The sequence below is a fragment of the Ranitomeya variabilis genome, chromosome 4 (genome assembly GCF_051348905.1).
Source record: "Ranitomeya variabilis isolate aRanVar5 chromosome 4, aRanVar5.hap1, whole genome shotgun sequence".
NCBI classification, from domain to species: Eukaryota; Metazoa; Chordata; class Amphibia; order Anura; family Dendrobatidae; genus Ranitomeya; species Ranitomeya variabilis.
The window spans coordinates 692,654,095-692,798,273 of record NC_135235.1 but is presented as its reverse complement, the minus strand read 5'-3'; the positions used below and the strand labels follow the sequence as shown (position 1 = coordinate 692,798,273).

General features: G+C 44.1%; 2 protein-coding genes across 3 annotated transcripts; one reads left to right on the top strand and one right to left on the bottom strand.

The window, feature by feature from the left end:
- Positions 1 to 48,651: 48,651 nt before the first annotated feature.
- On the bottom strand, positions 48,652 to 78,485 carry LOC143767700 (uncharacterized). The gene is made up of 7 exons (XM_077256207.1): positions 78,372 to 78,485; positions 74,639 to 74,785; positions 74,330 to 74,509; positions 74,123 to 74,246; positions 73,942 to 74,039; positions 73,653 to 73,743; positions 48,652 to 50,679 (listed from the first exon to the last, which is right to left on the bottom strand). Exons 2-7 carry the CDS (start codon positions 74,714 to 74,716, stop codon positions 49,745 to 49,747), a joined length of 1,506 nt encoding a protein of 501 aa, XP_077112322.1. The 5' UTR covers positions 74,717 to 74,785; positions 78,372 to 78,485; the 3' UTR covers positions 48,652 to 49,744.
- Positions 78,406 to 113,300, top strand: LOC143767697 (oocyte zinc finger protein XlCOF7.1-like). 2 transcript variants are annotated; one of them, XM_077256198.1, is made up of 7 exons: positions 78,406 to 78,548; positions 101,278 to 101,427; positions 101,557 to 101,736; positions 101,820 to 101,943; positions 102,027 to 102,124; positions 102,683 to 102,773; positions 111,696 to 113,300. In XM_077256198.1, exons 2-7 carry the CDS (start codon positions 101,356 to 101,358, stop codon positions 112,640 to 112,642), a joined length of 1,512 nt encoding a protein of 503 aa, XP_077112313.1. In that variant the 5' UTR covers positions 78,406 to 78,548; positions 101,278 to 101,355; the 3' UTR covers positions 112,643 to 113,300. The 2 variants fall into 2 exon arrangements, with proteins under 2 accessions (XP_077112313.1, XP_077112312.1); XM_077256197.1 differs by having other exon boundaries at positions 78,495 to 78,548; positions 111,693 to 113,300.
- The last annotated feature ends 30,879 nt before the right edge of the window (positions 113,301 to 144,179 follow it).

The following is a 144,179-nucleotide window of genomic DNA, read 5'->3' as shown; positions in this document are numbered from 1 at the left end:
AAGAAACCTTCTGTACTCCAAAGAGACATTTTGAGCCCTTCACAAACAAAGCATTATCACGCAGAACCTGAAACACCATCCTGACCTGGTTCACATGGGACTCCCAATCATCAGAAAAAAACAAAATATCATCCAGATAAACAATCATAAATTTATCCAGATATTTCCGGAAGATATCATGCATGAAAGACTGAAACACAGAAGGAGCATTAGAGAGTCCAAAAGGCATCACCAAGTACTCAAAATGACCCTCGGGCGTATTAAATGCTGTTTTCCATTCATCTCCCTGCTTAATGCGCACAAGGTTATACGCACCACGAAGATCTATCTTGGTGAACCAACTGGCACCCTTAATCCGAGCAAACAAATCAGACAACAATGGCAAAGGATACTGAAATTTGACAGTGATCTTATTCAGAAGACGATAATCAATACAAGGTCTCAAAGATCCGTCCTTCTTGGCCACAAAAAAGAATCCTGCACCAAGAGGTGAAGAGGATGGGCGAATATGTCCCTTCTCCAAAGACTCCTTAATATAACTCCGCATCGCGGCATGCTCTGGTACCGACAAATTAAAGAGTCGACCCTTAGGAAATTTACTACCAGGAATCAAATTTATAGCACAATCACAGTCCCTATGAGGAGGAAGGGCACTGGACTTGGGCTCACTAAATACATCCTGGTAATCTGACAAAAACTCAGGGGTCTCAGAAGGAGTAGAAGAAGCAATAGACACCACCGGAGTATCCTCATGAATCCCCCGACAACCCCAACTTGACACAGTCATAGCTTTCCAATCCAAAACTGGATTATGGATCTGTAGCCATGGCAGACCCAAAATGACCACATCATGCAAATCATGCAGAACAAGGAAGCGAATAACCTCCTGATGTACAGGAGTCATGCACATGGTCACCTGCGTCCAATACTGAGGTTTATTCTCCGCCAATGGCGTAGCATCAATTCCTCTAAGAGGAATAGGAAATTCCAAAGGCTCCAGGACAAAACCACAGCGCCTGGCAAATGACAAATCCATAAGACTCAGAGCAGCACCAGAATCCACAAAAGCCATGACTGGGTAGGAAGATAATGAACAAATTAAGGTCACAGACAAAATAAATTTAGGCTGCAAGGTACCAATGGTGACAGGATTAACAACTCTTTTTAAGTTCTTAGAGCATGCTGAGATAACATGCGTTGAATCACCACAGTAAAAACACAACCCCTCTTGACGTCTATGATTTTGCCGTTCGGCTCTGGTCAGAATTCTGTCACATTGCATAGGATCAGGTGTCCGTTCAGACAGCACTGCCAAAGGATTAGCAGATTTGCGCTCCCGCAAACGCCGATCAATTTGAATGGCCAGAGCCATTGAATCATTCAGACCTGTAGGGATAGGAAACCCCACCATCACATTCTTAATGGCTTCAGAAAGACCATTTCTGAAATTTGCGGCCAGGGCACACTCATTCCATTGAGTAAGCACGGACCATTTCCGAAATTTTTGACAATACACCTCAGCTTCGTCCTGACCTTGAGATATAGCTAGCAACGCTTTTTCAGCTTGATTTTCAAGATTAGGCTCCTCATAAAGCAAACCAAGCGCCAGAAAAAACGCATCGACATTCACCAATGCAGGATCTCCTGGCGCCAGAGAGAAAGCCCAATCTTGAGGGTCGCCACGCAAGAAGGAGATAATAATTTTAACTTGCTGAGTGTAATCACAAGAGGAACGAGGTCTCAGAGACAGAAACAATCTACAATTATTCCTAAAATTCAGGAACTTAGATCGATCTCCAAAAAATAGCTCAGGGATAGGTATTTTTGGTTCAGACATAGGACTATGAGTGACAAAATCCTGAATGCTTTGCACCCTTGCAGCAAGCTGATCCACACAAGAAGTCAGAGTATGAAGATCCATGTCTGCAGCAGAGCTCAAAACCACTCAGAGTATAAGGGGAAGGAAGAAGCTAGACAAACTGCAGCAAAAACAAACACACACAAAAAAACCTCAGAACTTCTTTTTAATCCCGCTTCTGCGATGCATTAAACATTTCCTTTGTGGCCTGGTATACTGTTATGATCCTAATGGAAGAGGATCTCTGGTATTCTGGCTCAGTGTGCAAAAAACATAGAACTGCTCAAGGGAGGTGGAAACTGGGCTAACCGCATACCTGATCCTAACACACACAACTAGAAGTAGCCGGTGAACGTGCCTACGTTGATTCTAGATGTCTCGAGCCAGCCAGAGAACTGACTACCCCTAGAGGGAAAATAAGACCTCACTTGCCTCTAGAGAAATTAACCCCAAAGATGTAGAAAGCCCCCAACAAATAATAACGGTGAGGTAAGAGGAAAACACAAACGTAGAGATGAACTAGATTAAGCAAAGTGAGGCCCACTAATCTAGATAGGCAGAAAATAGAAAGTGAACTATGCGGTCAGCAGAAAACCCTGCAAAAACATCCACGCTGAATATTCAAGAACCCCCGCACCGACTGACGGTGTGAGGGGAGAATATCAGCACCCTAGAGCTTCCAGCGAGTTAGAAAATCACATTTTGAGCAAGCTGGACAAAAAACACTGATAATGCAAATGATCCAAAGTATGCAAACAGGACTTAGCTTTTCTTGCATGAGACAGATGGCAAGGAATCCAGAGGAGTCAGAATAGAACTGAATACATCGATACCAGGCAAGAGACTGAGTCCTAAGGAGGACTAAATAGGGAACACCCACAGATTAATGGAACAGCTGAAGTCCAAGCCTGCAGAAAGACATGACTCATACAATACCATTAGTGACCACAAGAGGGAGCCCCGAAACACAGTTCACAACAACTAACCACCCAGGCTTGGGTAAGGAAAGCGCTGTGAGAGCGCACGGCGCCGCACTGGCGGTCACAGCAATTTGACGCTGTATTGTTTGTCACTTGCTGATAGCTAAGTCGGGCGCTAGATAGCAATCATCCACCTTATGCGAGCAGTCATACACAAGGGAGGGGATAATTAATGAACGACTTTCACACATCAACACACACACACTTTTACAAGTGTACACTAGCGCATGGCCGTGCGGCCATGCAAACCTTTTATAGCTGCAACAAGTACAGGACCTTCCCAGAAGGACCAATGGGAGGCTGCCACAGAAGTTGAGCACCTTCAGGACCTTCCTAGAGGACCAATGGGATTTGCTGCAGTATCTAAGCATGTGACCCTTGATCTCCAACGAGAGATCTTGCCCGGGACATGCTCAGAAGGGGAAAAGCAGGACTTAGTTCCAAAAACGTCTGCTCGCCGCTGACCAGTACTGGCTACAATGGCAGAAGCTGGAAAGGCAGCAGTAACCCTTTGCACAGAGTAAGACTGAGCAAGACGTAGGGACCGATGTCTCCGCTGAGCAAACTCCACTGCAGCTGGAGAAGAATGGGAGACCACAGCGGAGATGGTTCGAGATTCCTCCTGTGCAGAGGCGGGAACTCGACACCTAACATCCGTTTTTCAAAATTCACCAGATTGTGCCTGATGCCAAAAAACTGATGTGTGAAAGTAGCCATAGTGGGATCATCCAGGATGGTCTTACACTTGGTGTTCTTACTAAAAAGCAAGCTGAATTTTTTGATGTTTCACATCCTATACTACATGGATTGTCCAAGATCCATAAAGTGTCTGGTATTCCTCCAATGAGACCAATAGTGTCAGGTATAGGATCGGCTAATGAGCACCTATGTGAATGGCTGGACTCATTACTCCAACCCCTTGTAAGTAGTGTCCCTGGATATATTAAAGACACAAGGGACATACTCAGGATTTTTGCCAACAAAATATGGTCCTCAGAATTTACTTGGCTGTGCTGTCATCTCTCTGTACACATGTAAACCAGTTTTGAGAATAATCTTTAATCTTATAATGAACAGGAACATGAGCAAGCAACTCGTTTCGAGCATGGTTGTTTTTATCACTTGAAAATCATCAAACACCAGTCTTAATTTCTCATTCCTCTTGGTATCTGTTTTGATCTATGTGTTTATTGTTATGCTGTAATGTCTATTGTCTGTATAAGTCTCCTCTAAAATGTAAAGTGCTGTGGAATATGTTGGCGCTATAGAAATAAAATTAATAATAATAATAATAATAATAATAATATTATTAAATACACAGGTAGAATTAAACAACACACATGAGAAATAATTAACCAATTGAAATTAACACACTGTGAAAAAAAGGGGGAAAAGAAAGGAAACACAAAAAATGAATAACCATTAAAATCCAAACAGATAATAAAATGAAACCATAGGAATAAGAGATAAATGGGATAACGTAAAAACATTCAAAATCTTAATAGTGATAAGCTATTTAATTTCTCAAATTCAATCCCAAAGGGGAACGAGTACCGAGGTTAAAAATCCAGAAAACCTAATGGTGAGGGAGGTGATGTGCACATGGTGTGGATTTTGTTGCGGATCCACAGCATTTTTTCTGCTCGGAATTTAATCAAATCCGCAAAGGAGTGCTCAAACAATGTTAATCAATAGGAATCCAGAATTGGTGTGCAAATGCTGTGTGAAAATTCTGCACTGATTCTCAGTGTTTTAATTTCCGCAGCATGTCAATTCTTTTTCTGGATCTGCAGCACTTCTGCCCCCATTGACTTACATTGTCTGTCAAATCTGCAGCCAAACCGCATGTGTAAAATGGTCTGTGGATTTGCGTGCCAAAAAAGCTGCAGAAAGGAAGGAGGAAGAGTGTGTGGGCGGAGACTGTGTGAGTGGAGAATATGTGCGGGTGACCGTGCGGTTGTGTGCGGTTGTCTGTGCGGCTGTCTGTGGCTGTGTGCCGGTGTCTGTGTGGCTATGTGACTGTTCTACATGTGAGATCGTCGTGGAACACTTGGTAAATGGACTACGGCGGACAGAGAGTATTTATGTTGGTCTATTATTTTAATTTTCATGCAGGAAATCAAGGGATTCAGGGATTAGGCGATGCAGTAAGAATGGTAAATTAAGATTCAATAAAGGAGTCTGTGTGATTATTTCAATTAAAGGACTTTATTCTGGCCGTGTCTATAACATATAACTATAGGATTAGTAATGGATAGGTGTCATATTGACGCTTCTCCATTACTAAGCTGTGGGTTTGATGTCACCTGACAAGAGAAAGGTGACATCAACCCCACAAATATTACCCCACTTGCTACCGCTACAGGGCAAGTGGGAAGAGTGAAGCTAAGTGCCAGAATTTATAAGATGCGCTATTTTTGGGCTGGTTGAGACCTGATGCTTTTAGCCTGGGGGGGTGCAAATATACATGGCCCCTTCCCAGGCTATTAATATCAGCCCACAGCTGTCTGCCTAGCCTTTGCTGGTTTGATTTTATAAGGGGTCCCCATGTCCATTTTTTGGGGGGTTCCCTGTAAACTAGGCAGTAAAGGCTAAGCAAACAGCTGTGAGCTGATATTAATAGCCTGGGAATCTTTGTGGCTATTGGCTCCTTCCTAGAAAATTAAAATTAACATCAGCCTTCGGCTTTCCCTTTGTCAGTTATTAAAGTTATGCTGGAGCCCACGCAAATATTTTTACACTTGTTTTTGAAAAATAAACATGTTGCATTTCAAGCAGATTTCTGAGGGTATGTTCCCATAGTCAGTAATCACTGCAGGTTGGACGCTGCATAAATCCACAGCATCCAACTCACAACTCAGATGTTAAAGCACAGTGGATGGGATTTCAAGAAATCCCATGTCTATTATGTGTGCACCGGCGACTGCGACTTCCCTGTGGATACGGACATGCGGCGTGTCTTTCCAGACCACAGCATGTCTATCTCGCGGAGACATTCAGACTGCGCAAGATAAATATCACCCGTCCAATGTTTAGGGCATGGTAATTCTGCAGGGTTCAATGAACACCTGCGTTCAAAATCCAGCAGCGCTTTGGACGGAGCGGACATGTGCTGTGTCCAATGTTCTGCCGATTACTGATCGTGGGGATGTAAGCTAATAACAGTTTATGTTTTGTTACAGCATATGTAGGTTAATTATGTTAATGCTCCTACTTAGGCTGGTGACTGTGTGTGTGTGTCTTTTTATTTAATTGTGTGTGTCTTTAATTGTGTGGGTGTGTCTTTTTTTTACTAATATTAATGAGGGTATCTGGCTGAAGAGGTTGAACAAGGAAATTACATGACTTTTTTTTAGTATATCTTTATATAACTTACAAATCCGCATCAAATCTACATTAAGGCTATGGGCACATGTTGCGGATTTTGTCTCGGATCCGCAATGTTTTTTCCAGGCGGATTTGCACCAAATCCGCAAAGATTGCTCAGGCAATGTTAATGGGAATTCAGAATTGGTGTGCACATGCTGTGGAAAATTCCACACTGATTCTCAGCATTTTCTGCAGCATGTCAATTCTTTTTGTGGATCTGCAGTGTTTCTGCACCCATGGACTTACATTGAGTCAGTCAAATACACAGCTAAACTGCAGGTGTAAAAAGGTCTGCAGATTAGCTGCGGATTTGAGTGCTAAAAACACTGCAGAACGGAAAGAGGAAGAGTATGTGGGCAGAAAATATTTGTGTGGGCGGAGAATATGTGCAGGTATGTCTGCGGATATCTGTGTGTTTGCGGGTGTCTGCGTGTGTCTCTGTGTGTGCAGGTGTATGTGGGTGCGTGCGAGTCTGTGTGTCTGTCGGCGGGTGTGTGTAGCCAGGTATTGTCTGATGGGACTACTGCTCCCATCTGGCTATGTCTGCTGTCACATATAAAAATGACAACATGAGCCGATGATGGGAGCAGTAGTCCCATCATCCGGCATTTGTGTTCAAATGTAAAAAAAAACAAAAAAACACATTTACATAATCACATACAACATTCATACTCGCCAAACACCTAATTCCCTGACGCCCTCAGTCTCCTGCAATAAAAATAAAATAATAAACCACCATATACTTACCTTTCCACTGTAGTCAATTTGATAGAGTGTCCCACTGCGATCTCACGTGTAGAACAGTCACATCAGGAGATGTGACCACTCTACATGGCTCCAGCGATACACTGACAGGAGGTATCCTCCTGCAGTGTATCACTGCACCGCCATGAGAGAGTTCACCAGAGTTCGTGCTGTCACTTGTGCCGTAAGTGAGAGCACGAACTCCGGTGAACTCTCAGTGTATCACTGGAGGCCGTGTAGAGCAGTTACATCTCCTGATGTGACTGTTCTACACAGGAGATCGTCATGGGTCACTCGTTATTAAATGGACTACAGCGGACAGGGAGTATTAATGTTGATTTATTATTTTATTTTTGTTGCAGGAGATAGAGGGATTTGGGGATTAGGCAATGCAGTAAGTATGGTTAATTAAGATTAATAAAGGATTTTATTCTGGCTGTTTGTTTATTGACCATATAACTATAGGATTAGTCATGGATAAGTGTCTTATAGACACCTCTCCATTACTAAGCCGTGGGCTTGATGTCACCTGACAATACAAAGGTGACATCAACCCCACAAGTATTACCCCACTTGCACCGCTACAGGGCAAGTGGGAAGAGCAAAGATAAGTGGCAGAATTGGCGCATCTATAAGATGCGCCATTTCTGGGGCAGCTGAGAGATGATGTTTTCAGCCTGGGAGATGCCAATATCCATGGACCCTTCCCACGCTATTACTATCCACCCGCAGCTATCTAACTATCCTTTGCTGGTTCCATTTTATAGGGGGACCCCATGTTAATTTTTTCTGGGGTTCCCCTGTAAACTAGTCATTAATGGCTAAACAAACATCTGTGAGCTGATATTAAAAGCCTGGGAACCTTTATGGCTATTGGCTCCTTGCTAGAAAATTAACATCAACCCTCAGCCGTTGGCTTTCCCTCTGCTGGTTAATAAAATTACGCTGGAGCCCAAGCAATTTTTTTTAGAGTATGTTCTCAAAGTCAGGAACCGGCAGTAATTTTGACGCAGCACATATCCACTCTGTCCAAAGTGCTACCGGCTTTTGAATGTAGGTGATTCTGGAGCGCCCCCGCGGGGCCGTGGGGTACTCGGTACCGGGCCCTTTGGTTCACAGGGGGATGTCACGGTGGCTGACCCAGTCCGTGGCCCCAGGGACGTCCGTGTAAAAGGGGGAAAGGTCTTTAAAGGGGAAATGTTCGTGACGCCACCTGTGGTATTCGGTCAGAGTAACCGATGCTGCTTTAAGGGGTCCGCTGGGGTGATGTTATGGCAGCTAGATGGTATACCTTCCCACAGGTGAAGTGTATCCCCAGGGCTTCCCAGTGTGTAGATGGTGGATGGTGAGAGGCACAGTGAAGAACAAGGACACAAGGTTGCAGTCTCTTTACCTTTACTGAAGGCTTCAGCATCCACAGTCCAGAGCACCAGACCATAGGGAAGGCAGAGTCTGGCCGGTTTGGAGGCAAGTCCAGAGTTCCCTTGTCCAGGTGGAAATCAGTAACCTTCCTCTAGCGCCATGATGTTGTAGTCCCTTACTGCTAAGCTTCCCATAAGGTCCTCACAGAAGTTGTAGATGTTATGTCTCTCTCTGTCCCCCGCATAGGATAGAACAAACCTGTATGACCAGTGGCTTGAGGCGTTTTACAGGGACTCTATCATGCCCCAGCATCTAAGGGGTGCCACCTTGCCTCCTGGGTGTAGGGTGGACAGGTAACGTGGAATTAGCTGTCCTGCCAGTCTCTGGAGCAAGGCATAAAGGGTCGTTGCTCCCTCTGTGTTCTGGCTTACGGGATCCTGCACCTCAGAAGGAGGCAGCCTGTGTAGGGCTGATCTCCTCCTGGTGTCCACTCCTTTGCTATGACTTCGTTTCACCCTCTCTGCAATACAGTTCTCCTTCAGTGTCTCTTTCTAGAAGCTGCCGCACTTAGGGCAGGCACAGCTCTGTGTCCTTCTTCCTCGATCTCTGACAGGATCCCACCCCTGCCAGCGACCAACCACCTGAGCAAAGCTCAGCCAGCGACTGACTAACTTGTCCTACAGGCCACCAGTTTTACCAATGTGAGGAGTGACCTAATAAATAAGAGCAGAGCTCCCCCTGGTGGTCTGGAGTGTGAAATGTGTTGCATGTTTGTGATACCTGGATGCAGTTGTCCTTCTTTGGTTCCAAACGTAACATCACTCTCCCCTAGAGGAAAATGACATTACTGCAACGATGTGAACTGTGCGGAATCACTGCACCCAATACATATATACAGTACAGACCAAAAGTTTGGACACACCTTCTCATTTAAAGATTTCTCTGTATTTTCATGACTATGAAAATTGTACTTACACAGTGAAGGTATCAAAACTATGAATTAACACATGTGGAATTATATACTTAACAAAAAAGTGTGAAACAGCTGAAATTATGTCTTATATTCTAGGTTCTTCAAAGTAGCCACCTTTTGCTTTGATGACTGCTTTGCACACTCTTGGCATTCTCTTGATGAGCTTCAAGAGGTAGTCACCAGGAATGGTTTTCCAACAATCTTGAAGGAGTTCCCAGAGATGCTTAGCACTTGTTGGCCCTTTTGCCTTCACTCTGCGGTCCAGCTTACCCCAAACCATCTCGATTGGGTTCAGGTCTGGTGACTGTGGAGGCCAAGTCATCTGGTGTAGCACCCAATCACTCTCCCTCTTGGTCAAATAGCCCTTACACAGACTGGAGGTGTGTTTGGGGTCATTGTCCTGTTGAAAAATAAATGATGGTCCAACTAAATGCAAACCGGATGGAATAGCATGCCGCTGCAAGATGCTTTGGTAGCCTTGCTGGGACAGTATGCCTTCAATTTTGAATAAATCCCCAACAGTGTCACCAGCAAAGCACCCCCACACCATCACACCTCCTCCTCCATGCTTCACGGTGGGAACCAGGCATGTAGAGTCCATTCGTTCACCTTTTCTGCGTCGCACAAAGACACGGTGGTTGGAACCAAAGATCTCAAATTTGGACTCATCAGACCAAAGCACAGATTTCCACTGGTCTAATGTCCATTCCTTGCGTTCTTTAGCCCAAACAAGTCTCTTCTGCTTATTGCCTGTCCTTAGCAATGGTTTCCTAGCAGCTATTTTACCATGAAGGCCTGCTGCACAAAGTCTCCTCTTAACAGTTGTTGTAGAGATGTGTCTGCTGCTAGAACTCTGTGTGGCATTGACCTGGTCTCTCATCTGAGCTGCTGTTAACCTGCGATTTTTGAGGCTGGTGACTCAGATAAACTTATCCTCAGAAGCAGAGGTGACTCTTGGTCTTCCTTTCCTGGGGCGGTCCTCATGTGAGCCAGTTTCTTTGTAACGCTTGATGGTTTTTGCAACTGCACTTGGGAACACTTTCAAAGTTTTCCCAATTTTTCGGACTGACTGACCTTCATTTCTTAAAGTAATGATGGCCACCCATTTTTCTTTACTTAGCTGCTTTTTTATTGCCATAATACAAATTCTAGCAGTGTATTCAGTAGGACTACCAGCTGTGTATCCACCAGACCTCCCATTTATAAGTCAAGAAATCCCACAAGGGCACACCCTTGAAGTGAAAACCATTTCCAGTGACAACCTCTTGAAGCTCATCAAGAGAATGCCAAGAGTGTGCAAAGCAGTCATCAAAGCAAAAGGTGGCTACTTTGAAGAACCCAGAACATAAGACATAATTTCAGTTGTTTCACACTTTTTTGTTAAGTATATAATTCCACATGTGTTAATCCATAGTCTTGATGTCTTCAGTGTGAATTTACAATTTTCATGTTGATGAAAATAGCGAAAAACCTTTAAATGAGAAGGTGTGTCCAAACGTTTGGTCTGTACTGTATATATATACCGTATATACTCGAGTATAAGCCGACCCGAGTATAAGCCGACCCCCCTAATTTTGCCACAAAAAACTGGGAAAACTTATTGACTCGAGTATAAGCCTAGGGGGGGAAATGCAGCAGCTACCGGTAAATGTCAAAAGTAATAATAGATACCAATAAAAGTAAAATTAATTGAGACATCGGTAGGTTAAGTGTCTTTGAATATCCATATTGAATCAGGAGCCCCATATAATGCTCCATACTGTTCATTATGGCCCCATAAGATGTTCCATATTAAAATATGCCCCATATAATCCTGCATAAAGGTTAATAAAGGCCCCATAAGATGCTCCATAGACACATTTGCCCAATATAATGCTGCACAAATGCTGATTATGGCCCCATAAGATGCTCTATAAAGATATTTGCCCCTTATAGTGCTGCACAAACGTTATGGCCCTATAAGATGCTCCATACAGACACTTGCCCCATATGCCGTAGTGCCCTACAAACGTTATTTATGGCCCCATACAGACACTTGCCCCATATTGTGCTGCACAAACATTATGCCCCTATATAGTGCTGCAGAAACGTTATGGCCCCATATAGTGCTGCAGAAATGTTATGGCCCCATATAGTGCTGCAGAAACGTTATGGCCCCATATAGTGCTGCAGAAACATTATGGCCCCATATAGTGCTGCAGGAATGTTATGGCCCCATATAGTGCTGCAGGAACGTTATGGCCCCCATATAGTGCTGCAGGAATGTTATGGCCCCATATAGTGCTGCAGGAATGTTATGGCCCCATATAGTGCTGCAGGAATGTTATGGCCCCCATATAGTGCCGCAGGAATGTTATGGCCCTATATAGTGCTGCAGGAATGTTATGGCCCCATATAGTGCTCCAGGAAAGTTATGGCCCCATATAGTGCTGCAGGAATGTTATGGCCCCATATAGTGCTGCAGGAAGGTTATGGCCCCATAGATGCTCCATACAGACACTTGCCCCATTTGCTGCGATAAAAAAAAAAATCACATACTCACCTCTCTGTCGCTCAGGCCCCCGCACTTTCAATAGTCACCTGCTCCTCGTTCCGAGCGCCGATCTGTCTCCAGCACTGACGTTCAGCAGAGGGCTCGCACTGACCACGTCACCGCGCCCTCTGACCTTAGCGTCACTGCTGGAGACAGATCGGCGCCCGGAACGAGGAGCAGGTGACTATCGCGCAGCGCTCCCCTCCCCGTATACTCACCTGGTCCTGCCGCTGTGTAGATCCCGCTTTCCCGACGCCGCAGCGCTTCATCCTGTACTCAGCGGTCACATGGTCCCGCTGATTACAGTAATGAATTGGCGGTTCCACCCCTATGGGAGGTGGAGCCGCATATTCATTTACTGTAATCAGCGGGACCATGTGACCGCTGAGTACAGGAAGAAGCTGAAGCTGCTGCTGCCGGCGCCGGGAAAGACGGACCTGCAGGGACCGCGCCTGGACTAGGTGAGTATTTTTAGACAGCCCCCGCTCCCCCCCCCTTGCCAACCACCGGGTATGACTCGAGTATAAGCCGAGAGGGGCAATTTCAGCCCCAAAAAGTGGGCTGAAAATCTCGGCTTATACTCGAGTATATACGGTATATATATATATACACTGTGTTCCAAATTATTATGCAAATAATATTTCCTCATATTTTCTCTAAATGACCTATCTGAATTGCAGTCATTGTTATTTTCCAGTCATCTACTATTCTAGTATAATTGCAATGTTTTGGAACAAACTGCCTATGAAAACAGTATCTTTTAAAAAAAAATAAACACTCAAAATGCATGTTCCAAATTATTATGCAGAGCAGTGTTTTCAACCTTTTTTTATTTTATTTTGAACAAAAAAATTGTCAATTGTGAAGTTATAAGCATTATCAGCTTATTAAAAATGAAATCAAACAGTTTTCAAGTGAAAACTTTATTCTAGGTGATGTTACATTTGCACATAGGACCCCTTGTTCGAAAGAAGCTTCTGAACACTCTCGTCCATTGAATTTGTCAGTTTTTGGATGGTTTCTGCTTCAATTGTTTTGCATGTGGACAGAATACCCTCCCAGAGCTGTTGCTTAGATGTGAACTGCCTCCCGCCATCATAGACACTCCTTTTGATGATGTTCCAGAGGTTCTCAATGGGGTTGAGGTCAGGGGAAGATGGTGGCCACACCATAAGTTTGTCCTCTTTTATGCCCATAGCAGCCAGAGATGCAGATGTGTTTTTTTGCAGCATGAGACGGTGCATTATCATGCATGAAAATGATCTTGCTGCGGAAAGCACGGTTCTTCCTCTTGAACCATGGCAGGAAGTGTTTTTAGAGACTCCACATAGATTATGGAGTTCATCTTTACCCCTTCAGGGATCATAAAGGGGCCGACAATCTCTCTCCCCATGATTCCAGCCCAAAACATTACTCGACCTCCTCCTTGTTGGCGCCTTAGCCGTGTTTTCATGAGGTGTCCATCAACCAGCCATCGTCCACTCCATCCATCTGGACCATCGAGCGTTGCACGGCACTCATCGGTGAACAAAACAGTTTGGAAGTCAGTCTTCATGTATCATTTGGCCAACTGGAGCTGTTTCTGCTTGTGTGCAGTGGATAGAGGTGGTCGACAGGATGGCTTACGCACCTCTGAAGGACCCTGCATCTTGTTGTTCTGGGGACGTTGGAGGCACCAGCAGCTTCAAAAACTTGTCTGCTGCTATGACAAGGCATTTTTGCAGCTGCTCTTTTAACCTTACGCAATTGCCTGTTGGAAAGGGTCCTCAATTTTTCCTTATCAGCACGCACACGTGTGTGCTGGGAATCAGCTACATACTTCTTGATTGTGCGATGATCACGATGAAGTGTCTTGGTAATGTTGATTGTAGTCATGCCTTGACCTAAATACTCCACAATTTGTTGCTTCTCAGCAGCCGACACATCTTTTTTCTTTCCCATTTTGGCCAAAAATGTAGGCTGCTTAATAATGTGGAACAGCCTTCTTAAGTAGTCTTGCCTTTATTTGGACACACCTGCCAAACTAATTTGCACAGGTATCTGCAATTGCTTTCAGTGATATAAAGAGCCCTGACACACATCACCATCAATGAGTTTAAATGACAAACAAAAAAATTCTAATCTCATCACTCCTAAACTCTTTGTGCATAATAATTTGGAACACAGTGTATATATATATATATATATATATATATATATATATATATATATATATATATATATATATATTTATATATATATATATATATATATATATATATATTTATATTTATTCACTTATATTTGTTTTGTGTGTGTAAACATTATATTTGAACATGGTATGTAATGATATTATGGTCTTCAATGGAGAATGTAAAAGAAGAGATTGGACTAGGAAATGACATCACAATTCTTTTTTTTTTTGTTCAATAATATATCTTTATTTAGCTTACAAAAATGCAGACTAAACCGCAAAGAAATCCGCATGAAAATGCGCATCAAAAACACGTGGATTTTTAACTGCGTTTTCTGCCAAGAGAGGAAGAATCAGCGCAGATTTGACAAGCGCAAATCTGCAACGTGTTCACATACCCTAAAAGCGCATCAAATCAAATTTCAACTGAGTTTTCTGCCAAGAGAGACAGAATCCGCACATACGGTAAATATAAACAAGCAAATCTGCAACGTGTACACATAGCCTAAGGGTATGTTTCCCCATTCAGTATTTGCTGTGGATTGGACGCTGCACACAGCCGCAGCGCCCAATCTGCAGCAGCCAGATGTTACAGCATAGTGGAGGGGATTTTATGAAATCCCATCTTCACTATGGGTGCAGGGACGCCACCAGCTTCCGTAAATGCGGCACGTCTTTATAGACCACAGCAAGTCTATTTATCTTGCGGAGATGCTCAGTGTGCGCAAGATAAATATCACAGTCTATGTATAGGATGCAGTGATTAGTCATGGTTCCATGAACACATCTGGAATCAGCACTCGTACAAAAGCTGGCAGCACTTTGGACAGAGCTGCGTCCAAAGTGCTGCAAATACTGAACGTGGAAACATACCCTTAGCAAATCTCCACATATCGCCACCTCGAGCCAGACTAATAATTTTCTCAAAAACCAAAAACCTTGAGGGATGAGAGATTGCATCTATGCATGTCTATAAAGTGTTTGGATGCACAGGATATATACCTATTGTTATGATTATTACTAGTGATGAGCCAGCACTAAAATGCTGGAGTGCTCGTTGCTCGGGTCGAGCAAATTGGAATACTCGGGTACTCAACCCGAGCACCGAGCCCAATGTAAGTCTATGGGAAACCTGAGCAATTTTACGGCGATCCCCCGGGGATCCTTTTAAGGTCTAAAAATGTCTGAAAATGAAGGAAACACTGCTCGAATGACATGGGAACATCATGGGGATCACCCCTGGAAGCACTTATGACTCCTAGGTCACAGCTGTAAACAATGTTCTCAGAGTTTCAAGCCATTTTTACAGGTGCACCAAAAAACATACAAAAACGAAAGCGAAATGGATTTTGCTGTGAAATATGTGAAGGAACAATGTCAGTAATGTCAGCAAGCAAACTGAATGATAATTATATCATTCAACCACTGAACTGAACTACCTTGCATGTCTTTTCACTCCATTTCATGTCAGCAAGCAACCTGAATGGTAATCATATCATTTAACCTCTGAACTGAACTACCTTGCATGTCTTTTCACTTCATTTAATGTCAGCAAGCAACCTGAATGGTATCTAACTCATTCTATTTCTGGTATTGAATCCTGCATGTACCTAGATTTGTAAGCCATCTTAGCAAGCATTTGTCTTTGTATATAGCTATTGAACTTACATCTGCTTGTCCCTTATGCAGAGAGACATATAACTGTTTTCAAAGTGGTTTATGATCCATATACAGTAGGCCTGGACATTTGTTTATCTGTTCACTACATTTATTGTGTCCTGCTATCTCAACTTAGTTTGATTCATAGAGAGAAGAAAAGAAAAAAGTAAGATCTAATAGTTAGTATCCTATAAATTTAGACATAGCTTGGGGAAGCATTCGTGCACTTTAATCCGTGCACATTTAATCGAAGTACATTTCATCAAAGTACTGGCAGTTACAACATGGCAGTTTGACAGGGCAGGAGACAGGTAAGACAATTAAATAAATCTATTCCCTGTTCATTTGGAACAGAACAAATATTCACCATATGCATTTCTATAATCTATATCCTGGCTGCTGCATTCACTCACATTCACCGCCCTTGCATTAACTCTTTACACTCCATTCATATCGGCCCCTCTGTCCTTTCCTCTCCTATATGTAGCACTCATGCTCTGTTCACATTGCTTAACAGCGCAGATCCATACAGTTCCACCATCCAACACAAGAGACGCACTCACAAATCACTTAACCATCTGCTCACACTTTCTATCCTCCTTCTCCTAGTCGCTGGAGACATCTCTCCCAACCCTGGCCCCCCATGTTATAGCAAGTCTAACCTCCCAGCAGCTACAACCCCTCCAACCCCTCTAACATTAATATTCCATGCATGCCTTCTGCCTCTTTCAATTGTGCCCTTTGGAATTCTCGCTCTCTGTGTAATAAACTCCCGTTCATCTGTAGTGAGCTGGCCGGCTGTGACTGTTCTATTATCATTGACATAGAATCTGTGACAGACACTGCCCCCGTGTGGCCAGAAGTTATACCTATGCCGAATGTGATTACAGAGAAACAAACTGTATTGGCTAAACTTCCACCTGTTGTGTCATGTGAACAGGAAGGGGAGGGAAAAAGAGAGCCCGGGAAACTGGTGTGTGCAGAGAGAGGTCGGTGTGTGCTGGCGTCCTCCCGTAGATGCGATATAGAAGATTGCCTGGATGACCTCTCTCTCTCGGAAGCTGACATCCAGATTGTTCCCAGCTCCCACACTGCGGAGCACTCAGCGGTGACATCTTCACAGATCCTGGAGCCCATGAACTGTAAGCGGGTCCTCTGTTGAGAGACCGAACATTCCACCCTTACCGGCTGAACCCCAAGGACTACAGTCTGGACCTGAGAGACAGAGTTTTGTTTAATCCCTGTTGTTTCCTCTTCGGCTGGAGCGTCCCCCTGCAGTGACAGACAGGCCTGCGACGTGGGAAGATAACCTCCTGGAGCAAAGGAACTGGTAACGTGTGGATAGGGACAGTGAGGGATAGTTTGTTATTACACGTTATCTCTGTGAATAGGCATATTTCTGTATTGTCTATTATTGTGTTCCGCTGTGTTAAGGAAAATGTATAACAGTAAAGATACGTTTGTTAAGATGGAATCTGAGTGTGGAAGTTTTGCTGGGCCAGATCATGGATATACATGGGCGACCTTACCCTCTCCCACTTCATCTGGCGTAGTCGGCAGGATCTGTGCCCAGCAAGATTCCCACCCAGGCCCAGTGTACAGTCAGAAACCGCCGCCGGTGTCCATTGTAAACCAGGTCAGGAAGTTTGGCGGGCGAAACTACCCCGTACCAGAGTGGGCGGAACAAGTGCGGATACTGGGAGAAATGTATAATATTGACCCTAACACCTTGGCAGAAATGGTGGTACTGACGCTAGAGGGGGAGGCATGGACGACAGTCAGACTGGAGACGGTCAGGGGGCAGCGTGCGTTGGATGATTTGGTGCGGGTGCTGGAAAAGACCTATGGGCCTACTACGTACCAGGGAACACTGCGATACCTGTTCTTTAGACGGACACAGCTTGAATGGGAGGACATTCCCTAATATGCAAATGCCCTTCAGGTACTCCTTGAACAAGTCTGTGCAAAAGGGGAACAACTGACTAACATAGCTCCTCGTGATCTGGTACTGAGAGATCAATTCGTTATAGGGCTGAGAGACCAGTATCTTAACCGTACGCTACAGGACTTGATTCGGATGACGCCGACTCTCACCTTCGCTGAAGTCAAGCAGGAAGCTATAGTACGTTCTAGGGGACCCGTCATGGATGTGGGGACTCAAAGCACTGCGTGCAGATCCATATTAGACATTAAACAGCCCAACAGTGACACCGAGGAGCTGAAACAGATGGTAGCAGATTTACAGCAACAGGTGTCACAGTTAACACTAGAACGACAGAGAGACCAGCGGATGCAACCTAGCTGTTCTGCAGGACCGTGTTGGTCATGTGGTGACCCTCGTCATAGGGCGAATCGTTGTCCTCAACGAACAAACCATCAGTTACCACGACGAACAGAATATCAGCTACATCCACGAGCAGAGCCGCCACGCCAGGTCTCACCACAATGGCCGCCGTTAAACTAGACACCCCTGCAGCTGAGGTTCGAGCAGTGGGGGGGGCAGAGAATGGGGTGTAGAAAAACAGAGCCAGCAACGGAGTACTCTTGCCTCGAGTAGTCCTACACTTGAAGTTATTCTGGAGGGAGTTGCAGTGCAAGGATTGATGGACACTGGGTCGCAAGTGACCACGATCTCTGAACAGTTTTATGAAAAGTACCTCAAACCAAGAACTGCTTGTGATCCAGATACCACCATTAAGATAATTGCGGCTAATAACCTACCCATTCCAGTAACCGGAGTCGCCTGGATGGATACGAAGACCTGCGGACAAGACCTAGGGAAACGAGGAATCGTCATTGTCAAGGAAGGCTTCGGCTCCGAGACCCCAGTAATAATCGGAATGAATATCTTGAAAGACCTGGATCTTATGCTGTTGACAAGAAAAGGGCCCAAGTACTGGCAGAAAGTTACCAAACATAAACCGACTCGTCTGGCGTTCCAGCGCGTAATCCGGACCGTTGGACTTCAACAGATGGCAAAGGAACAATTACCCCTAGCAGCCATTAAAGTGCCCCGCTGAACCCGGATTACTTTGCCCGCTGAAAAAGAGACAGTCATTTCCCTGCCTCTTAACACCAACTGACAGCTTGAAGGAGTTGAAGTGTTAATCGAGCCGAGGGCTCCAAGTGGGAGTAAGCTAAACCCACTAGTCGCCCGCACCCTAGCCGTCGTGAGGAACGGAAGAGTCCCTGTCAGGCTGAACAACACCGCAGACGTAGGTGTAGCCCTTGAAGCTGGCACGCAACTTGCCAGAGTATATGCTCTACCTACAGAAGTGAACCCCATGGGACCCTTACAATTCACCCCGTCTACAGAAGATGGCTGGACGGTAACTGTCTCAGCCATAAATGCTCAAGTAGACGATGAAGACATTGGGCGAAAACTACTGGAAAAAGTGCAACTGGACCCGTCCCAGTACACTAAACAGGAAGTGTCTCAAGTGGAGAAACTACTGCGAGAACACCAAGACTCCTTTGCAAAGCATGACACCGACTTTGGGTACACCACCAGTATCCAACACGAGATCCCCACGGGCGATACTGCACCTATTCGCGAGAGGTACCGACAAATACCACCTCAACAATACCAGGAGGTGAAAAGCCTCTTGGAATCTATGCTACACGCTGGAGTGGTGCGGGAGAGCCAGAGCCCATGGGCTGCACCCGTGGTGATAGTCAAAAATAAAGATGGATCCCTGAGATTTTGCGTAGACTACCGTCGGCTGAACGCTTGCACGATCCGGGACTCCTATCCACTCCCCCGGATCGAAGAGTCACTGACCGCCCTGAAAAAGGCCAAATATTTTTCGTCTCTAGAATAGGCCAGTGGATATTGGCAGGTCCCCATGAGTGAGAAGGACAGAGAAAAGACCGCCTTCATCCTTCCCATGGGCCTGTACGAGTTTGACCGGATGCCATTCGGCTTGAGTAACGCACCAGGGACCTTTCAGAGACTGATGGAACGCTGTCTGGGAGATTTCAACTTCGAATTCACGCTGATATACCTTGATGACATCGTGGTATACTCCGCCACCTTTGAGGATCATCTTCACAAGCTTGGCAAAGTGTTCCAGCGCTTGAAGAGACACGGCTTGAAGTTGAAGCCCAGCAAGTGCCGTCTATTCCAGCAGGAGATCGATTACCTGGGACACCGGATCTCGGCCGAAGGTGTCCAACCCTCTCCAGAGAAGATAGCAGCTGTCCGAGAGTGGCCACAACCAACTACCATCAAAGAAGTCCAGGCTTTCCTGGGGCTAGCGGGCTATTACCGCCAATTTGTCAAGGACTTTGCCCGGCTTGCGGAACCACTGCATGAGACCCTCCGAGGGACCGCGAACAGTCCCAGAGGATGACGCATCAGCTGGGGGCCCGACCAAGAAAAATCCTTCCGGGCGCTCCAGGCTGCTCTGACATCACCCCCTGTTCTGGCCTATGCTGACTACACCTTGCCGTTCCAGTTATACACCGACGCCAGCCTTCAAGGTCTCGGGGCGGTCCTCTCCCAAGTCCAAGATAACAAGGAACGCGTAATAGCCTATGCCAGTAGGTCCCTCCGTGACACCGAAAAGAACCCCGTCAACTACAGCTCTTTCCGCCTGGAACTCCTGGCCCTCACCTGGGCCATGACAGAGAAATTTGCTGGCTACCTGACAGGGGCGGAGGTGCTGGTCGTGACAGACAACAATCCTCTCGCCCACCTAGAAAATGCCAAACTAGGGGCAATGGAACAGCGCTGGATGGCAAGGCTCTCTAGATTCCAATACAAAATTAAATACAGAGCGGGGACGGAGAATCAGAATGCTGACAGCCTTTCCAGAGTGACATCATCCCCGCCAGTGGGGGACCGGGATGAAGAGTTGGAGGAAGATGAACTGCCCGACTTTGCCCAGCTAGCTAAACAAATAGAAGATAGCCGCCAGTATGCTGTAGGCGGGATCGAAGCCGTAGTGGGGTCCCCCCTGTCCCAACAAGAATGGGCCAAGCTTCAAGATCGAGACCCTGAACACGTCTTACTGAAGCAGTACGTGAAGACACAAGAAAAACCACCCTCCGAAGTAAGAGCCCGACTATCAACCAGGGCCTCTGCCTTACTTGCCCAATGGGATCGGCTGGTCGTAAAGGATGGAGTCTTGTATCGCAGGGCCCTTTTATCCCATATGCTGGAAGAATGTTTGCAGATTGTCGTCCCGGTGCAGCTGGCCCATGAGATGGTGGCTGAAGCCCACAGAAGGAATGGCCACTTCGGCGTAGACAAGACCCTCCGGTGGACCCAGCAATTCATTTTTTGCCCAGGACTCCGTAAGCTGGTTGAAAACGTCTGCCTAAGATGTCGTACATGTGAACTCCACAAGTCTACTGAGCAGCGTGCACCCGTCCAGACTATTAGCACATCCAGGCCCCTCGAATTGTTGATGGTGGACTATCTGTTGATCGGAATGGCGAATAGTGGCTACCAGTACTGTCTGGTGATGGTGGACCACTTCACGAAATTCGCCGTCGCTGTTGCTACCAAAGATCAGACTGCTGAATCGGCTGCACAGGCCATCTGTCAACACTTCGTTCGGGTTTACGGGTGTCCGGAGCGGCTGCACTCTGATCAGGGGGCGTGTTTCGAAGGGCGAGTCATTGAAGAACTTCAGCAGATGTATGGAATCAAGAAATCCAGGACCACCCCGTACCATCCACAAGGGAATGGCGCGTGTGAACGTTTCAACCGGACCCTCTTACAACTGATCCGAACCTTAGCAGAAGACAAAAAACCCGACTGGCCTCGATTCCTCCCAGAACTGCTGTGGGCCTATAACAATCAAGTCCATTCTGTCACCGGATACACGCCTTACACCCTCCTTTTTGGCCGCCCAGGCAAAGGCATCCATGAGCTACACCTGTCTAACTCTGACGAAGACACCTGTGGTACCTATCCTTCCTGGCTACAAGCACACCGTCAAAGGATGGAGACTGTCTACCGGCTGGTGGAACAGCAGACCCAGGACCAGGTCCATGCTGATCCACTTCCAGTACAAGAAGACCTACTGAATGTGGGTCAACTAGTCCTGGTTCGTATAAAGAAACCGCAAGGAAAACTCCGGCCCAAGTGGGAGACCGAAGTCTATCGAATAATCGGACACCCGTACCCTGGTGGCCCCGTCTACCAAGTACAAGGCGAAGACAGCGGCAGCCTCCGCACCCTGCACCGTAACATGTTGCGCCCCTGTCGTTCTCAGCCTGACTCTCCTCCTGTGATACCTAGAGAGATGGATATCACTAATACTGTGGGAGACACCAATACCGGGGATGTAGAGGTGAAAGACATTTCTACCCCTGCTCGCCTGACTGACTTACCGACTGGGGTAGAGAGTGGGGTGACCGATCGGGGAGAGAGACTAGCACCCGTTAGGCGGACGGCGAGGACCACCGCGGGAGTGCCCCCGGGACAGTCCTACAGAGACCAATATGTGTGGCCCTCTTCACAGCCGGGTCCTACAACCTCCACAGCCATCACCGCCCTGGAGTCAGTCGTTGACAGGGACTGCCAACCTTTGAGTGGGGGGGGCGTGTAGTGAGCTGGCCGGCTATGACTGTTCTATTATCATTGACATAGAATCTGTGACAGACACTGCCCCCGTGTGGCCAGAAGTTATACCTATGCCGAATGTGATTACAGAGAAACAAACTGTATTGGCTAAACTTCCCCCTGTTGTGTCATGTGAACAGGAAGGGGAGGGAAAAAGAGAGCCCGGGAAACTGGTGTGTGCAGAGAGAGGTCGGTGTGTGCTGGCGTCCTCCCGTAGATGCGATATAGAAGATTGCCTGGATGACCTCTCTCTCTCGGAAGCTGACATCCAGATTGTTCCCAGCTCCCACACTGCGGAGCACTCAGCGGTGACATCTTCACAGATCCTGGAGCCCATGAACTGTAAGCGGGTCCTCTGTTGAGAGGCCGAACAGTCTGGACCTGAGAGACAGAGTTTTGTTTAATCCCTGTTGTTTCCTCTTCGGCTGGAGCGTCCCCCTGCAGTGACAGACAGGCCTGCGACGTGGGAAGATAACCTCCTGGAGCAAAGGAACTGGTAACGTGTGGATAGGGACAGTGAGGGATAGTTTGTTATTACACGTTATCTCTGTGAATAGGCATATTTCTGTATTGTCTATTATTGTGTTCCGCTGTGTTAAGGAAAATGTATAACAGTAAAGATACGTTTGTTAAGATGGAATCTGAGTGTGGAAGTTTTGCTGGGCCAGATCATGGATATACATGGGCGACCTTACCCTCTCCCACTACACATCCATGACTTCTTCCTTTCTAATTCTCTTAACCTCCTGGCTCTTACTGAAACCTGGATTCAGCAGTCAGACACCAACACTGTTCCTGCTCTTTCATATGGTTGACTACACTTTTCTCATACCCCCAAGATCGGACAACAGAGCAGGTGGAGGCGTTGGTCTGCTCCAATCAACCAAATGTAACTTCCAAGTTATCCCCCAAGTACCCTCACTTGTCTTCCCTTCTTTTGATGTCCATGCTGTCAGACTCTTCATCACCTTCTCCATGCGAGTGGTGATTTTTATCATCCTGCCGGCCCCTCTCATCAGTTCCTGGATCACTTTGCCACCTGGCTTCCACACTTTCTCTCCTGTGACATCCCCACCCTCATCATGGGTGATTTCAACATCCCCATTGCTTTTCCCCTCTCCCCATCTGCTTCTCACCTTTTATCTCTAATCTCTTCTTTCGGCCTCTCGCAGCAAACTAACTCTCCAAAACATGAAGACGGAAACTCCCTCGACTTGGTCTTCTCCCGGCTTTGCTCAGTGGACGATTTCACAAACTCCCCTCTCCCGCTCTCTGACCACAACCTTCTTTCATTCTCTATCAAGAACTGCCATCCCGCTCAGGTCACCCCCACTTTCCACATTTATAGAAACATCAAGGCCATTAACATCCAGAAACTTATGAAGAACTTGCAGTCCTCATTGGCCCCTATCTCCACCATCTCATGTCCTGATTCTGCACTGAAGCATTACAATGAAACCCTGCAAAGTGCCCTGGATGACATTGTACCTCCTATACATAGAACAACTCGGCACAGATGGCAACAACCGTGTCACATGCTGCAAACACATTTCCTGCAGCGGTGCTCCGAACTTCTGTGAAGAAAATCTAATCTACCCAAAGATTTCATCCATTATAAGTTCATGCTTAAAATATAAAACTCTGCCCTTCACCTCTCCAAAGAAACCGATTTTAACACCCTCATCACCTCACTGTCCAATAATGTCTCTTTGGCACTTTTCATTCCCTACTCAACCCAAGAGTGCAGGCCACAACCACGGATCTCCGCGCTGACGATTTGGCCAATTGCTTCAAAGAAAAAATTAACCACGTCCGACAGAAAATTATCTCCCAATCCCCTCATACCATGCACTGTCCTCCCTGCCCATTGCATCTAGTTCACTCTCTGACTTTGAACCAGTTACAGAAGAAGAAGTAATCAGGCTTCTTGCATCTTCTGATCCGACTACTTGCACCAGTGACCCCATTCCATCATATCTCCTTCAGTCCCTTTCCCCTGCTGTCACCTCTCACCTAAAAAAAATTTCAACCTTTCTTTCTCTTCTGGTATCTTCCCCTCCTCATTTACTAAGTATAAGAAAACTGACTGAACAACATTATAATCTGAACTGGTGCATAACCAAAAAAAAGTCATAGCAAATAGATCAATGGCTGCACTCAAAATTTACTGTGCTAAGACAAGGAAATGTGCAATATATGAAATGTGAATAGCATAATGGCTAGGGAAATTTATGAAAAAACACATGAGATTCTTAGCACAATATTTGGCCAAAAGTTGTGAGCCCATCCACCAAAACGTCAAGGTGATCTCAGATCGGATGGGTAACTGAGCTGACTGCCTAGTGTGAACACTTACCTATGGCTAATAACATGGTAAAGCCTGCTTTTATAGGGAGCTCAGAACCAACTGTGCATCTGTGAATCTCATGTGTTTTTTCATAAATTTCCCTAGCCATTATGCTATTCACATTTCATATATTGCACATTTCCTTGTCTTAGCACAGTAAATTTTGAGTGCAGCCATTGATCTATTTGCTATGACTTTTTTTGGTTATGCACCAGTTCAGATTATATTGTTGTTCAGTCAGTTTTCTTATACTTAGTATATACTATTTTTCTGGCTTGAACGCCTCGCCCTTCACCATGCTGTGATTTTAATTACATCCATACACAGTTGGTTCTGAGCTCCCTATAAAAGCAGGCTTTACCATGTTATTAGCCATAAGTAAGTGTTCACACTAGGCAGTCAGCTCAGTTACCCATCCGATCTGAGATCACCTTGACGTTTTGGTGGATGGGCTCACAATGTTTGGCCAAATATTGTGCTAAGAATCTCATGTGTTTTTTCATAAATTTCCCTAGCCATTATGCTATTCACATTTCATATATTGCACATTTCCTTGTCTTAGCACAGTAAATTTTGAGTGCAGCCATTGATCCCCTCCTCATTTAAGCATGCCATCATACATCCATTACTTAAAAATCATCCCTCGACCAAAACTGTGCCACTATTTACATACCTGTCTCTAATCTTCCCTTCATCTCTAAACTCCTCGAACGCCCGGTCCACTCCCGTCTTATCCGCTATCTCTCAGATAATTCTCTTCTCGACCCTCTTCAATCTAGTTTCTGCTCTCTACACTCTACTGAAACTGCCCTCACTAAAGTCTCTAATGATCTACTAACAGCTAAATCTAATGGTCACTACTCCATGCTAATTCTCTTGGATCTCTCCGCAGCTTTCGATACTGTGGATCATCAGCTCCTCCTCACTATGCTACACTCCATCGGCCTCAAGGACACCGCTCTCTCCTGGTTCTCCTCCTATCTCTCTGACCGCTCTTTCACTGTATCTTTTGCTGGTTCCTCTTCTTCTCACTTTCCCATTACTCTTGGGCTTCCTCAAGGATCAGTGCTAGCCCCCTCCTCTTCTCTTTGTATACCGCCCCTATTGGACAAACAATCAGTAGATTTGGGTTCCAGTACCATCTCTATGCTGATGACACCCAATTATACACTTCTTCTCCTGATATCACGCCTGCCTTTTTAGAAAACACCAGTGATTGTCTTACCGCTGTCTCTAACATCATGTCCTCCCTCTATCTGAATCTGAACCTGTCAAAAACTGAACTCCTCGTGTTCTCTCCCTCTACTAACCTACCTTTGCCTGACATTGCCATCCCCATGTGTGGTTTCACCATTAATCCCAAGCAACATACCCGCTGCCGTGGGGTCATACTTGATTCCGAGCTTTCATTCACCCCCCACATCCGATCACTGGCTCGCTCTTCTTATCTGCATCTCAAAAACATTTTTAGAATTTGCCTTTTTCTTACTTTCGACTCTGCCAAAACTCTTACTGTTTCACTCATTCATTCTCGTCTGGACTATTGTAACTCTCTACTAATCGGCCTCTGTAAAAGAACCTATATAGATAGAAAATAGTGAGAATAAATAAAACATACAAAAGAACATAATATAAAAACCACAGACACAGCACATTAAAAATATATATAGAAATGATTATAAAAATGGAACAAAACTAAGGACTTCACTTGTTTAATAATAGGCCAATATTTACTCAATATCTCCCAGAAGATCATAGAATTACTAGAGAAAGTAGAAATAAGTCTCACCTGTTGTATCGTTTGTGACTTCTTTTTGGTCTTCAGAAGATCCTTCCTGTCAACATGGGAAGCCTTCCTCATACATCTCCTGACTACCCTTTCCTTTCGCTATCAGCCCATCCATGAAACCCTCCTCCAGGATATCGGTGATCTCAGCCTGGAAAGTAGATGTAGGGTTAAAACTTAGTCTTTTATATTTATCTTCATTCCTCAGTTGTCGATATACCTCCTTCTTATACATTTCATTGGGCCATAAAATGACATTTCCTCCTTTGTCTGCTGGCTTTACCAATATCCCTTTCATACATTTTAATTCCGTCAGTGCCCGTCTCTGTTCCCTTGTCAGATTGTCATGTTTGATACCTTGTGGAATTTTCTTGAGATCTTCCGTTACCACTTTAACAAATGGCTCCACTTCAGGGAACAGATTCAAAGGAGGAAAGCATTTTGGTTTAGGTAACGCAAACTTACCCATAGATGTCGTAGGAAGAGATTCCTCACAAAGCTCATTCAAAATTGCAATAGCTTCCTGTTCCTCAGCAGTCCACTGTGTTCCATCAGAGTTATTTTTTTTATGTAACTTATGAAGTACCAACTTCCTAGCAAACAGCTAAATCTAATGGTCACTACTCCATGCTAATTCTCTTGGATCTCTCCGCAGCATTCGATACTGTGGATCATCAGCTCCTCTGTTATGATCCGGTGACCTTGGAGCCGCATGAAACTTTCTCTGGAGTAGGTGGAAACTATACTGACCGCAAATCCTGAAGTAACACCGCAACTAGAAGTAGCCGTGGGGTGTGCCTAACAAACCCTAGACACCTCGACACAGCCGGAGGACTAAATACCCCTATAGATGGAAATAGGAATACTACCTTGCCTCAGAGCAGAACCCCAAAGGATAGGCAGCCCCCACGAATATTGACTGTGAGTAGGAGAAGAAAAGACACACGCAGGCAGAAAACAAGATTTAGCAAAAGAGGCCACTCTAGCTAAATAGGAAAGGATAGGACAGAATACTAGGCGGTCAGTATTAAAACCCTTCAAAAATATCCACAGCAGATAATACAAAAAATTCCACAATCTAACTAAAGACGTGGAATGAATATTTGCAACCCCACAGAATCCAACAAGACTGAGAAAATACTGACACAATCTAAGCTGGACAAGAAAACACAAAAGAATAGCACTGAATCATGAAGCACACAGCACGTGTGCCACAGAAAAAAAAAACAGACACTTATCTTTGCTGATTTGGCAGAAAGGCAGGAGGAACCAGGCAGAGGTCCAACACCTCCCAATAACAATTGACAACTAGCAAGGACTAATGAATCCTGCACACCTAAATACCCCAGTCAGAACTGCCATCAGCAGAAACACCTGACCAGGACTGAAACCCAGGGACAACTGCATTACCACCTACCACCACCGGAGGAAACCCAAAAGCAGAATTCACAACACTCCTCTAACTATGCTACACTCCATCGGCCTCAAGGACACCGCTCTCTCCTGGTTCTCCTCCTATCTCTCTGACCGCTCTTTCACTGTATCTTTTGCTGGTTCCTCTTCTTCTCACCTTCCCTTTACTGTTGGGGTTCCTCAAGGACCAGTCCTAGCCCCCTCCTCTTCTCTTTGTATACCACCCCTATTGAACAAACAATCAGTAGATTTGGGTTCCAGTACCATCTCTATGCTGATGACACCCAATTATACACTTCTCCTGATATCACGCCTGCCTTTTTAGAAAACACCAGTGATTGTCTTACCGCTGTCTCTAACATCATGTCCTCCCTCTATCTGAATCTGAACATGTCAAAAACTGAACTCCTCGTGTTCTCTCCCTCTACTAACCTACCTTTGCCTGACATTGCCATCTCCATGTGTGGTTTCACCATTAATCCCAAGCAACATACCCGCTGCCTTGGGGTCATATTTGATTCCGAGCTTTCATTCACCCCCCACATCCGATCACTGGCTCGCTCTTCTTATCTGCATGTCAAAAACATTTTTATAATTCGCCTTTTTCTTACTTTCAACTCTGCCAAAACTCTTACTGTTTCACTCATTCATTCTCTTCTGGACTATTGTAACTCTCTACTAATCGGCCTCCCTCTTACCAAACTCTCCCTTCTCCAACCTGTCCTGAATGCTGCAGCCAGGATCATATTCCTCTCCAATCGTTATACCGATGCCTCTACCTTATGCCTGTCATTACACTGGTTACCCATCCATCCATTACAAAACTATTACCCTCATCCACAATGCACTCCATAGCTCAGCACCACCCTACATCTCCTCTCTGGTCTCAGTCTACCACCCTACCCGTGCTCTCCATTATGCTAATGACCTGAGGTTAGCATCCTCAATATCAGAACCTCCCACTCCTGTCTCCAAGACTTTTCAAGTGCTTCGCCAATTCTTTTGAATGCACTACCCAGGTCAATACGTTTAATCCCCAATCCCCACAGTTTTAAGTGTGCCCTAAAAATGCATTTGTTCAGACTGGCCTACCGCCTCAACGCATTAAACTATCCCTGTGTGGCCCAAAAAACTTAAACCATAATCAGGTCCCTCGCATCATGTTCTCATATGCTTTATGCAGTTAATTAGCCCTCTGTATTTGCACTGTTACATATTTAGGCTGTTAACTTGTTCGTGCAGCTTTACATGAACACTTGATCCTTACACTATGGCTGGTCCGAACAACGAAAGCAATTGCTACCATCCACCTCTCTTGTCTTCCCTTTTCCTCATAGTCTGTAAGCTTGAGAGCAGGGCCCTCATTCCTCCTGGTATCTATTTTGAACTGTGATTATTGTTATGCTGTAATGTCTATTGTCTGTACAAATCTCCTCTATAATTGTAAAGTGCTGCGGAATATGTTGGCACTACATAAATAAAATTATTATTATTATAAGTAACATCTTTTCCAGGGTAATGAATTATATAAAGCAAAATAACTAACCCCAACCAAAAATGTTCCTCCACCACTTGGGCTATGTTCACAAGCAGCATTTTTGTTGCGTTTTTCAACTTTAGCATTGCTTTCAACCAATACAAATGCATTCACTTGGAAATGTCATTGTAACATTGAACAACTTTAGCTGGCCACGTGGTGTGTGACACATAAGCAGACACATCTTGTTTCATTTATGAAGGATGGCCTCTTAAAGAAACAGAGCCTATTTTTCGATGGGCATCAGATGGCATTAATGTTCTTAAAGGGCCATTAAACAGTGGGTCTCCAATACTGTTATTGCCTAAGCAGTGAGTGGCTGAGCGGCTAAGAATTCTGATGCACTCCAATACCCCTTTCACGAGAAATACAGGAGGGCCTCTGAAAAAATGTTGCATTGAATGCAAGGCCTGCCCTGCCCCAAAGTTACATGCACCCCATTAACTGTTTCTGCAGACGTACTTGAGGGCCTCATATCAAAATTGTCCCAATTAGAAAAGTGTGTGTCTCCCATACTGGTTGCTTATGCATTGAATGCAAGGACTGGCCTGTCCCAAAGTTATATGCACCCCAATAACCCTTTGAAACCACGTACTGGATGGCCACATGAAACAAAAGATCACATTATTATTATTTTTTTTATTACCATAAATTTTGTCCATGAAGTGAATACAAGGCCTGGACATAATTTGCATGCACCACAATCCCCCTTGGAAGAAACATGGAGGAGGGTCTCATAAAAAAATTGTCTCATTAAAAAAGGGAACGCTTCACCTATACTTGGAATGCCCATACACTAAGTGTTTAGGCTATCAAACATTTCCCCCTGGTCGTACACTTTTTTTTTCCTTTTTAAATTATTTACGGGCATCATAAACACCGTTTCCAAAAAATAGAGTGACTATTGCATCACGGAATCCGTTCACCCTCATAATCTAGTGGTGGTGCCTGAAGAGACGTGGAGGATGTCCTCATATGTCTCTATTCCCAATTTAAAGGAGCAGGTCTCCTACATTTTGAATGACCATACACTGTGTGTGGATTGACAAACATTTCCCCCTGGGGGAGATGCATTTTTTTTTGTTTCAAATTAGTAACGGGCATCATAAAAACAGCCTTGCACAAAATGGAGTGACTTTTGCATCACAGAATACGTTCACCCTGGTGTTCTAGTGGTTGTGGATGATGAGGATGAGGATAAGGAAGAGGCTAACACAACGCCGAAAAAATGGAATGTATGCCTGAAAAGCAAGTATTTGGAGACCACAGATAGACCGGGCGTCTGACTGAGATAACAGACTGTTTCAATATGTGGCCTGGAGTTTTTTTAAAAATTTTTACCCCAAAATACTGTATAGACCTAGGTCAAAAAACGGGTCTAGCGGTATGAGAGCTCCACCATATATTATATATAGAAAACCAAAGAAAAAATGGACACTAAAGCTGATTAGAATACTAGAAAATGTATAGAAAATATATAGTAAAAACATTTTTTTGTTATCAAGACATAATCATTTTAAATATATTTGCAGACACAATTTAAAAAGGAGAAGGCAACACACTAGTACCACGTACAGGGAAAGAGAATAACAGGAATAATCAACATAGCCACTTCATTTTTGAATGAACTACACAATTCAATAACCAATCTCTGGATCTCTCTCTATAGGATTTTAGTAGTAACTCACAGAGCTATGTATATAGACTAACGGTTCAAAATGTCTTATCAAATTCATATAGAATAGCCAAATAATGGCAAAGTGCCTACAGTACATAGGATGTAGTCCCCACCTAAGTAGAGCCACAATAGCTATAACAATAATTGAGAAAATTACTGGGGGACTGCAAAGGATAAATGCAATTATTAAACTAGAAAATAGGGTATAATAGCCTCTTACTATATAGTTGCCTATAAGGATTATATGAATGAACTCAAGGCTCAAAAAGGTTAAATGCAGATCAAATGCATAGATCGAATCCAAATAAAGTGCAAAGTGCCAAGAAGATATACTCACATACAGTCACAATCAATAATGTGATCTAAAAACACTATAGCTAGTGCAAGTGGAAAGTACCATGGACTTGATTAATACAGCAAGACATATAGGCAAGGCATATTATAATAAAAACCCTATAATTGCAAGAAGGAGGTAAGTGGGGTAAAAGTAAAATGATATTACATAGATGAACCGACCTGCTCCTGATCGTGGGAAGAGCACCCCAACGCGCGTTTCGCACACTTGCTTCCTCGGGGGCGTGATGTGAGGGTCAAAAGAACCAACTTATATACCCGATAGTATACTGAATAGGAGCAGCTGAAAGCGGCGCTTCCCATGGCGCCCGCAGTGACCGGAAGCAGTGGAGTCGGCGTCCTGCATCACATGTTCACGCCCACCACTGACGCGTCAGCGGGGTGGGTCTGAAGTGCGACGCGGCAGGGACCCGTGTCCATAGCAACCAGGTCACGCCGGCCAAGAGGAGCGCACACCGATGGAAAATGTAAGTAAGAACAATCAACAGAGACATGCTAACGTGTCAGTGAAGTGGGCCAAAAGTACAAGGTAGCAAACGCTCATGTCCATAGAAACCAGGCCACGCAGATAAAGAGGAGCACACTCCGCTGGTAAGTATAAATCAGGGCAATAAGAAAATACATACCAGCGCAGGAGAAGGACCAATTATTAGAAGGAAAACATACCTATGACTAAAGAAAAATTAGTGCACATACCTGAGGATGTGAGGAGGGTGAAAAAGAGGTGAAAGAGTGAAACGTGCACAGGGAGACTGAAAGGAAAAAAGGAAAAAAATAAGGTAAGGCAAAGGAATATCAATGTACAATATCCGTGTGACTAAAACTAGATAAATATAAGGTGCTGCAAATGGCTGCAGAAAAAAATACATATAACTGCAAATATGGCCATAACTCTGAGTGAAATATGAATAAAGGTGTAATAGAAGAAACCACATATATCTGTATAAAGAAACAAAATGATAAATAAATGCTAATAATGATGAATATGAAATACTAGCTGTTTCCAGCCAGCTAATGCTCGGCACGCTCAATGCTATCTAATTAACGCTGCTGGTGATTAAACTAAATACTGACAACATTCAATAGCGCTTAGGCAGGTGGTAAATTAACTTAAAATGAAGTTAATAACAATAGTGTGGTGATGTGGTAGGGGGCTGGATTATGTGTAGTGATGTGGTGGGGGGGCGGGATTGTGTGTGGTGATGTGGTGGGGGGGCGGGATTGTGTGTGGTGATGTGGTGGGGGGGCGGGATTGTGTGTAGTGATGTGGTGGGGGGCGGGATTGTGTGTGGTGATGTGGTGGGGGGGCGGGATTGTGTGTGGTGATGTGGTGGGGGGCGGGATTGTGTGTGGTGATGTGGTGGGGGGCAGGATTGTGTGGTGATGTGGTGGGGGGCGGGATTGTGTGGTGATGTGGTGAGGGGGCGTGATTGTGTGTGGTGATGTGGTGAGGGGGCGGGATTGTGTGTGGTGATGTGTTGGGGGGGCGGGATTGTGTGTGGTGATGTGTTGGGGCGGGATTGTGTGTGGTGATGTGGTGGGGGGGCGGGATTTTGTGTGGTGATGTGGGGGGGCGGGATTGTGTGTGGTGATGTGTTGGGGGGCGGAATTATGTGTGGTGATGTGTTGGGGGGGCAGGATTATGTGTGGTGATGTGTTGGGGGGGCAGGATTATGTGTGGTGATGTGTTGGAGGGGAGGGATTATGTGTGGTGATGTGAGGGGGCGGGATTATGTGTGGAGATGTGTTAGGGGGCGGGATTATGTGGTGATGTGGTGGGGGTGGGATTATGTGTGGTGATGTGGTGGGGGGCAGGATTATGTGTGGTGGTGTGTTGGGGGCGCGGGATTATGTGTGGTGATGTGGTGGGGGGGCAGGATTATGTGTGGTGATGTGGTGGGCGGGCAGGATTATGTGTGGTGGTGGGCGGGCGGGATTATGTGTGGTGGGGGGGCGGGATTATGTGTGGTGATGTGGGGGGGCGGGATTATGTGTGGTGATGTGGGGGGGCGGGATTGTGTGTTAATGGGGTGGGGGGCGGGATTATGTATGGTAATGGGGTGGGGGCGGGATTATGTGTGGTGATTGGGTGGGGGGGCGGGATTGTGTGGTGATGTGTTGGGGGGCGGGATTGTGTGGTGTGGTGCGGATTATATGTGGTGATGTGGTGGGGGGCAGAGCTACTATGCAGGGGGCGGGATTAACGAGTAATCACGATGCCTCATATATATATATAGATAAGTATTACAGTGACACTCAAACCAATAAAGCTATATATTACAAGTGTATAGTTATTTTTCTTTTTCATTTTCTTTTTCCTTTTCTCAAAGAAGAGAAGTCCATCAACGCATCCTGAAAATTCAGTAGAGGGTATAGAAGGGTAAACACACCTTAAAAGAACCTATATAGATAGAAAATAGTAAGAATAAATAAAACATACAAAAGAACATAATATAAAAACCACAGACACAGCACATTAAAAATATATAGAAATGATTGTAAAAATGGAACAAAACTAAGGACTTCACTGAGGCCCTTAGGACGAATGCAATCGATCCGGATGATCCATTGAGCCTCTAATTGGGAAAATCTCTTTTTGGTGTCCCCACCACGCACATCCATCAGGATACGGTCAATACCACGTACTCGTAGTAACTTGCTGTTACACCCATGTGCTTCCTTAAAGTGCCTAGGAATGGGTTTCAAAGAAACCCCATCTTGGGCCTTTAGTCCCAAAAGCACACTTAAATTCCTGGCCTCTGTAGTAGCTGTGGGTTAATATGTCCCGCAAATTCTTGTTCCTCCTGTAGGTGATGGAAGGTGTGGTGGTAAGGCATTTGGCCAGCATAGTATCTTGTTTCATAATAGGCCAATATTTACTCAATATGTCCCTGAATATCATAGAATTACTAGAAAAAGTAGAAATAAGTCTCACCTGTTGTATCGTTTGTGACTTCTTTTTGGTCTTCAGAAGATCCTTCCTGTCAACATGGGAAGCCTTCCTCATACATCTCCTGACTACCCTTTCCGAATAACCACGGTCCCTGAAGCGTTTCGAGATTTCATCCGCCTGTTTTTGATAGGAAGTATCTTCAGAGCAAATCCGTTTTGCTCTAAGGAACTGACCATATGGGATGTTGTTCTTGAGATTACTTGGATGGGCTGAAGAAGCAGGCAGTAGACTATTGACTGATGTTTCTTTTCTATGTAGATCACTCTGTAACAGTCCATCTTCCCCACCGGATACACACATCTAGGAAGTCGACACTGTCACGGCTACAATTGCAGCTAAGTTTGATGTTAAAATCATTGTTGTTAAGGTTGTTCCACAAATTTTAAGAGGTCACTTTCAGTACCTTGCCAGATTGCAAAAGCGTCATCAATATAACGAGTCCACATTAATATATTAGATGACAGTGGGGTGGGATCGGTGAAAAAAATTCTCCTCTCCCACAGCCCCAGGAATAGACATGCGTAGGACGGGGCAAAGGCCGCCCCCATGGCTGTACCCTGGAGCTGCAGGTAGGGTGCCTGTTGTGAACTCTATTTTTGGGCTCCCTCTAGTGGTCACAAGCGGTACTGTGTAGTGTTGTCTTTCTGCAGGTTGGCAGCATCAGCTGGTTCGTTATCCTTGGCTGGTTTCCTATTTAGCTCACCTGGATACTCAGTTCCTTGCCTGCTATCAATGTATTCAGTGCTCTTCAGATTCCTTGTGACTACCTAGCTCCCAGTCTCTCCAAGACAAGCTAAGTTTTTGTTTGTTCATTTTTTGATTATCAGCATTCATCATGTTTCTTGTCCAGCTTGCTAAAATGTGATTTTCTCGCTTGCTGGTTGCTCTAGGGGACTGAGTTTCTCCCCCCACACCGTTAGTTGGTGCGGGGGTTTTGGAAATCTCAGTGTGGATATTTTGTAAGGGTTTTTTACTGACCGCACAGACCCCTTTTCTATTTTCTGCTATCTAGTATTAGTGGGCCTCATTTGCTGAATCTGCTTTCCCCCCTGTGTATGTGCCTTCCTCTTACCTCACCGTTATTATTTGTTGGGGGCTTCTATATCTTTGGGGATTATTTCTCTGGAGGCAAGTGAGGTCTTTCTCTCTCTCTAGGGGTAGTTAGTTCCTCAGGCTGGCTCGAGACGTCTAGGATTTTAGGCACGTTCACCGGCTACTTCTAGTGTGTTTGGATAGGTTCAGATTTGCGGTCAGTCCAGTTTGCCACCTCCCTAGAGCTTGTCCTATGTTTGTTACTTAGCTGGAGTAATTTGTGATCCTCAACCACTAAGGATCATAACAGGTGCCTCTTTAAAAATAAAGAAGTTGTGTGTTAGTGCAAATACAATAAGACAACAATAGCTGAACGAAATCATCATCCATGCCTGTCGTTCCCAGGAAAAAATTAACTGCTTCTAAACCATCAACGTGTCTTATAGATGTGTAAAGTGATTCCACATCTATTGTCACTAGCCACATGTCGGACTCCAGGCTGATATTCATAATTTTAGACAGGATGTCACCTGTATCTCTCGAAAAGGTAGAGTTTCAACCAGTGGTTTAAGGTAAAAATCCAACATCTTACCTATATTTTCCGTAAGTCCCCCATTCCCGGAGAAAATAGGTCGTCCTGGCGGGCTTGACAAATTCTTATGGATTTTGGGCAACAGATACAATCACGGAGTTTGTGGTGCAACAGGGATCAGACCTTCCTTTAGATCTTTTGATATCAGCCCATCCAAGAAAGCCTCCTCCAGGATATCAGTGAGTTCAGCCTGGAAAGTAGATGTAGGGTTAAAACTTAGTCTTTTATATTTATCTTCATCCCTCAGTTGTCGATATACCTCCTTCTCATACATTTCATTGGGCCATAAAACGACATTTCCTCCTTTGTCTGCTGGTTTTACCGATATCCCTTTCATACATTTTAATTCCGCCAATGCCCGTCTCTGTTCCCTTGTCAGATTGTCATGTTTGATACCTTGTGGAACTTTCTTGAGATATTCCGTTACCACTTTAACAAATAGCTCAACTTTAGGGAACAGATTCAAAGGAAGAAAGCGTTTTGGTTTAGGTAACGCAAACTTACCCATAGATGTCGTAGGGAGAGATTCCTCACAAAGTTCATTCAAAATTGCAATAGCTTCCTGTTCCTCAGCAGGCCACTGTGTGTCATCAGAGTTCTTTTTTTGATGTAACTTATGAAGTACCAACTTCCTAGCAAATAGCTGAAGATCTTTGACTGCTGTGAAGAAATTAAAAGATTAGGTGGGAGAGAAAGATAACTCAAGATTTAATACCTCCATTTGTGCATCTGTTAGAACAATAGAAGATAGGTTGACTACCTGTGATTTTGCAGTTCCCACAGGACAGGTATTGGTACGTTTAGAGGAATTATTCTTCCGATTGTGTAACAACTCTGCTGGCATCACGGCATGGCCTCTCATCTCTCACACTATCTTAACCACTGCTCCAGGCCATGATGTGGTTTCTGTTTCTCGCCAGCTCCATATTCTATGTATCTGCTCTCTGCATGCTTCCTGGCTGTGTGCATAGGGGGCCGGCGCCTGAACTCTCTGGTTCTTATAGAAATCAGGTGCATCTGTCTAATCTGTTCCTGACCAATTGCCAGGATGCCTCCAGTATTTAGTGCAGCTCCACCCAGTGGACTGGGCCTGTGTAATGTGTTAGCTCAGTTTGTGTTTAGCTTCTGAGTTTGCCAGGCCTTGCTCTGTGTTACTCCCTCTCTGGAGGCTTTACTCTGCATTCTTGCCTTGATCTTGTTGTCTGCCCTCCAGGAGGCAGAATATCCTGGTCCCTGTGTCTTTGTCCTTGTTTCTTGTCTTGTTCCATTTCCTTGTCTGAACTTAGTCTTATCTCGGTCTCCTTGTCTGTGGCTTCCTTCCCTGCTGCGTCTTTCCTCGTGTTCTCAGTCTGCTTACACTCCGCACTCTTGTGGCTCTGCCTGCTCTGTACCTTTGTGGCTTTACCTCTGCTCCGCACTCCTGCGGTTCTGCTCCTTTCTACTCTGCCTAGCTTCTGCTGCTGCAGTAATCTCTTGCTGCAGCTCCTCTCCACATTCCTTGTGGTTCCGCTCTGCTTGGCTTCTGCTGCTGCAGTGATCTCTTGCTGCAGCTCCTCTCCACATTCCTTGTGGCTCCACTCTGCTTAGCTTCTGCTGCTGCAGTAATCTCTTGCTGTAGCTCCTCTACATATTCTTTGTGGTTCTGCTCTGCTTAGCTTTTATTGCTGCGCTCTCTCTTGCTGCTCTACTGCTCCTATCCACAGCCTTGCGGTTCTTTTCCTGTGTGAACAGGTCCCAACCTGTTCCTTCATTCTCCTTTCCTTCTGGCTTGTTTCCGTACCTGCATCTCCTGTGTGAACAGGTCCCAACCTGTTCCTTCATACCTCACTCCTTTCTGCTTGTTTCCTTTCCTGCACCTCCTGTGTGAACAGGTCCATACCTGTTCCTCCATACTTCATATCCGTTCCTGCACCTCCTGTGTGAACAGGTCCCTACCTGTTCCTCCATACTACATATCCGTACCTGCACCTCCAGTGTGAACAGGCCTCTACCTGTTCCTTCATACACCACCTCAACCAGCCCTGTGTTCTCTGCTGTGCCTGCCAGCCCTGTGTTCTCTGCCATGCCTGCCAGCCCTGTGTTCTCTGCCGTGTCTCTGCCAGCCCTGTGTCTTAGCCGTGCCAGCCTACTCGTCTGAGTTTCAGCCGTGCTCTTCTGCCAGTCCTGCCTGTTGCCCGCACTAATCCTGGTATTCCTGTCTCCCAAGTGGGATCAGCAGCCACAGCCAGACACCACCTTGGAGTAGCACCTGGCAGCTGCCTGCTGCAGAAGCCTGACCTCACCATCAGAGGCTCCAGAGAAAACCCAAGCAGCTGTCATAGTCACGCCCCTTCCAGGGTAGTCTGGTTTGTGGCACAGTGGGGCCACAAACCCCCCGAGCTCACGCCCACCAGTCAGGGCGTGAGCGTGACAGATTGTAATTAATGCCCTTACTTTTATTCCTACCATTGGCGGAAAAATGCTGTATGTCCTGAATCTTGGTGTTGCCTTTGAATGAAATAAGGGAGGAGATAGATGATGACCGTACCGATGACTGTGGTTTATACCACTTATATACAGAGTTGGTTTTGAAATCTTGTACATCACGTAAAAACTTTTTTGTCTTCCCTTCTTGGATTTCTTTTTCCCAAATTATAAATTGCTTGTCCAAATCTTTTTTGAAGATATCCATATCAGTTGGATTCAATGAGTCCGTAAGATTTTTTTGGTATGGATTCAATTTCACCTTCCATTGTTTCCAGGCTTTTTTTATTCATACCGATAAGAAGCTCTATGAGTGAGCGTGAACATACATTACACGCCTCTCCCCACCTTGTACAGAAAAAGGAATCCTCAACAGGAAATGACGGCAAGATTTTTACTCGCAGATCTCTTGGAATCATGTTCTTAGATAGATAACTCTCTAAAGACGCCTTGTTCCACCAAATTCGCATTCTTTTTTTCAAAAGAAATTTCAAAGAATTTTTTATTTCCAAAATTGTCCCATTTTCAGTTTCACCACTTGGTGTTGCCTCACACTTGAAAATTGCATCTATATCTGACACAATAAAATACAAAGCTGTACATCCAGAGTAGTATGCACACTTTCTATGGGTATATCAAAAGATTCACTCAAATAAGTTCCTGAATTCTAATCTCTGTTTGTAAACTCGTACAACCTGAGCAATATCGTAACATAGCAATAAGCTTTTGATACTATGCAGCTGCTCTCTATATTACCACAAGCACAAAGTGTAGCTATATTATAACAAGTGTTGCATAATAGTCATAAATGTGTCTATTTCAAATAATGGAACAATCTCACCCAGATTTGTGTGCATCGATTCTTCCTGGTTAGCTCCAGAAAGATGCTTTCACTAATCCAGAAGTGGGGAAGTGGTATATATCAATCCCCATGAAATTCAAAACCCACCATTAGGATTTTCAAGCATCAAACAAGAAGGTGAACAAGAAGGTTGTTTATTCCTTGTGAGGAAAACACCTTCTTTCCCCAATCTGGCAATATATCCATAACTCTCCTCCCCTGATGATTTGAGAGAATGAAACGCGTCGGGAGGCCACGGGGATAATATTTGATGCTTGAAAATCCTAATATAGAGAGCAGCTGCATAGTATCAAAAGCTTATTGGTATGTTACGATATTGCTCAGGTTGTACGAGATTATAAACTGAGAGATTAGGATTCAGGAACTTATTTGAGTGAATCTTTTGATATACCCATAGAAAGTGTGCATACTACTCTGGATGTACAGCTTTGTATTTTATTGTGTTATGTTTGTGCTGTTGTTCTTGTTCAAAATTGGTTTTAATTAATATTATTAAAGGTTAAATTTTAGCCCTATTTAGCACCATTTCTCCCTTGCTGTATTTTGAATTTTTGGATTGGTAGAATCTTCTTAGACTTGCATCTATATGTGCCAGCCAGGATTGATCCCGTGCCTTAAGATCCATAGCCCACTAAAAAGTGCTGAAAAATACAAAAATAATTAAATAGACCAAAAATCGGGGCAAGCGGTATGAGAGCTCCGCCATATAGTATATGTATAGAAAACCAAAGAAAAAATGGACACTAGAGCTGATAAAAATACTAGAAAATTTATTGAAAATATATAGTAAAAATTTTTTTTGTTATCAAGACATAATCATTGTAAATATATTTGCAGTTTAAAAAAGAGAAATGCTGCACACTAGTACCACGTATGCCGCGTTGGTGTAGGAGAGACGAACGCAACATACTAATCCTTCACTTGAATAAAGAAATTACATGTGGAGATCTGTCTCCCTAATATACAGCCATATATTATCCTCTACTGTATATATCCATATCACCATAGCAGTCGGACTGATGAAGGTCCATGTAGGACCGAAACATCTCATGCTACTGTGACAGGACTGCATTAAAAATATCACTGGATTTCAAAATCAAGCTGAGTGCCAAGTTTCATGTTATTACACTTTGGGACTGGGACCCTACTTGTGCACCTCCACAGTAGTGCTACAATATATTTTGCATCACGATTTCTCTGTTACTTTTGGGAAAATAAAAAATTGTGGGCTAAAAATACATTTTTGTGGAAAAAAAATATTTTTTATTTTCACGTCTCTGCGCTATAAACTTCTGTGAAGCACCTGGGGGTTCAAAGTTCACACAACACATCTTGATAAGTTCATTGAGGGGTCTAGTTTCCACAATGGGGTCACCTGCCATGCACCCAAACAGTGGTTTACTCCCATATATGAGGTATCTGCGTGTTCAGGAGAAATTGCATAACAAATTTTGTAGTTCATTTTCTCTTTTTACACTTGTAAAAATAAAAAAATTGGCTCTGAAGTAAAATGTTTGTAAAAAAATTTTAAATGTTAATTTTTTCCTCTCACGTTGCTTCAGTTCTTGTGAAGCACATCAAGGGTTAATAAACTTCTTGAATGTGGTTTTGAGCACCTTGAGGTGTGTAGTTTTTAGAATGGTGTCACTTTTGGGTATTTTCAGCCATACAGACCCCTCAAAGTGACTTCAAATAAGAGATGGTCCCTAAAAAAATGGTTTTGTAAATTTTGTTGTAAAAGTGAAAAATCGCTGGTCAACTTTTAACCCTTATAACTTCCTAACAAAAAAAAATGTGTTTCCAAAATTGTGCTGATGTAAAGAAGACATGTGGGAAATGTTATTTATTAAGTATTTTGTGAGACATAACTCTCTGATTTAAGAGCATCAAAATTCAAAGTTTGAAAATTGCTAAATTTTTAATTTTTGTTCCAATATTTTTATTAGGGTTTTAACAGTTTTTTAACTGGGTAGGGTAAACCAGGAGGGGGAGGGAGGGAGGGAGGGGATATGAATTTAGGAAAGGAAATCCCTATGAAAATAGGGGGAAAATGGCAGGTTTACAAACGTATAGAAGTCATATTTTTACGATACATCCTGAAACAGAGTTCCTATGCGTACGTTAGCTTATGATATAGATTAAAGTATTATTGAAAAAGCTTAAACAGCGTAACTGAGATATAAGATTGTGTTGTAGCTTCATAAAACCTGAAACAAGAGTTCCTAGATGCGCACATTAGCTTATGATGTAGCATAAAGTATTATTGAAAAAGCTTAGACTGTGTAACTTAAATGTAAGATTATGTGTTATAGCTCGTAGAACCTGAAAACTAGCATAAAATAGATTTCTTATATGAGTACATGAGCTCGTGTTTGTGAAGTTATTATGTTCAACAACGCTTCTCTCGTGAAAATAATTATTCAAACTGAAGTATAAAACTAAAATCTGTATCACTCAGTAATACGTGAAAACCTGCCTGGCCCAGAGTCACCTGAAGTGACCCGGAAACCTCTTGGAGGGCAATGTCCGGTTCAATATCAGTAAGACATTCAAGTGGAAAGGACACTTTTTCAAGTAGGGTATGCTTCTGGTGTGACCAGAGGGACGGCATCAGGTTAAATTGAAGAAAACGATAGCCCCGCTCTTTTAAGGAGAGTCATTCCCTCCTCCGGGCTTGAGAGGGTGAATGCCTTTGAAGCAATTTTGACATGTAAGTTGGAAGACTTTGTCCACAGGTAGCGGATTCCAGCTTGTGTGAGACTCCGGGTGGTTTGGAGAAAAGATTTACGTCTTTGTAATGTTATTTTTGACAGGTCCTTAAAAAAGGATAAGTTGCTGTATGGGGCCGGGAGAGCTTTTGAGTTTCTTGTCAACCCCAGAAGGTCGTTTTTAACCCCTGTGGGGAAGAAGGACACAATGACGTCACAGGCAAGATGCGGAGGAAGAAATGGAGGCCTTTGGATTCTGAAGACTTTAAGTTTTCCCCTCCTCTTTTGGGTAACAGGTGAGAGATCATTTTAGAAATAAACTCTTTTAGTTGTGCAGGTTGAATCGATTCGGGTATGCCCCTTATTTTGATATTGTCTTTTCTTCTGAAGTCCTCATAGTTGGCCAAATAATCTCTGAAGAAGGTGAGTCCAAGAATGCGTGTGGATTGTCAGTCTGGGCAGGAAGTGAGGTACGATAATTTTGGACCGGGGGTTCCATCCTCCTTTGGTCTAGAAGCAGAGTACCGCTGTCCCTGTTAGGGCAAAATGTAGAGTCATCAACAATAAAAAGAGCAAAATCTTTGAAGAGCTGTTTAATAAATGATTCAGAGGCTCTTTCCGTGTTTGGTTGTTGAGAAACGGAAATTTTTGGTTCATAACCAGTATGATTGTTACCCCTCTTCAGGATATTTGTTGATGTTAAAAGAGCTCTGCATATGTCTATCATAAAGCTTTCGGATGGATAGTCGTCGGAAGCTGGGATGCTATCTATTGAAGTAGTCGGAGAATGGGTCACGGGTCTCTCTTCCTGATTCTTTTGACCTTGTTTTGTAGGCACATGAGTTTCAAACTCCAAAGGGCTCCCCGGAAGGGAATTCTGGGTGGAGGTTGCATTAGAATCTGTGGAATTGTGGAAGTCACTGTCCTCACCATCAGAGTAGTCTGTCATTTTTATAAATTCTTCAGAGTGGAAATTTCTTGACCCCTCTGATAAATCCTCTGACTTATCTGAGTCATAGTTTACAACCTCCTGTTCCTTAAAAGGGGTGAGATAGGGGGTAAATACTGTCGACATTTCTCTGAATCCTCTTTCACATATCAGACTGATATTTCCTAGCAACATATTATGTTGTGTCTTGAAATGTGTGAATCACCCACTGGAGTATCAGAGGGCTGGTCGCAGTCACAGGCATTTGACTTCTCATCACCATCTGTAGTCCCAATTGAGTCCCTTACAGTGTGCCCATTGGTGCTTGTCAGCGCTGATGGTGCATTGGAACGACTTTTTTCTGGTGTGACCTCATAGATAGTGTCCCTATTTACAGACCATGTAAATTTCGTGCCTCTATCAGGGGATTTAGGGATGGCACAGCTTGTTTGAACATTATGGGGCTGCTGCATACTGTGGCGGTGTTGTAGCGGTGTAACAATCACCGCGTCCTGTGTTATCTGAGTGGCACAGCTTTTTTCCATAGTCCCCGTCTTTGTGGGCCTACTAAGGGGTTCTGAGTCGTTCATGCGGTGGTCTTTTCTCTGCATGAGGGGCTTGCTGTGGATGTCATAGATGCCGCAGCGATCATGGGCGTCTCCATCTCCCTGCCGAGTTTCATAGTTAATAGCCGTCGCCATTGTCTCTCTCCCCCTGGGGTCCGACATCCCCGGGTAAATTCCCCAGCTGGCTCCCTGTTTCTTACCCGTCTGCAGTTTTCCTGTCTGGTCCCGTTCCTGCTGCAGCGGCGCACTGACCCTCTCCGGCTCTGCTATGTTCCGGTGTAGTAATTCTTCAGCCGCCCGCAGCCTCGGCACAAACTCCAGAGCGTTGTGCCTCAGCTGCGGCGGCGCCAGCGCCATCTTGTTTTCCTGTCCACGCCCGACAGGCTGAGTCACCTCTTCCTCCCGGCCCGTCGCTTCATACCGCAGGCAAATCCCAGGGGTTGCTCCATTCTGTGTCTGTTGCGGAGGCACCGCTGAGGCTTCTTCTTTGTCGTGCTGTTCCACGGCACTTGAGATCCGCTCTGCTGGGCTGCTCCTCTGGTCCCGGACGATCAGCTGTTGCGCTCCGATCAGCCATTTCCTGCCGGGCAGAGAGATCGCTGATTCATCTTTAGCTGCGCTCCCCTTCCTGTCGGCTCTCGGGCTTGCTGCAGTCTGCCTCCTTACTCCAAGGTCGCTGGCCACTGCTGTTAAATCCGCAATTGGGGAAGGTTTTCGCTGGGCTGGGGTCACAAAAGTCTGATTCTTGTTGAGGGTCTCCGCTTTCCCCATTGACCGTCGAGAGGACAGCGCTTGCTTCATAATCCCTGCCTGAATGCCTCCAGGCACGGGACGGCCATGCTTGTGAAAGCGTCCTCCAGGTCTCTCACCGCTTCTCAGTCCTGGTAGTGGCTTTTCCTCTTTGGGAGCATGTCTTTTCTTGATTTGGCTGGATATAGGCATGTTATAAATGCCTCCTTGACCAATATTTCCACTTTTGTAAGCTTATTTTAAGCTAAAATCAGGGAATTGGCAGGAGCTCTTGTTGAGCACGACTGCTCAGTTCCCCATGCAAACCACGCCCCCAACTTCTCTAAATTTTTAATAACATGAAGTACAATATGTAATGGAAAAAAAACATTCTCAGAATCATCTGGATCCGTTAAAGCGTTCCTGAGTTATAACCTCATAAAGTGACAGTGGTCAGAATTGTAAAAATTGGCCTGGTCATTAAGCTGCAAATTGGGTCCATCACTAAGGGGTCAATAATAATAACAGATTAATAAAAGTGTTTCGTTTTCCCCGATTTTGTCTGTAGGAGAGGTAAAGAGCTGCAGCTGAAGTTGCTTTATCTCCAGAAGGCTACAGAAAAGGGAGGATTGGCAACTTTGAATGTCCTTGTCTATTTTGGGATTAGGAGTTAGGAAAAGGGGCAGTAGGACATAAATCTTTTTTATTTGGGACAATACATGGATGTAGGGGAGCCAGTAAAATCATGGACGACGGCCATTTCATGTCAGACGCTTCAACGGGTCCAAGAAGGTTTATGTTCCACTGACCTCTGAGAGCCACCTGCTCCTTTCTTCCCCTTGGGATTCTACACGATGCTGTTCCGCCTTAGTGAAGCATCAGGTCTGAGAAGCTGCAAGAACTGATGGTTCCTGTTGAAGGCTACAAAAGATATAAGTGTTTCTCACTAAATTAGAATATCATCAAAAAGTTAATTTATCAGTTCTTCAGTGCGAAAAATGAAACTCATATTATATAGAGTCATTTCAAACAGAGTGATCTATTTCAAGTGTTTATTTCTGTTAATGTTGAGGATTATGGCTTACAGACAATGACAACCCCAAAGTAATATTATCTCAGTAGATTAGAATAATTACCAAAAAACACCTGCAAAGGCTCACTAAGTATTTAAAAAAGTCCCTTAGTCTGTTTCAGGAGGCTCCACAATCATGGGGAAGACTTTGGACTTCACAGATGTCCAGAAGGTCATTGACACATTCCACAAGGAGGGTAAGCCACAAAAGGTTATTGCTATAGAAGCTGGCTGTTCACAGAGTGCTGTATCCAAGCATATTAATAAAAAGTTGAGTGGAAGGAAAAAGTGTGGTAAGAAAAAGGAGCACAGGCAACCGGGATAACCGCAGCCTTGAACAGATTGTTAAGAAAAGGTCATTCAAAAATTTGGGGGAGATTCACAAGGAATGGACTGCTGTTAGTCATTGCTTCAAGAGCCACCACACACAGACGTATCCAGGACATGGGCTAGAAGTGTTGCATTCCATGTGTCAAGCCACTCATGACCAATAGACAAGAAGCGTCTTACCTGGGCCAAAGAGAAAAAGAACTGGACTGTTGCTCTGTGGTCCAAGATGTTGTTTTCAGATGAAAGTAAATTTTGCATTTCATTTGGGAAATCAAGGTCCCAGAGTCTGGAGGAAGAGTGGAGATGCACACAATCCAAGCTGCTTGAGATCTAGTGTGAAGTGTCCACAATCAGTGATGGTTTGGGGAGCCATGTCATCTGCTGATGCAGGTCCACTGTATTTTATCAAAACCAAAGTCAGCGAAGACGTCTACCAGGAAATTTTAGAGCACTTCATGCTTCCCTCTGCCGACAAGGTTTTTGGAGATGGAAATTTCATTCTCCAGCAGGACTTGGCACCTTGTTCACACTGCCAAAAGTACCAATACCTGGTTTAAAAATAACATCACTCTGCTTGATTGGCCAGCAAACTCGCCAGACCTTAACTCCATAGAGAATCTATGGGGTGTTGTCAAGAGGAAGATGAGACATACCAGACCCAACAAAGCAGACAAGCTGAAAACTGCTATCAAAGCAACCTGGGCTTCCATAAAACCTCAGCAGTACCAGTGCCACTGTTCAGCTCCATGTTATGCCACATTAATGCAGTAATTAATGCAAAAGGAGCTCTGACCAATAGTTGAGTGCATTTACAGAACATACATTTCAGTAGGCCAACATTTCAGATTTTAAAATCATTTTTCAAGCCTGTGTTATAAAGTAATCTAATTTACTGAGATAATGACTTTTGGGTTTTCATTGTCTGTAAGCTATAATCATCATCATTAACACAAATAAACACTTGAAATAGATCACTCTGTTTGTAATGACTCTATATAATGTACAGTATGATTTTCATTTTTTGTATTGAAGAACTGAAATAAATTAATGTTTTGATGATATTCTAATTTATTCAGAAGCACTTGTGTTTCTCACGTTGTTTGGTGCTGGTTTCTCTCTCCCATAGAATCCCCTGTATTTGCTTTCATGAAGTCTTCTGTTTTATGGAGGACCTAAACCCCTACATCATGAAAAGTATGATTCATTTATAAATGTGCCTCTGCTATGTACTGTGTAATCGTTGTGTCTGACAGTACAGTTTCTTTATCTAAAACCAACTGTGTGTTTGGAATCATTGCCTTGCTGAAATGTAAACCCTCGTTTCATCTTCATCATCCTGGTAGATGGCAGCAGTTTTTTTCAAGAATGCCGCTGAAAATTTGTCCATTCATCCTTGCTTCAGTTACATTAAGTTTGCCAGTGGCGTATGTTGAAAAACAGCCTCACACCATGATGTTCCCACCTCCAAACTTCACTGTTGGTATGGTGTTTTGGGGGTGATATGCAGTGTATTTTGGTCTCCAACATGGTGTGTATTATTGCATCCAAAGAGTTGAATTTTGGTCTCATCAGACCAGACTATATTCTCCCAGTATTTCACACTCGTCTAACTATTGTTAAGTGAACTTTAAACGTGCTTGAACATACTTTTTGTTCAGCAATGAAGTTTTGCAAGGTGAGCATGCTTACAGGCCATGTAGGTTAAGTGAATTACTTATAGTTTTCTTTGAAACAATTGTCCCTACTGATTCCAGGTATTTGTAGCTTTTCTTGGGTAGGCTTTGGCTCTTGGACAAATTTTGGGATAGTTATTTTCATTCCTCTTTCTGAAATTGCCTGAAACCTGGCCGTGGCTGGTTTATGGTGAAATTATGTTATTTCAACTACTTGATTATTGCTGCAACCGTAATCACTGAAACCTTCAGTAGTTTAGACATTTTTCTGTAATCAAAGCCATCACTATGTTTTACTACAATAAGGTTAGAAAGGTCTTGAGACAGTTCACTGGCATTCTGGTGATAATTTCATGTCAATAGCACCTAATATTTACTTAGAAAATATGTGAAGGAAATATACAGTATAATTGTAAGAGTGATGTAGAACAGCAGTAAAATTACTAGTTAAGTCTACATTCACATGACTTTCTCCACACAAATGACATCATGTCTGCCTACTCTTATTGCAGGAACTCAGAACCATAGTTGGGTCTCCTGGAAGAATACTGAGAGGTGCCAATTGTGACACCTCAGTCAAGCGAGCCAAGCTTCAAAGTGCTGACAGATGGTGATTGTGGCTAGGCTGGATATTCCCTACTTACTATGTTGAGGGGCTGTATGAAGCTCCAAACTGTTTAAAATGCTAGGTGTTTGCCCCTAAATTAGCCCAGGATCCAGTCACAGACCACCAATTGTAATATTATAATCCAGGCTATCTTGGAAACATGAGCACAGGACCAGGCATATAAAAGATGGGTTGCAAAAAAGAAAGTTGTTCACATGTGAGGGCCTACATATGCCGATGTGAACCATAATTCATTCTCCTTCCCTTAAGGAAGCAGAACATAACTGTAGATGGAAATGTTAAAGGTATTTCTGCTATTTATCCATTTTTATTTTGTAACTGTTTTGCATATTTGTGTGTCGTTTAGTTTTTAACTTTTTATACCTTTATTTGTAGGCACTGTATATTTTTTATATTAATGCTTGGGATCTAAAGGGTAAGATTTCTCTTTGTAGAGAGTGACATGCCAGGTCTGGTACGCCAGGATGAGGAGGCTTAAACGCCATGCACGCTCCTCTGGGAAATTAAGTATGCATATTGTCTCTTCAGAATTATGAGCTTTTTGGATTAAAGATATTAGTATCGGCATATATTTTTATTTCTAATATATTGTATTTTTCGGACTATAAAAACATACCTAACCATAAGACGAATCCAAGGTTTAGACAACAGAAAAAAGGGAAAACATTTTTCCTAATACTTAAATCTTCCTCGATGGTGTAAAGTGGAGGGGTGAATATTAGAAATTTGAAATCACTAGGATAAAATATGGAAGTAATAAATCATTTGTTCGTGTTTTTCTGCACCATGTGTTTTATTCACATATAGCGTCATAGCTCCAAGATTGGTGAACACACTACAGCACACATATAGATATACACAGCACCGCTGCATGGACAGTGTACGCACTAAGCTCTGCTACAAATGAACATTTATATACACACAGCTCTGCTACCGACGCACATTTACATACATTCACAATTCTGCTACATACGCACATTTACATGCATTGTCAACTCTGTTACATATGCACATTTACATACACACACAGCTCTGCTGCGAAAGCTGTGGAGTCTGAGTCGCAGAGTAGGCATCCATTTTGGTGGAGTTGGTATAAAATGGACCGACTCCAAAAATATATAACAAATTGGATACAGTAGTTCAATGCAGTATGTGCTGCAAATGTTTTCACAAGAATTTGAGAAAGTTATGAAATGTCCAATAAATGTCTGTTCTCTTCCTGATCTAAGGATTTAGGCTTTTAGTTGAGATGAAACTGTACTGCACTTTATGTGCATGCTCAGTGAGGCAACGCTGTGGAGTCAGGAAAATTGTGGCGTCAGAGTCTTGGCTTACCGACTCCACAGCCCTGTCTGCTACATATGCATATTGTCATAAACATGCAGCTCTGCTACATATGCACATTTCCATGCACATACTTGTACAGTTCTGTTAAAATTGAAACACAAACTAATCTCCCATGTCGGCACCATTCCAGTGGTGTCAACACTTGCCTTCTTGGGACTCATGTGATGTTGTTATGTCATGTGAGCCCTGAGCCCAATCAATGCTGGCGACCCCACAATTGGACAAATCGAACATCAAGAGGAAGTAAGAGAGCAGCCACAGCCTTGGCTTCATGTTGATGTTCAATAATTCTGAAGACAGGGACAGTAAAGCTGGCGCTGATTGGGTGCAGGGCTCATGTGATATAATTTAATTTTAACCAGGCTAAACATGAGGAATGACAAGGGGTTGTCTTAGTAGTGGATAACTACTTTAAGAAGATACAACATTTCACCCATTAAGAACATGAAAAACGCTTCCCATGTGTGATTTCTTTGATGACCAAGAAGAAATAATTTCTTCATAAAACATTTTTTACATTCTCAGCATGAAAAGGTTTTCTCCCCTATGTGAGTTCTCTGGTGTTTGATAAGACTTGATTTCTTTGTAAAACATTTCCCACATTCTGAACATGAAAATGGCTTTTCCCCTGTGTGGGTTCTCTGGTGTCTATCAAGATGCGTTTTCTGGTTATAGCATTTCCCACATTCTGGACATGAAAAAGGCTTCTCCCCTGTGTGAGTTCTCTGATGTCTGATAAGACTTGATTTCTCTGTAAAACATTTCCCACATTCTGAACATGAAAAAGGCATCTCCCCGGTGTGAGTTCTCTGGTGGCTATTAAGATTTGTTTTCCATTTAAAACTTTTCCCACATTCTGAACATGAAAAAGGCTTCTCCCCTGTGTGAATTATCTGATGTTCTAAAAGATTTGATTTCTGTACAAAACATTTCCCACATTCTGAACATAAAAAAGGCTTCTCCCCTGTATGAGTTCTCTGGTGTCTATCAAGATGTGCTTTCCGGTTAAAACATTTCCCACATTCTGAACAGGAAAAAGGCTTCTCCCCTTTGTGGGTTCTTTGGTGTATAACGAGATCTGATATCTGGTTAAAACATTTCCCACATTTGGAACAAGAAAATCTATGATCCGCTGGGTGAATTTTTCGATGTGTAAGAAAAGACATTTCGAGAGGAAAACAATTTCCATATTCTGAACATGAAAATGACTTCTTTGCTTTAGGAGCAATTTGTTTTTTAATGCTTATTTTCTGACTTGGATTTTCCTTAGTAGTCGGTAAAGAATCAGAAGACAGAACCTGTTTCAAAGGATCAGATGACAGATCTTTGCTGTGACAGGATGATGGTATATCTGGAGTAATGGCATTCACTTCAATTGTATCCTGTGGGATCTCAAAATCATCTGGTTTAAAAATTGAAGATGTCAGCTGTTCCTCTGAACTCCTGGTACAGTAATCTGCCAAGAATAAAACCAATTATTAGTTTTTGAATAAAATATCCTTGAATTTTATATTTTTGGACATTTCTAGTGAAACTGTGGGTAAAAAAGGCAAGTTATGTAAAAAGAAAAAAATGGAATCACCATGATAGAATTCACAGTCTAATAGAAAACCTCATAGTTTAACACCATACTACACTGGTTCATGCTGTTTGCTAATTCTAGGAGGAAATAATACCAACATAATCTTCTACTCATCTCACTAAAAACAAGTCCTCACTCAGGTCCATAATTTCTCAATGGAAAAACAGAGGTTTTCACATAATTAGTGTCTCAAAGGCTCTTGAAAAGCACCATGGCTTCCATAAGCAGGATAAGCAATTTCAGCTTTCCCAATGTAAAATCTCTTCCTCCCTTCTGAGCTTTGCAGTTTGCCCAAACATCATTTAGCATCCATGTATTTGGCATTACTATAGTGAGAAGAACTTAATTTAGGGTGTAGGTGTGTGACTCCTGGAGCACAATCTGGGTACGGTAACTTAAACTGAAAAAACCTTCCTACTATATACAGAATCTTATTAAAGATTATCATAAAAAGGGATGTATAATTATAATAAAATCATGATGAGGAAATGGGCCTGGCCCCATTTGAGCATCCACAGCCCCACTCTACCTTGCAGCAGAGGTTGGCACCCTAGTATTGCGATATGATATCCCTGCTCCTTGTCGGCTCTCCCTCCCTGACCCTATTATGCCCTAGATATACTAGAGAAAAGTGATACAGTGACAGAAATAATGAATACAAAAATAATATAATCATCCTGTCACAATAAAGGCCATCACTAAGATGGTTTAGAGCATCAGCACAAAGAAATTTATTTGTGTTTTGGTCATGTGATTGAAATATACACTCACCGGCCACTTTATTAGGTACACCTGTCCAACTTCTTGTTAACACTTAATTTCTAATCAGCCAATCACATGGCGGCAACTCAGTGCATTTAGGCATGTAGACATGGTCAAGACAATCTCCTGCAGTTCAAACCGAGCATCAGTATGGGGAAGAAAGGTGATTTGAGTGCCTTTGAACGTGGCATGGTTGTTGGTGCCAGAAGGGCTGGTCTGAGTATTTCAGAAACTGCTGATCTACTGGGATGTTCACGCACAACCATCTCTAGGGTTTACAGAGAATGGTCCGAAAAAGAAAAAAAATCCAGTGAGCGGCAGTTCTGTGGGCGGAAATGCCTTGTTGATGCCAGAGGTCAGAGGAGAATGGGCAGACTGGTTCGAGCTGATAGAAAGGCAACAGTGACTCAAATCGCCACCCGTTACAACCAAGGTAGGCCTAAGAGCATCTCTGAACGCACAGTGCATCGAACTTTGAGGCAGATGGGCTACAGCAGCAGAAGACCACACCGGGTACCACTCCTTTCAGCTAAGAACAGGAAACTGAGGCTACAATTTGTACAAGCTCATCGAAATTGGACAGTAGAAGATTGGAAAAACGTTGCTTGGTCTGATGAGTCTCGATTTCTGCTGCGACATTCGGATGGTAGGGTCAGAATTTGGCGTAAACAACATGAAAGCATGGATCCATCCTGCCTTGTATGGAGCATCTTTGGGATGTGCAGCCGACAAATCTGCGGCAACTGTTGTGAATTTGCTTTTTGCTCCCTCTAGTGGTTACTAGTTTTTTGACTCTGGTTTTTCTGTCATTCCTTTTATCCGCACCTGGGTCGTTAGTTAGGGGTGTTGCTATATAAGCTCCCTAGACCTTCAGTTCAATGCCTGGCAACGTAGTTATCAGAGCTAGTCTGCTGTGCTCTTGTCTACTGATCCTGGTTCCAGTTATATCAGCTAAGTCTGCCTTTTGCTTTTTGCTATTTGTTTTGGTTTTGTATTTTTGTCCAGCTTGTTCCAAATCTATATCCTGACCTTTGCTGGAAGCTCTAGGGGGCTGGTGTTCTCCCCCCGGACCGTTAGACGGTTCGGGGGTTCTTGAATTTCCAGTGTGGATTTTGATGGGGTTTTTGTTGACCATATAAGTTACCTTTCTTTATTCTGCTATCAGTAAGCGGGCCTCTCTGTGCTAAACCTGGTTCATTTCTGTGTTTGTCATTTCCTCTTACCTCACCGTCATTATTTGTGGGGGGCTTCTATCCAGCTTTGGGGTCCCCTTCTCTGGAGGCAAGAAAGGTCTTTGTTTTCCTCTACTAGGGGTAGCTAGATTCTCCGGCTGGCGCGTGTCATCTAGAATCAACGTAGGAATGATCCCCGGCTACTTCTAGTGTTGGCGTTAGGAGTAGATATATGGTCAACCCAGTTACCACTGCCCTATGAGCTGGATTTTTGTATTCTGCAGACTTCCACGTTCCTCTGAGACCCTCGCCATTGGGGTCATAACAGTTTGCCAGGCCCGTATTAAATGTTTAATGCATTGCAGAAGAGGGATTATAAGAAAGAAGATTCTGAGTTTTTTTTTTCTCCTTCCCCTTTACCTCAGAGTGGCTATGCTTGCTGCAGACATGAATGTCCAGACCTTGATTACAAGTGTGGACCAGCTGGCTACTCGTGTGCAGGGCATACAAGACTATGTTATCAGAAATCCTAGGTCAGAACCTAAAATACCGATTCCTGAACTGTTTTCCGGAGACAGGTTTAAGTTTAGGAATTTCGTGAATTGTAAATTGTTTTTGTCCCTGAGACCCTGTTCATCAGGAGATTCTGCTCAGCAAGTAAAGATTGTTATTTCGTTCTTACGGGGCGACCCTCAGGATTGGGCTTTTTCGCTGGCGCCAGGAGATCCGGCATTGGCTGATCTTGATGCGTTTTTTCTGGCGCTCGGTTTACTTTATGAGGAACCCAATCTTGAGATTCAGGCAGAAAAGGCCTTGCTGTCTATGTCTCAGGGGCAGGACGAGGCTGAAGTGTATTGCCAAAAATTTCGGAAATGGTCCGTGCTGACACATTGGAACGAGTGTGCACTGGCCGCTAATTTTAGAAATGGCCTTTCTGAAGCCATTAAGAATGTTATGGTGGGTTTTCCCATTCCCACAGGTCTGAATGATACTATGGCACTGGCTATTCAAATTGACCGGCGGTTGCGGGAGCGCAAAACCGCAAATTCCCTCATGGTGTTGTCTGAACAGACACCTAATTCGGTGCAATGTGATAGAAAAACCGCAAATTCCCTCATGGTGTTGTCTGAACAGACACCTGATTTAATGCAATGTGATAGAATCCTGACTAGAAATGAGCGGAAAATTCATAGACGCCGGAATGGCTTGTGCTACTACTGTGGTGATTCTACACATGTTATCTCAGCATGCTCTAAACGTATAGCTAAGGTTGTTAGTCCTGTCACCGTTGGTAATTTGCAACCTAAATTTATTCTGTCTGTAACTTTGATTTGCTCACTGTCGTCTTATCCTGTCATGGCGTTTGTAGATTCAGGTGCTGCCCTGAGTCTCATGGATCTCTCATTTGCTAAGCGCTGTGGATTTACTCTTGAACCATTAGAAAATCCTATTCCTCTTAGGGGTATTGATGCTACACCATTGGCAGCAAATAAACCGCAGTATTGGACTCAGGTTACCATGTGCATGACTCCTGAACACCGCGAGGTGATACGTTTCCTGGTTTTACATAAAATGCATGATTTGGTCGTTTTAGGGCTGCCATGGTTACAGACCCATAATCCAGTCCTGGACTGGAAGGCTATGTCAGTCTCAAGTTGGGGCTGTCGTGGTATTCATGAGGATTCCCTGCCTGTGTCTATTGCTTCTTCTACGCCTTCGGAAGTTCCGGAGTATTTGTCTGATTATCAGGATGTCTTCAGTGAGTCTGAGTCCAGTGCACTGCCTCCTCATAGGGACTGTGACTGTGCTATAGATTTGATCCCAGGCAGTAAATTTCCTAAGGGAAGACTGTTTAATCTGTCGGTACCTGAACATACCGCTATGCGTTCATATATCAAGGAGTCTCTGGAAAAAGGACATATTCGTCCGTCTTCTTCCCCTCTTGGTGCGGGATTCTTTTTTGTGGCAAAAAAGGACGGATCTTTGAGACCTTGTATTGATTACCGGCTTTTAAATAAGATCACTGTCAAATTTCAGTATCCTTTACCGCTGTTGTCTGACTTGTTTGCCCGGATTAAGGGTGCCAAGTGGTTCACCAAGATAGACCTTCGTGGTGCGTACAACCTTGTGCGCATTAAGCAAGGTGATGAATGGAAAACCGCATTCAATACGCCCGAAGGTCATTTTGAGTACTTGGTGATGCCTTTTGGGCTCTCCAATGCGCCTTCAGTTTTTCAGTCCTTTATGCATGACATTTTCCGGAAGTATCTGGATAAATTTTTGATTGTTTATCTGGATGATATTTTGTTTTTTTCTGATAATTGGGATTCGCATGTGGAGCAGGTCAGGTTGGTCTTTAAAATTTTGCGTGAAAATTCTTTGTTTGTCAAGGGCTCAAAGTGTCTCTTTGGTGTACAGAAGGTTCCCTTTTTGGGGTTCATTTTTTCTCCTTCTGCTGTGGAGATGGACCCAGTCAAGGTCCGAGCTATTCTTGATTGGACTCAGCCCTCGTCAGTTAAGAGTCTTCAGAAGTTCTTGGGCTTCGCTAACTTCTACCGTCGTTTTATCGCTAATTTTTCTAGCATTGTGAAACCTTTGACGGATATGACCAAGAAGGGCTCCGATGTAGCTAACTGGGCTCCTGCTGCCGTGGAGGCTTTCCAGGAGTTGAAACGCCGGTTTACTTCGGCGCCTGTTTTGTGCCAGCCTGACGTCTCACTTCCCTTTCAGGTTGAGGTGGATGCTTCGGAGATTGGGGCAGGGGCCGTTTTGTCGCAGAGAGGCCCTGGTTGCTCTGTTATGAAACCTTGTGCCTTTTTCTCTAGGAAGTTTTCGCCTGCCGAGCGAAATTATGATGTGGGCAATCGGGAGTTGTTGGCCATGAAATGGGCATTTGAGGAGTGGCGTCATTGGCTCGAGGGTGCTAAGCATCGTGTGGTGGTCTTGACTGATCACAAAAATCTGATGTATCTCGAGTCTGCTAAACGCCTTAATCCGAGACAGGCCCGCTGGTCATTGTTTTTCTCCCGCTTTGATTTTGTTGTCTCGTATTTACCAGGTTCAAAGAATGTGAAGGCCGATGCTCTTTCTAGGAGCTTTGTGCCTGATGCTCCTGGAGTCGCTGATCCTGTTGGTATTCTTAAAGATGGAGTTATCTTGTCAGCTATTTCTCCGGATCTGCGACGTGTGTTGCAGAGATTTCAGGCTGATAGGCCTGAGTCTTGTCCACCTGACAGACTGTTTGTTCCGGATAAGTGGACCAGCAGAGTCATTTCCGAGGTTCATTCCTCGGTGTTGGCAGGTCACCCGGGAATTTTTGGCACCAGAGATCTGGTGGCCAGGTCCTTTTGGTGGCCTTCCTTGTCAAGAGATGTGCGGTCATTTGTGCAGTCCTGTGGGACTTGTGCTCGAGCTAAGCCTTGCTGTTCTCGTGCCAGCGGTTTGCTCTTGCCCTTGCCTGTCCCGAAGAGACCTTGGACACATATCTCCATGGATTTCATTTCTGATCTTCCGCTATCTCAGGGCATGTCCGTTATCTGGGTGATATGTGATCGCTTCTCCAAGATGGTCCATTTGGTTCCTTTGCCTAAGCTGCCTTCCTCTTCCGATCTGGTTCCTGTGTTTTTCCAGAACGTGGTTCGTTTGCACGGCATCCCTGAGAATATTGTGTCAGACAGAGGATCCCAGTTCGTTTCCAGGTTCTGGCGATCCTTTTGTAGTAGGATGGGCATTGATTTGTCGTTTTCGTCTGCTTTCCATCCTCAGACTAATGGACAGACGGAGCGAACCAATCAGACTTTGGAGGCTTATTTGAGGTGTTTTGTCTCTGCTGATCAGGACGATTGGGTGACATTCTTGCCGTTGGCTGAGTTTGCCCTTAATAATCGGGCTAGTTCCGCCACCTTGGTTTCGCCTTTTTTCTGCAACTCTGGTTTCCATCCTCGCTTTTCTTCGGGTCATGTGGAGCCTTCTGACTGTCCTGGGGTGGATTCTGTGGTGGATAGGTTGCAGCAGATCTGGAATCATGTGGTGGACAACTTGAAGTTGTCACAGGAGAAGGCTCAGCGCTTTGCCAACCGCCGCCGCGGTGTGGGTCCCCGACTAAGCGTTGGGGATTTGGTGTGGCTTTCTTCCCGCTTTGTTCCTATGAAGGTCTCCTCTCCCAAATTTAAACCTCGTTTTATTGGGCCTTACAAGATATTGGAAATCCTTAATCCTGTATCTTTTCGTCTGGATCTTCCTGTGTCGTTTGCTATTCACAATGTATTTCATAGGTCCTTGTTGCGGCGGTACATTGTGCCTGTAGTTCCTTCTGCTGAGCCTCCTGCTCCGGTGTTGGTTGAGGGCGAGTTGGAGTACGTGGTGGAGAAGATCTTGGATTCTCGCCTCTCCAGGCGGAGGCTTCAGTACCTGGTCAAGTGGAAGGGCTATGGTCAGGAGGATAATTCCTGGGTGGTCGCCTCTGATGTTCATGCGGCCGATTTAGTTCGTGCCTTTCATGCCGCTCATCCTGATCGCCCTGGTGGTCGTGGTGAGGGTTCGGTGACCCCTCACTAAGGGGGGGGTACTGTTGTGAATTTGCTTTTTGCTCCCTCTAGTGGTTACTAGTTTTTTGACTCTGGTTTTTCTGTCATTCCTTTTATCCGCACCTGGGTCGTTAGTTAGGGGTGTTGCTATATAAGCTCCCTAGACCTTCAGTTCAATGCCTGGCAACGTAGTTATCAGAGCTAGTCTGCTGTGCTCTTGTCTACTGATCCTGGTTCCAGTTATATCAGCTAAGTCTGCCTTTTGCTTTTTGCTATTTGTTTTGGTTTTGTATTTTTGTCCAGCTTGTTCCAAATCTATATCCTGACCTTTGCTGGAAGCTCTAGGGGGCTGGTGTTCTCCCCCCGGACCGTTAGACGGTTCGGGGGTTCTTGAATTTCCAGTGTGGATTTTGATGGGGTTTTTGTTGACCATATAAGTTACCTTTCTTTATTCTGCTATCAGTAAGCGGGCCTCTCTGTGCTAAACCTGGTTCATTTCTGTGTTTGTCATTTCCTCTTACCTCACCGTCATTATTTGTGGGGGGCTTCTATCCAGCTTTGGGGTCCCCTTCTCTGGAGGCAAGAAAGGTCTTTGTTTTCCTCTACTAGGGGTAGCTAGATTCTCCGGCTGGCGCGTGTCATCTAGAATCAACGTAGGAATGATCCCCGGCTACTTCTAGTGTTGGCGTTAGGAGTAGATATATGGTCAACCCAGTTACCACTGCCCTATGAGCTGGATTTTTGTATTCTACAGACTTCCACGTTCCTCTGAGACCCTCGCCATTGGGGTCATAACAGGCAACTGTGTGATGCCATCATGTCAATATGGACCAAAATCTCTGAGGAATGCTTCCAGCACCTTGTTGAATCTATGCCACGAAGAATTGAGGCAGTTCTGAAGGCAAAAGGGGGTCCAACCCGTTACTAGCATGGTGTACCTAATAAAGTGGCCGGTGAGTGTATATATACTTCATATAGATCTCACTTGCATATAAACTCATATATACTCACAGCTAATATATACATTATAATCAGTTGCTTAACTTGACCCCATGAGCCAGACCAGCTCAGACCAGACAGTTCCTTGATATTTCCAGACACCAAAACAGGAACCAACATCAGATGTCTTAGATGATGTCTAGATTTTTGCTGAATAATAGGGAAAAGACGACAGCTACTTATGAAGTGCTAAATCAGCTTGTTGTTATGCCTTAACAAGAATTGTTCATGTATTCAGGCAACCAATAACATAGCAGCTTAATTGTATGTTAATTAACTAACCACCCCTTTTCTATATGCACCTATAAAACCAGGTATGTGCAATAAACCGTCAGTATTGGTGGAATGTTATTCTGTCACCATGGTGTACAGTCTCATTCTTGATGAGCGCTCAAAATACTCAGTCTCATTGGGAACAGCTGCAGCACACACACAGGGATAGATTTATCCAAACCAAATTTTCATAACAGTCACTGTTGAAGGGAGAACCAAATTATCTCAAAAGGATAAAAAGAAAAGGTCCTAATCTCACAAATATACTGATAGATTAATTGCTGGTATATAAGTATGTAGAGTAATCTGCTGGATATTAATAGGTTGTATCTGTATCACCTGTTCTGACCATTTAACTTTTATACCAGATATAGTGAAACAGGTATAGAAGGTATACAGGATGCAGTAAGGGTATGTGCACACTTTGCGGACTGGTGTGCGGATTTTTCCGCACTGATTTTGATAAATCCGCAGGGCAAAAACACAGCGTTTTTCCTGCTGATTTATCGCGGATTTACATCGGTTTTTGTGCTGATTCCACCTGCGGTTTTACACCTGCAGATTTCTAATATGGAGGTGTAAAACCGCGGCGGAATCTGCACAAAGAATTGACATGCTGCGGATAATAAACCGCTGCATTTCTGCGCGTTTTTTTCCGCAGCATGTGCACAGCGGTTTTTATTTTCCATAGGTTAACATGGAACTGTACACCTCATGGAAAACTGCTGCGGATCCGCAGCGTCAAAAACGCTGCGGATCCGCAGTAAAAACCGCAACGTGTGCACATGGCCTAAAGGTCGGAGGCAGAGCAAGGGTTAACAGAGGGGTTTAATATAACAGCATTACTCCACACAGGGAGAGAATAAATGGATGGAAAGATAATAGAACTGCGTTTGATTAACTTAGGGGCAACAGGTGTATGATAGGATAGGGGAAAGTTCAAAGGTATCAAACTTATAGATCTGGCGTTGATGAGTAGCAGCCTCTGAGATGGTGGTGGCGTCCCAGCTGGTACGCTTGAAGAATCCGGCGGCGTCCTGGTCCGGAAGGGGTCCTTGGTCCCGCTGTCATCAATGGTCCTGGGAAGTAATGTTGCGGGTCCTGGGTCCAAGAGAAGATACGCTGGATAGGAGACAGTCCTTTCTTTTACACGCCGACACAGTGCTGGAGTAAGCGGGAGAGGGTATGTCAGGCAGCCTCACTCAGTTTGCGGCCTGGTCGTCTCATCTCGGAGTGCGCCTTCTGTGGTCTGGTCATAAGGAAGGGTCACTCACGCTGAGTGGTGTTACGGGAGTCAGTACTGTCAGCAATCTTGGGAAGCGTCTCCACCTGAAGTCTCCGGTAAGCTTCCGTAGGCCCCTTTGGCTTGGGCCTACTCTGCCCTGACTGTCCAGCACAGGAGGGCTCACACTCTGCCTCCGCACACTACAGTTCCCGCCACCACTGACCTCGTTCCCGTGCACTTTTTCCCTTTTATACTCTCCACGTCCCCGGTCTCAAGTTCAAAGGTCTGTCAGGAGAACTAAACTCTCCCCACTGCAACTCAGGTGGCAGAACCGGTGGTTCCGGAATCGTCCAGGACAAGGCACGTCAAGGCCGGCTCTCCTCCTGACAACAGCATTGACATTTAAACTATCTGCTCAAACATCAAATTATACAGTAACCACAGAATATTCCAGGACATAAAATAGGCAGCATAGGTAGTATACTCCCACATTCAGGGTAGATATTATTCAAGGAGTCACATGCACTGTAGTTAAAGATATAATGGATATACGTCAGATAATCAGATATCCATATATCGGTCAGTATCCAGATACAGGCACAAATGGAGACAGAGGGACAATGTTTCCTAAGTCTCAGCTAAATGTTCACTGATTTTATGAATAATATTAGAAATAATAGAGACAATGGTGCATATCTGACATAGCTCATACCAGTTGATTAAATATACATGATACTTATAGTTTCTTCAAAGTATAATACACCATAGCTCCCAGCTTCCAACATGTTTCCCCCCTCTATTTCAAGGAGTTCATCATGGAAAAGGGTTTCAAATTAGTTGGCAAAGCAATCAGACCATGGCTTTGGTTCCACTGGATGATAAAATATCAGTGTCACTTGGTAGTGTGGACATATTATAAATTACGCTCCATGCTGATGTAGGGGCATCTTTTGAGGTCCAGGCCCACTCCCCAACCATGACTTTATTATAATTATAAATCCCCCTTTTTTATGATAATCTTTAATAAGATTCTGTATATAGTAGGAGGGTTTTTTTTAGTTTAAATTGGTTTAATTTTTGGGAGCCCTGTCCGTCTCCTTCAGTGCTTTAGCACAATCTGGGCATTATGTGTTTGGTAATAAAATGGCAAATGTGCAATTTTCACTCTAAAATTTCTGAACAATGGCTGTGGAGTCAAAATATTCACTAACTTCTCTGGTATCTGCTCCTGCAACATCTGCTTTTGTCACAAGGAATGGCCTTATTCATTCTGTAGGCAGTGCTAGTGATGGAGGAGACGTCAGAGCCAGAAGCTCAGGGTGGTGTAGGCTCTGTCTAAAAACTAGGATTAGGGTGCTCGGAACTGGTAGTAGCATCCTGTCTGTCAGTATGGGTGTGTGCTCTGTCCAGCTGAAGTAACCTGCTCTCTACTTCAGCCAATTGTAAAGTACCACACCCTACTAAAACTCAAAGCATATTGCTGGAAGCTGTCAAGTACAGCCTTGTTCTCCTCTGGTTTAGTCCTCTGTGCTCAGCTCCCTGCTTGTGTATTTGTTTCCAGTTGTGACTCTGTCCCGTTAACTGACTACTCTTGTGCCTTCTGATTTTGTATTTTCTCTGACATCCTGGTTCTGACCCAGTTACCTTACTATTCTTCTTGTTATCTCACACCACCAAACGGCAAGTAATATGGAAGCAAAAGCCTAGGGGTCCCTGTGTAAGTCAGATCCATGTAACAAGGTTAAAGGGTGGTGAGCAAGACAATGCCTGGGATCTGGAAAACGGAGTAGATAGCGTCAAGCCTGTTAGTGTAGCCATCTTTTGAGCTGCCAGGTGACCATGAACAATGCCCCCAATACATTGTCTGTAAACTATTCCAGCAAAATCTGCATTCATATGGCTGTATAGCGCTCCTTCCCTTCTTAACCCTGCCATGTGCCCAGACAGTAGTGTACAACCGTATGTAGGGTTTTGTCGGATTCAAGAGAAGTTGGAAAATAATCTCTAAGTTTTATTTGATTCCTATTATCTTTTGTGAAGAATTCCAAAGTTAAATAAAGAGACACACGTCAGATATGAAAAATGGGGCCTGATTAGGAACACAAAACTGGTTGTGGGAAGTGGTTAAATCAGAGTATTTTGGGCAGTAGCTACTGTAGTCAAAACTGACTACAGACAATAACTTCTAATGATCAAACTCAACAGTCTTTATCTAATATATAAAGCTGACTGTCTGTGTGTATGTGTGTATGTCCTGGATTGGCATCTGCACCATTCGCAGCTACAGCCACAACATTTTGCACAGTCACATGTCTGGACGCCGAGAGCGTCATAGGCTATGTTGTGAGGCAAAATATTAACCCTGCGCGTTCCAATTCACCAAACAATTTTACCCCTACCTACATAATGGGGAAAAAGTGAAAGGAAAAGTGTTGGAGGCAAATTGACAGCCAGGAGGAGATGGCATACAGGTATATACTATATACAGGGGAGATGATATACAGCTATATATTATATACAGGAGGAGATGACATACAGGTATATACTATATACAGGGGAGATGATATACACGTATATACTATATACAAGAGGAGATGACATGCAGCTATATATTATATACAGGAGGAGATGACATACAGGTATATACTATATACAGGGGAGATGACTTACAGGTATATCTAATATATAAAGCTGAATGTGTGTGTGTGTGTGTGTGTATGTGTGTATGTCTGGGATTGGCATCTGCACCGTCGCAGCTACAGCCACAAAATTTAGCACAATCACACGTCTGGACCCTGAGAGCATCATAGGCTATGTTGTGAGGCAAAATTTTAACCCCGCGCATTTCAATTCAACAAACAATTTTGCCCCTATCTTCATAATGGGGAAAAAGTGAAAGAAAAAGTGTTGGAGGCAAATTGACAGCTGCCAGATGTGAACAAGGGGGACTTAAAGAATGAGAGCAGTGGCGCCAAAGAGTATATACCGTCCAATTGCTAAGATGGGGCCCTGACATGGGATACTCACCACACACGGGGATATGAACACACACACAAAATGCGCCACACACTACCACGTGCTTGAACACATATCACCCTCAGCACACATTTCACCACACATACACCAACCTCGCCACATAAAAGTCGAAACACAAAAGTCACCGCTCAAAACTCTCCACGCGCAAAACTCGCCACATGCAAAACTAGGCTCATGCAAAACTCGCCACAAGTGCAAAACTCACCTCATGGAAAACTCGTCACACGCAAAACTTGCACACGCGAAATAATTGCCACATGCACAAAAGTTGCAACACATGCAAAAGTTGCCTCACACAAAACTTGCACATACTCAAAACGCACCACACATAAAACTCGCCATGCACAAAACTCGCCATGCGCAAAACTTGCTGCACACAACTTGCTACACTAACCTGTCACATGCAACTCGACACACAAAAAGTCGCTACATGCATGTCGCCACACGCAACTCAACACACACAACTTGACACATGAAACTCACCCTAAAACACACACAAGTCTGGTATTATCCTTCAAAAATAAAAATCTGGTTAATAAGCAGACAAACTACAAGAGCAACAACTGTACCATATAGGAAATACGGCAGCTGTCAGTCACATGACCTGTCTATTATGTGTATGTGTGAGCTAATATATACTGCCAGGGGGGAGGGCTTCCTGTTGGCTGGGGATTTATCAGGCGGCCAATTTAGCTTACAAATAATGAGGTAAAAATACTGAGCAAATAACGTGTAAACGAGGTCTAATACAGGAGGAGATGACACACAGATATATACTATATACAGGAGATGACACACGGGTATATACTATATACAGGGGAGATGACACACACATATATACTATATACAGGAGATGACACACAGGTATATACTATATACAGGAGGAGATGACACACAGGTATATACTATATACAGGAGGAGATGACACACTGGTATATACTATATACAGGGGAGATGGCACACAGTTATATACTATATACAGGAGGAGATGACACACTGGTATATACTATATACAGGGGAGATGGCATACAGGTACATACTATATACAGGGGAGATGACACACAGGTATATACTATATACAAGGGAGATGACACACAGGTACACACTATATACAGGAGGAGATGACATACAGGTACATACTATATACAGGGGAGATGACACAGATATATACTATATACAGGAGAAGATGACACACAGGTATATACTATATACAGGAGGAGATGACACACAGGTATATGCTATATACAGGGGAGATGACACACGTATATACTATATACAGGAGATGACACACAGATATATACTATATAAAAGAGATGACACATAGGTATATAGAGGAGGAGATGACATACAGCAGGTATATATTATATACAGTGGATATGACATACAGGTATATAAACTATATACAGGAGATGACATACAGGTATATACTATATATAGGAGGAGATGACATACAGGTATATAGTATATACAGAAGAGATGACATACAGGTATATACTATATACAGGAGGAGATGACACATAGGTATATACAATATACAGGAGATGACAAACAGCAGGTATATACTATTTACAGGGGAGATGACATACAGGTATATACTATATACAGGAGATGACATACAGGTGTATACTATATATAAGGGAGATGACAAACATGTATATACTGAGGGGAAAATGAGAGGTGTGAGGTGAAAATGAGGGGTGGGAGGTGCAAATGAAAATGTGTGAGTGCAAAATAAGAGGAGTGAGGGAAAATAGTGGAGTGATCGGAAAATGACAGATGTGAGGTCGAAATGACAAGTGTTAGGGGGAATGAGAGGAGTGAGGGGGGAATGAGAGGAGTGAGGGGGAAAATGAGAGAAGTGAGGTGCTATAACTAACCACAGATATTTACTATGCCCAGGCAACGCCGGGCTGTTCAGCTAGTCAGTAATAAATGAGTAAGTAGTGGTGAAACCTCTCTGGGGTAATTAGAGTATGGGGCTCAGTGGCTTTTGGCAATCTAAACTATCGTAAGGGCCAATATTGTCTGACAGATGAGTTTTAAAGATAACATTTTGTAATAGTGCAGAGCTGAGGTGTCTTAAGTTTAGATCTCGGTCATTTTGCAGAATAAATGGAGACTTTTTATTAAAGATACCTGGTAGTTGTAGACTCAGATAGGTGAGGCAAGCCGATCACACCACAATCAAACCATCATACAGAATGAACCTGTTAAAACAGACATTATATATATATATATATATATATATATACACAGTACAGACCAAAAGTTTGGACTCACCTTCTCATTTAAAGATTTTTCTGTATTTCATGACTATGAAAATTGTACATTCACACTGAAGGCATCAAAACTATAAATTAACACATGTGGAATTATATACTTAACAAAAAAGTGTGAAATAACTGAAATTATGTCTTATATTCTAGGTTCTTCAAAGTAGCCACCTTTTGCTTTGATGACTGCTTTGCACACTCTTGGCATTCTCTTGATGAGCTTCAAGAGGTAGTCACCAGGAATGGTCTTCCAACAATCTTGAAGGAGTTCCCAGAGATGCTTAGCACTTGTTGGCCCTTTTGCCTTCACTCTGCGGTCCAGCTCACCCCAAACCATCTCGATTGGGTTCAGGTCTGGTGACTGTGGAGGTCAGGTCATCTGGCGTAGCACCCCATCACTCTCCTTCTTGGTCAAATAGTCCTTAAACAGTCTGGAGGAGTGTTTGGGGTCATTGTCCTGTTGAAAAATAAATGATGGTCCAACTAAACGCAAACCGGATGGAATAGCATGCCGATGCAAGATACTGTGTTAGCCATGCTGGTTCAGTATGCTTTCAATTTTGAATAAATCCCCAGCAGTGTCACCAGCAAAGCACCCCCACACCATCACACCTCCTCCTCCATGTTTCACGGTGGGAACCAGGTATGTAGAGTCCATCCATTCACCTTTTCTGTGTCGCACAAAGACACGATGGTTGGAACCAAAGTTCTCAAATTTGGACTCATCAGACCAAAGCATAGATTTCCACTGGTCTAATGTCCATTCCTTGTGTTCTTTAGCCCAAACAAGTCTCTTCTGCTTGTTGCCTGTCCTTAGCAGTGGTTTCCTAGCAGCTATTTTACCATGAAGGCCTGCCGCACAAAGTCTCCTCTTAACAGTTGTAGAGATGTGCCTGCTGCTAGAACTCTGTGTGGCATTGACCTGGTCTCTAATCTGAGCTGCTGTTAACCTGCAATTTCTGAGGCTGGTGACTCGGATAAACTTATCCTCAGAAGCAGAGGTGACTCTTGGTCTTCCTTTCCTGGGGCGGTCCTCATGTGAGCCAGTTTCTTTGTAGCGCTTGATGGTTTTTGCAACTGCACTTGGGGACACTTTCAAAGTTTGCCCAATTTTTCGCCCTGACTGACCTTCATTTCTTAAAGTAATGATGGCCACTCGTTTTTCTTTACTTAGCAGATTTTTTCGTGCCATAATACAAATTCTAACAGTCTATTCAGTAGAACTATCAGCTGTGTATCCACCAGACTTCTACACAACACAACTGATGGTCCCAACCCCATTTATAAGGCAAGAAATCCCACTTATTGAACCTGACAGGGCACACCTGTGAATCGAAGACCATTCCCGGTGACTACCTTTTGAAGCTCATCAAGAGAATGCCAAGAGTGTGGAAAGCAGTCATCAAAGCAAAGGTGGCTACTTTGAAAAACCTAGAATATGAGACATAATTTCAGATGTTTCACACTTTTTTGTCAAGTATATAATTTCTTTCACATGTGTTAGTTCACAGTGTTGATGCCTTCAGTGTGAATATACAATTTTCATAGTCATGAAAATACAGAAAAATCTTTAAATGAGAAGGTATGTCCAAACTTTTGGTCTGTACTATATATATATATATATATATATATATATATATATATATATATATATATATATATATATATATATATATATATATATATATACGTATATGTATATATATACACACTAGTTGGTGGACCGATTATAACGCATCGGGTATTCTAGAATATGCATGTCCACGTAGTATATTGCACAGCCCACGTAGTATACTGCCCGGCCACGTAGTATATTGCCCAGCCACGTAGTAAATTGCCCAGCCACGTAGTATATTGTCCAGTTATGTAGTATATTGCCCAGTGACGTAGTATATTGCCCAGCCACGTAGTATATTGCCAGTTGCGCAGTATATTGCCCAGTGATGTAGTATACAGCACAGAGCCACGTAGTATATTGCCCAGCCACGTAGTATATTGCCCAGTGACGTAGTATACAGCACAGAGCCACGTAGTATATTGCACAGTGACGTAGTATACAGCACAGAGCCAAGTAGTATATTGCACAGCGACGTAGTATAGAGCACAGAGCCATGTAGTATATTGCCCAGCCACGTAGTAAATTGCCCAGCCACGTAGTATATTGCCCAGTTATGTAGTATATTGCTCAGTGACGTAGTATATTGCCCAGCCACGTAGTATATTGCCAGTTGCGCAGTATATTGCCCAGTGATGTAGTATACAGCACAGAGCCACGTAGTATATTGCACAGCGACGTAGTATATAGCACAGAGCCACGTAGTATATTGCCCAGCCACGTAGTATATTGCCCAGTTACGTAGTATATTGCCCAGTGACGTAGTATACAGCACAGAGCCACGTAGTATATTGCACAGTGACGTAGTATACAGCACAGAGCCACGTAGTATATTGCACAGCGACGTAGTATACAGCACAGAGCCACGTAGTATATTGCACAGCGACGTAGTATACAGCACAGAGCCACGTAGTATATTGCCCAGCCACGTAGTATATTGGCCAGTCAAGTAGTATATTGCCCAGCTACGTAGTATATCACCCAGCCACGTATGTCACAGGTTAAAAAATAAAAAATAAACATATACCCACCTTCCGAGGGTACCCTTGTAGTTCTGTCGCCTGTGTTTGGTGCAGGCGGCAGCTTCCGGTCCCAGGGTGTGATGACGTCGCGGTCACATGACCGTGACGTCATGGCAGGTCCTTCTCGCGCAGGACATGTGATGACGTCGCGGTCACATGACCGTGACGTCATGGAAGGTCCTTCTCGCATACCATCCTTGCCACCGGAACGTGCCGCTTGCATGGAGGGGTCACCAGAGCGTCGCGAGGAGCGGGAAAGGCGGCAGAAGGTGAGTATATAATGATTTTTTATTTTTTTTTATTATTTATTATTTTTAACATTAGATGTTTTTACTATTGACGCTGCATAGGCAGCATCAATAGTAAAAACTTGGTGACACAGGGTTAATAGCGGCGGTAACGGGGTGAGTTACCCGCGGCATAACGCGGTCCGTTACCGCTGGCATTAAACCTGTGTGAGCGGTGACTGCAGGGAGTATGGAGCGGGCGACGGGCACTGACTGCAGGGGAGTAGGGAGGGACTAATCGGACTGTGGCAGTCGCTGATTGGTCGCGGCAGCCATGACAGGCAGCTGGCGAGACCAATCAGCGACTTGGATTCCATGACAGACAGAGGCCGCGACCAATGAATATCCGTGCCAGACAGACGGAAGTACGCCTTAGACAATTATATAGTATATATATATATATATATATATATATATATATATATATATATATATATATATATATATATATATATATATATATATATATATATATACATACACAGTATGTGTCTCTTACCTAGGGCCCCATCCTGGAATTTATATCCCCCAAACTGGTATATGTTCCATGTCCTGCCGCTGTTCTTTAATTAATCTTTTTTATGTAGATTCTGGTGCGGCTGGGAATTTTGTTCAACTTGAGCTGGTCGAGAGGCTTGGGATTCCTGTCAGATCCTTGGAGGTTCCTAGGCAAATAGCTTCTGTCGACGGTCAGCCTTCGCGGGAGGTCGTTTCTTCTGTCACAGAGGAGATTGAGATTCAAATTGGAGCTTTACATCGAGAAAAGTTGGCATTTTATGTTTTACCGTCTTTATCCCATGCATTTCTTTTAGGACTCCCCATGCTAAGAAACCATGAACCTACTCTGAATTGGCGTACTAGGGATGTCCTGGGAACAGTTTTGTCAAAACAGATGCCTGCTTCCCATCAAGCCTGCTAGTCTCTCTCCCTCGGCTCCGGAACTAGCGAATCTACCTGCAGCTTATCACTCTTTTTCGGACGTTTTCAACAAAAAGGAAGCAGAGGTCTTACCTCCGCATCGCCCTTACGACTGTCTGATAGATCTTGTATCCGGCTCTACTCCTCCTAGAGGTCGTATTTATCCTCTGTCACCCTCCGAGACTCAAGCCATGTCTGAATACGTTCAAGAGAATCTGGCCAGAGGCTTTATACGTTAATGCTCCTCACCTGCAGGCGCTGTTTTTTTCTTCATCAAGAAGAAGGACGGTTCCCTTCGTCCCTGCATTGATTACCGTGGCCTCAATAACATCACCATTAAAAACAAGTATCCACTTCCTCTCATCCCAGAACTTTTTGATCGTCTGCGTGGAGCACGAATCTTCACTAAACTGGATCTCAGTGGAGCTTACAACTTGATCCGAATTCGTTCGGGAGATGAATGGAAGACTGCGTTTAACACCAGAAACGGTCATTATGAGTATTTGGTGATGCCTTTCAGCTTATGTAATGCTCCTGCAGTTTTTCAAGAGTTGGTGAATGATGTTTTTCGGGACCTACTTTACACCTGTGTAGTGGTGTACTTGGACGACATCCTTGTGTTTTCACCGGATCTGCTTTCTCATAGGAGACATGTGCGGCAAGTTCTTCTCCGTCTGAGGGAGAATCGTCTGTATGCTAAACTTGAGAAGTGTGCCTTCGAACAGTCGTCCCTGCTGTTCCTGGGCTTCATCATCTCTGATTCTGGTCTGTGTATGGATCCGGCTAAAGTTTCTGCCGTACTCAACTGGCCACGTCCGCTTGGGGTTAAGGCGATTCAGCGCTTTCTAGGATTCGCGAATTACTATCGGCAATTTATTACTCATTTCTCCTCCTTGTCGGCTTCCATCTCCTCTTTGATAAAGAAGGGTGCCAATCCTAGTCTTTGGCCAGCAGAGGCTGTAAAAGCTTTCCACTTCCTCAAAGAAGCATTCGCCTCCGCTCCTTTACTCCATCGCCCTGAAGCTAATAAACCCTTCTTCCTAGAGGTTGATGCCTCTGCTGTCGGTGCCGGAGCTGTGCTTTCTCAGTAGTCTTCTACTGGTCGTCTTGTGCCCTGTGGTTTCTTCTCCAAGAGTTTCTCTTCTTCTGAAAGAAATTACTCCATTGGCGACAGAGAACTTTTGGCCATTAAATTGGCCTTAGAGGAGTGGAGATATCTGTTGGAGGGAGCCTTACATCCCTTTGTCATCTTTACGGATCATAAGAATTTGGCATACATCCGTTCAGCGCACCGACTGAATCCACGACAGGCCAGGTGGGCCTTGTTCTTTGCCCGATTTGACTTTGAACTTCACTTCCTGCCTGGAGAAAAGAACTTCAAAGCTGACGCTCTATCCAGGTCCTTCTTGTCGGTGGACACTGAGGAGGAATCCTCGCACATCATTGACCCCGCTAGAATCATCACACTTGCTCCAGTATCTATGACCTCTTTACCTCCGGGTAAGACTTTCGTTTCTGAGAGGAACAGGAGACGTGTGTTACTCTGGGGTCATGCTTCCAAGCTAGCGGGACATGTCGGTTTCAAGAAAACCCTTGATCTAATATCTCGTTACTACTGGTGGCCGTCTCTTTTGAAGGATGTCCAAGCTTTTGTGGTCTCTTGTCCTTCCTGTGCCAAGAACAAAGTACCCAGGCGGCTTCCCTCCGGGCTTCTTCTTCCTCTTCCAGTGCCTACTGCTCCGTGGCAACATATTGCAATGGATTTCTTAACTGATCTGCCTCGTTCCTGTGGTTGTACCGTCATCCTCGTGGTTGTGGACCGTTTTTCTAAAATGCCACATTTCATTGCTCTTCCTGGTCAGCCTTCGGCTCCTGAACTGGCGAAGATTTTTGTTCAACATATTTTTCGCATTCATGGTCTTCCACAGCACATTGTTTCTGACCCGGGGAGTTCAGTTCACGGCTCGTTTCTGGAGATCTCTCTGTAAGTCACTGAACATTTCGCTTGATTTTTCTTCGGCCTATCATCCACAGTCGAACGGCCAAGTGGAGCGTACCAATCAGATCCTGGTTACTTATCTCCGGCATTTCTCCAACGCTCATCAAAATGATTGGTCAGACTTACTACCATGGGCTGAGTTTTCTTATAATAACCACACCAGCGAAGCTTCTACCAAATCTCCATTTTTTGTCGTCTATGGACAACACCCTGGTCTTCCTCTACCAGTTCCTCCTGTCTCTACTGTGCCGGCGGCAGATCTTCTGTCTAGAGAATTCTCCAGGGTTTGGCAGGAGACCAAGTCTGCTCTCGAACTAGCTCAGCATAGGATGAAGAGGCATGCAGATAAAAGGCGTCTCGATTCTCCTGTGTTTCATCCTGGGGATAAGGTCTGGCTTTCTTCTACATTTATTCGCCTTAAAATCCCTTCACATAAACTGGGTCCCAGTTATATTGGTCCTTTTGAGGTTTTGGCACGTATTAACAACGTTTCTTACAAACTTAAGTTACCTGCCTCTCTTCGTATCCCTAATTCCTTTCATGTATCTCTCCTTAAGCCTGTAGTTTTTAATCAGTTTCACACCTCGACTCTTTCTTCACCTTCACCTGTTTCCGCAGACAATGTTTTTGAGGTTAAGGACATTTTGGCCATGAAAAAAATTAGAGGTAGAGCTTTGTTTTTGGTCGACTGGAAGGGTTTCCGTCCTGAGGAGAGATCCTGGGAGCCTCGGGAGAATATTCAGGCTCCTCGAATTTTAGCTAAGTTTCTTTCTAGCCTAAAGAGGAAGGAGGGATGTAAAGACGGGGGTACTATCATACCGCTGCTGCCGCCTTCCCAGTCAGCGTCTCTCCCTCCGCGCTCGCTCCCAGCCTCTGCTTCTCGTGCGCGCGCATACCAGGTTCAGTGCTGCGCGTGTGCACTTCTGATCTTCTGTCGCTCCTCCTCTACGTCTCCTCTATGGTCCTGGAGGACTAGTACCCGGAAGTCGGTCCTCCTTATTGTCCTCTCTATGGTTCTGGAGGTCTGTTACCTGGAAGTGCTACACTGCCTTTAGGTATTTAAACTGCTTCCTGCCGTCCCTCTGTGCCTGGTTATCATTTGTTCCTTCAGGTGTTCCTGGCCGCTCTTAGTCTCTGTGAAGTTCGTTTTTACCTCTGACTTTGGGTTTATCCTGTCTTTCCTGTATCCTGCTAGCCTCTGCATTTCCTCAGTTCCTCCGCCAGTCCCTGTACTGCTGCGTTTTACCCATCAGTCCTGTTTTACCCATCAGTCCTGTTTTACCCATCAGTCCTGTTTCTCTGCAGTAGTCACCTATCCTGTGGACCTACTATCTCCGCCTCTTCTTGGTCCTCTCCCGTCCTGGTCCTCCAGCTTCCATGGCGATAGTCCCTCACGGGCCTGCCCCTAACGCTCCCTGTATAGGGGGCGGTCTATCTGGTCAGCTCGTCCGTGAGGGGTTCGTCGTCGCGGTCTAGAGGGTCCACTCTCCGTTTTCCCTCTTTGAATCGTCACTCTTAAATTGGACTGCACTCGGGTGACATCTGAGTGCAGCCTGATTCTTACAGCATAACAGTCCCCAAAGATGGTATGAATATCCAAATGGCCTTTCGCAAAAAAAAAAGATTCCCCACCCCTGATGTAGTATAATGCACAGCCCATGGTTATACATGTAATATAAAGCACAGTCCATAGTCATCCATGTAGTATAATGCACGTACCATAGTCATCCATGTACTATAATGCACAGCCCATGGTCATACACGTAGTATAATGCACAGCCCATAGTCATACATGTAATATAAAGCACAGTCCATAGTCATCCATGTAGTATAATGCACAGCTCATGATCATGCATGTAGTATAATGCACAGCCCATAGTCATAAATGTAATATAATGCGCAGCCGATAGTCATCCATGTACTATAATGCACAGCCCATGGTTATACATGTAATATAAAGCACAGCCCATAATCATCAATGTAGTATAATGCACATCCCATAGTCATATATGTAGTAGTCGTACATGTAGTAGTATGACCACTGTGTACTCACTAATGAAAAAAAAAAAACTAAATACTCACCTTCCCTGCACTTCACTGCCACGCAGTGTCCAGTTCTGAAGCTGGCAGCTGACTTCAGTGTGCGAGCGATGAGAGTGCATGACGTCACTTATGTGCACCCCCGGTCACGTGCACACCGATGTCAGCTGTTGGCCTTTGATTGTCCTGCAGCGTGTATTGCGGAGCGCGGACCTGATGTGTCTGTGCATTAGAGGCTGGCATTTGTCGGGCCTTGTTGCAGCCACCAGTGCTGCAACCGCAGTTGTTACACCCCTGGGGAGAATGTAGATTTATCTAATAAGATGGGATCTAGGAAGCCAACAGCATCATTATCGTCAGCTTTCTCTTACAGGCCCATCATAATATTTTTCTTCAAGTGATTTTCTAACTTGTCAGCACATTCTACACACGCTGTCATTTGGCTTTGTAGTTTACAGATCTGGGCAGGTAAGGGTTAATGTTTTCTAATTTTAACCTGGAGGATTGTAATTTCTATAGGAAAGGGCTTTCAATGCCCAAAGCCATGTGCACATTTTGGGTGGAGGAGAATGTTGTGCTCAAGAGGCAAAATGGTGATCACACGATTGTGATACGGCCGCACTACACCACCGATAAAGCAGCCACAGCCGGTGACTGAGAAGAATCTGTGACTTCTCCGCATTTAGTGGTCACTACTCACCTGGGTAGTCATATGTAGGAATCTCCTCTTTACACCGCTCATCACTCCTCACATATGTCTCTGTAGTATTAATATGGGTCAGATCTTCACCCTGAAACAAATATCGTAAAAGTCACAGACAGATGGAGAAGTCACATCTATGATCAGCTCTAATCCTGCCATCTCCACCGTTCTCATTACACAAGTATAAAACACATAATACTGGTGGATAAAACAAGACTGAGCACAAGACCTTCACAGCCATCTACACATCATAGGGGAGATCTCATGACACCTTCTCTCCATCTACCTGATGATCCTGAAGAACATTGGGATCTTCTTGTTTACAGTCCTGTGGAAGAAGAGGACGGGGACATCTCTCTGGTGTTGTCCTCTTACTGGATAGATCTGGAGGAAACACATACATGGACATAATTAATTCTTTACATACAGATAATTATAGGCCGTGTGTATTTAGTCCTGTCTATTACCTGGTGATGTGAGGGGCTGGGGAACCTCCATCATGACGTCCTTGTACAGATCTTTGTGTCCTTTTAAATACTCCCACTCCTCCATGGAGAAATAGATAGCGACATCCTGACACCTTATAGGAACCTGACACATACAATGATACCGTCATCCCCCCGATGCCTTCATAGCTTTACTACATAATGTCCCAGCATTCCCAGCAGTGTCACCTCTCCAGTCAGCAGCTCAATCATCTTGTAGGTGAGTTCTAGGATCTTCTGGTCATTGATGTCCTCATGTACCAGGAGGTGAGATGGATGCCCCATGATTGGGCTCAGGGGTCTCCCCCATCCCTCAGACACAGGGTCCTGACAGCGCTCACTAGAGGTCTTCTTCACTACTGTGTAATCCTGGTTATGGAGAGACACATTAATAAATCTCACTACAGACATTTCCAGAGTCCTCACCTCTCCAGTTCTGTCCATCTGTTATTCCCATAGATAAGAATGATGTAATGTGACGTCATCAGAATCTCTCACCTCTCCAGTAAGCCGGAAGAGGATCTCTAAGGTGAGGTGTAATATCCTCTCCGCCATCTTGTCTCTGTCCATATCCATCTTTGATGGGTAAATCAAGAAAATTATTTTCTATAGATCTTCACTGAGAGGATCCGATATTGTAGAGACCTGAATGAGAAGAAGATGAGCCAATATAACACCATAAAAATCCTGGAGATTTATTATTTTACAGTAATTAGTTTTCTTCTTTAAATCTATATATAAAGCAGAAAATCTGCGTATGGTAGCCCGTGGAATTTCTTAGTCACATTTTTCACCTGGTTTTAGGGAAATTTTGTACGGCCCGCCTTTAACACCAGACTAAAAATACTGCGAACATCAAAACTCAAAATATTCCTCCTTCATGAGATTTGGCCCTCAGAATTAAGACAGTATAGAAATAAAGGAGAAAATAGGTGTCTGTGTAATGAATGCAAAACAACAGTTGTTTCCCAAAAGTCCTAAAGGGGCAGCAACCATATACTTGCTAAGGTTGGGCAACTTGATAAGTCACTCTACAGTCTGTAATTATAGCAATGGATGTAGCAGAAGTAACTGTGACCTCATTTATGAAAATTGCCTCACAGTAAGAACGTTCTGGTTACCTATAGCAACCAGAGTGCAGCTTTCAGCATTAAAGCTACTGAGGTAAAGTGAAAGCTGAGCTCTGATTGGTTGCTATGGACAACTAGAACAGTCTGACTGTGAGGCAGTCACACATTTTCTGCTATATATATATATATCACCTATTAGATCTCTATCAGCATGAGATGATTACTAAGGGTCATAATACTAAGAACTGTTTTAAAATGCCGCCTAAAAAACAACCTTCTATTGGGCAAATTAATCCAAAAGCTAAGAAACCAAAACTGTCAAACTGCTGAGACAAGTGAACAATGTGAGTCCTGGCTTGTAAAGAAATAGATGAGACAGGCTGAATCAAGGGATGCAGAAACATCTGAACAAAAGGATGAATGTTGTCAAAATGATGGAGGCAGGATGACCTGAGTTTGGAAGCGTTTCACTACGACCCAATTCAGGACACATCTGACAGTCATAATAGGTAAAATGGATGTAATATGAGAACATTGTCAAGCAAAAAACTGTAAATCGTCTGATATGTGGTGGTCAACTGGTAATGTCAGTTTGTCACCTTTAACTCTACCTCCTAAACCACTTTTTTCATACATGTTGGGAACAACTCTGAGTCTAAGCATTTACTGCAAATTATTAGGAAACACAATTCATCTTTCCAGATGAGATCCTTTGGTACGACAGCTGGACTCAAGGAAGCAGGATTTATGCCGAGGTTTAAAGACAAGTGACAAATATATCACAAAAAAGGTTTGATGCTTCCAGTAGCAAATCAAGACCCAACATTTTTACAAATTTACTGTTTGGGGGATGAACAGATAAAGGCTGATCGGCGTTGTGAAGTTATTCCTGAGACAAAAAAGACATTGTTTGGAATTTGCATAGATTTTTCCATCAACACAATTACCGTATATACTCGAGAGTAAGCCGAGATTTTCAGCCCCAAAAAATGGGCTGAAAGTGCCCTTCTCGGCTTATACTCGAGTCATGGTCGGCGGGTGAGTTGGAGCGATGACGGTCACATACTCACCTGCTCCTGGTGCTGTCCCTGCACGTCCCACGGTCTCCTGCAGCTTCTTCCCTTGTGCAGCAGTCACGTGGTACCGCTAATTAAAGTAATGAATATGGACTCCACTCCCATAGGGGTGGAGCTGCATATCCATAACTGTAATGAGCGGTACCAGTGACCGCTGAACAGAGGAAGAAGCTGCCGGCGCCGGAGATCATCTCTCCGGGAGAAGCTGCCAGCGTCCGCGCCGGGAGCCGGTGAGTATTTCATATTCACCTTTCCCTGTTCCACCGCCGCTCCATCTTCCGCGTCCTCTGCAGTGACTGTTCAGGTCAGAGGGTGCGATGATGTATTAGTGTGCGCTCCGCCCTCTGCCTGAACAGTCAGTGCAGAGAGACAGGACGCTGAGGAGCAGCGGGTAGCAACGAGAGGTATGTAATTTTTTTTTTTATTGCAGCAGCAGCATTATATGTGGCACATTGTTATATGGAGCATCTATGGGGCCATAATGAACTGTATGGAGCATTATATGTGGCCTATTTTTATATGGAGCATCTTATGGGGCCATAATCAGCATTTGTGCAGCATTATATGGGGCATATTTTAATGTGGAGCATCTTATGGGGCCCATCATAAATTTCATGGAGCATTATATGGGGCTCCTGATTCAATATGAATATTCAAAAACACTTAACCTACTGATGTCTCAATTAATTTTACTTTTATTGGTATCTATTTTTATTTTTGACATTTACCGGTACCTGCTGCATTTTCCACCCTAGGCCTATACTTGAGTCAATAAGTTTTCCCAGTTTTCTGTTGCAAAATTAGGGGGGTCGGCTTATACTCAAGTATAAACGGTAGTTAATAAATCTTTATAAAACAGCCTTATAAAGAATGCCAAGTGCGGATTATCAGGGTGTAATAAGAGCAGACAAGACTCCGGTTGGTGGCACAAAAGGAGATTTACTTCCCCCAGTGTTAGTGAAGGAGCTATTGTAATGGTTGGACGGGACTTTCTAAGCCGAGATATAATTATTCAGTGACGGAGAGAACATGTTCAGCGTATTACAGAAACACATAGATCATATGATGCTCTGCAATATCCGATAATATTGTGGAATGGCTAAGATGGCGATCACTATAATCTAACAGACTGATCCCAACACTGCGAGGCCGACCAATAAACCATCCAATAAAATATCAGCTCTGGACTTCTACACCTACCAAATAATGACCAGACAACAATGGAGGCAACTTTCTCCTCAATGTATAGTAGATCTGTATGCCAAGGTGGAGAGCGAGCGTCTTCTGTACATACAGCTGAACCAACAAACACTTACAGGGAGGCCATGCCAAAAGCGTGGTCTGATGGAGGATGGTCCACACTGGGACCTGACATTGCAGGAGGCGTCCCTCACTCGCTTTCCTCCTCATCTTCTAACCTGCTCCCTATAATACCTACAACCTGTGCACCTTCCAATCCCCGGGCTCTGTGGGACAAATACACAGAATATCCTAGAGGAGATATCCATAGAGAGCACAGGAGAGGTCATCCGGACTTAGCCATAAATGTCACTGCCGACAGATCCACCACAGTCCTCCTGACTCTAGAAGAAAGGAGCCAATGTGTCAGTAGTGACCCTCTAATAGCATCAGGTCACCGGCACCAGCTCCACCAGCCTTTGTGTTATGGGAGAGATATTCTGGGAGAGAAAAGCCAGGATTTGGGGAAGATGAGGGGATTTGTCCAGTAAATAAGTCTCTTCTGGTTGATGACCACAGATCGGGGGATTTGGCAATTATGGCTCAGATTCCAGGTGGAAATGGGAGATGGTTCTCCTTGATGCCCCAGGAGGTTCCGGTAAAACATTCTTATTAATTTGCTGCTCTCAGAAATTCCCTCCATCAATAACATTGCTCCGGCCGCTGCATCGTCTGGGGTTGTGGCCGCTCTCTTAGATGGAGGCGCACGGCTCAGTCAGCACTAGGATTACCCCTGAATCTAGCGCTCTTGGAATCTCCCGTCTGTAATATCACTAAGGTCTATGAAAGGTCTGGGGGGATCCAATCACTTAATGGGGGGAATTGTTCTACTTTTAGCAACGTTACCTGTTCTTAAAGGAGCAGCACCAGCAGAGGAGCTGAATACTTGTCAGCACAGCAGAGTCCTGCATACACTGAGGGCCCTGATCATGTGACCCCTGGCTCCTCCCCTCATGTGACCTCATCACAGGTCCTGTGCGCACAGAGCAGCCATATATGTGGTGTGCAGCCCTGCTGGTGGAGGTAAGTGGAGAGATTCCTCATTACTGGGCGCGGGGGACATTAACCCCCTCAGCACTGAGACACTTTTGACGTCTCTGTGTGGTGTGAACAGTGATGTAACACAGAGGCGTTGCTAGGGTTTTGGTTCAGGGGGCGAAACTTCTGAGTGGGCCCCTAACCAGGTAACCGTGATTACAGCTGGGTGACGCGTCCTAATAGTGGAGGAGAACCTCAGCAGATGACCGCGCTGTTACTGAAGATAATCTCTATATAAAGACCAATTTGGATATTACCGCCATATGGTCAGTGGTAGATACCAGCCCTACAGAACATGTAAGGGTCATTCCATGGTAACTTACGTTACATTCACAAGCCAAAAACTGGCTACATGCTGTTCTTTGAAGGCACAAAAAGGAGTGATTGTGTATTGTACATTAAACTATTCTCAATAGATTTCAGCACAGTTTGATTTTTCAACAATAAAATGAAATACAAAATACAGAGTTATTACTTGGTAACTTACGTTACAAAAAAAGGAAAGGCAATTGTCCTTCATGAGTCTGCCAAATGTTCTGTTCTGGTAAACGGGAGAAGCACTATTTTTATTGTATTAAAACACCATAGTCCTAGCAACTTTAACAAATTTATTTTAACCTCTCAAGTTGAAAGCAACAGTTTTTATTACAAGAAATATAGATAACTTTCGTTACGGCACAGTATAGTAACTTACGTTGCAATATGTTACCATCCATTGGATTAAACTTATTGTCAGGAAAGTTACCATCATCTTTGTAACGTAAGTTACTGTATTGTGTTGTATCGTAAGTTACCATGGAATGATCCATAAGAGATTACAGCACAAGAAAAAAGGAATGTAGTCAGCTTACCGGTCTTAGACGAAATCCCCAGACCTGCCAACGCCCAGGACGGTTCGGGGTGAGCGCCCACAGCAAATGAAGACAAAAAGAGAAATGATCCAGCTGGAGGTGGAGGCAGTCTAGACTTTGTGAGACTTTATTACACAACTAACGCAATAAATAGTTCTTCAAAAAGAAAAATCTTTACATAGCAAACACCTGGCACACCAGTGAGGAGGATCAACGCGTTTCAACTATGAAGTCTTACTCATGATCTACCTAATAGTGCAATAAGAGCATATATATAGTGTGCACAAGACATTGATTGGACAAACAATTAAAGATGCAAAAAAAATGCAAGAGAGAGAGAAAGAAAAAAAAATGCAAAGGAAAGAAAAAAAAAAAATTTGCAGAAAATCACATATGAATGTAGAAAAAAAAAATAATAATAATAAAATAAAAAATAAATAATCACCGGTTAAAATGATCATAGAAATAACAAATTGACATGATAACTACCCTTAAGAGACATTGCTTGAACATTACTTGAACATTAATTAATATTGTTTTATTAAATCATGTCTAGCATTAAGGCCATAGGGAATACGTGTGTCTAACATAAACATCCAATACATTTCCCGATTAAAAAGTTTCTGCTGTAGATTACCTCCTCTCGGAGGTTTGTAAACCTTTTCTATTCCACAGAATCTGAGACTAGTTAAGTTACCTTACCTTACAGCACAGTTACAGATAATGACCTAACGCTGATGTTCTTTCTGATGGAATCGTTCACTTGTCCCATCTTTTCTATCTGGCCCAGTCCGACATGATGACTTCTTCCAGCCAGGACTCGTCTGCAGACATTACATCACAGACACATTTCACGTCTCATATTTTCAGCACTGTCCGCAATGGGACTATTCCCAACCTGCACAAACTCCTCATCCTGCTGATTCCCCAATACTGAGCCACGGCTGCCGTATGTAACCCTATTACTGCACCTATTGTGCGGTTCTCTGTGCCCTCTAAATTCTAAAGCACCCCTCTATAATATAGTAATGTCGGGTGCAAGTGCCCTAGAAAACAGTACCCACATTGTGCCCCCTAGAAAGTAATATTGCCCTGTGTGCCCCTTTGACAGTCACAGTAACCTGAGTTCCCCTATAGCAATAAGTGCCCACTTTACATTTTATAATGTCCCGAGTCTCCCCCCTGTACAGCTCCCCTATACACAGTATGAGGCTCTCTTATACACAGTCTAATGCCCCCTCACTGTATATATACTGACCCCTTAGTATCCCCCAAACTGTTTGATAGCTCCAACACTGTAATCTCCACACTGTATAATTGCCCCTAGATAGCCTCCATAAAGACTAATGCACCAGACAATCATCAATATAGTCCTCAATATAGTATAATGCACTCCCCATAGGCAGACTACATAGTATAATGCACTTCCTATAGGCCTCCATATAGTATAATGCACTCCCCATAGACAGACTCTATATAGTATAATGCACTCACCAATAGGCAGACTCTATAGCATACTGCAGCCCTTAATAAAATACACCCCCTTAGGCAGACTCTATAGCATAATGCAGCCCTTATTATAATGCACCCTCATAGGCAGACTCTATAGCATAATGCAGCCCCTATTATAATGCACCCTCATAGGCAGACTCTATAGCATAATACAGCCCCTAATATAATGCACCCCTCATAGGCAGCCTCTATAGTATAATGCAGCCCCTAAATGGAACCTGTCACCAGTTTTGGCCTATATAAGTTACGGCCATCACATTTCAGGGCTTATATACAGCATTCTAGAATCCAACCTGACCTGTAAGAGAAGAAAAAGACCTTTTATTATTCTTACCAATGGGGCAGTCAGATCCCAGGGGTGTCGTAGGCTTTGGTCCGGCACCTCCCATCTTCTTGCGATGTCACCCTCCCGTTTGCTTCATGTGGCTGACGCGTCTCTGCGTCATCCACACAGACTCTTTGGCACCGCAAACAAGTGTCGAGAAAGGTCAAAGAGCCCTGGCACCTGAGCACTGCAGTACTTTGCTTTGCAAACAGGACAGAGAAGTACACCTGTGCAGGAGCGTGATGCTGAAGAGACTGTGTGGACAACACAGTGTTGTTTCCTCTATATGAAGCAAGCAGGAGGACGGCGATCATAAGAAGATGGGAGGCGCTGGATCAAGAAGAGCAACACCCTGACCAGGCCGCCCCGCAGGTGTGTAAAGTAGAAGTTATTTTCTCCAGTCACGTTCCACGACACCAGTATCGGAGGATGTCTCCCCGCCCTAATAGGGGACAGGAAACAAAGAGGTTAAATACCCTTCCCCTTCCTGCAACCACCAGTGTTTTTCCTGTCCCCTATGGGGCATGAAGAGGTTCTCTGATAGTGCTGCCGTGGCCGGCGATCGGGAGCACTGTTACCTTTCTAAGCCGGGCAGTCGAGGTCGGGGGCTCCGCTCTCCTCCTCCTTCAGACTGCTCCCATCTCCATGACCTCCACGCGACTTGGGACCCTCTCCCACCCTACCCGCGCCTCTTTCGGGAGGCAAAGCAGGCGGTACTTTGCTCCGGGGTCCTCCTGTAGCTCCCCGGCTTCCTCCTTCCTCCACGCCCCTGCTGGTGCTGGCGCACCCGCGCGCACCAGAAGTGACGCACACCCGAACTTCCGGTTTTCCCCCAGCACCTTATACCGCAGCTCCCGCGCGCGCCGATCAGCGTCCTGGCCCAGGACATCCAGTGGCAGCATGGACGGGCATCTCTGACCCCCCCCCCCCAAACGGACCCTAACGAGGAGGAGGAGCACCACCAATCTCGCTGGGAGCCTCGGTATTCTATTTATTCCTGGCTAGGGAAGCCTCCAGGTAAGACCTCCTGTCTGTGACCCTCTGTAGTCAGAACCTCTGACCATATGGATGGCGACAAACCCCTTCACTCTGCTTCTGCGGAGCCCAGCGCTCACCCCTCTGCTGTAAGTAGTGGGATGATGTCCCTTGCTGTCCATTTTTTAATTCAAGCGACTTAGCACGACTTTCTCTCTCTCTTTTAGGGAGACAAGGTCTCTGCCCCTAAGAAGGCCAGCCGCAAGTGTGCTGCATGTGCGTCCAAGCTTCCCTCCACATATTAAAAGAAGCTCTGCCAGCCATGCAAGTGAAGTTCTGCGTGCTGAACAGCCCTCTCTTATGGACAGCATCAGAACTCTCATCAGGCAGGAAGTTCAGTCTTCCATGGCGACCTTTTCCCAGCCTCCGACACCGCAGCCTCCCCCTCCTAAGAAAAGGAAAATAGCCCCGGTAGTCTCTGACTCTGACTCAGGAGAATTGCATACTTCTGATTCAGGGGACCTTTGGGAGAATGAGAGTTCTACCTCTGCTCCCAAAACAGACAACAAAAAATATATCTTTTCCTCCGAGGATTTGGAGGAATTAGTGTCTATGGTGAGGGGCACCATGGGGGTGGAGGAGGAGGTGGAGGGCCATTCTGTACAGGATGACATGTTCGGGGGGTTAAAGCCCAAATCTGTGAAGGGATTCCCCAATAACGAAAATATTGAAAGCCTCATCCTCCACGAGTGGGGCCTTCCAGAGAAAGGGTTAAACGTCCCATCAGAGTTCAAGAACCATTTTCCCCTTGAGGGAGACTGTTCTCTTTTTGAAATGCCCAAGGTTGATGTCCAAGTGTCAAGGGTGACCAAAAAAACGGCCCTGCCCTTTGAAGATTCCTCCCAGCTGAAAGATCCCATGGATCGCAAGACTGAGAGTTTATTGAGGAAATCTTGGGACACTTCAACTAATCTACTGAGATCCAACGTGGCCTCAACATGTGTAGCCAGATCCTTGTTCCTCTGGCTGCGTACATTGGAGAATCAGAGAAGAGATTCTTAATTCTCTCCCTCTGCTCCAGAAGGCAACTGGATTCCTCGCGGACGCTTCTGCAGAATCAGTATGGGTTGCTGCTAAATCAGCGGTTCTCACTAATTCAGCTAGAAGAGCTTTGTGTCTTAAATCCTGGGGAGGTGATATTACCTCAAAGTCTAAACTTTGCGGTTTACCTTTCCAGGGTCATTATGTATTTGGGCCAGTTCTGGACGAAATCTTGGACAAAGCTTCAGATAAGAAGAAGATCCTTCCAGAACAAAAGAACCCTAAAAAGCGTTTTTTTCGTTCCCCTCCCATGACCAAACCCCCCAGCAAAATTACAGGGGTAAGAGCAAATCAGGACGATGGAGTTACCCCAAGGGAGGGAAAGCCAGAAACATCCTAGTCCCCCAACCCACTCAGACCTCTGAGAAGCAATGACTGCTCTCCGGTCGGAGGTCGACTCTCGGGATTCCTCTCCCAGTGGCAGTTGATCACCACAAATCAGTGGGTCCTGCGTACCATACAGGAAGGCCTAAGATTGGAGTTCGAGAGCCCTCCTCCTCATCGTCTGACTATCACTTCTCTACAATCCCCAGGACTTCGGGAATTTTTGATGCCGGATATCTTAAACCTGCTTCGAGAAGGTGATTTCCTATGTACCACATCGGGAAATAGGAGAAGGTCACTATTCCCACCTCTTTTTGGTGAACAAACCCTCCGGGAAACACCGTATCATTATAAACCTGAAACCTCTAAATCAGGTAATAAAATACCGAAGATTCAAAATGGAATCGATCAGATCAGCAATCCCGCTGAACGGTCAGGACTGGGTGATGGCGATGCTGGACCTGAGGGACGCATACTATCATGTGCCGATACACCCAGACCACAGAAGATTCCTCAGGTTCGCGATTTCCCAAAACAGACAGATCAGCCATTATCAATTCAATGTCCTTCCGTTTGGAGTCTCGTCTGCTCCACGAGTCTTCTCCAAGATCATGTCAGAAGCGGTAATCTTTATTCGTCAACAGGGGGTCTGTATCATTCCATACCTGGACGATTTTCTTATCATCGCCCCATCCGCTTCACATCTCAATTAGGATGTGACAAGGCTCCTCGACATCCTAGGATCGCTCGGGTGGATCCCGAATCTGGAGAAATCAGACCTCCAGCCTTCTCCACAGAAGAAATTCCTAGGAATCCTTCTGGATTCGGAGAAGAGAATGTCCTTTCTACCCAAAGACCGTCAGACCGATCTTGTCCGCAGGATCTCCAGGTTCAGAAATCAAAAAACCTTGACTCTAAGAGACTCTATGTCAATCCTGGGTTCATTGACATCTTGCATCCAAGCAGTCTCCTGGCACACATCCTGGCATACTCAAGAGGACACCAGATGGCCTTAACCAGGAAGATTCCCCTTCCCTCTCGTGTGAGATCCTCTCTGTCATGGTGGCTGAACTCCCAAAATCTACATGGAGGAGTCAGCTGGGATCAGATTCCTCTCAGAGTACTTGCAACAGACGCAAGTCAGAGAGGTTGGGGCGCCGTGATAGAAGGCTTCCACTTCCAGGGGTTGTGGGCCCCAGATGTAAGACACAGTTCCTCAAATCTGAGGGAACTGAAAGCAGTGGAGGAGGCGCTAAGAGCCGCATCTGTCATCATCCAAGGTCACCATGTTCGGATGATGTCCGACAATATGACCACCGTGGCCTATCTCCGACACCAGGGTGGTACAGGACACTCGAGCCTAAAGCTAACTGCTGGAAGGATTTTTTCCTGGGCAGAAAATCACCTTATGTCAATCTCTGCAGTACATATAAGAGGATTAGACAATTCCCAGGCGGATTATCTCAGCAGGAGGGACTTCCATCCAGGGGAGTGGTCTCTAAACCAGGATGTATTCCTAACCCTAGTCCAGAGGTGGGGAACTCCCGATGTGAACCTGTTTGCCAACATTCAGAACACAAAATCAAACACCTTCTTCTCCCTGACCCCCTCAAACGAGGCACTAGGACTGGACGCTTTCTCCCACCCCTGGGAGTTTACCCTGGCATATGCCTTTCCGCCAATACCATTGCTACCCAGAACATTGTAGAAGATCCGGATGGATCAAGTTGCAACGATTCTGGTAGCCCCATTGTGGCCAGGAAGAAGCTGGTTCAGCGCACTGACAAGCATGTGTCTAGAAGGCCCGATTCTGCTTCCACAGAGACGCGACTTTCTTCAACAGGGTCCCCTGACCCATCCAGACCTACACAAACTAAAGCTGACAGCCTGGTTACTGAAGCCGAGATCCTGAGAGCCAGAGGACTCTCGCAGGCAGTAATCGAAACCCTACAGAAGAGTAGGAAGCCGATAACTAATGCCATTTATGGCAAAATATGGAAAAAAATTTCATCATGGTGTTCCCCGAACAGACCGGATCCTTTTAACCCAAATATTGCACAGATTCTTCAATTTCTACAGAAGGGCTTAGAGCTGGGGCTTTCACCTAGTACCCTAAAGGTTCAGGTGTCAGCTCTTGGTTCTTTCTTTGACCAGGATCTAGCAAATCATCGATGGGTCAAACTATTCATATCATCGGCAACCAGAATCCGTCCGAGACTCCAGGTCCATACCCCCCGTGGGACTTAAACCTGGTGTTAAAAGGTCTGAACGGGGACCCCTTTGAACTCCTTTCAGCATCCAGCTTAAAGATCTTAACCCTGAAAACCGTCTTCCTGGTAGCTATCACTACTGCCAGGCGTATAGGAGAGTTACAGGCCTTATCAATCCAGGAACCATTCCTGACCATAACTACGGATAGTATAATCCTCAAATTAGACCTGTCCTTTACACCTAAGGTAGCTTCAAACTTTCACAGAAATCAGGACATCATATTACCTTCTTTCTGTCCAAATCCCTCTAATCCAAAAGAAGAGGCCTTTCACACCCTGGACGTCCGCAGGGTGGTCCTGTTCTACCTCCAACAAACGGAAGTTTGGAGGTTGGATCAAAACCTGTTCATCCAGTGGTCAGGACGTAATAAGGGCAAGAAGGCAGCCAAAAGCACAATCGCTAATTGGATTAAGCAGGCCATTAGCCTAGCATACTCTTCTCAGAAGCTCACACCTCCAGCTTCACTGAAAGCCCACTCTACCTGCTCAGTCTCAACTTCCTGGGCAGAAAGGGGAAGTGCATCAGCAGAGCAGATATGCAGAGCTGCCACCTGGTCGTCAATCCATACATTCACCAGGCACTATAGGCTCAACTTCAACAGGGATCCATCGTTTGGCAGACGTGTTCTGCAGGCGGTTGTCCCTCCGTAAAGAAACTAGCGGTTGGTATCACTCCGATACTGCTGTCGTGGAAGGTGACTGAAGAAAATAGAATTAGTTCTTACCGGTAATTCGATTTCTAGGAACCTTCCACGACAGCACTAATTTCCCTCCCTATCTGATTTATTAATTTTATGATTCCTGCACTTAAGTGGTAACTATACATGCTACTGTGTCCAGAAAAAAACACTGGTGGTTGCAGGAAGGGGAGGGGTATTTAATCTCTTTGTTTCCTGTCCCCTATTAGGGCGGGGAGACATCCTCCGATACTGCTATCGTGGAAGGTTCCTAGAAACCGAATTACCGGTAAGAACTAATTCTATTTTTCTTCGCTTACAGGTTGGGTTGGGGGCAGATATACAGCATTATAGAATGCCTCATAAAAAATAAATCCAATACTCACCTTTCTTCCTGGTTCCTCCACTGTTCTGAGTGCCTGCACATCTCCAGCCAGCGAGTGCCAGGTAATGACGTCATCGCGACCCCCTGTCAGTGTCGGTGTCAGTGATGTCAGACACTTAGAGGGGCATGATGGGAGAGGGAGCGTAACACTCCTCTCAATTCGGTCAGCTGTATCGGCATCTAGGCGATACAGCTGAACTTGCGATGACGGGTGGGGGGGCCACTGCTGACATCGGACTCCCCGCCTGCTCAAGGGCCTCATAGCGGCCGGGCAGCAGAGCTGAGAGATCGATTCTCCCTGCACTGCTGCAGAATGTAACTGTACGGGCGCGCTGTGCACGCCGATACAGTTACAGTAGTGTAGCTCCGGGTTGACCCCTCAGAGCGTGGTGCTCTGTGCGACCGCCCCCTCTGCCCCCCACCACGGTAGCTGCACCACTGCATAACAGCTGTGGACAGAATGTGGCTTAGCTGGTTCCCAAGTCCACATTAGATCCATTCAGACAACTGCAGGATGAGAGGACAGAAGCCCAAAGAAGTTCTCCCAAAATGCAATGATTTCTCTTCTAGTTCCACTCTAGCACAATAATGTAGATGCTAGTGATGAGTGAGCCGCTCTCCACTACTCGATCGAGCATCGGGAGCTCGGACAAGCTTGTTACTGGAGTATCGCAGGTGATGGAGCGCCGTGCTCAAGTTCCCAGCCAATAAACATGCAGGGATTGCCCGCCATACACGGTAATGTTGTAGCCATGTTGGCTACTGGTATTACTGTGACTGTCCGGCCACATCATGTTATCGGGTTTATAGAAGACCCGGTGATGCGATGCTCGGCACACCGTCCTCGGGAAGCAGGTCAGGGAGAGCTGTTATAGGAGGGAGAGCTTAGATTATTGTCAGCCCCCTAAGTATTATAAAGTTGTATTCTTTAGTGTCTTCCATGTGGCGCTATAGGGTATATCTAACCCCTTCACCCTGAAGCCTGTTTTCACCTTCCTGACCAGTCCAATTTTTTCATTTCTGACCGCTGTCACTTTATGAGGTAATAACTATGGACGCTTCAATAGATCCCACTGATTCTGAGACTGTTAGTGATTCTGAGATTGTTTCCTGTTGTGGATTCTGTTTGTGGGCTCCCTCTGGTGGTTACTGCTGGTACTGGGTGACTTTGGTGGATTGCGGCCTTTGGTTTCCACCTGTCCATCAGAGGCTGGGTGTTTCCTATTTTACCTGGCCTTTCTGTCATTTCCCTTGCCGGCTATCAATGTATTCAGATGTGCTCTGTTTGGTTCCTGCCTACCTGCTCCCAGATCTTTCAGGATAAGCTAAGTGCTGATTTTCAGTTGTTTGGTTTTTTGTCCAGCTTGCTTATTATGTCTCTATGCTAGCTGGTTGCTCTAGTGGACTGAGGTTCTCCCCATGTGCCATGAGTTGGCACATGGGTTCTTGTAATCTCAGGATGGTTTTTTTGATTAGGGTTTTTTGCTGACCGCTCAGTCCCCTTTTGTATCGTTCTGCTTTCTAGTTTACAGCGGGCCTCAATTTGCTAAAGCTATATATATCATCTCTATGTGTGTGCCTTCCTCTCATTTCACCGTCAATACATGTGGGGGGCAACTATATCTTTTGGGGTTCATTCCTCTGGAGGCAAGTGAGGTCTTTATTTTCTCTGCAGTACTAGTTAGCTCTTAGGCTGGTGCGTGGCGTCTAGAATCAACGTAGGCACACTCCCTGGCTATCTCTAGTTGCGTTTGTCAGGCGTAGGGCAGCGGTCAGCCCAGGTTCCATCACCCTAGAGCTCGTCCGTCATTTATTTGTTCTTTGCTTGTCCTGTGCTATCCCTAGCCATTGGGGATTCATGACAGTATAGCCGGCCCAAAAAGTGTTAATTGTTTAGGCTGAAGCAGGAGAAAAAGAAGTGTTCAAGGGAAATTTTTATTTTTTTTTTTCCCTTCAGAGTTTGCTGCCTAGCCCTTAATTGCTGTCTAGCTGCTTCTTACCTCCTCTTAACCCTTGAATGGCTCTGATCTTAGCTGTTTAACATGGATGTCCAGAGTTTGGCTTCCAGCCTGAGTAATCTCGCGGAAAAAGTTCAAAACATACAGGATTTTGTTGTTCACACTCCCATGTCTGAACCTAGAATTCCTATTCCAGAGTTTTTTTCTGGAGATAGATCTACCTTCCTGAATTTCAGGAACAATTGTAAATTGTTTCTTTCTTTAAAATCTCGCTCCTCTGGAGACCCTGCTCAACAGGTCAGGATTGTCATATCTTTCCTGCGGGGCGACCCTCAGAATTGGGCATTTGCATTGGCACCAGGGGATCCTGCATTGCTCAGTGTGGATGCGTTTTTTTTGGCATTGGGATTGCTCTATGAGGAACCTAACCTAGAGATTCAGGCTGAAAAGGCTTTATTAGCCCTTTCTCAGGGGCATGATGAAGTGGAAATATATTGTCAGAAATTTCGGAAATGGTCGGTGCTTACTCAGTGGAATGAGTGCGCCCTGGCTGCAAACTTCAGAGATGGTCTTTCTGAGGCCATTAAGGATATTATGGTGGGGTTCCCTGCGCCTACAGGTCTGAATGAGTCTATGACTATGGCCATTCAGATTGATCGGCGTTTACGGGAGCGCAAACCCGTGCACCAGTTGGCGGTGTCTTCTGAACAGGCACCTGAGACTATGCAATGTGATAGAATTCAGTCCAGAAGTGAACGGCAAAATTATAGGCGGAAAAATGGATTGTGTTTTTATTGTGGTGATTCAGCTCATGTTATATCAGCATGCTCTAAACGCACAAAAAGGGTTGATAAATCTTTTGCCATTGATATTCTGCAGCCTAAGTTCATTTTGTCTGTGACTCTGATTTTTTCACTGTCTTCCATTTCCGTCGATGCCTATGTGGATTCGGGCGCTGCCCTGAGTCTTATGGATTGGTCATTTGCTAAACGCTGCGGTTTTAGTCTGGAGCCTCTGGAAGTTCCTATTCCTCTGAAGGGAATTGACTCTACACCATTGGCTATGAATAAACCGCAGCATTGGACACAAGTGACCATGCGCATGACTCCCGTTCATCAGGAGGTGATTCGCTTCCTTGTACTGTATAATTTACATGATGTACTAGTGCTTGGTCTGCCATGGTTACAAACTCATAATCCTGTCCTGGACTGGAAAACAATGTCTGTGCTAAGCTGGGGATGTCAGGGGGTTCATGATGATGCACCTCCGATTTCAATCGCTTCATCTACTCCTTCTGAGATCCCTGCGTTTTTGTCTGACTATAGGGATGTTTTTGAGGAGCCTAAGCTCAATTCGCTCCCTCCTCATAGAGAGTGTGACTGTGCTATAGAATTGATTCCTGGCAGTAAGTTCCCTAAGGGTCGTTTATTTAATCTGTCACTGCCAGAGCATACTGCTATGCGGAATTATATTAAGGAGTCCTTGGAAAAGGGACATATTCGTCCATCTTCGTCCCCTCTGGGAGCAGGTTTTTTTTTCGTGGCAAAAAAAGATGGTTCCCTGAGGCCTTGTATAGATTATCGCCTTCTGAATAAGATTACAGTCAAATATCAGTATCCATTGCCATTATTTACTGATTTGTTTGCTCGCATTAAGGGGGCTAGGTGGTTCACTAAGATAGATCTTCGCGGTGCGTATAATCTGGTGCGGATAAAACAGGGTGATGAGTGGAAAACCGCATTTAATACGCCTGAGGGCCATTTTGAGTATTTGGTAATGCCTTTTGGACTCTCCAATGCTCCGTCAGTCTTTCAGTCCTTTATGCACAATATTTTCCGTGAATATCTGGATAAGTTTATGATTGTGTATTTGGATGATATTTTGGTGTTTTCTGATGACTGGGAGTCTCATGTTCAACAGGTCAGGAAGGTGTTTCAGGTTCTGCGGGCCAATTCTCTGTTTGTGAAGGGCTCAAAGTGTCTCTTCGGAGTCCAGAAGATTTCTTTTTTGGGGTACATTTTTTCTCCTTCTACTATTGAGATGGATCCCGTCAAGGTTCAGGCTATTTGTGACTGGACACAACCTACATCTGTTAAGAGCCTTCAGAAGTTCTTGGGGTTTGCTAATTTTTATCGTCGGTTCATTGCTAATTTTTCCAGTATTGTTAAACCTTTGACTGATTTGACTAAAAAGGGTGCTGATGTTGCTGATTGGTCTACTGCGGCCGTGGAGGCCTTTCGGGAACTTAAGCGCCGGTTTTCTTCTGCTCCTGTGTTGTGTCAACCAGATGTTTCACTTCCTTTTCAGGTTGAGGTTGATGCTTCCGAGATTGGAGCGGGGGCGGTTTTGTCACAGAGAAGTTCTAATGGCTCGGTGATGAAGCCATGTGCTTTCTTCTCTAGAAAATTCTCGCCCACCGAGCGCAATTATGATGTGGGTAATCGGGAGCTTTTGGCCATGAAGTGGGCATTTGAGGAGTGGCGTCATTGGCTTGAGGGTGCTAAACATCGTGTGGTGGTCTTGACTGATCACAAGAATCTCATTTACCTTGAGTCTGCCAGGCGTTTGAATCCTAGACAGGCTCGTTGGTCGTTATTTTTTTCTCGTTTCAATTTCGTGGTTTCATACCTGCCAGGTTCAAAGAATGTGAAGGCAGATGCTCTTTCTAGGAGTTTTGTGCCTGACTCTCCTGGAGACACTGGGCCTACTGGTATCCTTAGGGATGGGGTAGTATTGTCCGCCGTATCCCCAGACTTGCGACGCGCATTGCAGGAGTTTCAGGTGGATAAACCGGATCGATGTCCACCAGAAAGACTGTTTGTTCCGGATGATTGGACCAGTAGAGTCATCTCCGAGGTCCATTCTTCTGTGTTGGCTGGTCATCCTGGAATATTTGGTACGAGAGACTTGGTGGCCAGGTCTTTTTGGTGGCCTTCCTTGTCTAGGGATGTGCGTACATTTGTGCAGTCTTGTGAAGTGTGTGCTCGAGCTAAGCCTTGCTGTTCACGGGCCAGTGGGTTGTTGTTATCTTTGCCCATCCCGAAGAGGCCTTCAACGCACATTTCCATGGATTTTATTTCTGATCTTCCGGTTTCACAGAAAATGTCCGTTATCTGGGTTGTGTGTGACCACTTTTCTAAGATGGTTCATTTGGTGCCCTTGCCTAAGTTGCCCTCCTCCTCTGAGTTGGTCCCTTTATTTTTTCAGAACGTGGTTCGTTTGCATGGGATTCCGGAGAATATCGTTTCTGACAGGGGATCCCAGTTTGTGTCTAGATTTTGGCGGACGTTTTGTGCCAAGATGGGCATTGATTTGTCTTTCTCGTCTGCATTCCATCCTCAGACGAATGGCCAGACGGAGCGAACTAATCAGACCTTGGAAACTTATTTGAGGTGTTTTGTTTCTGCTGATCAAGATGACTGGGTTGCTTTTTTGCCACTGGCCGAATTTGCTCTTAATAATCGGGCTAGTTCTGCCACGTTGGTCTCTCCTTTTTTTTGTAATTCGGGGTTTCATCCTCGTTTTTCCTCTGGTCAGGTGGAGTCTTCGGATTGTCCTGGAGTGGACGTGGTGGTGGACAGGCTACATCAGATTTGGAATCAGGTGGTGGACAATTTGAAGTTATCTCAGGAGAAGACTCAGCAGTTTGCTAATCGCCGTCGCCGTGTGGGTCCCCGACTTCTTGTTGGGGATTTGGTGTGGTTGTCTTCTCGTTTTGTCCCTATGAAGGTCTCTTCTCCTAAGTTCAAGCCTCGGTTCATCAGTCCTTATAGGATCTCGGAGATTCTTAACCCTGTATCTTTTCGTTTGGATCTCCCAGCATCGTTTGCTATTCATAATGTGTTCCATCGGTCGTTGTTGCGGAGGTATGAGGTGCCCGTTGTTCCTTCGGTTGAGCCTCCTGCTCCGGTGCTGGTGGAGGGAGAATTGGAGTATGTTGTTGAAAAGATCTTGGATTCTCGTGTTTCCAGACGCAAACTCCAGTATTTGGTTAAGTGGAAGGGTTATGGTCAGGAGGATAATTCCTGGGTGGTCGCCTCCGATGTTCATGCGACTGATTTGGTCCGCGCCTTCCATAGAGCTCACCCTGATCGCCCTGGGGGTTCTCGTGAGGGTTCGGTGACCCCTCCTCAAGGGGGGGGTACTGTTGTGGATTCTGTTTGTGGGCTCCCTCTGGTGGTTACTGCTGGTACTGGGTGACTTTGGTGGGTTGCGGCCTTTGGTTTCCACCTGTCCATCAGAGGCTGGGTGTTTCCTATTTTACCTGGCCTTTCTGTCATTTCCCTTGCCGGCTATCAATGTATTCAGATGTGCTCTGTTTGGTTCCTGCCTACCTGCTCCCAGATCTTTCAGGATAAGCTAAGTGCTGATTTTCAGTTGTTTGGTTTTTTGTCCAGCTTGCTTATTATGTCTCTATGCTAGCTGGTTGCTCTAGTGGACTGAGGTTCTCCCCATGTGCCATGAGTTGGCACATGGGTTCTTGTAATCTCAGGATGGTTTTTTTGATTAGGGTTTTTTGCTGACCGCTCAGTCCCCTTTTGTATCGTTCTGCTTTCTAGTTTACAGCGGGCCTCAATTTGCTAAAGCTATATATATCATCTCTATGTGTGTGCCTTCCTCTCATTTCACCGTCAATACATGTGGGGGGCAACTATATCTTTTGGGGTTCATTCCTCTGGAGGCAAGTGAGGTCTTTATTTTCTCTGCAGTACTAGTTAGCTCTTAGGCTGGTGCGTGGCGTCTAGAACCAACGTAGGCACGCTCCCTGGCTATCTCTAGTTGCGTTTGTCAGGCGTAGGGCAGCGGTCAGCCCAGGTTCCATCACCCTAGAGCTCGTCCGTCATTTATTTGTTCTTTGCTTGTCCTGTGCTATCCCTAGCCATTGGGGATTCATGACAGTTTCCTTCATGACATGTTTGTACTTCATGATAGTCCTAAAATTTCTTCAATATGACTTTTGTTTGTGAAAAAATTGGAAATGTGTCAAAGTTTGAAAACTTAGCAATTTTCAAACTTTGAATTATTGTGCCCTAAAATCATAGAGATATATCACACAAAATAGTTAATAACTAACATCTCTCACATGTCTGCTTTACATCAAAACAATGTTGGAAACATTTTTTTTTTTTGTTAGGACATTATAAGGGTTAAAAGTTGACCAGCAATTTCGTATTTTTACAACAAATTTACAAAACAATTTTTTTAAGGACCACATCACATTTGAAGTGACTTTGAGGGGCCAATCTGACAGAAAATACCCAAAAGTAACACCATTGCAAAAACTGCACCCCTCAAGGTGCTCAAAAAGACATTCAAGAAGTTTATTAACCCTTCAGGTGCTTCACAGGAACTGAAGCAACATGGAAATGAACATTTAACTGTAGTCACAAAAATGATCTTTTAGCACCATTTATTTTTTATTTTCACAAAGGTAACAGGAATCACATGTATCACAAAAGTTGTTGTGCAATTTCTCCTGAGTACGCTGATACCCCATATGTGGGGGAAAACCACTGTTTGGATGCATGGCAGGGCTCGGAAAGAAAGGAACACGGTTTGACTTTTAGAACAGAAAATTCTATGGAATTGAGAGCGGACATCATATCACATTTGAAAAGCCCTTGCTGTGCCTAAACAGTGAAAAAAAACATAAGTGACCCCATTTTGGAAACTACAGCTCTGGCAAAAATTAAGAGACCACTGCACAGATTTATAAAAATCAGCTTCCCTACATGTCTGACAGCCATTCCATTCCAGTGTCAGTTGAATTCCATCCAGAGTACACCTCATTCTACCTAATGTGCTTCTGATTAGGTGATCACCTTAACCAAATCTTATTTAACAAAGGAAAGTATAAAAAACCCTGCTGTGGTGTTCACAATCCTCTTGCAACAGGACAAGCTGGATAGCAAAACAAGAGTAATATCCCAAAAGTAATAGGAATGAAAAAATAACTTTTAACCATGCCAAAGGAGTTGAAAAGAAAAGTCTAGAGTGAGGAAAAGAAGGGCTCAATTCTGGCTTTACTTGCAGAGCAACACAGTCTTGTTGCCTCCATCTTTAAAATTTCTAAGACAGTCCATTACAACAAGGTCAAGCAGCAGACATTGGGGACAACAAAGCTAAAGATTGGCAGAGGGCGAAAACGATTCTCCACTGACCGGGATGACTGCCATCTTATTCGAATGTCACTCGGCAACCTCAGGATGACATCAAGTGACCTACAAAAGGAATGGCAAATAGCAGCTGGGGTGAAGTGCACAGCAAGAGCAATTCGTAACAGGCTCCTAGAGGCAGGACTCAAGTCATGTAAAGCTAGAAAGAAGCCATTCATCAATGAAAAGCAAAGGAGAGCCAGGCTGAAGTTTGAAAAAAGACCACGAGGATTGGACCATAGAGGACTGGAGTAAGGTAATCTCTGCTGAGCCTAATTTTCAGCTTTGCCCAATACCTGGTTATCAAATGGTTAGACAGAGATCTGGAGAGGCGAACAAGCCACTGTGTCTTGCGCCCACTGTGAAATTTGGTGGAGGATCGGTGATGATCTGTGGATGCTTCAGCAAGGGTGGAATTGAGCAGGTTAATCTTTGCGAAGGATGTATGAATCAAGCTGTACACAAGGTTATCCTGGAAAAACTGTTGACTCCTTCTGCTCAAGCAATGTTCCCCAACTCTGAGGACTGTTTTTTTCCAGCAGGACAATGCGCCATGCCACACAGGTAGGTCAATCAAGGTGTGGATGAAGGACCACCAAATCAAATCCCTGTCATCGCCAGCCCACCCTCCAGACCTGGACCCCATTGAAAGCCTCTGGAATGTAATCAAGAGGAAGATGGATAGTCACAAGCCATCAAACAAAGAAGAACTGCTTACATTTTTGTTCCAGGAGTGGCATAAGGTCACCGAAAAGCAGTGTGAAAGACTGGTGGAAAGCATGCCAAGATGCATGAAAGCTATGACTAAAAAGCATGGTTATTCCACAAAATATTGATTTCTGAACTTTTCCTGAGCTAAAACATTAGTATTGTTGTTTCTAAATGATTATGAACGTGTCTTTTTTGTATTATATGAGGTATGCAAGCAATGCATTTTTTATTTTGACAATTTCTCATTTTCAGAAAATAAATACAAAATTTATTGCTTGGAACTTCGGAGACATGTTGTCAGTTGTTTATAGAGTAAAAGAACAATTTACATTTTACTCAAAAATATACCTAGATAGAGACATAGAAAAATCAGACAAACTGAAAATTTTGCAGTGGTCTCTTAATTTTTGCCAGAACTGTATACTACAAATAAAACTATTATAAGAACAAAACCACAAGCAATATTAAAATAAATATATATTTTTTAAATTAAACGTATATTTAACAGTATGGAAGGGGGAGGTATCAGAAATACCGAGTCTTATTGATTATTTGAACAATAACTGTTTTAATCTGAAATTCACTTACCAACATCATAACGATACTGTGAAGTTATTAGATATTAGTTTATCTGGCTATGCAGATTAAATATTATCTGTAACACCGTATAAAAAAATTCTCGGAGGTAAATAGTATTTTACAAGCTTCCTCTTGTCATACCCGTCATGTGATCAATAATCTTCCAGTGGGTGAGATGATTCACCCAATGATAGATCTATCACGGTTCCTTCTACGCTTGCTAGATACACTTCTCTTTTTTTGCGTGAATACTCCATAAATGACCCCATTTTGGAAACTATATCCCTGAATCTAGAGGCATAGTTTTATAGTAATGATTATAATGTTTTAGTTTTACTAGTGCATGAATTTATAATGTGGTGTTATGTGTAAGATGTGTGGAGTACGTCAGATTGTAAAAGTGTGTTGTGTCAACAGGGTAAAAACTAATTTTATTAATTTGTGGACATGTGGTATGCTTTGAAGCAATCGTTCAGTCAAAGACCAGGTTTCTCAGGGCAGGTTTCACAATGGTAAATTGTGTCCTTTCAGATTCCCCTCTTGGAGCATACTCTGCACCGTTTTTTGTGATCTTCCTTTCTTCGCAGTTTGGAGAACCGGTCCTGGAAAATTTTGACCTGGGACAATAAGGGCACTATCAGTTTCAGAAGTACCAGAACCCTTACCTCCCTGAGTGCCAAACATTACGGCCTTGTTGACTACCTCCTGAAACAGAAGGAAGGTCCCTGTATTGCCTGCAGATCAGAACAGCACACAAACATTGTATGGTGCCATCTATACAATGTGCACAGCCAATTTTTTGTACCATACTTTATTTGTATGGTTGGAGGACCTGATCTGAGAGATCTACACCCCTCATGTACCGATTCTAATCCAACTTACAATCTGGCTTTGGGACTTGTGTTGTGGTACCACGAACAGTGACAAGGATGCTGTTGTCACGGTGTATGGTGGTGAAGCTAAGAACATCCCTTTTGTCCTTCAACTTGACCACCAGCATGATGTTGTTGCATTGGGCTCAGCTTTTGCCTTATCTCTGCATTTGCCCAGTTAGCGGCTTAGGGAGGCCTCTCTGATTTTTTCACATGGTGCCGCATGCAACCGTACTTCTGACAGAAAGGGCCTTGAAGAGTGGGATGCTGGTGGGAAAGTTACCAATGTAGAGGTGATAACCCTTATCCAGCAGTGGGTGCAGCAATTCCCACACAATTTTCCCACTCACCCCCAGGATAGGGGGCATTCAGGGGGGTTAATCTGGGTGTCCTTTCCCTTGTAGACCCTAAATCTGTGGGTGTACCCTGAGGTACTCTTACACAGTTTGTACAGTTTAATTCCATACCTGGACCTCTTACTGGGCAGGTATTGTTGAAATTTTAGCCTCCCTTTGAAATGAACCAGAGATTCATCTATAGCGATGTCCCTTTGGAGGTTGTATGCTTCAGCAAATTTTCTGAGGAAGTGCTCAACTACCGGCCTAATTTTATATAGACGATCAAAGTTCGGATTGTCTCAGGGAGAACACTGCGCATTATCATAATAATGCAATCATTTTTGGATCCCTTCAAATCGTGTACTTGTCATAGCCATACAGAATATTGGTACTGTAGAGAATATCAGTACTCCAGTATTCGAGAAGCTCTGGTTTTCTGACTATGCCCATATGCAGCACAATTCCCCAAAATCTCATCATCTCTGCTGCAGTTACAGGGGTCCATCTGGGGTATGATGACGTGGGATTTTGGGTGAAAAATAGATGGGCATACAAGTTTGTCTGGGCCACCATAAGATTTATTATTTCCTCACTGAAAAAGAATTTGAAGAAGTCAATGTCAGTGAGGCCAGAGGTGTCAAACTGGATTCCTGAGCTGCTGATGAAATCCGGAATGACGGGCTGATAATTTTCAGGGAGTGCAATCTATGTAGGATCGATTGTTGGAGGGGTTGCCTGGGTCCTAGGGCGCCTTTCTGGGGGTCCTTCCTAACTAGATGAGGAAGAGGAGGACTAAAGGAATGTGGGATCTTCCTCACTGGCTGAATCCGTGTTGTAGGCAGGGAAATCATATGCCTCTGGTTAAATACTGTCTTGACGACTGGGCCATTTTTATTTTATCTTTCAAAACTCTGGGAATGTGTGTGTAAGCGGTGCTTTACACTTGTTGGCTATGTGCACACGTTGCGGTTTTTACCGCGGATCCGCAGCGTTTCTGCAGCTGCGTGTCCACAGCAGTTTCCATTGCGTTTACAGTTACATGTAAACCCTATGGAAACCACAATCCGCTGTGCACATGCTGTGGAAAAAAACACGCAGAAACGCAGCGGTTTACATTCCGCAGCATGTCACTTCTTTGTGCAGAATCGAAGCAATTCTGCACACATAGGAATGCATTGATCCGCTTACTTCCCGCATGGGGCTGTGCCCACCATGTGGGAAGTAAGCGGATCATGTGTAGATGGTACCCGGGGTGGAGGAGAGGAGACTCTCCTCCAGGCCCTGGGAACCATATTTGCGTAAAAAAAAGAATTAAAATAAAAAATAATGATACACTCACCTCTCAGCGCTGCACGCGGCCGTCCGGACGCAGGGTTGCTGTGCGAGCAGGGCCTGCGATGACGTCGCGGTCACATGACCGTGACGTCACGAAGGTCCTTCTCGCACAGCATCTTTGGAACCGGAGCGCCGCGTGCAAAGCCGAGGAGATCGGGACGTCAGAGGGGGAGTATAACCATTTTTTAAATTATTTTTAACATTACTATTGATGCTGCATATTGCTGCATATGCAGCATCAATAGTAGGATTAAACCCGCAGCGGAAACCGCAAAACAAACCGCGATAAATCTGCAGGGCTAACCGCAGCGGTTTTGCCCTGCAGATTTATCAAATCCGCCATGGGAGAGCCCGCAGAGGACCCTCGCTACGTGTGCACATAGCCGTAATGTGTGGAGCTTGTGTATAGGATACTATCTATTATAAGAAGTAGATAGAAAATATTTAGAAGAAGCACTTAGAAGAAAAAACTGAAGGGAAAAAATAGATGTTAAAAAAAGTTTCTATAAAAAAAAAATAAATTAGAGACGTCCACTACACTAATGTCCTCTCTATAAATTTACCTGGCACTTCTTTTTTTTTTCTGCAAAAGAAAACCGGACGTCATCAACAACGCGACTTATGCTCCCCTAATGCACTACCTAAAAATTGACTATGATGTCCGATACACTAACACGCTACCTTGCTACGTATGAAACTATTCTGTGCAATTTTTTTTTCTCTAAAACTACTGTATTTTTTGGACTATAAGACACACCCCAAATTTTGGGGTGGAAAATAGCAGAAATTTTTTTTTTTTTATAAGATGGGGGTCCGTCTAAGGGTATGTGCACATGTTGTGGATTTGACTGTGGAATTTTCGGCTCAGATTCTTCCTCTCTTGGCAGAAAACACAGGTAAAAATTTAATGCGTTTTTCATGGTCTCGTCCGTCGCACTTTTGCACTTTGTCCTTCCCTGTCCTTGTGCCGTGAAGATTTTATTTTGTATATGAAGCAATAAAGAAATTTTAAGCTGCAAGACCGGTGAGTGCTTTGGCGTTCTTTGTTTCTCCTGCTGTTGTCATTATGGATTTCTCTGCTCCACGCTAGCACCTCCGGTCTTTGCTGTATGATCTGGTATACTCTGACAGACTCCACGTTACATCGTCTCTACGCCCAGGGGGTTTGTGCTGCTTTGATTTTTTCTCTACTTATATGGATACACCTAAATAAAATGGGAATGGTTGGTGATATCAACTTCCTGATTGTGGTACTGATTATACATTAGTATATGGGAGGGAGAAAACGTTTCAAGATGGGTGGTGACCATGGCGGCCATTTTGAAGTCGGCTATTTTAGATCTAACTTTATTTTTTCCGATGGTAAGAGGGTCATGTGACACATCAAACTAATTGGGAATTTCACAAGAAAAGCAATGGTGTTCTTGCTTTTAACATAATTTTGTTCTTTCATGAGTTATTTACACCATTCACACCATTGTTTTTCTTGTGAAATTCTCAATAAGTTTGATGTCACATGACCCTCTCATGGCACAGGGCCTGTCTCATGGCACAGGGCCCCCACACAGTATAATGTTCTTACAGTACCGCCAACCTTCAAACACATTATGATAATATGAGATGCCCCACACAATATTCTACCACCCAAACCACTATATAATAAATCCTCACTTATCCCCATTCTTGATACCATACAGCCACTTTCTGTTTTTCATGTAATATATGGAAGCCTACAAGAAAATGCTAAAAAAAACACACAACATAATATAAAGAGAAAATAAAACACTGTACATGGAGACACTGCTATCAAATATCTCCTGTCTTGGTTGTTACAAAAATATCTTTTAGAAAAGCCTCAAACTTCTGTGTGTGAATCAGACCTGAGATCCAACGTGATAGAAGATTACAGTGCGGGGAAGACGGGAAACCTTCATATAGACGGCCGGTGGGGATGGAGTCAGTGACGGACTCTGGCCAAATATGTTTCTAGAGCCGTAGTAGAAGATGAAGACGTCGTCCTCACCATGAAGTCGTTATTTCTCCTGTCACGTGTAATGAATATCTCCTGCAGTATTGCTAATGCCGATTCCAGTGTCGGTAAATGAGATGAGAATTAGCGTTATGGAAGATGAGTCTATGAGAAACGTATTCAGCTGCCGACTCCGAGGAAGAAACTGCTTGTTGTCTGTGGCCTAAATATATAGGATTTATTAGTAGATGTAAAGAAGAAAACTAAATGCTGTAAAATAATAAATCTCCTCATATGTTTCCTTTATTACCTCCAGTAATTGTATTATTACACAGGATTTTTATGATGTTACATCGTCTCATCTTCTTCTCATTCAGGTCTCTACAATATAGGATCCTCTCAGTGAAGATCTTCTATAGAAGAGAATTTTCCTAATTTACCCATCAAGGATTGATATGGACAGAGACAAGATGGCGGAGAGGATATTACACCTCACCCTAGAGATCCTCTTCCGACTTACTGGAGAGGTGAGAGATTCTGATGACGTCACATTACATTATTCTTATCTATGGGAATAACAAATGGACAGAACTGGAGAGGTGAGAACTCTGGAAATGTCTGTAGTGAGACTTATTAATGTGTCTCTCCATAACCAGGATTACACAGTAGTGAAGAAGATCTCTAGTGAGCGCTGTCAGGACCCTTTGTCTGAGGGATGGGGAAGACCCCTGAGCCCAATCATGTGGTCTCCACCTCACCCCCTGATACATGAGGACATCAATGACCAGAAGATTCTAGAACTCACCTTCAAGATGATTGAGCTGCTGACTGGAGAGGTGACACTGCTGGGAATGTTGGGACATTATACAGTAACGCTATGAAGGTACCAGGGGGATGATGATATCATTGTATGTTTCAGGTTCCTATAAGAGGCCAGGATGTCGCCGTCTATTTCTCCATGGAGGAGTGGGAGTATTTAGAACAACACAAAGATCTGTACAAGGACGTCCTGATGGAGGTTTCCCAGCCCCTCACATCACCAGGTAATAGACAGGACTAAATGCACACGGCCTCTAATTGTCTGTATGTAAAGAATGAATTCAGTCCCTGAATGTATTTTCTCCAGATCTATCCAATAAGCGGACAACACCAGAGAGATCTCCCCATCCCCTTCTTTCACAGGACTGTAAACTAGAAGACCCCAATGTTCTTCAGGATCATCAGGTAGATGGAGAAAAGGTGTCATAAGATCTCGCCTATGATGTGTAGATGGCTGTGAAGGTCTTGTGCTCAGTCTTGTTTTATCCACCAGTATTATTATTATTATTATTATTATAGCACCATTTATTCCATGGCGCTTTACATGTGAGGAGGGGTATCCATAACAAAACCAAGTACAATAATCTTAAACAATACAGGTCACAACTGGTACAGGAGGAGAGAGGACCCTGCCCACGAGGGCTCACAAGCTACAAGGGATGGGTGAGGATACAGTAGGCGAGGGTAGAGTTGGTCGTGCAGCGGTTTGGTCGATCGGTGGTTACTGCAGGTTGTAGGCTTGTTGGAAGAGGTGGGTCTTCAGGTTCTTTTTGAAGGTTTCAATGGTAGGTGAGAGTCTGATATTTTGTGGTGGAGAGTTCCAGAGTTTGGGTGATGCGCGAGAGAAATCTTCTATTATATGTTTTATACTTGTGTAATGAGAACGGTGGAGATGGCAGGATTATAGCTGATCATAGATGTGACTTCTCCGTCTCTCTGTGACTTTTACAATATTTGTTTCAGGGTGAAGATCTGATGTATATTAATACTACAGGGACATATGTGAGGGGTGATGAGTGGTGTAAAGAGGAGATTCCTACATATGACTACCCAGGTGAGTAGTAACCACTAAATACAGAGAAGTCACAGATTCTTCTCAGTCACCAGCTGTGGCTGCTTTATCAATGGTGTAGTCTGGTCGTATCACAATCGTATCACAATCGTGTGATCACCATTTTGCCTCTAAACCACAACATTCTGCTCCATTTGGAAATGTTGAAATTACTTTGTGCAATTGTGACATCCTTTTCAATAGAACTTACAACCTAGAGGATCCACCTACCTCCTGGGATTAGAAGACACTCACACTAACCTGCCCAAATCTGTAAACCACAAAGCCAAATGACAGCATACGTAGAATGTGCTGACAAGTTAGAAAATCACTTGAAGAAAAATATTATGATGGGCCTGTAAGAGAAAGCGTAGGGTAATGATGATGTTGGCTTCCTAGAACCCTGATATCTTATTGGGTGAATCTACCTTCTCTTCCTTCTTTGCTGCTGAATGTGCTCATATGGTCCCTACAAGACCAGGTCCAGTCTTTCTGGCCAAGCTTCACTTTTAAGAAGGATTGTGATAAACTACATAAAAAACTTTACGCCTGTGCCATGATATATCTCTAAGCTGTACGTGGCTGATGGCTGTAATATACATTTTTCCAGGACGTTCCTACTGACAGCACATTGGAGGACGTCCTTCTCCTCCTTGCAGGGACAGGAAACACACGAGAGTTTAAATATCCGGCTCCACCCTCCAATCCTCAGTGTTTTTCCTGTCCCTGCATGGAGGGACACACGTAGAGAAGCAGCAGCTTACCGAGCTCAGGGGGATCGAGCGGTCCTCCAATCCTTCCCCCTGTCAAGCGGCTCAGGGTCGAAACTCCCCGGAGGGGAGTCCCTCTACCCCAGAGGCCCGGAGTGGGACGATGCTCCGGGATTGAACCGCTCCTCCCGTTGGGGGGCTCTCGGTTCAGGACGCGGTGACGATCCAGGCAGGTCTCCATCCGGCAGAGCGCGCGGTCAGGAGACGCTACAGCCAGTCGGCACTTCCGGGTCTGGGGAGCCGCGTCACTTCCGGTCTCAAGGAGCTGGCGAAACGTCACTTCCGGTGGCGTTCTATGAGCGGGGAAAGCAGACGCTCCATCTGGAGAACGCTGTCAGAGCGGTCGCTTCTGTGTTAGCGTCCAGCACCTGCATCAGGAGCGGTATCGTCTGCCTCAGGAACCGGCTATGGAAGACAGAAACGATGAGGAAGGGGTAAGCCTGCCCTGGGCAGTACACCCTTTGTATTCTCTAAACTCCTCACTCCCTCTAGCCTATTACTCCCTATCTTATATTGTTTAGGATAAGGGAAACCCCGCTGCTCCCCCGGCCATAGCCAAAAAATCTGGGAAGGCCACAATGAAGAGCATCAGATGTCCTGTATGCCATACTAAACTCCCAGACTCCCATGGCAAGACTCTCTGTGCCACCTGTACGTCTAAAGTTATGAAGGATGAGCAGTCATCAATGTTCTCCGAGATGAGATCCCTTATACGGGAAGAGGTGCAGGCTTCTATATCCAGCCTTTCGCCTGCCAGTCCCATAACTGGTCGCAAGCGCGCCAGGAAGGAGGAAGTCCAGGGGGAGCCAGAGTATTCTTCTGATGAAGGTTCCGAGCTCAGGGATTCACTATCAGAAGAGGAAGGAGAAATTCCCGTAGAAAACCAGGACAGAGCCATGAAGTATCTCTTCCAGTCCGAGGAGACAGATGAACTTGTCCAGGCTGTTAGAAATACGATGCAAATCGAAGATACTTCTAAACCACAGTCCAGGCAGGACTTGATGTTCGGGGGACTTGTGGCACGAAACCTGACTGTGTTTCCCATTAGTGATCATATCAAAGCTATGGTCCTAGAGGAATGGAAGGAGGCTGAGCGCCGATTAGTGCTATCCCGTGACTTCAAAAGTCGCCTGCCGTTCGATCCGGAGGAAGTCAAGCTATGGGAAGAGATCCCCAAAATTGACGTTCCCGTAGCAAAGGTCACCAAAAAGACTGCGATACCCTTTGAAGACTCCTCCAGTCTTCGTGACCCTATGGATAGGAAGGCTGACATCCTTCTTAAAAGGGCGTGGGAGGCTTCTGCAGCTTTGATTAGAACATAGCGGCCACTTCGGTGGCCAGATCTATGTACTTATGGATGGGGCAGTTAGAAGAGCAGTTATCCAATAAGACCCCCAGATCAGATATTTTGCACTCCTTTCCCATAATGAAGTCTGCAATGGCCTTCTTATCTGATATGACAGCTGAATCAGTCAGATTTTCAGCCCGTAATAGCTCACTATCCAATGCAGCTAGGAGGGCGGTGTGGCTTAGGTCATGGTCTGGTGACAATGCTTCCAAATCCAAACTCTGCTCTATTCCGTTTTCAGGACAGAGGGTGTTTAGACCGGCTTTGGACTCTATCCTTGAGTCAGCGTCCGATAAAAAGAAAGGTTTTCCGGAGGACAAACCTAAACGTTTCCAGTCCTTTCGGAGAGGTTTCTTCTCCAGAAAGCAGTTCGATCCTAAAAGTCAGGGTCGGTCCAGCAGAGGATCCTACAGAGGCTCCCGTGGACAGAGTAATAGGAACAGGGGATCTTTCTTTAGCCCATCCTATAAAAATAAATCTCTATGACGCCACTCACATTGGGGGGAGGCTCCGTATGTTCGCAGAAAATTGGGCCCAGATTACTCAGAATCAGTGGATTCTCAGTACTGTTTCCGAAGGTTACAGCATAGAACTTTACTCACCTCCCCCAGAAAGATACATTACACCTACGATAGTCAAACCAGATTCGGCTATACTAAAAGACCTACAGGACATGCTCAGGACAGAAGTAATAATTCCTGTCCCTCAGTCAGAGTTGGGGAAAGGCCACTACTCTTCCCTGTTCACGGTCACGCGGCCATCAGGCGACACCCGCACAATAATAAATCTAAAGCCTTTGAATGCATGGGTGAGATACAGAAGGTTCCGCATGGAACAGCAATGGTCAGCAATTCCGCTTATAAACCAAAATGCGGTCATGTGTACTATCGACCTAAAAAGGGCCTACTACCAGGTTCCAGTACATCCCTCATCTCAGAACCTGCTGAGATTTGCTGTAGCCCTGCCAACCCGGACCTGCTACTATCAGTTTCAGGGCCTCCCCTTCGGTCTGGCTTCCGCTCCTCGTGTTTTTACCAAACTTGTATCAGAGATGGTGGCCTTCCTGAGGAAACAGGGCATCATAATAATTCCGTACCTGGACGATTTCCTTCTTGTGGCAGATTCCGTAAAGCTCCTGGAAGATCACAGAGAGTGGACTATCGCACTGATGGAGCATCTCGGCTGGGTACTAAACTGGCAGAAATCCGATCTTCTACCAGAACGAAGGAAGACCTTCCTGGGGGTGCACCTGGATTCCAGACGCAGAATATCTTTACTACCTGGAGTCAAGAGAAGGATAATTCAGACTCAGGTCTGGTATCTATTGGAACATCAGGTTACCATAAGAATGGCTATGAAGGTTCTAGGCCTAATGACAGCCTGCATACCATCCGTCAGGTGGGCGCAGTCACACTCAAGACATCTACAGAATCAGATCTTGTCAGCTTGGGATCGCCGCCAGTCCTCCCTAGAGGCTCCATTGAGGCTGAACGGTCTAACAAGAAGATCCCTCGTCTGGTGGACACGATCGGAGAACTTAAAGGTGGGAGTTCTGTGGGTCACCTCCCCTTACGTAGTTATCACTACGGACGCCAGCGCTTGGGGCTGGGGAGCTCATCTGCAGGGCAGAATCTTGCAAGGCAAGTGGCCAGAAAGCATAAAAAGCAGATCATCCAACTTCAGAGAGCTCTACGCCGTATGGCAAGCATTGAAGCACAATCAGCCCATACTCTCAGATCGACACGTAAGAATCTTTTCCGACAATGTAACAACAGTCTCATTCCTGAACCATCAGGGAGGTCCAAGTTCTCAACCACTGCAGGATCTAGCAGAGATGATCTTCAGGTGGGCAGAGGACAATGTATTATCCATTACAGCTATCCATCTAGAAGGATCCCAAAATGTGATAGCGGATTACTTAAGCAGACGGAATCTGTGTCCAACAGAGTGGGAATTGGAACAGAGCATCTTCCAAAAATTATGTCGTAAATGGGGAACCCCCAACATAGACCTATTCGCGAGCAGGAGGAATGCGAAGACCCCAAGATTCTTCTCCCTGAACCCCTCGGATCTACCAGAAGGGGTAGATGCCCTGAGTCAGCAATGGGACCAACCGCTGTCGTATGCATTCCCACCCCTGGCATTAATTCCAGCTGTACTTCGAAAGATCAGGGAAGATCAGGCAACGGTCATCTTGATCGTCCCGTATTGGCCGATACGAAGCTGGTTCCCGGTGTTGGGGACATTAGCAGTCGACAATCCAGTCGAATTACCCATCAGGGGGAAAGTCATCCACCAAGGTCCAGTGTATCACCCAGACCCAAGCAAACTCCGTCTTTCAGCCTGGATCCTGAAAGGGACATCCTGAAGTTAAAGGGCTTGTCAGACCAGGTCATATCTACTATCCAGGGTAGTAGAAAACCTGTTACCTCAGCCATTTACCAAAAAATCTGGAAGCGTTTTTGTCTAGAAGGTGGCAGGTCCAATGTTGTATCAGGTTCTCTGGACATCCCTGGTATCTTAGACTTTTTACAAAAAGGGTTTAACTTGGGTCTTTGACCCAGCACATTAAAAGTCCAGGTGTCTGCGCTAAGCTCATTCCTGGACTATCCTTTGGCATCTCACCCATGGATAATAAGGTTTATTCGGGCCACTCAGAGAATGCGTCCCACTATTAGGCAGCTATCACCATCCTGGGATCTTAACTTGGTTCTTAGGGCACTATGTAAAGGAGTTTATTCTTCGGGGGATAGTATGCCTATTTCTATTCTCACTCGTAAAACGGCTTTTTTAGTGGCGATAACTACGGCCAAGAGGGTTGGAGAAATTCAGGCTCTATGTATCAGAGATCCTTATCTGCAGATCAGGGAAGACAGTCTAATTCTGAGATTAGATCCAGTCTTTATCCCGAAAGTAGCCTCTATTAAAAACAGGAATCAGGAAGTAATCCTCCCTTCATTCTGTAATAACCCTGCTAATGAGAAAGAGAGGGTCCTCCACTCACTAGACGTTAGACAAGGGGTTTTGGATTACCTAAAGGCCACAGACTCTTGGCGTACTGATCCAAACCTTTTTATTCTGTTCGGGGGAAAGAATAAAGGGAAGAAGGCCTCAATTTCTCGTTGGATCACAGATGTGATCACAGACGCTTATCAGTCAGAAGGTATGTCCCCTCCTTTAGGCTTAAAAGCCCACTCTACCCGTGGGGTGTCCGCCTCCTGGGCGGAGCGTGCAGGAGCTTCTGTAGAACAGATCTGTAACGCCGCAACATGGGCCAGGGCTGACACATTTTGTAAACACTATAAACTTGATGTTACATCCGGTCAGCACACGGCTTTTGGGAGGAAGGTCCTCCAAGCGGTAATCCCACCCTAAGGAGGTGCTTTGGTACTCTCCAATGTGCTGTCAGTAGGGACGTCCTGGAAAATAGGTATTAGTCCTACCGGTAATTATGTTTCCAGGAGTCCATACTGACAGCACCGGTAGTTCCCCCCCATGCATGTAATATTCTCAGGTATATTCGGATTTGTGCCTATATACTATTTTGTATTATGATTCTGTCATTAAAATATTTTATTTGCATTATTCCATGATTGGTTCTTGCTACAACACTGAGGATTGGAGGGTGGAGCTGGATATTTAAACTCTTGTGTGTTTCCTGTCCCTGCAAGGAGGAGAAGGACGTCCTCCAATGTGCTGTCAGTATGGACTCCTGGAAACATAATTACCGGTAGGACTAATACCTATTATTCACACCTGCAGGAGACGTGTTGGCATGGCTCGAGCCCTGGTTTCATGGGTTCACTCCACATCATAAATGACATTATGTTTTCAATCCTAAGGAATTCAGATTACTGCACAATCTCTCCTGAAATGGGGGCACTAATACTTTCTCTACTCTTATCTTTGACTATAATATTTGTTCTTGCAACTCATCTGACAGAAAATATTGGCCCTTACGTTAGTTTAGATTGCCAAGAGCCATCGAGCCACATACAGTAATTACCCCAGAGAGGTTTCACCACTAGTTACTCATTTATTTCTGATGAAGACTGTTGAATTTGATTAAGTAGATGTGATATTATCTACACTCACCGGCCACTTTATTAGGTACACCATGCTAGTAACGGGTTGGACCCCCTTTTGCCTTCAGAACTGCCTCAATTCTTCGTGGCATAGATTCAACAAGGTGCTGGAAGCATTCCTCAGAGATTTTGGTCCATATTGACATGATGGCATCACACAGTTGCCGCAGATTTGTCGGCTGCACATCCCAAAGATGCTCCATACAAGGCAGGATGGATCCATGCTTTCATGTTGTTTACGCCAAATTCTGACCCTACCATCCGAATGTCGCAGCAGAAATCGAGACTCATCAGACCAAGCAACGTTTTTCCAATCTTCTACTGTCCAATTTCGATGAGCTTGTACAAATTGTAGCCTCAGTTTCCTGTTCTTAGCTGAAAGGAGTGGTACCCGGTGTGGTCTTCTGCTGCTGTAGCCCATCTGCCTCAAAGTTCGACGCACTGTGCGTTCAGAGATGCTCTTAGGCCTACCTTGGTTGTAACGGGTGGCGATTTGAGTCACTGTTGCCTTTCTATCAGCTCGAACCAGTCTGCCCATTCTCCTCTGACCTCTGGCATCAACAAGGCATTTCCGCCCACAGAACTGCCGCTCACTGGATTTTTTTTCTTTTTCGGACCATTCTCTGTAAACCCTAGAGATGGTTGTGCGTGAAAATCCCAGTAGATCAGCAGTTTCTGAAATACTCAGACCAGCCCTTCTGGCACCAACAACCATGCCACGTTCAAAGGCACTCAAATCACCTTTCTTCCCCATACTGATGCTCGGTTTGAACTGCAGGAGATTGTCTTGACCATGTCTACATGCCTAAATGCACTGAGTTGCCGCCATGTGATTGGCTGATTAGAAATTAAGTGTTAACAAGAAGTTGGACAGGTGTACCTAATAAAGTGGCCAGTGAGTGTATAATAACAGTTTTTGACTACAGTAGATAGTTACCAAAATACTCTGATAACCAGTTCCTGCCACCAGTTTTGTGTTCCTGATCAGGGCCCATTTTTCAAATCTGACGTGTGTCACTTTATGTGGTGAGAATTTTAGAATTCTTTACAAAATATAAACCCCATTTTCACTTTCACAAATGGGAATAGCAAACACATGAACCTCACAAATTATTTTCTAACGTCTCTTGAATCTTATAATTTCCTATATACGGTTGTACATTACTGTCTGGGCACATGGCAGGGTTAAGAAGGGAAGGAGCGCCATTTAACAATTTGAATCAAGATCTTACTGGAATAGTTCGCAGACACAACGCACAGTAATGGAGTCACTGTTCAAGGTCACCTGGCAGCTCAAAAGATGGCCACATGAAGACCCACACCACAGGCCCACACAGAACACGGGAATATCATTAACTGAAAACTCAAAATAAGGATTAAACAACCACAAGACAGATTTCATTAACCAAGGTGTCATTGTAATTAGTATAATGGCGCCAACCTGACAGTGTCTGTAGGCTACTGTGCACAATCCTACTGACACAACGCTCCACTGGATCATCCTATGAGGTTTTCTATTAGTTTAAAACAAGAGGAAAAAATATGGAGCTGAAGTCCAAAATACTAAAGAGTATAAATTTATTCGATAGAATCAAATAGTAACATTGATTTAAATACATGTAACTTTAATACAAGAGACATGTTCAGAAGAGAGATCAGGTAGATATCAGCATGTAGACCAAATAGTACCTCATCATTAGTATAATAAAGTGCTTAGTGCCGTTCCATCATATCAGGAAAAGAAAACCAAGATGGTAAGTAGCAACCATAATAATTAGTGCGTAGCGCCAAAGTGCCCAATATATATCAGATCATCTCCTATCCTATGGTTCCTTACCCATCATGTGGTATATCGGGACCCATGTCATGCAGCCCCAACGCGCGTTTCGTGTTGGCTTCATCAGGGGGCAATGCTGATACCTTTTAGTATTTGGACTTCAGCTCCATATTTTTTCCTCTTGTTTTCAATATATTTAGATTTTGAGTGTCTTTTTGTTAATGCTTGGTGCACTGTTTCCCCACATGGGGTGGAACATGCATGACAGATTTGCACTAATGGTTCCTTTTATGTCTGTATTTATCTTATGAGGTTTTCTATTAGGCCGCGGTCACACATAACGTATGAAAAATCAGTCCGAGTCTCCCTGCTGACAATCACACAAATGTTCTCCGTATGGTCATCTCTGTGTAATGCGATGATGTGATTTTCTTACACCCATGTATCCATATGGCATCTGTATGACATGCATATGGCTTTACATTTCTCACTTCTTTCCCCCATTGAATTTAATGGCTCAATGGGCTGAAATGAGGAAAATGTGTGCGTATTTCTCACAAGTCACACTGATGGTCCATGTGGTGTTCGATTTTTTTTTTTCTCTCACCCATAGGCTTGCATTTGCGAGACTCGGGCGATATATGCGTACAATCGCAGCATGCTGCGATTTTACATGCATGCGGTATACGCCAAGACAAAAAAACGGTGATGTATGCTGCCCCATAGATTAACAGTGGTCCGAGTGCAATGTGAGGTTTTCTCGCATGGCACTCGTCTGTATTCAACGCTCATGTGACCCCGGCCTTAGACTGTGAACTGTCATTGTCTTGGTGGATAAATCAATATTTTTACATAACTTTCCATTTTTACAGACAGTTTAAGTAGAAATGTTAAATGATATTCAAAGATATTTTATTAAAAAATAATTTGTTTTATTCTTAGCAGATGACTGTACCAGGAGATCAGAGGGACAGCTAACATTGTCAATTTTTAAATCCGATGATCTTGGGACCCCACAGGATATAATTGAATTGAATGCCATTACTCCAGATATACCATCATTCCTTCACAGCAAAGATCTTTTATCTGATCCTTTGAAACAGGTCCTGTCTTCTGATTCATTACCGACTGCTACGGAAAATCAAAGTCACAAAATAAGCATTAAAAACAGAAATAGTCCTAAGTCAAAGAAGCCATTTTCATGTTCAGAATTTAGAAATTGGTTTCCCATTGAAAACATTGAAAAGTCTTTTCTTAAACATCCAAAAATAAACACAGTGGAGAAAAGATTTTCCTGTGCCATGTGTGGGAAATGTTTTAATCTCAAATCAAATCTTGTTAGACACCAAAGAAGTCACACAGGGGAAAAGCCTTTTTCATGTTCAGAATGTGGGAAATGTTTTAGCCATAAAACAGCTTTGGTTCAGCACCATAGAACCCACACAGGGGAGAAGCCTTTTTCATGTTCAGAATGTGGGAAATGTTTTAACCGAAAAGCGTATCTTGATAGCCACCAGAGAACCCACACAGGGGAGAAGCCTTTTTCCTGTTCAGTCTGTGGGAAATGTTTTAACCACAAATCACATCTTGTTACACACCAGAGAATTCACACAGGGGAGAAGCCTTTTTCTTGTCCAGAATGTGGGAAATGTTTTAAACAGAAATCGGTTCTTGATATTCACCAGAGAATTCACACAGGGGAGAAGCCTTTTTCCTGTCCAGAATGTGGGAAATGTTTTAAACAGAAACCAGATATGGTTAGGCACCAGAAAATCCACTCAGGGGAAAAGCCTTTTTCCTGTTCAGAATGTTGGAAATGTTTTAATCAGAAATCAATTTTGGTTAGGCACCAGAGAACTCACACAGGGAAGAAGCCTCTTTCATGTTCATAATGTTGGAAATGCTAGGACAACATTGGATCATTCAAATATCCACAAGAACTTCTGGAGTGAGTTTGCTGCACTGAAAGTAAAGGGGCCGAATAATATTGCACATCCCACTTTTCAGTTTTTTAATTTCCACAAAAATTTCAAATAACCAATAAATGTCATTCAACTTCACAGTTGTGTTCCACTTGTTGTTGATTCTTCACCAAAAATTAACATTTGGTATCTTTATGTTTGAAGCATGATATGTGGGAAAAGGTTGAAAAGTTGAAGGGGACCGAATAAGTTCGCAAGACATTGTATGTTACACAGCCAGTAAATATGCAGGGGATTCCCCGCCAGTCGCTGTAATGCCGTAGCCATCTCGGTAGTGGCATTACTATGATTGGCTGGCTGTATTATATAATCCGGGGTTATAAAAGAACAGGTGCCGCCACGCTCGACATAATGATACCATTGCACAGCTCAGAGACAGTTCTTATTGGAGGAAGAGATTGGTTTTACAGGCCTGTGTGTGCACAGTATAACAAATCAGTCCTGTAGTGATGATACTGGTGCTGAAGCTGAACCATCATATTAACAGTCCTTGTAAGGGCTAATCTTGTGCTTTGTTGTTTGTATGAGATACATTCTGCATTTAGCCTAGTGAGGGACAGTTACATGAGCAGGGAGATTGACTGAATACAGTCTCTGGGCATGGCTCAGTGCTTTGCAGGCCGTTGCTAAATATATGGCAGCAGCAGTTGACCACATTCTTTTTTTCGTGGGTGAAAATAGACTATAGTGTTATCCATAGAGTATTACGTGCTTTGTGGTGCATTTCTGATGAATATAACAATCCAAATAAGTGTTGAGAAATTTTCCTGGATTTAATTTGTCATCCATACACTTTTATGTTCTTTGTTACATTATGGTGATATTAAACTCCAAAAAAAAAAAACGCTTTGACTGGTGCAGGTGACCAATTTTTTTAAATAAAAAAATAAACTTGGCTTCCAGAGACACAGCAATTAGAAAATTTGGAATGCATGCGGTAAGGGACGGGGAAGTGGAGGTGCTAACGATGGTGCACGTAGACAATGAGAATGTGGGGCAGATACGATTATGCCTGTGGCTGAAGCACAAGAACCGCGCCCATCCATGTCACCTAGGTTTCTGTCCCACTTTGCAGGAAGGTAAGTGTCACGGGATTCTTCTTCGGTATCACACAATCAACAGAGCAAAAGAAGAGTGAACAATCCCAAGACCTTTATTTAGGCAGAAATACAATAGACCCATATATAATCCACCACACAAAGGATAAGATAGTCCAGAACCCGAATGCATTTCAATAACAGGATAAAAGTCCTCGGAAATGAGATTTCAACAATCCAGCAAATGATAACACAGTCCGTATACTCTTCTTTCTCTCTGAGGTGCTGTGATCACATCATAGTTCCACACAGGATCTTATCTGGTGTCTCACCTCCCTGATATTTTAAGGGTATGTGCACACACTGCAGATTACTCTGCGGATTTTTCCGGACTGATTTTGGTAAATCCGCAGGTAAACCGCACTGCGGATTTTCTAATGTATTACTGCAGATTTACCGCAATTTTTTTTTTGCGGATTCCACCTGCAATTTTACACCTGCGGATTCCTATTGTGGAGCCGGTGTAAACCGCTGCGGAATCTGCACAAAGAATTGACTTGCTGCAGAATAAACAACGCTACGTTTCCGCTCGTTTTTTTTCACAGCATGTGCACTGCGGATTTTGTTTTCCATAGGTTTACATGGTACTGTAAACGCATGGAAAACCGCTGCGAATCTGCAGCCGTCAATCCGCAGAGGGAGACACACAGCAGAAGCAGGGGTACACTCTCAAAGGCCTGGTCCATTTTCATTACACAATCCTAGCATCCAGGGCCTAATGACCGGGTATTTTTGACAAGGAGTGAAACATTTTTAAAAATGGTCAAGCAATACCTGCCTCACAAAACCAGCACGCTCCCTAATTCCTCTGCGACCTTCAACTATTGGGTCTCAAAGCTGGACACTGGACATGTACAGCCCTGCCACTTGCATCTTGTCTGGGAGGATTTTTAATGCCACCAAGAAGGGTCATAGCAGAAAGGAGCTTTCGCTTGTCAGCAGAGAATGCTGACAGGCTCATCCTCAAAAATGAATAAAGCCTGGATTAGCCCATATTTTTTTCACACTACCAGATGACAGCAGCACAAAAAGTGTTTTTAATGTACAATATTTGAATGAGGCCCTCCAGTTGTTGCCTTCAAGGGTGTACGATTGATCCTCCTTATCATTTGTGCAAAGCCTTTAGGAGTGTTTTTTATGAGGCACTCCACCTGGTGCCTTCAAGGGTGTTGTGATGACACAGCATTTTATCTTAATCAATCTGGGGTCTATTTTCAGTAAGCCAGGAGGCATTGACTGTTATATTTATGATCATTTGTGAATATGTGTTTTTCTGGTTCAAGAAAACAGACTTTTCCCTTCACCCATGACAGCACACCTGAGAGATGGATCCACCCAGCCAGGATAGGAAACCTACTGAAATAAAAGGACGGTACCTCTCCCTCACTTCAGTTGGGTTTCCTGTCGTGACAGGGATCCCTGTGCTGAAAATCCGGCGGTTTGAAGACTTTCTTATCCACTCTCCCACGCCTGTACCTGCACTAGAAGAACAGGCAGAGTGTCTGTATGCCGGCCTTCAGGTGTGGAAGCGCTGTCCACGGGTCCTGTGGGGCCTCAACATTTGTGCAGGTGCAGATTGGTGCAGTCATGGGCCCAGTGACTCTTCTGCAGCTGCCACGCCACTCTCCCTCTGCCTGCTAACAGCCACTCCATAGTGAGCCAGGCTACCGGGGCGCACGCCTCTGACATTGTGCGCGAGGCACACTGGGAATGGGTGTGCCTGCATGATGTCTTGTGGTGTACACTTGGGCCAATATGGTGGCCCCCATGGCTAAAAATCCAGCCGGGGTGCGTGGATACTGGGCACATCCCGGCAGGGTGGCTAGAGGAGGGAGGTGCATGGATCGGTACCGGAGGAGGCAGGAAGCGCAGTGGATCCCTCTTATAAGGAGGGATGACCACAGAAGAGGTGCTCGTGTCCGAAGCTCTCCATTATGGAGGATCACAGTGGACAGCAGCCCTTTCAGCAGCAGCTGGAGCATTCTCCAGTGTCTATGCTTGGTCACCAGCTTGGGCGCACTAAGAGGAGCAGCCGCTCGAGTGATGGCAGTCTTCCCAGCCAGAGATCGCGGGACTCCTCGGTATTCAGGACATAGTTTATACCCCTGATCAGCCTCCATATCTGGTACTCTTGGTTTGACAGTGGGTGGTGAGTGATCTACGAGAATGTCACCTCTGTTGTTAATAGGGACCATTTTCTGCTTAATCACTGGGGGCCTAGGAAGGCTAGTGCCAAGACAAAGAATAAAGAGTGTGCCCTTTGCAAAACCCCACTGGCAGTTCAGTGGCAGAAGGATCTCTGCTCTGACTGCATACAGTAAACCCTACCGGAAGAGACCCCCGACTTTGCCACGAGCCTTAGGGCAATAATCAGGGCGGAGGTGAAAGGTTCCCTAAAGTCAGTTTTGAAAAAGGAAAGCAAGAGAGCTGTGGGGCTTATCACGTTTTCAGAGGCCTCGCAATCTGGTGGGGAATATCATGTGGAATCCCTGTCCTCTTCCTCGCCATCCTCCTACTCCTCCTCGGACAGTGATATAGGTGGCTGACCTTAATTTCCGGCCGAGGACACGGATAGACTGGTTATGGCAGTCAGGTCAACAATGGGCCTAAAGAAGGAAAAAACACCTAAATCCTTAGAGGATGTTATGTTTGGGGGGCCTGGAGGAAAAAAAGAAGTGCACCTTTCCATTTAATGCTAGTAGTGATGAGCGAGCATACTCGTTGCTCCGATTTTCCAGAGCATGCTCAGGTGGTCTCTGAGTATTTATGACTGCTCGGAGATTTAGTTTTCCTTGCTGAATCTGGATTTATGGCTGCTAGGCAGCTTGACTACATGTGGGTGTTGCCTGGTTGCTAGGGAATCCCCACATGTAATCAAGCTGTCTAGTAGCCACAAATCATCCAGCTGTGGCAAGGAAAATTAAATCTCCGAGCAGTCATCCATCAGTTTACAGTCACTAAACATGCCAGTTCTTCTCTTGTGACTGCACCACCATGTTCATGTTATACTCACAGCTTTACACAGTACACGATACCCTCTGGGTAGCAGCCAGGAACCATGTCCTCCAGTTTACAGTCACTAAACATGCCAGACCTCCTTCGAGCACAGGACAGTCTACCTTCGGTTTGCCGCTGGGCACAAGACAGTCCACCTCCAAAACCAGTGGGCAACTGCACTGCTGTGTATGCTGTGGGTGCCAGGCATCTCAGCTCCCCTGGCTGTTTGGCTCTGCTGGCCTGTGTTGCCTCACACAGGTAGAGTGCTGCAGAACAGGTTTTCCCCTGAATCTGCCTTGAACAACCAGCATGTCCAAGACCTATGCTCACTTAATCTGCATTGCAACTACAGCAATGCCTGTGACTGCAATGCCCTCTCATGGCCTCAAGAAGCCTTCGTGGGCATCCTGGGGAGAGCACTCAGTGACCCCTACAGGTAACACCAGTCACTGCCTCACATCGCATATCCGTTGTCAATTCTTTTGCTTTCCCCATGACTCACAATCCAGAAACGTCAGTGGTTGGATGAAAGATGCAAGAGTCTGTCTGGATCCTAAAAACTCACTCAGCTTTTCTGCACACACATAGATTACAAGCAAACAGGTCACATGTGAGGATGTTATCTTTAGTAGCCATTCAAACCCATTTGTGTCAACTTCTGTGCATGTTATCAGGCCAAAATCACCATGGTATGTGAACTTTTGATCAGGGTCATTTGGATGTTTTGGGTTGTCATTATGATTTTAAAAGAGAAAACACAACAGTTTGACAATAAATGGCTTCACCCAACCACTAACTATGAGTGGAGAAAAAGCTTGGATGCTATCATTCATATTCTCTGAAAAAAAAAAAGCCAAGAAAGCAAAAACTCTGCCAGGGTATGTAAACTTTTGAGCACAACTGTACATCCAAAGATCCCTGAGACTCTCTACTGGACAGTATGGCTCCATCATGAGGGACACAATTTGTCATTCTACAGGATGCTAGTTTAGGGGGCCATGGCCACAAATGTGGCTTACATATTATTTGTCAAACTTAACCTGACAGGTTCCACGCTCCTATCAAAGTGTTTGTGTTCTGTCCTCCCCTCTGAAAACACAATTCTACTCCCCTATCAGACCATCTGTTGTGCTGTTTCCTGTATTTTATGAGCTTGATATCTCGTATCTTTCACTATATTTTATATGACATTGATATCCCATCAGATCATTTATTTGTCATTCTTATTGTTTCTCATTGATTGGGCTTATTATTTATATGGCACATAAATCTATTATAAATCCTACAAAAAGAACTACGGAGTATATACACCCATCAAATTATGAATGATGAATTTTATTAGAAAACATGTAAACATCAATAACCACAGATATAAAAACAGACAAGGTGCACGTTTTAGCACATGTATGGCGGAACAAACACACTGAATAAGTAGCACCTAGGGCTCAGACGAGACAGATACAGATATATACCAGGAACAGTATTGATCACTCAGTAACTAGTGTTTGTAGCTATAAAGTGCATAGTGCTTCATATGAGTAGCCAATATGTCCAATAATAAACTGCAACTATTAATCATACATCAAATGGCATAATGCAAGTACCCAATTAGTTCTGCCAGTCTTACCCAAAATATCCTATGGTGCCAGTGTGTGTCCGGTGGCCCCGATGCGCGTTTCGCGTGGGCTTCCTCGGGGGGACATGTTTGTGTGTCTAACTGGACGATATTTAAGGATGTGTGGTCAGCTGTGGCGGCCATCGCGCATTTTAATTGGCGCATGCGCTCCGCCATCTACGGAAAGCCGCACATCGCATCCCCGGCGTCCGCGGTGCTCAGAGCAGGCAGAGGAAAAATCCTCAAGACGTCACTTCCTGCTCCACCGCTGATGGACGCCGGAGACTGCGATGCGCCGTCACCGCTGTGGCGCGCATGCGCGCGTACATACGCGGCCATCTTGCTTGAGGGAACAAACTAAGGGCAGCAGCAGGATGTGCGGCTTTCCGTAGATGGCGGAGCGCATGCGCCAATTAAAATGCGCGATGGCCGCCACAGCTGACCACACATCCTTAAATATCGTCCAGTTAGACACACAAACATGTCCCCCCGAGGAAGCCCACGCGAAACGCGCGTCGGGGCCACCGGACACACACTGGCACCATAGGATATTTTGGGTAAGACTGGCAGAACTAATTGGGTACTTGCATTATGCCATTTGATGTATGATTAATAGTTGCAGTTTATTATTGGACATCTTGGCTACTCATATGAAGCACTATGCACTTTATAGCTACAAACACTAGTTACTGAGTGATCAATACTGTTCCTGGTATATATCTGTATCTGTCTCGTCTGAGCCCTAGGTGCTACTTATTCAGTGTGTTTGTTCCGCCATACATGTGCTAAAACGTGCACCTTGTCTGTTTTTATATCTGTGGTTATTGATGTTTACATGTTTTCTAATAAAATTCATCATTCATAATTTGATGGGTGTATATACTCCGTAGTTCTTTTTGTAGGATTTATATGTAAGTGGAGGTTGCCCTGTTATATCATATGTCCAATATAGGGTGTTTCCCGTTTTGATATCTGATATGCATCAGTGGTTTCTGTATTACATAAATCTATTATGCAGCTCTTCCAAATCACCTCACCAAGTATAAAGTGTGTGTTATGTACGTTTGTAAAAAAAAGAGACACATAATATTGTAAAAGTTTTAAAGGATTTTATGGTTCAGAAAATAATTCCATCTCAGGATGATTCAGTCACAGTTTTTATGTAGACACAAGACAATCAAATAATATAAAAAGCATTATAACTGCAATTAATAATATACATCATTGCAATTCTTACAGAATAATATGGAGTGTTTAAATCAAGGTATATTATTTATTCTACACATCACTTACATCATGAGCCACATGGATTGTAGGATCGGAAGAGACTTTTTTTAGGTTTTTTAGTTCCTTGTGTGATACCTTATGATGGGGAGTGTAAAGATTGAATTGCACGGCGTGGTGTGGATAGCGTTTGAGGTGTAGATACAGCAATAACTTAATGAATGGAGATTTTGAATCTGTCTAAAAGCTGTCTAGTATTGAATTACCCACAACTGTAGATCGAATATTCAACTGGGCTATTGCCTCCATAAATGAATCCCAACCTCGAAGTAGATTCCTGCTGGTCAGGGCTCTGTGTTGTACTGCGTACCAAATCCAGCACGTTAGATCTTGGTATTACAGATCCTTTGAAAATAAATTCACTTTTATCCTTCCAAGCTGTAACATTTTTATTCTGCAGTAATCTGTTAGTAAAAATTCATCCTTCCTTTTACATCGCTTGTTTACATGGTTGACAATTCCAGTGACCTCTTGATTTTTATCAGGGTCTAAATTTGGCAGTTGTTGGTGATCATTCAGGGCTGATGAGATGTAAAGTTGCTGGTTCCTTTGCATCGTGTTTAGCATGAACCAAGTACCTCTGTAGTATGGCATTAAACTTTTTAATTTTCATGTCATCGGGGATGTCACAGCATTGTATAATCTCACTAATCTCATCAAGGTGATGTATTAGGAGGTCTTAGGCTCTGTCACACTTCCGTCTTTCCTTTCTGTCAAAATGCGTCGTTTTGTGAAAAAACATTTTGTGAAACGTTTGCTGTATCCGTTTTTTTCTCATAGATTTGTATTAGCGACGGATTGTGACGAATGGCCTTCTGTTTCATTGTCGTGCGCTGGATCAGTCGGGCGGAGACAACGCACATAGAAACGTTTTTGTGTACGTCAGAAAATCGCCCAGCGACGGATCCTGCGCTGACCGTAGTTGGCTATAATGGAAGCCTATGGACGCAGGATCCATCACTTACTGTCAAAAGCAGGAATCCAGCGACGGATGACATCTTTTGAAACTGAGTATGCGTGGAAAAATTTCCCATCAGGGAAATTGTCTCTCGCACTCTCTCTCTTTTTACTATTGATGCTGCCTATGCAGCATCAATAGTAAAAAGATATAATCTTAAAAATAATACAAAAATCATGATATTCTTACCTTCCGGCGTCCCCTGCAGCCTTCCCAGTGCTCGCGATGCTGCCGGCAGCTCCTGTTCCCAGTGATGCCTTGCAAAATGATGCCTCGCAAGACCACTACACCATCGCAGGTCATTGTCTCGCAAGGCATTACTGGGAACGGGAGCTGATGGCAGCATCGTGAGCATCGGGAAGGCTGCGGGGGACACCAGAAGGTAAGAATATCGCAATTTTATTTTTTAATTATTTTTAACATGGGTTGCATTGTGTATTTGTTTTCGCAGCGGAAAAAAGCAGCAAAGATGCATACACAATGTGTGCACATAGCCTCGACGGATCCGTAAGAAAAAAACAGACCCAGTGCATCCGTCTTTTCAACATTTTGACGGATTGTGACAGATTGAAAAAAATTGAAGTGTGAAAGAGGCCTTAGTTTGATTAGATCCTGTTTGGGGACCAGATACATTTTCTCTGTATCCTCCATTATTTGCCTGTGAGGAGACTTGTTATTGGTGTTGCAAAAGAGGCTCTATAAACCCATCAGTCTGCTTTGGTAGACACTTCTTATTCTTTATAGACTGTGATATATCACTCAGGGTTCTTACACCTTTACACCGTTTCTTTAGTATACTTTAAGCCGCTCTTTCAGGGGAATTCAACCTTTCAAGATGTTTAAAGCAATCTCTCCTATGGCTGTAATTAAATCGTTGACAGGTTTTCTGACAGTGGGGGTTGCCTTCACCAGCATTTTTAAGAAAGCCCAGTTACAACAGAGTCTCTCAGACATCTTTATAACTCTGCGTACAAAGCATACAATGTCTGATTCCGTGTAAAATTGACTTTTTAGAAATATTTTCTATGGAATGCCCGGGTAAAATAGAGGTTACCAATTCAAATACCATATTACCATTTCTTTGTAAATTATTACTAAGTCCCTGTAACACCTTATTGAAGGGTAAACCTGCGCAAGGCAGTGGATATTGATTTTCAATGCTGCTCTGCATTTTCTACTGAAATGTCTCCGGACTAGGTAAAATCTTCTGGGAAGGTAGACTCATTGCTCATATAAAATACAGGGGATTGGGAAGGAAAATTGGAAGGGCTGAATACATAATTGTGGCTCATATAAATAATAGGACTAATCAATGAGAATCACGCTATCAAATTAGAATGACAAATAAATAATGGGATGTCAAACTCCTTTAAAATACAGAGAACAGATGGTCTGATAGGGGAGGGGGAGTGTGTGGAGAGGGGGGCAGAACACAGACTTTTTGATACACTTTTACTTATACCTGTAAGCAGGTAATTCGCTATGTGTACCTACCATTGCTTCACTAAAGGTACCTTCACACTAAGCGACTTTGCAGCGAGAACGATAGCAGTCCGTGACGTTGCAGCGTCCTGGCTAGCGATATCGTTGTGTTTGACACGCAGCAGCGATCAGGATCCTGCTGTGATATCGTTGGTCGTTGCTGAAAGTCCAGAACTTTATTTCGTCGCTGGATCTCCCGCTGTCATCGCTGGATCGGTGTGTGTGACACCGATCCAGTGATGTGTTCACTGGTTACCAGGGTAAACATCAGGTTACTAAGCGCAGGGCCGCGCTTAGTAACCCGATATTTACCCTGGTTACCATTGTAAATGTAAAAAAAAAAAATACTCACATTCCGGTGCCCGGGGTCCGCTTCCCTGCACTCCTCCTGCATCCTGTGTAAGTGCCGGCCGTAAAGCAGAGCGGTGACGTCACCGCTGTGCTCTGTGGGAGATGCCGGAGATGTTTGGCGCTGACACAGGATGCAGGAGGAGTGCAGGGAAGCGGACGCCCGGACACCGGAATGTGAGTATGTGTTTTTTTTTTTTACATTTACAATGGTAACCAGGGTAAACATCGGGTTACTAAGCGTGGCCCTGCGCTTAGTAACCCGATGTTTACCCTGGTTACCCGGGGACTTCGGCATCGTTGGTCACTGGAGAGCCGTCTGTGTGACAGCTCTCCAGCGACCACACAACGACTAAACAGCGACGCTGCAGCGATCGGCATCGTTGTCTGTATCGCTGCAGCGTCGCTTAAGGCCCCGTCTCACATAGCGAGATCGCTAGCGAGATCGCTGCTGAGTCACAAGTTTTGTGATGCAACAGCGACCTCAGTAGCGATCTCGCTATGTGTGACACGTACCAGCGATCAGGCCCCTGCTGCGAGATCGCTGGTCCTGTCGGAACGGCCTGGGCCGTTTTTTGATCGATGAGGTCCCGCTGACATCGCTGAATCGGTGTGTGTGACACCGATCCAGCGATGTCTTCACTGGTAACCAGGGTAAACATCGGGTTACTAGGCGCAGGGCCGCGCTTAGTAACCCGATGTTTACCCTGGTTACCAGCGTAAATGTAAAAAAAAACAAACAGTACATACTCACCATCTGATGTCCGTCAGGTCCCTTGCCGCCTGCTTCCCACACTGACTGAGCGCCGCAAAGTGAAAGTGAAAGTACAGCACAGCGGTGACGTCACCGCTGCGCTCTGCTCTCACTGTACGGCGGCACTCAGTCAGAGCAGGAAGCAGACGGCAAGGGACCTGACAGACATCAGATGGTGAGTATGTAGTGTTTGTTTTTTTTGGTAACCAGGGTAAACATCGGGTTACTAAGCGCGGCCCTGCGCTTAGTAACCCGATGTTTACCCTGGTTACCCGGGTGCTGCAGGGGGACTTCGGCATCGTTGAAGACAGTTTCAACGATGCCGAAGTCGTTCCCCTGATCGTTGGTCGCTGGAGAGAGCTGTCTTTGTGACAGCTCCCCAGCGACCACACAGCGACAAAATAGCGACGCTGCAGCGATCAGCATCGTTGTCTGAATCGCTGCAGCGTTGCTGTGTGTGACGGGGCCTAAAGTGTGAAGGTACCTTAAGGTAACGAGTGCCTATTGTCCTGCTCCCCTTCTATTCTTGCTCCTAAACGTCTGACCTCTTGACCTCCTTTTTGTGTTCACATCTGATATGACTCTAGGAGTTCTATTCACTTTGGTGCATCCTTGGTGCTTGTAAATCTATTTAGTTGCTTGCCATCCATCTTATACCTTGGCATACTATTTATTGTTTCATCATGCACGGATGCTGTATATATGTATATACTTTTTGTTGTGTTTATTTACCCTTGTTCTGTTTTTTGTGTTTTTGTAGCGATATTATGATTAAGGCTCAGGAGAGCCAAAACGTCAATTGAATTGTTACTACAAGTGGTCGCTTATCCTTGAATTGTACATTGCTCCCATGTGTCACTAACGTGTAGTGTTATATTTAATAAATTTTGCACAATTTGCATAAATATCTATTAAGAGTGTGCGGTGTCTTCTAAACTTTTCTTTTATAGGGGTTTGGCACCTGTCAGATTATATTTGACAAGTAATATGTAAACTAAACTACAAAATTGCGATGCCCACAGAAGTCCCCGAATAGTATGATGATCCCCCACAGCCCCCATACAGCATAATGTCCCTCATAACCACCCAATACAGTATGATGGTCACTACAGCTCCAGCATACTATAATGTACACAATAGACCTCCACACAGTATAATGTCCACCAAACATAGTATCATCTACACCATAGACCTCCACACAGCATAATGTCCACCACAGCCACCCCACACAGTATGATGTTCACCACAACTACCCTAAGCAGTAAGATGGTCACCCCACAGTTTGATAGATCCTTCATATACTATGAAGATCCTCATAACCCCAATACTGTATGACAGTCCCACCACAGCCACCTATATAATATCATGGTGCACATAACAGCCCAATATATAGTACAATGGTCCACTTCACAGCTCTCCATATAGTATGATGGTTCCTTCAACAGCCCCATATATTGTATTATGGTCCCCCAACACTTTAATTTAGCATGATGGTCCACCCCACAGCTCCTTAAATATTACAGCTGTATATAGCTCTATATATGTGTATATATGTATATGTATGTATGTATATATATATATATATATATATATATATATATATATATATATATATATATATATATATACACTGCTCAAAAAATAAAGGAAACACTTAAACAACAGAATATAACTCCAAGTAAATCAAACTTCTGTGGAAGCAAACTGTCCATTTAGGAAGCAACATCGACAATCAATTTCACATGCTATTGTGCAAATGGAATATACAACAGATGGAAATTATTGTCAATTATCAAGACACATTCAATAAAGGAGTGGTTCTGCAGGCGGGAACCACAGACCACATCTCAGTACCAATGCTTTCTGGCTGATGTTTTGGTCACTTTTGAATGTTGGTTGTGTGTTCACATTCGTGATAGCATGAGATGGACTCTACAACCCACACAAGTGGCTCAGGTAGTGCAGCTCATCCAGGATGGCACATCAATGTGAGCTGTGGCAAGAAGGATTGCTGTGTCTGTCAGCGTAGTGTCCAAAGTCTGGAGGCGCTACCAATAGAGAGGCCAGCACACCAGGACACGTGGAGGGGGCTGCAGTAGGGCAACAACCCAGCAGCAGAACCGCTACCTCAGCCTTTGTGCAAGGAGGAACAGGAGGAGCACTGCTAGAGCCCTGCAAAATGACCTCCAGCAGGCCACAAATGTGCATGTGTCTGCAAAAACGGTTAGAAATCAACTCCAAGAGGATGGTCTGAGTGCTTGATGTCCACAGATGGGGGTTGTGCTCACAGCCCAACACTGTGCAAGACGCTTGGTATTTGCCACAGAACATCAGTGTTAGGACTAGGAAGTGGACCCTCTGGGCCACGACTTCAGAGCCCCCCAGGGCGAGTGAACCTGATGGTGCCACCCCCTGTACAGGGAGTGTTAGGGACAGGCCCAAGGAGGGTGAAGCTGCAACTGCCGGAGCCAAAGGGATGACTGAAGATATAACAGAGGGATCCGAGGATGGAGGGAAGAAGGTGCAACTGAAGAGGCTAGAATGGCGGAGGCACCGGGCTGAGAGAGGTAGTAAGAGACAACGTACTGACCGGGAAGATGAGGGCAGACGTGGACGAAGACAACGGAGACTCGGAAGTAGCAGGCACAGCAGGAATTAAAGACCGGCAGGTATGACAGGAACACAGAACGAGAAGGCACGTCAGGAACACGGGACTGGAAGGCACATCAGGAACACGGGACTGGAAGGCACGTCAGGAACACGGGACTGGAAGGCACGTCAGGAACACGGGACAGGAAGGCATAGCAGGAACACGGGACTGGAAGGCAAAGACAACCTGGAAACAAAGCAAGAGACGCACAGAGCCTAGGAACCTAAGGAGATGCTGGTATTAACCAGCGAACGCAATAGACGCAAAGGCGTCTTACCCGGTCAGATGCAGGAAAGAAATACCCGACGGTTGCCGCCATATTGGGGCGGAGCCAGCGGGTCATGACCTCCCAGAAATCCCGGCGGTGAGAGAAGCATGTCTGCGCATGCGCGGACCGCCGAAGGGACGAACACCAGGGAAAGCAGAGGAAGAGGAGCGAGGAGGAGCGTCGGGAGCACGCCGGCTGGACAGGTAAGTATTGTGAGGTGTAACATAAGTATTGCGTGGTGTAACAGTACCCCCTCTCTCACTCCCCTTCCCTTTAGAACTAGAAAGGAACCTCTTCAAGACTAAAGGAGCATTGATATTCTCAAGAGGCTCCCAAGACCTTTGCTCTGGGCCAAACCCCTTCCAATCAATCAAATAAAACATTTTGCCCTTGACTGATTTCTGAGCAAGAATATTCTTAACTTCAAAAGAGGCATCGGAAGAAATAGATTGGTGAGAACGTGACGAAACAGAATGAAAATGATAAAAAATTACGGGTTTGAGAAGTGATACATGAAAGGAGTTAGGAATGCGTAGAGAAGCAGGCAGTTTCAATTTGTATGCCAGGTCATTAATTCGGCTGGAAACCTCAAAGGGACCAATGTAACGCGGACCTAACTTCTGAGAGGAAATTTTAAGTCGGATGTAGCGAGAGGAAAGCCAGACCTTATTGCCAGGTCGATAAGGAGGGACATCCAAACGCTTTTTGTCAGCATACCTTTTCATTATGCTGCTAGCTTTTTCAAGGGCCTCCTTAGTCAACTGCCAAACTTGGGAAAACTCCTGGGACAAGGAATCCGCCGTCGGTACACCTGAGGTGGGGAGAACAGGGAGAGGAATGCCGGGATGTTGCCCAAAAACAATTAAAAAAGGAGACTTGGATGAAGATTCGCTAGTGTGGTTATTGTAGGCGAATTCTGCCCAGGGAAGAAGAGACACCCAGTCATCATGGTGAGCATTGGTAAAATTAAGAAGATAAGATATGAGGACTTGATTTACACGCTCCACCTGGCCGTTGGACTGGGGATGATAAGCAGAAGAAAAATCCAATGATACCTGCATAAGACCACAAAGCGCTATCCAAATACGGGAGGTAATCTGGACTCCTCGGTCCCTCGATATGCTGAGGGAATCCATGGAGTCGAAAAACTTGAAGTAAAAAAATCTTCGCTAGGTCAGGAGCAGATGGAAGTCCAGGTAGAGGAATGAAGTGAGCCAGTTTGGAAAATCTGTCTACCACCACCAAAATGGCAGTGCAATTAGAGGACTTCGGTAAGTCGGTGACAAAGTCCATAGCAATATGAGTCCAGGGGACGGATGGCACAGGAAGTGGAAGCAGTGAACCAGATGGCAGCTGTCGAGGAACCTTGTTCCGGGCACACGAGGAACAGGAAGCAACAAAATCCAACACATCCTGGCAAAGAGAAGGCCACCAATAATGACGAGAAATCAGAGAGAGAGTCTTCTTACCTCCAACATGTCCAGCGAACTGAGAGGAATGACCCCAACGTAAGCCCTTTAACTTATCACGATTAGATACAAGGGTCTTCCCCGGAGGTGGCGTGATAACATCTAGAGGAGCCAAAGAAACAATCTTGGCTGGATCAAGAATGTGCGTAGGTTTCTCCTCCACATCTGACGGTTGAAAAGACCGTGACAATGCGTCAGCTCTGATGTTCTTATCTCCAGGTTGAAAATGTAATTCGAAATCGAAACGTCCGAAGAACAAGGACCATCTGGCTTGTCGAGGATTCAGCCTTTGAGCTGACTGGACATAGGCTAGATTTTTGTGGTCCGTAAAAATGACAAAAGGATGAAAAGCCCCTTCAAGAAGGTACCGCCACTCCTCCAGGGCCAATTTGATGGCAAGCAATTCCTTGTCACCGATGGAATAATTACGTTCTGGAGGAGAAAATGTCTTGGAGAAGAAACCACAGGAGACTAATCGCCCCGAGTTAGACCTCTGTAGCAGTACAGCTCCAGCTCCGATAGAGGATGCATCCACTTCTAGAATGAATGGCCTATTGGTATCTGGTCGATGAAGCACCGATGCAGAAGCGAATTCTTGCTTCAGAGTTTGAAAGGCTGTCTCAGCCTCTGGTGACCAAAGATTAGGTCAATCTTGCGAACCAAGGCGGAGATTGGCTTAGACAGAGAGGAGAAGTGAGGAATAAATTGCCTGTAGTAATTGGCAAAGCCAAGAAAACGCTGAATAGCCTTTACTCCAGATGGCCGGGGCCAATTCAGAACGGCAGACACCTTTTCAGGATCCATCTTCAGACCATCCTTGGACACGATATACCCCAGGAAAGGCACGGAAGACTGTTCAAAGATGCACTTTTCAATCTTAGCGAAAAGATGATTCTCTCTTAGATGAAGTAAGACTCGGCGCATGTCCCGTCGATGGGTGGATAGGTCTGGAGAGAAGACGAGGATGTCATCCAAATAGACCACAACACTGGTATAGAGATAGTCTCGAAAAATGTCATTGACAAATTCTTGGAACACTGCGGTCGCATTACAGAGCCCAAAAGGCATTACCAAATACTCGTAGTGCCCGTCCCGAGTGTTGAATGCGATCTTCCATTTGTCTCCTGCACGGATGTGAACCAAATTGTAGGCTCCCCGAAGATCAAGCTTGGTGAAGATTCGTGCTCCTCTCAGACGGTCGAAAAGTTCAGAGACAAGAGGTAAGGGGTATTTGTTCTTCACAGTGATGTTATTTAATCCCCTGTAATCAATACACGGGCGAAGAGTACCATCCTTCTTCTTCACGAAAAAAAAAAACCTGCTCCAGCTGGGGAAGATTTCCGAATAAAACCTCTAGCGAGATTCTCTTGAATATAGTCCGACATAGCTTGAGTCTCTGCAGGCGAGAGGGGATAGATTCTACCTCTAGGAGGCGTGGTACCAGGAACGAGATCTATAGGACAGTCGTAGGGTCGATGCGGAGGAAGAGACTCTGCCTCCTTTTTATCAAAGTTAAAGAAGAAATTGGCGTGCACTCGTTATATTATGGGAGTGAGGTGCAGGTGCAATGGACTGTAAAAGCCCCAATATAGTAAGGAATATAGAATACACCGCACACTCTAGGCATACATGATGCAATGGTTTTGTAAATTTATTCAAGGACATGAACAAGGAGTAATTAAATGTTGAAAGCGACCAGAAGCAAATGACGTTTCGGCTCTGCCAGAGCCTTAATCATACAGTCGCTAGAATAAAACAAAGAAATACAAAATCCAATAAATACAATATAACATAAATTGCAAGAAAATATAGAACAAAACGGAGAAAATTAGTCCCAAATGCAAGTTAAGATAAGTACTGGAACAATAAAGTGAATAAAAAAAAACATAAATAATCACATATATAATCACACTGTAAGATTTAGCATTGTACATAGAATGCTGTAAACACCAATTGTATCCCTACAAGGGCAAAAACGGAATTGCATAGAGAAATATAGAGATTTAGTAGGCTAGACCCTATGGTTACACTGTAGGAGAGTGGAGAGAAGTTTTTACCTTGGTGCAGATTGAATAAGAGGTAGGGAAGAGTCCCGAGGTATCTAGGAGCAAGCTGTAAGAAACGTAACTATCATTAAACTGATAATAGAATAGCTACATAGAGAGAGTAAGTGACACATAGTGTACCTCCGTTATGGTGTGATGTCACTGTAAGAGGCTGTAAAGTATTCCCTGGTGTGAGATCTGTAAATGAGGAGGGACGTAGATAAGTGCCAGAAGAATATTAGGGCCATGTCCGGTAATGTGTCTCACTAGTGCCCATGTGCAGTCCTAAATACCTGTTAGAGTTGCTGGATGAGCGGCGCTCCCGCGCCCTGCTGTGCCAGTGTAGTGTGACAGGTACCACGAGGGAATATATGGACGCTGAAATTCGTGAGACCGGAAGGGCCACTTCTGAACCGGAAGTTGCGCTAGAGGTATTAGGAAAGTATCTGCGCATGCGCGGCCGGCGCTTGTATGTGTCCCTGGTTGCTAGGGTAATGTGATGTGACGTACTGGCAGACGCTGCAATGGGGAAACTGAGGCAAGCGTCATGCAATGTGTCCAGGGAGAGGGAGGCTAGTATAGGATGGAACCGGAATGGAACTGAGCCTCTAGAGTAAAGCTGAAAATATCGTGGGGGGACCCAATGTCTGTTCTCAGAGTAAATGAATGAGGGACCCTATGGGAGCGGATACATGAAAATAAAAAGAAGGATTAAATCGGAGCGTTGTCTGGTATACTAAAGGGGATTTATATGCTATCATGAGTGGGAGGGATTACTGAATGCAAGGCAGAACTCACCAGGGTATTCAGCGTGTCTGGAAGGCAAGGGGACAAAAGAATGATAATTAATGCATGTTTTACAATAACCAATCAATTTCCCTATTGAGCCCTCTTGGAAGAGGGAGCCATGTTTTCCCACAACGTATAGTCGATTTGTGGCTTGCTATTCAGTCTCTGACGTGCTGAGTGGTCTCCCCGACAAAGAGGAGACCACAAGGACACTTGATTACATATATCACAAAGTTTGATTCACATGTGTAGAAACCGCGGATGGGAAAGGATTTCCCGGTCCTAGGGTGAGTGACACTATCTGACTTGATAACGTTGGAGCATGCGGCGCAGTGGTTATTGTTAATTTTCAATAAATAATATATTTTTTATATTTATTTGGGCTAATTTTGACTCGTGTTTCTCCGATTTAAAGAACTTATAGAAATTGTAATTCTGAGGGTATAATCTACCTCATAGAGTGTGTTACTTGTTGTCTAGAATATGTGGGGTGTACAATTGGGCCATTAAAAAAGAAGAAGGAAACATCTTTCTAAAGCCACTAATATGGTTACCCACAATATTTCGGCTGTATGTAACCACTGCAAGTTAGCACATGCTGGAAATACACATACCTTAAAAGTCACTGCGATAGAAAAAGTCTGTCACACAGAGGGGGAGACTTCAGGTGCAAGGTCTTGTTGAACCGCGAGTCCTATTGGATATTCAGACTGCAAACAAGATTACCGCTAGCTTGAATAAGTGGCTGGGCTTAATATTACAGTATGATTGATTTTCTTTGCGGTTTAAGCTATATAAGAATAATTCTTATGGTATTTTTTTGTTAGTCCTAATTAATTCTGTTTTTTCTATCAGGTCTTCTAATTGTTATTTATACCACAACTTTTGTTACAGCAAGTTTCATCATCGTTTTTTTTAACGTATTATTGGATTAGTATTGTACATGTTACAAATTCTTTAACTCAGTATTACCCTATGTTTGGCAACTAGGGATAAAGGGAACCTGTCCCCCCCCAGGTGTTTTTAACTAAAAGAGCCACCTTGTGCAGCACTAATGCTGCATTCTGTCAAGGTGGCTCTTTTAGTTCTGGGTGCTGTAACTAGAGAAATAATCAGTTTTGTAATTTGTCCAAAATACCTTTTCTTCAGACAAGGAGGCAGGCCTTTCCCCCCTGCTGCAGACACCACACAGCCGTCACTCACATCTTCTTGGCCGCCTCCTCATTGCTGTTTTGAAATGATGCGGCACCTGGGCTCTTTTCTCCTGCCTTGGGCAGGTGCAGTGAGCGCTGGCTGTCTGTCCTCTGTGCGTACGTGCGCCCTGCCTGTGAATCCCAGCCCCACAGTGTCTTATGATTTGTTCATACTACGGGGCTGGGATTCCTGGGCATGCGCATTGTGTATCTAAGCCTCTCACCCTCTCCCATCACCTGCTACGCACACACACACACACCAGCTGTGAGGATTTGGCAAGGTTCCAGGCGACTGCACGGAGAAGGTATCACCTGAGGATGCACACGCTGTAGCAGGCGGTGGGAGAGGGTGAGAGGCTTAGACACGCAATGCGCATGATCAGGAATCCCAGCCCCGTAGTATGAATAAATCATAAGACACTGCGGGGCTGGGATTCACAGGCATGGCGTACGTATGCACAGAGGACAGACGGCCAGCGCCTGCCCAAGGCAGGAGAAAAGAGAGCAGGCGCTGGCTCATTTCAAAACAGTGGTGAGGAGGCGGCGCCCGGCGCCAAGAAGATGTGAGTGATGGCTGTGTGGCATCTAAAGCAGGGGGGAAAGGCCTGCCTCCTTGTCTAAAGACAAGGTATTTAGGACAAAGTACAAAACTGATTATTTTGGCAGTTACAGCACCTAGAATTAAAAGAGCCACCTTGTCAGAATGCAGCATTACTGCTGCACAAGGTGGCTCTTTTAGTTAAAAACGCCTGGGGGGGGTGGGGGGTGACAGGTTCCCTTTAATTAATTAAGGAGTATCTGTCTGATCTCCAGAAGTTTTTAATGATTGCACCTGTTTTCTGTATGTCCTTTTGTATATAACACTCATGAAGAGGGACCGTATTCATACCATAACTAAGACCTGAAAGGTCGAAACATGTCGGTTGATTAACAGGGACCCCAGTTCTATCATGTGGAAGTCTAAGACTATTTTAAAAAAAATGTCCTGAATAAAGATGGAATTTTAGTTGCATGAACTTCCGCACTGGAGACTATTCCCTCTTTCTCTTTGAAACGGTTCCCATCATAGGAACCTCAGTACTGAAAGTTTGACTTATTGTATGCCTGTAAAGACAACCCCCAGTTAGGGACTTGCATTGGGATCTGCTTGTTTCGCAGTTTGCTAGTGTTCGATATATCCATAATTTATACCTCTTATACCATCTATTATTCCTCCTTGCTCTTAATCTTTCTATCCTTTTTTCATAGTAACAGTTAGCAAGGCCGAAAAAAAGACATTTTCCATCCAGTTCAGTCTATATTCCACAGGAATAAATCTATATTGCAGCTTGGAGAGTTTCCCAATAAATTAAAATATAACTTTTAATCAAGATATTGAAATTGGACAAACATAACACACATAAAAAACATATATAAAAGGTACTCGTGCCAACCAGTGCTCAAGAATAAGAAATTGGCATGGTCTCACCAAATGGAAGCAGACGGAAATTCAAAGCAGGTTCCCCACAACATTCGTTGGAGCCCAGAGGTGTACAAACAGAAGGGTGAGGTATGGGATATGGGGTCACTTCCCTAAACCCCTGTTGTGCCCCTGTAGTACTCCTGTCCTCACAAGGACAGGCCCCAAGTAAGAACTGCTATGGACACCCACCAACCAAGTCCCTACGTACTTACAATAGGTAGTGACACAGTCACATATGGATATTCAGCCACTGCTGTATTATCTGACATTGACGGACACTTTATTTAGGATTTAATACCCTGTGGCCTATTGTCCATTTAGATCTCCCCTGATGAATCCCAAGGACTGGGGAGGAAACACGTAGGGAGGTTATTACCCTATTCTAGGTTAGTGGGTGTCCATAGCAGGGCTTACTTGGGGCCTGTCCTTGTGAGGACAGGAGTACTACATGTACTACAGGGGCACGACAGGGGTTAAGGGAAGCGACCCCATATTCCCTACCTCACCCTGCTGTTTGGACCACCTCTGGGCTCCAACGAATGTTGTGGGGAACCTGCTTTGAATTTCCGTCTGATTCCATTTGGTGAGACCAAGCCAATTTCTTATTCTTGAGCATTGGTTGGCACGAGTACCTTATATATGCTGTTTATGTGTGTTATGTTTGTCCAATTTTAATATCTCGATTAAAAGTTATATTTTAATTTATTGGGAAACTCTCCAAGCTGCAATATATTTACAACCCTGAGGGTGTTACAACAGTGTTGGTCATTCAACACTGTAGCTGACTGCATAAGAATAAATCCCCAATCTACGTCCTTCTAAAGAACCTAATAACTAAGGTACAATATTGTTATGCTCCAGGAAGACATCCAGGCCTCTCTTGAACCCCTCAACTGAGTTTGCCATCACCACCTCCTCATTCAAGGAATTCAAGATTCTCTCTGTCCTAACAGTAAAGAATCCTCTTCTATGTTGGTGGAAAAACCTTCTCTTCTCCAGACGCAGAGAATGGCCCCTTGTGACTGTCACCTTCCTTAGTATTATCAGATCCTCAGAGAGATATTTGTATTGTCCCATTATATACTTATGCATAGTTATTAGATCACCCCTCAGTTGTCTTTTTTCTAGACTAAGTAATCCTAATTTTGCTAATTTCTCTGGGTATTGTAGTTCCCTCATCCCCTTTATTAATTTTGTTGCCCTCCTTTGTACTCACTCTAGTTCCATTATATCCTTCCTGAGCACCAGTGTCCAAAACTGTATACAGTACTCCATTAGCGGTCTAACCAGGGATTTGTACAGAGGCAGTATAATGCTCTCATAATGTGTAGCCAGACCTCTTTTAATGCACCCCATGATCCTGTTTGCCCTGGCAGCTGCTGCCTTGCACTGGCTGCTCCAGCTATGTTTATCATTAACTAGGATCCCCAAGTCCTTCTCCATGTCAGATTTACCTAGTGGTTTCCCATTCAAAGTGTAATGGTGATGATGATGATTTATTCTTCCCATGTGTATAACCTTACATTTATCATTGTTAAACCACATCTGACACCTCTCGGCCCAAGTTTCCAACTTATCCAGATCCATCTGTAGCAGAATACTATCTTCTCTTGTATTGACTGCTTTACCTAGTTTTATATCATCTGCAAATATCAATATTTTACTGTGTAAACCTTGTACCAGATCGGTAATAAATATGTTGAAAAGAATAGGTCCCAACACCGACCCCTGCGGTACCCCACTGGTCACAGCGACCCAGTTAGAGAACATACCATTTATAACCACCCTCTGCTATCTATAACTAAGCCAGTTACTTACCTACTTATACACATTTTCCCCCAGACCAAGCATTCTCATTTTGTGTACCAACCTCTTGTGTGGCACGGTACCAAACGCCTTGGAAAAATCAAGATATACCACATCCAATGACAAACCTTGGTCCAGTCTATAGCTTACCTCTTCATTAAAACTGGTTAGATTGGTTTGACAGGAGCTATTCCTCATAAACCCATGCTGATCTGGCGCTAAACAGTTATTCTCATTGAGATAATCCAGAATAACATCCCTCAGAAACCCTTCAAATATTTTACCAACAATAGAGGTTAGACTTACTGGCCTATAATTTCTAGGTTCACTTTTAGAGCCCTTTTTGAATATTGGCACCACATTTGCTATGCACCAGTCCTGTGGAACAGACCCCATCGCTATAGAGTGCCTAAATATCAGAAATAAAGGTGCGTCTATTACATTACTTAGTTCTCTTAGTACTCGTGGGTGTATGCCATCCGGACCCAGAGATTTATCTATTTTCGCACCTCTTCTTGGGTTAGATTGGTGACCCTTAATATAGGGTTCTCTTTGACTCTTGGTATTTCACCTAGCATTTTATTTTTCATTGTGAATACTGTTGCGAAAATGGTGTTTAATATATTAGATTTTTCCACGTCATCTACAACCATTGTTTCCTCACAATTTTTTTAGGGGCCTTCACTTTCACTTTTGATTCTTTTAATATTGATATAGTTGAAGAACAGTTTAGCATTAGTTTTACTCTCCTTAGCAATGTGCTTCTCTGTTTCCTTTTTCACAACTTTAGTTTTTTAGATAAAGTATTTTTCTCCCTATAGGTTTTTAGAGCTTCAACGGTGCCATCCTGCTTTAGTAGTTTAAATGCTTTCTTTTTACTGTTAATTGCCCCTCTTACTTCTTTGTTTAGCAACATTGGATTTTTCCTATTTCTTATTCTTTTATTCCCACAAGGTATAAACCGCTTACAGTGCCTACTTAGGATGTTATTAAACATTTCTCATTTATTATCTGTAGTTCTTATTTCTGAAGACATTGTCCCAGTCAACCAGATTAAGGGCATCTCTAAGCTGGTCAAACTTTGCCTTTCCCCCTAGCAAAAGACAAGTGAAACTGTACACCATTGTGGTCGCTATTTCCTAGATGCCCGACAACCTGTAGATTTGTTATTCTGTCAGGTCTATTTGATAGTATTAGGTCTAAAAGTGCTGCTCCTCTGGTTGGATTCTGCACTAATTGTGAAAGATAATTTTTCTTGGTTATTAGCAGAAACCTGTTGCCTTTATGGGTTTTACAGGTCTGTTTCCCCAGTTAATATCTGGGTAGTTAAAGTCCTCCATAACAAGGACCTCATTATGGGTTGCAGCTTCATCTATCTGCATGAGTAGTAGACTTTCCATGATTTCTGTTATATTTGGGGGTTTGTAACAGATTGTCATGTTTGTCATGATTAAGGGAGCTTAGTCTCTAGTAACACGTTGACATTCTTACCCATATGGTTTGTGCTGAAGTTTGTATCCTCCATGTTTAAGTTTGTGAATAAAGAAAACTTTTTTTCACGGATTTGGTGAAGCTGGACATTTTCTTCTTTACAATTTTTCCCTCTATGTTTTTCGACCCATATGGACACGACATCCTCATTCCTTTCGCTAATATCCTCCCTAAAAGTTGACTTTAGACAAGATTTTACATAAAGACAAACCCCTCCTCCTCTCCAATTTTTTCGATCCTTTCTTAACAGACTGTAACCCTGTAAGTTAACTGTCCAGTCATAGCTTTCATCTAACCATGTCTCAGTTATTCCCACTATGTCACCTGTAGATATTTCTGCTTCTAGTTCTTCCATCTTGTTTGTCAGGCTTCTGGTGTTTGTGAGCATGCAGCTTAGAGGATTTTGTTTTGTTCCAAACTCATCCTTGAGGATTCTTTTAGAAATGTTCTTACCTCCCTTCCGAATATGTTGTCTTGGGTCTTCTTTGCCGCACCTCTTATCCTTCATCAGTATATTTTTTGGCTTCATGTTCGTGTTTAACGTTTTTCTTCCCGTCCCCTCTTCTTCTAGTTTAACGCCTTCCTGATGAGTGTAGCGAGTCTTCTGGCAAGTGAGTGTTTCCCAGGTTTGTTGAGGTGTAGTCCATCTCTGTCGTAGAGGTAATTCACACAGTGTCCTAGGAATCTGAATCATTGTTGTCTGCACCATCGTCTTTGCCAGTTGTTCACATCAAGGATCCTGTTCCATCTCCTGGTGCCATGCCCGTCTACTAGAAGGATAGAAGAAAAAACTTCCTGTGCATCCAGTTCCTTTACTTTCTTCCCCAACTCTTCAAAGTCCTTGTTGATTGTAGATAGGTCCTTCCTTGCCATGTCATTGGTGCCAACATGTATCAGAAGAAATAGGTGGACGTCCTTGAAACTGATGAGCTTTGGTATCCTATCAGTCAAATCCTTGATCTTCGCACCTGGGAGGCAGCATATTTCTCTTGCGGTTTTGTTCGGTCTGCAGATGGCTGCTTCTGTGCCTCTCTGTAGTGAGTCTCCCACCACAACCACTCTTCTTCGCTTCTTGGCTGTACTTGTTGTCACTTCTGGGTGTTGCTGTCTGGCCTTTTTTTCTTTGCTTGCTGGTAGTGCCTCCTCCTTAATAAATTTGCAAAATATTTCTACATTTGTTTTTTTCAGTCAAGATGGTGTGCAGAGTGTACATTAATGAGAAGAAAAATGAACATTTTTTGAATTTGCCAAACGGCTGCAATGAAACAAAGAGTGAAAAATTTAAAGGGGTCTGAATACTTTCCGTACCAACTGTATATGCATCATTGATCGTGTCCCTGCACTCCATGCTGGCTCCAGCGCTGAGTTTGCATGTTTTCAAGCACATGACAGCTGATCTGATCAGCGTCATGTGCCCCTACCAGCCGCTGATGAAATCGCAATGCACCCGTGGCTGTTAAGATGTTAAATGTCACTGTCAAACTCCGACAGCGGAATTTAACATGGCCACGTCGGAAGTGCGTCACTAGCTTCCCTTATCGGCACTCCTGTGACATGATCGCGGGCGCGGATGGGTTGGCATGGCAACCCAGGGTCTGCTGAAGACAACTTTGGTTATCATAGCAGATCTTCTATGAGCACCACCCTGTAGCCAGCACTCATACCAGATGAGCATGTTTACTACATATAGCTGGGCTGAAGCCCTTCCATTTGTAGCACATCCAATCGAATAATCGCAGCTTCTATCCTCCTAAGGAGACTGCTAAAGCAAGTAAGTAGAAAAAAAAGGTTTTTAAAAATATTTTCAAATTTTTTACAACTATGTAACCTCAAATGAACCCCTTTCGCCCCATTCAAAATAAAACAATAAAAAAATATAAAAAATACACCGAGTTCAGAAACGCCGATCTATCAAAATATAAAAAAATTAATCCAAATCGGTAATGAGAAAAAAATTCAACACACCAGAATTATGCTTTTTTGTTGCAATAAAATGCAATAACGGGTGATCAAAACATTATGTCTACCCCAAAATAATATTGATAAAAACGTCAGCTTGGCGCGCAAAAAGTAGGCCCTCGCCCAGCCCTAGATCCTGAAAACTGGAGATGCTACAGGTCTCGGAAAATAGCACAATTTTTTCACCAGTTAAATATAAAAAAAACTATATAAGTTTGGTATCTAGAGAATCATAATCGCAGGTCCGTTGTAGCATTTAGTGAACATGGTAAAAAAATAAAATAATTGTGAAACAGCACTTTTTAGGAATTTTTTCCTGTTTTCCAGTATATTACATATTGTTGTTTAAAAGTACAACCCATCCTGCAAAAAACAAGCTTCACACGCCCATATTGACAGAAAAATAAAAAGTTATGGCTCTGGGATGAAAGGGAGCAAAAAATGGAAAATGTCTCGGGGTGAACGACTTTAGCTTCTTTCTTTTCTCAATCAGATCATAGTAACATAGTTTTTAAGCTTGAAGGAAGACTTTAAGTCCATCTAGTTCGACCAATAGGCAAAAAAAACTCGTGGCAAAGAGTAAGCTCCACATGGGGAAAAAATTCCTTCCCGACTCCACATACGGCAATCAGACTAATTCCCTGGATCAACGCCCTATCAAGGAATGTAGTGTATATACCCTGTAACATTATACTTTTCAAGAAAGGCATCCAGTCCCCTCTTAAATTTTAATAGGGAATCACTCACTACAACATCATACGGCAGAGAGTTCCATAGTCTCACTGCTCTTACAGTAAAGAATCCGCGTCTGTTATTATGCTTAAACCTTCTTTCCTCCAGACGTAGAGGATGCCCCCTTGTCCCCGTCTCAGGTCTATGATTAAAAAGAACATCAGAAAGGTCTTTGTACTGTCCCCTCATATATTTATACATTAACATAAGATCACCCCTTAGCCTTGGTTTTTCCAAACTAAATAGCCCCAAGTGTAATAACCTATCTTGGTATTGCAGACCCCCCAGTCCTCTAATAACCTTGGTCGCTCTTCTCTGCACCCGCTCTAGTTCAGCTATGTCTTTCTTATACACCGGAGACCAGAACTGTACACAGTATTCTAAGTGTGGTCGAACTAGTGACTTCTATAGAGGTAAAATTATGTTCTCCTCATGAGCATCTATGCCTCTTTTATTGCATCCCATTATTTTATTTGCCTTTGTAGCAGCTGCCTGACACTGGCCACTAAATGTGAGTTTGTCATCCACCCATAGACCCAGGTCTTTTTCATTGAAGGTTTTGCCCAGTGTTTTACAATTAAGCATATAGTTATACATCTTATTACTTCTACCCAAGTGCATGACCTTGCATTTATCCCCATTAAAACTCATTTGCCATTTATCAGCCCAAGCTTCTAGTTTACATAAATCATCCTGTAATATAAAATAGTTTTTATTAAACAAAACAAAGAAGTACCAAAATTTTTTTTTTTTTTTACACAAATTGTAAGAAAAACAATAAAAAGAAAGAAAAACCAGTAAACAATACAGTACAACCGGTGACAATGATATAAATCCCAATTTCGCTCTATAGTACAAGGCTTTGGAATAGTAGTTTTACATTTGTACAGATATAAATATCTGAATACTTCCTCACTGATTACTTTTTTCAACTATTGGGACAGCAAAAGAAAATATCTAAGAATGGGCAATTGTGTGGTCTGAGACAATTATTATATGAGAACACCTTGGGTATAAGGATATAAATTCCATGTTTACTGTAAGGAAATGGAGAAACGGTCCAGTATAGGATTTCTGAGAAGGTTTTCTGAAAAAATACCTGGGATAATTAACCATTGTTCCATATGAGAGCGTTCCTTTAATATTAGCTTCCCCTTTCCAAGCATAGAGTGATATTTATCCTGGATTTTAGTTCGGATATCGTTGGGGGAGATTTGTCTATCCAATGTAGAGCCAACAGCTTTCTGGCTAGAATAATATTCCTGAGCTATTGCCATATGGGAGTCTGGGTCTATGTCCTCTCCCAAAAGTCCTAGGAGACAGATTTTAGGTTCCAACTGAAGTTGTATCCCAAATAAACATAGTACAAGAGCGATACCCCCTTCCAGTAGTTGCCAATATTCCCACATTCCCACATCATATGCATCAGGGGGGGGGCGTCATTGTGACCACATCTAGGGCACATGTCATCCGTTCATATTCCAATTTTAAATAAAATACTTTGGGATCTATATCCATATGGATGAGCAGAATTTGGGATAATCTTTGTGACTCTGACGAGGAAAGTTTCAGTGTCAAATCCAACATTTCTCCCCATTGCTCCTCAGATAAGAAACCCACATCCTCCTCCCATTTTGTCTTAACTATCAAAACGTAGGGCCAGTAACTGCCTATAAATAAAAGATATTAGACCTTTTGTATCCACCGCTGTGCTCAGTGATATCTACAGTGCCTACAAGTAGTATTCAACCCCCTGCAGATTTAGCAGGTTTACACATTTGGAATTAACTTGGCATTGTGACATTTGGACTGTAGATCAGCCTGGAAGTGTGAAATGCACTGCAGCAAAAAAGAATGTTATTTCTTTGTTTATTTTTTTTTTTAAATTGTGAAAAGTTTTTTCAGAGGGTCATTTATTATTCAACCCCTCAACCCACCAGAATTCTGTTTGGTTCCCCTAAAGTATTAAGAAGTAGTTCAGGCACAAAGAACAATGAGCTTCACATGTTTGGATTAATTATCTCTTTTTCCAGCCTTTTCTGACTATTTAAGACCCTCCCCAAACTTGTGAACAGCACTCAAACATGGTCAACATGGGAAAAACAAAGGAGCATTCCAAGGCCATCAGAGACAAGATCGTGGAGGGTCACAAGGCTGGCAAGGGGTACAAAACCCTTTCCAAGGAGTTGGGCCTACCTGTCTCCACTGTTGGGAGCATCATCCGGAAGTGGAAGGCTTATGGAACTACTGTTAGCCTTCCACGGCCTGGACAGCCTTTGAAAGTTTCCTCCCGTGCCGAGGCCAGGCTTGTCCGAAGAGTCAAGGCTAACCCAAGGACAACAAGGAAGGAGCTCCGGAAAGATCTCATGGCAGTGGGGACATTGGTTTCAGTCAATACCATAAGTAACGTACTCCACCGCAATGGTCTCCGTTCCAGACGAGCCCGTAAGGTACCTTTACTTTCAAAGCGTCATGTCAAGGCTCGTCTACAGTTTGCTCATGATCACTTGGAGGACTCTGAGACTGACTGGTTCAAGGTTCTCTGGTCTGATGAGACCAAGATCGAGATCTTTGGTGCCAACCACACACGTGACGTTTGGAGACTGGATGGCACTGCATACGACCCCAAGAATACCATCCCTACAGTCAAGCATGGTGGTGGCAGCATCATGCTGTGGGGCTGTTTCTCAGCCAAGGGGCCTGGCCATCTGGTCCGCATCCATGGGAAGATGGATAGCACGGCCTACTTGGAGATTTTGGCCAAGAACCTCCGCTCCTCCATCAAGGATCTTAAGATGGGTCGTCATTTCATCTTCCAACAAGACAATGACCCAAAGCACACAGCCAAGAAAACCAACGCCTGGTTCAAGAGGCAAAAAATCAAGGTGTTGCAGTGGCCTAGTCAGTCTCCTGACCTTAACCCAATTGAAAACTTGTGGAAGGAGCTCAAGATTAAAGTCCACATGAGACACCCAAAGAACCTAGATAACTTGGAGAAGATCTGCATGGAGGAGTGGGCCAAGATAACTCCAGAGACCTGTGCCGGCCTGATCAGGTCTTATAAAAGACGATTATTAGCTGTAATTGCAAACAAAGGTTATTCCACAAAATATTAAACCTAGGGGTTGAATAATAATTGACCCACACTTTTATGTTTAAAATTTATAAAAATGTAACTGAGCAACAAAACTTTTTGGTTTGTAAGATTTATGCATCTGTTAATAAATCCTGCTCTTGTTTGAAGTTTGAAGGCTCTAACTTATTTGCATCTTATTAAACCTGCTAAATCTGCAGGGGGTTGAATACTACTTGTAGGCACTGTATGTCTATCAATCAGTATGGCGCCTATTGTAAGTTGTGTACTATACACATGACGTATTTGCAGATACTGATAAAACAGCCAATGCGGAAGGTTAAAATCTGCCGTTATTTGTTCAGAGCTCTTGAATTATCCATCTGTCAAGAGTTGTGATACCAAACATATACACCTATCCTCCCTCTCACTAACATATTTTAGTTATGTAGCTCTGGTAAGTTATAGTTGTGCCATAAAAGTGTATAGTTTGCTTACTTCCTAATCCCCAGAATATTTTTCCCCTATCCCACACCTTATATATTAACTTTAGTGTTGGACATTTTAGTTCATTTTCTCGAGGCGGACCCATATCTAGAACCGAGAATGAAAGCTTCTACTTGGTTCTTTCCATAAGTAGGTGCCCTGAAATTCCACAATATTTGCCTGTACCCCATGCATGAAACTATCTTTGCTCCTTTCTAGCATTAAGCAGGTCTGTGTATACCTAGAGGGAAGCAAATTGTTTATGTTGCTTGTCAAGAGCAATCAACTCAAGCAAATGGGAGACTTTAGCTGTTCTCTCTTTTTTAGTCTGAATCCATGTTTTATTAGTATCCCTCTGAGGACACATTTGAGGGCTTCCCTATGAAGTGGTAAGGCAGTGTCATCATGCTCATATCTGAAGGAGTCTATAGTCTCACAAAGGTCTGAGACACAGAGTGAGTATTTCAGTAGATTATTATTGATGTTCCAACATCTGAAGCCTTGGAGTCCGGTACAGTCAGACTACAGTATACAGGAGCATGATCTGAACATATAGCAGGTCCTATCTGAGATGTAGGTAGCCATGGAAGAAAGTGATGGCTAATTAAGAAAAGGGCTATATGGCTCTGTGTATTGTGTATAGGAGAATAATACATAGAATCCTTTATGTCTGGATGTATTATCCTCCATATATCGACCAGTTGGAGAGACAGGAGCACGTGTAGCTTTTGATTGTGATTTAGATTGGCGATTCTGGCCCAGGGACGCATCTAAAGAAGGATCCAAGACAAAACTAATGTCACCTGCAAAGATAAGGCCCTCTGCAAAATATTTTAATTAGCTTAAGTATTTAGGGCATGTCTTAATTTGGTAGATAGAAGTTTTCCAAAGACAAAATTTTGGAGTAGATGGAGATCATATTGAACACATACCTCCCCTCCATGTCAGAAAGTGTTTCTAAAATAGTATGAGGCAGTGATTTGCGTCAGTCTATACTGAGCACCTTAGACTTCGAAACAGCATTTGTACTGTGGCTCCAAGATGAATAATATCTGTTATAAACTGAGGTGCTTGATCACCTCTAAAGTGCGTCTCCTGAAGAGAGAGAAAATGTACGTGTTGTTTATTCATATGATAAAACACTTGAACTCTTTTCTCTGGAACATTAATTCCTCTGACATTCAATGAGAAAGTTTTGAGTTGTGCATACTATATAGAAAAAAGGATAGAAAGATTATGAGCAAGGAGGAAGTACAGATGTTAGATAGTAACTTCTACCTCTCAGCGTCTAAGAGGTATAGATTATGGATATATCGAACACAAGGAAACTGAGAAAGAAGCAGACCCCAATGTAAGTCCGTAACTGAGGGATGTCTTTACAGGAGTAAGTCTAACTTTCAGTCCTAGGGATCCTATTAAGGGAAACCATGGAATATATAGCGAGTAAAGTAATGCAGCCGGATATTACAGTAATATAATGTGAACTCAA

Excerpts from the sequence above, each read along its gene's own strand:
- LOC143767697 (XM_077256197.1), top strand. The coding sequence starts at position 101,356 with ATGGACAGAGACAAGATGGCGGAGAGGATATTACACCTCACCCTAGAG. Across the intron at positions 101,428-101,556 it reads TCTTCCGACTTACTGGAGAG|GATTACACAGTAGTGAAGAA; the intron begins GTGAGAGATTCT and ends CTCCATAACCAG. Across the intron at positions 102,774-111,692 it reads TCCTACATATGACTACCCAG|CAGATGACTGTACCAGGAGA; the intron begins GTGAGTAGTAAC and ends TTTTATTCTTAG.
- LOC143767700 (XM_077256207.1), bottom strand. The coding sequence starts at position 74,716 with ATGGATATGGACAGAGACAAGATGGCGGAGAGGATATTACACCTCACC. Across the intron at positions 74,510-74,638 it reads TCTTCCGGCTTACTGGAGAG|GATTACACAGTAGTGAAGAA; the intron begins GTGAGAGATTCT and ends CTCCATAACCAG. Across the intron at positions 74,040-74,122 it reads CCAGCCCCTCACATCACCAG|ATCTATCCAGTAAGAGGACA; the intron begins GTAATAGACAGG and ends TGTTTCCTCCAG.